A 128508-nucleotide genomic window follows, 5' to 3' on the forward strand; every position below is an offset into this window, starting at 1 on the left:
CACTTGGACTATTTCAGTGAAATTATGTATTTATGCCCAATCTAGATACTGCCCTAAGTATTCTCTTTCTTTCTTCATAACAGAAGATAGCTTCTGATGATGGAGTGCAAGGCAGACCATTTGGAGATTATTGGTGCCTTTTATCGTCCATAGCCATTAAATGTTCATCTTCAGGTATTATGTTTATGCATTTTTCACTATATTTGTGTACTTGTCAACTGCATTATGTATCTAAGGAAGTAGGCAACAGGTGAGGGTCCCTCTGAGAAACACACCTGGAGAGGATGGAATACCTGATTCCCATTTTCTTCACTAATGACTGTGGGTAGATATTGCTTATTTCACTGCTTTCCATGTTGATTGCAAAGACAGCATGGTGCAGCATGTTCAAAGGACTGCATTCCCTTTTCCACCTCTTCCATTGGTGCATCTCACCTGAGTGTTATCACATTATATCACTTCTGGCCAGTATGATCCACTTTGACCAAATCCACATTCTCTGTTTGATCTGACCACTTCCCTGTGCCAGTTCTTTCATTATTAATTGTGATAATTTTATTTTGACATATCCTAGCTTCATATGACCAACATGTGGTGGTTCCTGAATTTCCTTAACTTCTCAACACACACACACACACACACACACACACACACACACAGAATTTGACTCGAATCCTACAGTCTTACTTTACTACGATCAAATAATTCTACTTTGTTTCACACTCCTATTCTGTCCACCTCCCTAATACAAAAATTAACTTTTCATTCTTTTTACTGGTAAATTCTGAACTCCCTGTGTGCTTCTGTATTTCCCCTTACCTTTGACTTGAACTTTATCAAGTTTCGGATAATGCTTTTTCTACTATATGTATAGGGACTAGCACCTTTAAGGAAACTTTATAACTTTTTGTTGCTGTAAGTCTGAGCCACTCTTACATAAAAAAATAATAATAATTAATGAATTAGTTAATGCCGAGTGGGACTAAGACTACAAACGGAGTGTTTGTTCCCTACACACATTATAAGTTTGCTTGAGATTAACTTCTATAGATTTGAGATTAACCCCCCCCACACGGATCCTTAATTAGGCATGGATTCCTGGTTTCCTGTCTGAGGATCACTGGCTACCCTTCCTGTTTGGGAGAAGACTGACTGAGAAGGCAAAGAGGAAGATTCTGGTGATGCATGTCCAGTGTAAGGCTGGTGTTGCAGGAATGGTGCCGCTCTGTCGCTACTCAGGCAGCAGCTGGCGGTGTCCATTGTTCTGTAATGTTCTTGAGTAAATGTAGGTCTTTTTTTTTTTTTTATGATGGGTTGTATATGTATCTCGTGTTTGTTTGTAGTCTCTCTCTCATTAGTCATTATTATTATTATTATTATTATTATTATTATTATTATTATTATTATTATTATTATTATCATTATTATCATCATCATCATCATCATCATCATCATTCATCATCATCATCATCATCCACAAGATGTCAATGATATCACATTTAAACAGCTCGCTCACCTAGCACATATCATTATAAACATGTTCAGGACGAGCATTATCCTTAAACTCAAGCACGACATCCATTTCATCCCTACATAAATAATTTATGCCATCAAAGACGATTCTTCTCACCTTCAGTCGTGTTGCGTCACCCTCGAGTCCGTCCCTTGAACTGGGAGGCCCATTAGAGAGAGAATAGAGGCTGCATGCCATTGACGCTGGTGGGGACGTCAATATAAGCTTGAAATTAAGGTGTGTAGTTTCCTTTTGCTTTCACTGTTCTAGGAAGCGAATGATTCAGATACAAAGATATGTTTATTTATTTGTTTATTATCATTTTTTTTTTATTTCTTTCATTGTTCGTGGAGACGAATTATTCTGATACAAAGAAAAGGGCTTGTTTGTATAGTTAGACATTTTTCTTGTATTTCCATACGACAGCATGGGACTATATTTGCAAATTCTCGATTTGTTCTAGATAACAGGTTATCATGGAAGTTATAAGGGAAATGCATTTAAATATATTGTTCTTAATAGTAATAGATTCTATATTTATTTTCAGGCAGTGCTTAGATTATGAGTTTTTGCTTCATCAGACGATATTAAAGCAAGCAGTGTAGTAGTAGTAGTAGTAGTTTTTGTTTTGTTCCCCTTGTTCCTCTTAATCTTATTAACTTTAATTGTTCTCCTCATTTTCATCCTCATCCTTTGTTTTTTTTATTCTTCATCCTTCTCATTTCTTCTACTGTCATGATTATATTTCCCTTTGAGAAGATGTACACCCCATGATTACTCTAGCACTAACCTTCCCACATCCTCCTCGATGCACGATGGTCAATAAATACTGATGCACAATCGATCATACGAGTAAAAGAGAGGGGGCTTAGGGTTCGAAGGTTCCATTGTTTATATCCCCTTTCTACACCAGGGAGGAGGAGAGGGATCGGAGAATATACCCTTCTGTAGTCCACTTTTATATCTGGATTTTTTTTTTCTCTCTCTCTCGTTTTCTTTTTTCCAATACGTATTACTCTGGGAACGCGTCTTATCTGTAACCTACTTCCAGAGAGAGAGAGAGAGAGAGAGAGAGAGAGAGAGAGAGAGAGAGAGAGAGAATCATCAACGAGAATTTGAATAATGACCTGTACAGCCTCTGAAAAAAAAAAAAGGTCCTTATGAGAGAACAAAATGTCGAAGAATATGAGACAAACGCATACTGATGGGAACGCTTTCACGCTTCCTGCTCTCTTGTAGTAGTAAAGTGAGCAGCGGCCAGTGGAGTGGGAGATGTTTTTCTCATATAAACAAATGAGCGTCTAATTGAAGGTAATTATGCATGAGTGTCGTGTTTCTATGTGTGTGTGTGTGTGTGTGTGTGTGTGTGTATGATAGTACGCTCTCTCTCTCTCTCTCTCTCTGTGTGTGTGTGTGTGGGGGGGGCACATGCTAGCGTATCTGAGAGAGAGAGAGAGAGGGAGAGAGAGAGAGAGAGAGAGAGAGAGAGAGAGAGAGAGAGAGAGAGAGAGAGAGAGAATTATCCCAGCACATCAAAGCAACAACCAGGAATAATCCACACGAGGAAATCCATCTGGAAATTACATAATGAGTTTTCCTGTTTTATTATTTCCGGTTGCTCTAGTTCTTCACAAAATCTGCCTCGGGTGCGCTATATTTCCTGGCCAGTGCAGTATTTGGGCTGTATTCTGAAACGCTTTCTCTGCTCTCTCACCATGACCCATTTCAAAGGCTACAGAGATGGTTAGCCGGGTTCTCAAGAGCGTTTCTCCTGCTAGCAATGCAGAAATCTTGTTCATCTGGCATTAGAACTGTAAAAACATCCTTAAAACCACGTAACTTCAAGTATGTAGAGCTTTTTGAATGTGGTAAAGGTGCGGCGCTCGTGACCAGGTACAGGGGGAGGGGATGTTATTCAGTATGCAAAGGGGGGCGGCTTCATGGAGGGGCACATTACGCCATTCCTCATATCTGCACCTACTAATCTTATAACGAATGTGCAAAAGAAGAAAGAGTGAGAGAAAAGTAAAAGAAGAGTAAGCACGAAATATTGTATGCGAGAAGTTTTTATAAGGTCACAGGTTCCAGTAATGTTATGAGGATGAGTTATGAGTACGGTGACCCACTTTGAGAATTTAGGACTGAGGTTTAAAAATACGTGGAAGTAAAAGGACGTCTCGCCTGCTGGAGATCCACCCGGTTACTTGAGTTCGTATTTGTTAACGCTCTGGGATCGCTCAGGGACTGCCTTCAAAGCCCACTGAGATGATTGGTCGTATTCTCATGGGTTGTGGTTGAAAGTTGAGAGATTTCGCCTTTGCAGCGGATGATTTTTTTTTTTATTATCATTGGTGGTATAAAATCCTTGTTAAACTATCATTAGAATGAGTAAAAACCTTTGAAAACTCCAGTAACTTCTACCAGAGCCTGAAGACTGTGGAAAGTTAAGATAATAGGATGAAATGCTTGAGAATACGGTTATTTATGTTGCTTTACCCGCAGCTGGATTACTTATGCTTGCACCGGTCCCAGTCCACATTTAGATTTTTTTTTTCTTTTTTATGTAGCCCACGTCAATACTGCACCCGCAAGATAACTCTGAACAACAGCCACACCGATCCCCACAACCACACTGTCAGTCCACCTCTTACTGGCTCGGTAAACTTTAGCACTCGTAAATTGTTCAGTGGCATTAGCAATGACCCCCGCGGTTGACTTACACTCTTTTATTTATACACCGGTTTATACTGCCGCATTTTAAAGAGCATGAACCAATCACAACATGACTTCTCGAAAGTCAGACACTCAGCTGGCCAAATTCCCATGATCACCTGTCCGCCACTGCTGATGTCACGGCGCGATGATGTCATATTACCAGGCCATCACTGTTTGTTGGCGATGCAAAGGCCGATCTATGAACTAGTTTGGGGTCTGCATCTCCCTCTGGCAGTGGATTCCTGAGCCGTGAACAATGGGTAATTGGCGATGCAGTTTGTATACAATTCTGTGCCATTAACTATAGTTGGTAATTATTAGTGAGGCAACGCGTGTGTATTGCTGCTTCGTGACGGTGGCAGGTAACGCACGGACACACGTATGTGACTCGGCGTAATTTGGTATCTTTACGACAAGCAAGAGGTAAGTGAATGGGTATCGATCACCCATCACTTGCTTCTTCACGCACCAGGAAAGAAATCTGAGTCCCTTCGTTCCCTTTCAGAGGAGCAGCGCAAGCCAGACATGACATTTGCTCAGCCATCACCACCGAGAGTGGATCAGCAGAATAAACATGGAGTTTTGCCTTTGAACGCACATAAGTATCACGGAGACTTATAAAGCATTACGGCAAGAGCGTGCGTGTGCGTGCGTGGCGTGGCGGGGTGAGTGGCGTGGTGGATATGAGGACGGAGAGTCGGGGAGGAGTGAGGTGAGGGCCGCCACCCGCCACCGCCGCCCGTCACCTCGCGGGGCTCAGGGTGTTTGCTGCGAAATCATTGCATTACAGGTCACGTGTCGATGGCTGACGTTAGCATTAGCACCGCAGCGCCTGCCACGTCACCTGTCACACCACATGCCGCGCCGCAGTGCCTTACCGTCTGCCACACGCCCTGCCACACTGCCACCACTCCACTCCACCGCCGCGTCTCTACCTTACCGTGGAATTTTAACATAATTAGGTCAGACGCTCAATACGTGTATGTTTAATGAGCGACGTTCGAGTCTGAGCCAAATGACGGGAAATTCTGAAGATTCGAACTCGTGAGCTCGAGAGGAAGTGATATGCCTGAGAAATTGAACTAACTTTGGATCGAAGGTGAGATGAGAGGTGCAGTCATGTGTGTTTAGGTGAGGGATGCAGGCTGAGGCCGAGGAGGAGATGCATTATGGACAGGAAATCAGATCTAAGGGTGAGAATGTTGCATAAATTAATTAGGAAAGAGTAGGAGGAGCCAGCAGGACACCTTTAAGGAGTCACCTGGGGATGGGAGTCAGGCGTCGGGGTATTTTGCGTCGCCGCCCCATTGTGGGACTCCGAGACGTGGCTGTTGTTCGTATCTACAGTGCAGTCTTGTGAAGTTTGGCATGCAAATTGTATATGTGGATAGTTTATTTGTTTGGTGGTGTCTGGATAGGTCTTCACTCAGGAAAGCAGGCTAAACTGCTCTCTGAGTTTAAGATTAGATCATGTAACAAATCACAACAGCCTCGTAAATAATGTAGCTAACCATAACAGCCTTGTAAGAAGCCAACAGGTTTACTGGTATGTTCTTCCTTTGTGTTCCTTTGTGTTCCTTTTGATACTCGAGGAAAAGTGGATAGAAAGGACACAGGGAGAGTCATCAGTAAGGTCAGCGTCCTCTCATCCCTTTCAGTCGACCACAATGTGAGTGCTCTTTTAACCACAGCGGCAAGCACCTAACTCCGCTGCGGCAAAAATAAATAAATAAATAAATAAATAAATAAATAAATGAAATAAATAAATAAATAAATAGATAAATAATATAAAAAATAACAATAAAAATAAATAAAATAAAATAAAATAAAATGAACTTCGACTTGTTTGCTAGATTGACTGATTTCCCTTAATGTGATTTCTGTATTCATAGAATTCAAAAAGACTTGCGAAAGGTCATCATTTTTTTTATTTTTTTTTATTTTTAACATTCTAACCAAGAGAGAGGCGGTGTAGGGGAGGCGAGAGCGCGGGGCGTGAGGGGAGGAAGGCGTGACGGGGGGGAGAGGGAAGCGTGACGGGCGCGACATTTATCAGACAGCTTTTCTGGTTAACGATGATTATCGAAGAGCCGGCTGAGTTATATGGGTGGAATAGTTTGTTTCTTGCCTGAATTCTAATCTAGAAAATATGCTTTAGTTATGATCGTATTCTTACAAAAGTTTTAGCGGGTGCATTATAAAATATTTAAATGAGGAGGCTGTCGTGCGGTGGTGGTGGCAGAGGCTCGCTGCAGCACCAGGGGACAGGCTTAACGGCAGGAGGGGAGGGGGAAGGGGGAAGGGTGGTCGGTAATCTCGGCAGTGGGGGTCAACAGCCTCACAGGGGAACAAGCCTCTCAGGGGCCGCGACATTCCGGCCCTTGAGTTCTGTTCGGGGAACTAGTTCTGTCCTGGTGTTCAGGAATCTCCTCTCCGGCAGCAGCACTCGTGATATCAAGGAAGATTTGCCATTCCGTCGCCCGAGCCACATCAGTCAGGGGTCGGCCGCCTCCTTGCCTGTAGTCATTGGGCGGGAGGGAGTCGCACACTCCGCCTTGTCGATACACCAACTTGAGAACGCCAATTTACATACGAATCTGCATTCAGATTCCTGCCATACCGGGAGGAGACTCGAGGTTAGATTGGATAAATCTGAAACTGAATACAGTATGTGGGACTCTTCTCTCGCGAGGATCCGCCGGAGCGGGGCGGGGCGAGATGGAAGGTCGGGCGCCACCAAGTTTCCTTTGAAGCAAATTGTTGTTAAAGCTTTTGTGTAACTTTTCTCCAGGTTTTCAACTTAGGACCTAAGTACCATATTTTTGCATAATTTTCTGTAACAAAGAGCAAAACTTCAATCTCAGAGAAATACTCTAAGGAGGCAGATGGGAGTGTCGCCCCCACGCCCCCCCTACTACGTCCTCACCACTTGCTCCATACGACTCACCTGCCTTAGGTTACACTGGTCGCTGCGAGTCAAGAACCAGCTGTGTGTGTGTGTGTGTGTGTGGCATCTTTTCTGCTTCATCGACTCATTACCACAGCTTCAGCACACTTCACTGCAGCAAGGTACTCGCGGCTGCACGGTGGCGTGGCGGGCCGCGCGGTGGCTGTGCGGGAGGCGCCAGGATACCTCTCAAGATGTGCCGCAGCGGTGTACTTATTTCGTAGACAACACTTCTTAACGCAACACAAGAGAACCTCCTCCATTAAGGAACAAATGTATTCAGATTGGAGGAGAAAGCCGACCATGGGAGCCGCTGAGAGACACTCCCGTTTTGACAACAATGGAAGGGGAGAGTGTGGTGGTGGTGGTGGTGGTGCCAGGACCTGCTCGCCTCTCACAATGCAGCACTCTACTCCCGCCGGTGCTAATGTGGGGTTCTAGGAGGGTCCATTTCTCACACCATCCGGAGGAAATGTTGCAGGACCCCTCAAGAAGCTTATAAGTTCTACAGCTACGCCGTCAGTAACTTGCCGTGACGAGAATTTGAATGATTCACCAACTAGGAACTGAAGACAAACTCAGACTTGGTGTGGGGGCGGCTAAGGACGCATGATCTGAACCCTAAATTTTAAAAGTAAAGACATGATAGATAGATAGATAGATAGAAAGAGAGATAGTGATAGACAGAGACAGACATAGATAGATAGGTAGATAAATATACAGAAAAATAGATTAATTGACTGAATGCTTGAGTGATTATCTAAACGCCGCAATAACAAGGTAACTAGTAATAATGACATAACAACTAGAATAATGACGGGTGGTGTGAACGGGGAGTTGCAACTATCACCGCCGCGATGCGCTTCTCAGGCCGGCAACAAATGCCACGCACAGGTGAGCAAAATGCCATCGACCTGGTCACAGAAGCCCTCAGGTAACCCTGGGGGACACTCAGGTGCGGTAGGGGAGCGAGGACATAATATTGCACTAACTCTCCACCTGTCAGTTATATTTATTACGATTTAAGCCATTTTGTAATCTCTACGGCTTGAAGCTGATGACTCGGCTTGTTATGCACTTGAAATATAGTGTGAAATGTTGTTCAATTACTGTTTCCGTCAGCATAAAATTACATTTAAATTTTCCTGCCATGTTAAACCCCAAAATTAGGATTACACGCTGTTTTATGCGCGGCTCACTGCTAAATAACTACACTCTATATTCAACTTTGTGTGTCTGATCCTGGCGCGCCGGAACTCAAATACTTTTCCCTGAATGCACCTAGAAATTATTCTTATCCCAGTATCTACTCATACTGCAGCATAAACAACAGTATAAAGCAGCCTAAAGATCACAATAAAACGTTACTCTCCATGGCTTCAGGAGGAAACTCAAATACTCTCCCTTGAATGCACTTAAAAATTATACCAATCCACTATTTAGTCATATTGCAGCACAAACAACACCTCAGACGCACATCGAGGCATGAAGACCACAACTGATAACTCTTTGTGGCTTTAGGAGGAAATTGAAATGCTCTCCTTTAATACACCGAACAATTATCCTTATCCAGTATCCAGTCATATTGCAGCACAAACAGCAGCCTTTCCTGATCACAGTCGAACATTACTCATCACACCTCGTGCTTCAGTGGGGGTGGGGTGGAGGATCAGTGCAATAAACAACCAAATAACCTAAGCCTCCCTTGAGACCCGCCTGGGGACATTATCGAGTCGTCATCCTCGCTTCTATCCTGATGACGAGCGTTCCCGGAAGCATCAGCGGGTGGTGTAGTTAGGGGCGAATATCCTGATTCTGATAACACAGCGGCCTCCCGGGTGGAATTCGAAGCCCCGCCGAGCTGCTCCGAACCCTGCAGGAGTCATGGGTCTATATATTGAAACACTGTGGAGGGTTGTTATTCAAGGCCAAAGTGATGCGTAGTCGTGTTCCCGTGTGTGTTTTATTTCATTTTATTTTTTTTCCCTGTTGCTGACATAGAAAACTTGTTGAAATGTTACTTGAATCCTGCTGGTGTTTTCCTTTTAATGGCACAGACTAGAATTATAAGAATACCCTTGAAAATTACAGTAACTTCTACTACACCCTGTTCATGCATGTAGAGATGAGAAAGAAATGTTTGGCAATGTGCTCCACTTTTGAAAGTCGAGTAACAGCACTCATTCCCACTGTTTAGTCTTCCCTCAATCCTCTGATAAAGTGAGTCAGGGAGGCTCGTGTCTTTTTATCTTTAGGTGAGAATCCACAAAATCCCAGGTTTTGAAAGAAGAATGTCAGCGGCTCAGAGGACGTAAGATTGATGGAAAACACAAAACACAGTGGAAGTAAATGCGACAGGTTACACAATACAGTGAGAGGAGTCCCGGATTCAGAAACGCTTCGTTGTCTCACCATGACTATTTTCAAAGCCCACTCAGATGATTAGCCAGGTTCCCAAGCGTGTTTTCTTGTAAATAATGTAGAAATATTGTTAATCTCTCGCTAGAACCATAAAAATCACCCTTAAAAACCCGGGTAACTTCATCTAGAGCCTTTTGAATGTAGTGGAGATGGGGTGCAGAAGTGTTTCAGAATATGGTCCAGAGTGTGGCAGCTTACTCCGCTTCTGACCAAGACTAAACCACCGTGAACTGCGCATATTTAACCTACGACACGCATGAGGGATGCGAGTGTATATTGGTGCTTGAGGGAGGAGGAGAAGGAGGAGGAGGAGGATGAGACTGAGGACAGGAGACAGGAAGGAAGATACACGTTTGCGAACTTGTAACTGAGAGCGATGTATCCCAATCTTGATATGCAAATGAGGCATAGGCTTGTGGGGGGTCGGTGATCGGCCAGAGAGAGAGAGAGAGAGAGAGAGAGAGAGAGAGAGAGAGGAGGGAGGCGTATTCAGAAGCGCTATTCTCTTTCACCACGACTATTTTCAAAGGCCACAGAGATGATTAACCGGTTTCTCAAGACATTTTCTCCTTTAAATGTTGTATAAATCTTGTCAATCTGTCACTAGAACCGTAAAAAAACACCCTTAAAAACTTTTGAATGTAGTGCGGCGTAGAAGTGTTTTAGAATACGTTTCAGAGAGAGAGAGAGAGAGAGAGAGAGAGGTGAGGGCGGACAGTATGTTGCTTGGATAGGACGCAGCTTTCGAGATGCGCAGTTGTTACTTTGTGATGCTATTAAGATGGCCGCAATGGAGGTGAATGGCGTGGCGAGCAAGGCAATGGAGTGCTTGTTGGTGGTGTGGTAATAGTGGTGGTGGTGATGGTGGTGGTGCATAGCGGTGGTGTGTTAATGGCGTGTGGTGGCGGCGGTGCTAATGGCGTGTGGTGGTGGCGGTGTTAATGGGGTGGCACGGGGCTCATATCATCTTTTTGCTCAGATACTTTATTGCAATTCGACATTCTTTCTTTTTTTTATTAAAACATACATTGGTATATTGAAAACAGTAAGCCCTCGCCTGCCTTTAGTCTGTTATCCTTTTTATCACCGCCGATCATGTGGTGCTGTTGTACTGTTTAATCTACATCAGGTTTGATTTTAATTAAATAAAGCCCCGCGTATACGGATCGATGGGGCAACAATGCGCACTTTTAGGTTTATTATTCTGTCACCAGATGGCGCCCTTGGCCTGGCGGGGTTACCAACAACTCATTTATCTCTTCGTTTAATGGAGAAACCTTCATCAAGGGAGGAAAAAAAAAAAAGTTGAAGTCGTAAACAGAACGGGGAGCTTTTGTATATACGGCAGAGATTGTCCATATTATTAAAGTTACAATATCTCTATTACCTTCAGTTGTAATGGAAGAAAGTTATTTATAGTTTTGCGTAGAAAATTAAATGGAAGGGAGGGCAGTGTGGGGAGCGAGTCACTTGTTACTTGACGCTCGTATGTGTGTGTGTGTGTGTGTGTGTGTGTGTGTGTGCGTGCTTTGTTGGTTACAGTTTCGCCTCCTAAACAAACGGTGATGCTCATGGGTTCGGCAAACGATCTGAAAGGATCTGATTCTAATTACTTTGTTTTGGATATTATAGTTTTCCTCCCCCCCTGCCCCCCGAGCGATAACACAACTGCATGGAATAGCAATAATACAGCAATGGGCGCAGTTAGTCAGATATAAAATACAGTTGTGCAAATGATCTGACGCATTGTTTATTATCTCGCAATCACCCGATAAATTTGCACGTCACGGGGTTGTAATGCATCAGGAAGTTATGTGCAAAGGCCTGCAGTTGCGGACACCAAGTTATCAGTTTTAAGCATTGACATTAGCGACGGCACAGACATAATTCCAACTGAGAAATAGGCGACCTGTTATACGTAACGACACCGTAATGTAATAAATATCTGCTTAACTAATGACGAGTTTTTATTATTAGCATATTTCCGTGGCATTATACAAACAGGGGAGGAGGAGGGAAGAGGGAGGAGAGGAGGTAGTTGAGGGGGCGCGGGGAGCACTTGATATAGGGAAGGGATGGGGAGGAAAATGTTAGAAGAGGAATATTGAGGAACTTGTTGGGAGGAGGGAATGTATGGAGAGAGGAGGAGACAGGAAAAGAGGAAAGAGGAGAGGAAAGTGTAGGAGAGAAGGAGAGTAAGATGAGGAAACTATGGGAGGAGGTAGAGGAGAGGAGAGTGTTGAGGAAGGAGAGATAAAAAAAGTGCAGGCGAGGAGAAGGGAGTTGAGAAAAGCATGAAAGAATAACAATGAGGAAGGAGGGAATAAGGAAAACAATGTAGGGAGGAGGAGAGAAAGAGGGAGAGAATGAGGAAAATGGGTGAGAAGGGAGACAAGTCGGGGGTTAGGCGAGGCAGATTGGTGGGATACCGGGAGAGGAGAGGCGGGAGTCGGGGAGTCGGGGGTGGGGGCGTCTCAGTGGACGGGACCGCGCGGGACGACTGGACGGGGTGGGAAGGACAGGCAGTCGCTGCTCAACCCCAGTGCTGGAAGGTAGCGGCCGTCGAACTTCCCCTCCGCTGGTCGCGACATGGATTCCTCCCTCGGTAACACTGGAAAGTAGTCCCGGAGTGTTTAGTGCTGGTCAATATGTACGATCGCCGAGTGTAGCGGTGGCGGAGGGAACTGTGCCCGCGGTTGTTGCTTCTCTGCGGCATGGACTAAGTGGGAAAAGTGTGCGGGTGTCTTGAAGTTTAGCGCACAGGACGGCAGCCGGCAAATTGGCGTTCCCAGGACCTGCACCAACGGCTGAGGTTCGTAGATACTTTCGTGTTCCTCCCGTGTTGTGTTAAGCTTTAAGAGTTAAATGTGAGTGTGCTTACTCATGACTAAGACCAGTGATTGAATATAAAAAGGCAAAGCTGACGTGAGTATCCACCAAAATGCGTGTTTTATTGAGTTTGTTAGCCACATTTATCTTGTCTCGGGTGTTTTGCGGCTTAAGAGTCAGGCGTGGGTGTGTTTATTCGTGATTTTGAGCCTTGATTGAATGTAAGAGGCAGATCTGACTTGCATATCAATTAAATACGTCCCCTGTTGAAGATATTAGCCGCTCTCGTCTCGTCTCTGGTGTAGTGCCTTTATAACCAGGCGTGGGTGTATTTAGATGTGTTGTAAGCCGATTTAGACTTGAATTAATGGAAATGGTAGAACTGACATGCATATTCATTAATTACATGTCTTATTGAAGTTGTTAGCCACTTGTTTTTTTCCCTGGTGTAGTGCACTTTGAACCGAACGTGGGTGTGCCTGTGTCACGCTCTGATTTGGTCCCGTGAATGATTGGAAATGGTAGAGCTGATACGCACTTTCATTTATTAAGTGTCCTATTGAAGTTATTGAGTCTTCTTAAGAAAACACGGAATGAATGGAATGAATGAGGAGTCTTCTGCTGAATGCCTGAGGAGAAAATGGGAGGTTAAAGCTGTCTTGGCTGAAATTCGGAGGTACACGGACTGAAAGATTAAGACCCGCGTTTCACTTTGTGTAGATTAGACATACGAGTGATTGTGGTGGTGAGAAAATGCAGGATAAAGGAGCTGTTTATTTTACTAACGCTTCCACATTTTCTCATTTTCCGTGAGGAACTTAACTGTCTGAATGTTAGATAAAGATCTGCTTCATCATGTATTTTCTCACCACCACAAGTCCCGCTTTTCACTTAATCTCTTTACCACTTTAAAAGACTGTAGTGGAAGCTATTAGTGTTTTCAAGGATGTTTTCATGACTATAGTGGTAATTTGGTAAGAAATTCAACACCCTCAGTGGTAAAAACACCCGTAAGAACTTGAGTAATCATCTCTGTGGCCTTCGAAGCAGTGCCAATGAGACAGAAGCTTTTAACGATACAGGCTTAAGGCGGATGACACCCACGCCCTGCACCTTTCTGTGGGCGGTCGCGTCCCTCCCTCGTGTGTAATTTGGTATCGTTAATGTCTTAGGAAAGGAATTATGTCCAATTATCGCTGTCTTTGCAAGGGAGCACCAAGATTTTTAGCCCCGGTCAACAAAAGGCAGCGTTAGGAAATCAGGAATCTTTTTTTAGGAATATTTTTATGAACAGAACATGAGGCGGGGGAAGGGAGGGAGGCATTTTTCTTTTGATTCAAGAGAGCATTTCGAGCATTAATCTCCTAAGTGACAGGTAATGCAGGTTAATGAGCAATGCGTGTTTATTTTCAACACCTTCCCAGAGATTAAAGGTGGCGGAGTTTTACCGAATGACATTTTTTTTCGGTTTTTACGTCACTCATGCAAGCAGAGAAAAAAAGTGTTACGGCGATGCTTTCTGATGACGTAACAACTGAAATATTCATCAGAAGTACAGAGTGTGGTAGAAATTGAGTTATTGTAAAGGGAGAGAGTGGAAAGGGAATGAGAGACAGATTTTTACAGACTAATGCAGAAAAGGTGTAATGTTGATATTTCACGTTGTAACTTGTGAATCTTGTATGTCAAAGGTACTGTGTTGAAGCAGAACCTAACCTAACCTAATGTAGGAAAGGTGTTATGTCGATATTTCACGCTGTTGGTAGTGAATTATGTATGTCAAAGGTGCAAAGTGAAACGGAAATTATACGCTGTTGAAAGAGAGAGAGAGAGAGAGAGAGAGAGAGAGAGAGAGAGAGAGAGAGAGAGAGAGAGAGAGAGAGAGAGAGAGAGAGAGAGAGAGAGAGACGGGGAAATAAAAAAAAAGATGGAGCTCGGTTTCCTGGCCAATATTTTACCTGTCTGTTGCCTGTTCCGTTACTGTGTTAGATTACCTCGTCCACTTCAACCCTTTTCCGCCGTCCTTCAACCCAGCCCCGCCCCATTCCACCCCCTTCCACCTTGCCTAGACCCATTCCCCTTTCACCCCATCACACCTCGCCCAACCCATCCTCGTCCAGCCCCGGCAGCTTTGGGGAAACGAGTAACGAGTGTTGATAAAGTTTCCGATCTCACTGTTAATCTCGCACCTGTTCTCACTTTTTGTAGAATATGTGTGCGATTTCTGTACCTGTTACTTTTTTTTTTATCTTTTTCTTTTCTCTTTCATATTTTTCAGTGTGGTGAGGACAAAATGTTGTGGTTTTTCTTTATAGTTTCATGTCACGCGAGCAAGACAAGGACTGCTCATAAAAAAGAAAACCCGGGAAGGAAATTATTCAGATATTGTAAGGTATTTCTTCTCGTTCGCATCTACGTTGTTATCGAGTTTGCGATATTGAGTTACTTCATTAATTTTCCTATTATAATGCTTACTTTAGAAGGAGAGAGAGAGAGAGAGAGAGAGAGAGAGAGAGAGAGAGAGAGAGAGATATCCTGGTCTGCTGTGGTCATGTGTAGAAAAAAAAAAAATCGTGTGTATTTTGTGTGAATAGTGTTTTGTATAGAGTTCAGTAGTTTTCCTGATGCTCTTAACTTCTCGGGCAAAGGAAGCGTTTTGTGTGTTGTGAAAGTGGTGGTGGTGGTGCTGGTGGTGGTACTGTATAGGTGTTGATAGTGGCAGTGGTAATAGTGAGTGGTGGTTTAGTGGTCATGGTGATGTTAATGGTGGCAGTAGTGATGTCTGCCCTCTTTATCTTTGGAATATATAGTGGTGGTTGTAATGATGGGGATGACAGTGGTGATGATTGTGGTTGCAGAGACAGAGACGTGGATGAATGGTGATTGATTGTGATGGTTGTAATAGTTATAGTAGTGGCTATTGTAGTAGTAATAGTGGTTATGGGACTAGTTGGTTTGGCGTCATTTGCAGCAGTGGTGGTGGTTGAGGTGGTGCTAACGCTTGTGGTGCCGTAGTTAGTGAAGGCAGTGGGCGTAATGGTGGTAGTGGTAATGACAGTGGTTTTAGTGATAATGATTGTCCTGGCGTCAATGGTTGTTGTGGTTGTAAAAAGTAGTAGTAATAATGGTCGTAGTAATACGTATGTTTGCGTCAATAGTAAAGGCAGTGGTTGTAATGGTGGCATCAGTGGCAGAGTCAGTGGCTGGATGGTGGTTGTAGTGGTGGTGGTGGCTGCGGTGCGTTGCGGTGCCTCTCATCATAGCCAAGGTCGGCTTGCCCGCCAGCTGCCGCCTCGCTGCTCCCAGACTTCACAGGCAGCAAGTAGCCTTGAGATTTATGGAGATTAAGCAAACGTCACAGTAAATATACACCGGGAATTATACCTCAACTCATGGGATTGTCACGAGCCACGCCATTCTCGGAAGCCTTGCACTCGACCACCCACTTGAACCTTGAACTTTATATTTAGAACTTTGCATTTGTAGCTGATGAAGCACTTGCAACATGTTGAACTTAATATGGAACCTAGCTTTTGTATGCATTGAAACTTACAGAAAGCGAAACACTTGTTAACTGAACTTTGTATACAGAATTAGCCTATGTGTACAGTGAACTTTATAGAAAACTAAGCGTTTGTACACTGAAAAGTTTATATGGAACTTTTGGTTACATTGAACTGTGTAGAAAACGAATAATTTTCTACACGTTGAATTTCTGTTTTTTATACATTGAGCTTTGTAGAAAACTAAATATTACTTTGTATACATTAAACTTGTATAGAAGTCTTGTTTTATATACATAGAACTTTGTAGAGAACTAAGTATTTCACTCATAAACGTCAAGTTTATTTTTAGTATTTAGGACGCTGAGTTAGATTTATATTTTGTATATTATATTTTAAAGTGAACGGAGGCCTTAATTTCATTGTACTTATTTATTTATTTATGTATTTTAGTTTTTTCACTGACCTTCGTAGAAGACTTACCTGTTTTCCTACATGGGAATTAGTGGAGATTTTACACTTTTCTACACAAATATATATATATATATATATATATATATATATATATATATATATATATATATATATATATATATATATATATATATATATATATATATATATATAGTGGAGATTTTACACTTTTCTACACAAATATATATATATATATATATATATATATATATATATATATATATATATATATATATATATATATATATATATATATATATATATATATATATATATATATATATAAAACTTTATACTTGACCTGCAAAGCTTACATGTTATATACTCTCAATAAAACTTGCTTTCTGTAAAACTTATCCTTTACACTGACCTTTATAGAAAACGCACTTTCTACTACGACCTTTATAGAGAACCTTTCTACACTGATCTTTACAGTAGAACACCTATCCTTTATGCTCTGACCTTATAGAACCCTATATACTCTGACCTTTATTGAGAAAAAATACCCATTATACTGAACTTTATGAAAAACTGCTTTATATATGTACTGACCTTTATAGAGAACAAAATACCCTATAAACACCGACCTTTATAGAGAAATCCTTCATACACTGAACTTGCCACAAATCTAAACCCCTATTTTTTTTACATACACAAACCTCATACAAACCTAAACACAGTGGCCACAAGTACTATTCAAAAGCTACTAAACATTTTTACCTCGTTAGGCTCCCTTTGTCCCTTTCCCCCCCTCCCAGTGCCCCTCCGAGGTTCACCATTTTATTCATAAGGGATGGGGTATTTAATGCTTATTCTATTTGCTGTGTTGTTACTTGGAATACGCTAATAGTGTTGAGCACCGCGACGGGAACCACTCCACGAAATATTAATGGCGCCGTGATGCAATACGTGGGTACAGGTGTAGGTGGTCGACCCGCGCTGCACAGGGAGGGCTTGGTTTTGTGTTTGTGTCTGTGTATTTACGTGTGTTTGGGTTGGTAATTCATTGTTGTTATTGTTACTACTACGCCTACTACTACCACTACTACTGGTACTACTACTGGTGCTGCTGCGTCTGCTACTGTAGTATCAATACCATGATTTAAACTATGGTTATAATGATAGTAGTAGTAGTAATAGTAGTAATGATAATGATAATAAAAGAAAAATAACAACAGCAGCAATAGACAATAATGATGAAAGAAGCACACACACACACACACACACACACACACACACACACACAAATACTATAGTGCTAAAAGAGGGAAAGAGCAAAAAAAAAAAAAATGCAAGTTTCTGACTCCGTTTTATATATTTTTACTTTCTGTAATTGTTTATCTATTCACTTTTCCTTTTTCTTTTCTTTTCATTCCGGTACCAGAGAGAGAGAGAGAGAGAGAGAGAGAGAGAGAGAGAGAGAGAGAGAGAGAGAGAGAGAGAGAGAGAGAGAGAGAGAGAGAGAGAGAGAGAGAGAGAGAGAGAGAGAGAGAGAGAGAGAGAGAGAGAGAGAGAGAGTTAAGCCTCGAACTGGATTTTCTCAAATTGTTTCAGTTTATTTTTTCTACACTTTTTTGCAACATTTTTTTTTTTCCTTCCCGCTTCACTCAGGTTACCGGGAATTAGTTACATATGTATTTAAAAAAAAATTTCTTTATTACTTTCCTCGTTTCCTTGTAATTCTTCAGTTTCCAATTGTTTATATTCGAGTGTGTATTTAAAGAGACGTATGTGAAGTAAGGGATACTCTTTTTCTCTTTCTCTCTGATCAATAGAAGCTTAATAATAGTGCAGTCTTTTCTTTTCTTTATTTCTTTTCTCTTCTTTCTTTTCTTTCTTTTCGTATTTTTTTATTTCTTTACTTTTCTTTATTTCCTCCATTTCTTTACTTTCTTTATTTTTTTATTTTTTTTATTTTCTTTCCTTTATCCTTTCCTTTATTTCTTTCATTGTTTTCTAGACTCTCCAGTATCCAGTTTTTTAAATTCGAGTGCTAAGTAAGAATCTCTCTCTCTCTCTCTCCTCTCTCTCTCTCTCTCTCTCTCTCTCTCTCTCTCTCTCTCTCTCTCTCTCTCTCTCTCTCTCTCTCTCTCTCTCTCTCTCTGATCAATAGAAGCTTAATAATAATGTACTTATAATGTACTTGTGTGCGTGCTATTTCGGTTCCCTCAAGCTTATTTATGTTCCGCAGTGCACGTAGTTATGAATGGAAGTGTATCATTTATTCGCTCGTCCCTCCAATGTGATGAAATGCAACTAAGTTAATGGTCATCCTGTCTAATAAATTAAAGCACATCTTTTTTTTTTCGCCTCTCATGTTGTCTAACGGTCTAATTTCACTGGTATTATTATTATTACCACTACTACTATTACTACTACTACTACTACTACTACTACTACTACTACTACTACTACTACTACTACTACTACTACTACCACCACCACCACCATTGCCTTCCTACAGCATATTTTACTGATATTGGTATTACTACTACTACTTCTACTACTACTACTACTACTACTACTACTACTACTACTACTACTGCTACTGCTACCTTCCATCATTACATTCTATACATCATTGCTCTATGCAGGTGACTTGTTCAACCTGAGAAGAAAGAGTGAGTGTTTGTAGGAGATTGTCAATACCACTTCTCTTCCTCTCCTCTCCTCCACTCTCCCTCCTCCTCCTCCTCCTCCTCCTCCACCCACTCATTGTCTATTGTGTCTTGATGTTCCTTCGTTTTGTTCCATCATTTCCTTGTTTTTCACTCGATCGTCTTCCTCTTCCTTCTTCCTGCACTCGCTTCCTGCATCTTATTATTATTATTTTTTTCTTTTCGGTTTTACTTTCATCTCCCTCATCTTTTTATAATTCATCTTTTTTCTCCACATTATTTCTCTATCTCCTTCCTTCATCTTCTAATTCCTTTGCCTTCTTAGTCCACCCTCTTTACTTCTCTTCCTCTCGCCTCCTTCACTATCTTTCCCCCGCTTCTTCTTTCATCTTCTTCCTCCACTTTTATTCTCCCTCCTCCTCTTCCTCTTGATTTTTTCTCCACTATTTTCCTCCTCCTCTTTCGTCCACCCTTACTTCGCCTTTTTCCTCCACTTTTTTATTCCTCTTTCTCCTCTACATTCTTCCTCCACCTTCTTCGTCCATCTTCATTTCACTTTATTCTACCCTTTTACTCATCTTCTGTTTCCATATTTTTGTTCCACTATCTTCCTCCACTTTTTATTCTTCTTTCTTCTTCTTCTCCTCCTCTTCCACCTGTTCCTCCTCCTCCATATTCTTCCTCCACCTTCCTCCTTCGCCATCTTCCTCCACCATTTTACTCTTCTTCTTCCTCCTCCTCTTCCTCTGCCACTATCTTTCTCCGACTATCTCCCTCCACCACCCTCCACTTTTGTGTTATCTCCGTCTTAGTGTTTTCGTTGCAGTGCATTTGTATCTTCTTAAATCTCCTTGTTTTCTCTCTCTCTCTCTCTCTCTCTCTCTCTCTCTCTCTCTCTGTCTCCCATTTCCGCATTCTTCCAGTTCTTCCACTTCCCCGTTCTTTTATTTTCACGTTGTCTCGCATGTTCACCATTTTCTGTTGTTCTGTCTTCGTTTTTTTTTTTTCATTGTTGGTGTTACTTTATTATTTTTTTCTTTCATTAATGTTTATTGGTCTTGTATGTACATGCTGTTATTTCACTTGGCCCTCTTGATCTTGTTTTCTTACCTCGGGTCCTCCTCTCATCTTCTTTATCCTCGAGGCACGTTCTCCTACTTTATTCATGCTTTCCTCGTCCTCCTCCTCCTCTCGCTGTTCTCCTTTACTCCGCCTCCTTTACTTCTCCACTGCTTCTCTTTTGTGGGTTTCCTTCGTGCCTTGTTCTTGTTTCTTGTGGTTTTGTGGCTGTGAAATATTTCTTTTTTAGTTCTTTTTTGTTTTTTTTTGTTTATATGCTTTTATTTTGGTCTTTATGTGTATACTCTGTCTCTCTCTCTGTCTCTCTCTCTCTCTCTCTCTCTCTCTCTCTCTCTCTCTCTCTCTCTCTCTCTCTCTCTCTCTCTCTCTTTCTTTCTTGCTTTCCCCTCCACCTAACCTTCGTTATCCTACCTTCACATTCATACATCTTTCCTCACCTACCTTTCTGCCTCTATTTCCCCTCCTTTGACCTCTATCCCTGCCCCTACCTTTCTTCTACCCGTGCCCCCTGCCAGCTGAGCGGTCACTGGTAGGGGTGAGGAAGGGGAGAGGACGGACTAAAAGTTTTGATCGTCGCCCTAAGACCCTGAGGCTGTTATTTTGAAAGTAACGTTGCAGGAGGTCACTTCTCCCGTCTCTTTTTGAGTGATGTGTTTGTTGGGGATAAAAGGGCGTTGTGAAAGGTCCCCGTCTGTGTTTCTGTGTGTTTGTCTGTTTGTTTGTTTGTGTTTTTAAGTTTTGTCTCTTTGTTTATCTCTCTCTCTCTCTCTCTCTCTCTCTCTCTCTCTCTCTCTCTCTCTCTCTCTCTCTCTCTCTCTCTCTCTCTCACTGTTTTGATCCATTTTTTAAGGAGGTTTGTGAGTGGGATTCCTTCCGCTTTCTCTCTCTCTCTCTCTCTCTCTCTCTCTCTCTCTCTCTCTCTCTCTCTCTCTCTCTCTCTCTCTCTCTCTCTCTCTCTCTCTCTCTCTCTCTCTCTCTCTCTCTCTCTCTCTCTCTCTCGTCTCACTCCCCTCATCCATCCTTCTCACTCTTCCTCCCCTCCCCATCAACTCTTCCTCCCTCCCTTCCCGCACCCACCTCCGTCACGGTCCGCGGCGAGAATGGTGTCATAGACAGAATGGAACAGGTGGAAAATCCGCGGGTTCACTGAAAAAGCGCGCCGGGAGGAAATAAGAGAAGCCTGGCCGTGGGAAGTCCCTGGCTTCTGCGGGAATTTGGTTAGACGAAGCAGAGCAGAACGGGACTTAGGGAATAAGAACTTTGGGGACTCTGGGCTTGACTAACTGGCTGACTGTGTGAATGAGTGAGTGGGTGGGTGGCTGGGTACATGGTGATAGAGACTTGGCTGAGATGAAGCAAGACAGGATGAGGTTTAGGAATTGGACTGAATGGATGATTGATTGAGTGAGTGGGTGGGTGGCTGGTTAGTAAAATAGAGCTTACACGGTGATAAATATTTGGTCTGAGATGAAATAAGATGAGATGAGGCTTGGGAATAGAGACTTAAGATTTTATTGAGTGAATGAGCGACTGTCAAAGTGACTGACTGGCTGGTTAGTGCAAGTTGAGTTTACGTGTTGATGAGAATGGAGAATTGTCTTTAACTTTATCATTCATTTTTGACGGTCATTTCGTCTCCAAACAGAGTACAGCGTGTAATTTATTTATTCTGATATTTATTCCAGTCCATTAAGCGATGTGCTATTTTGTATTTTGTGATGTAAATGATATTTTTATTGTCTTCTGCTGTGAGACTAGCATGTGTGGTGTAATTTTTTTTATTGCATTAGTATCAAAATATAGTAGTAATGGTAGTAGTAATGGTGGTAGTAGTGATAATAGTAGCCGCAGCAGCAGTAGCAACAACAGCAGCAATAGTAAAATAAGAATGATGATAATATTAGTAGTAATAACACTACCAATAATAATAATAATAATGATAATAATAATAATAATAATAATAATAATAATAATAATAATAATCGATAGTAATAATAACAGCAACAACTCGCACTTGTGTCTAGTGTAATTATGCAAATTGAGCATGGAATCCTAACACATGAATGAGCTATATAGTTTTAATGCCAAGTAAATATTTTTGGAGTCGTTAAGTGATGAAGCGTCACACACAGGCAGTAATACAACAAAGCACACAAGATAACATGCCAGCAAATAGATGAGTAAACTGATGGTCTTTCATTTTTTTTTTTTTTGTTAAGCTGGAATAAACTGATTTTTCTCTTAACTTTAGTGCAGGAACGTAATGGGAACTTTTTTATTCCCCCTTTTTATAACGTCCAACGCATTCATCGTAAATTACGCGAAGAATTAGATTTTGCACGAAACATTAAGGCACATTGCACAGCGTGATGATAAAAGCGTGACTCTCGCTCTGTTTATCAGGATTTAGCATACATTTCAGAACATTAAGAAAAATACCGGGACCATAAAATCCAAAACAGTTCCAGATAATTCTCCGGAAGTGGTCAGTGAATCTTAAAGGGAAAGATTTGCAAAAAAGAAAGAACTAAAAACACCTTAGTGATTGTGTTGCTACTGTATTGTTTTTAACCTTAACTTACTTAAGAACATGGAAACAGAAAATAAGGGAATTAAGAACATAGAAACAGAAAATAAGGGAAGCTGCAAGAAGTCATCAGGCCTACACGTGGCAGCCCCTGTGTGACACACATCTACCTATTTCCACATCATATCCACCCCATCCATAAATTTGTCTAATCTTCTTTTAAAGCTTCCTAATGACTCAGCACTGACAACCTGATTACTTTGTCCGTTCCATTCATGTACCACTCTATATGAAAACGAATACCTATCTCTTTCTTGAACCTAAAATTTTCAGACTTGAACTCATTATTTCTTGTTCTACCCTTACTTCTTACTTCAGCTCCCAGAGGACGCTACGGCTGTCAGCGGTAACTTGATCTCTGCAATATAGTTCGAAACTTCCTCACCTTTTCCTCCTGAGGTGATGAACAAATGAAAGGACTAAAAACCTTTTTAGCTTTTGTTTTGCTTCCGTACTGTTTATAACTTGAAACTTTATAATAAAATTTCGAAACCGCTTCACGTAATCCTCCTGAGGTGATGAACAAATCTTTTACTATGAAACCCCCAAACAATTTCAGATCGTCTTTCGGAAGTGGTCGGTGCGTCTCAAGATTAGCAAAAAAAAAAAAAAAATAAATAAATAAATAAAAATAAATAAATAAATAAATAAATAAATAAAATGAAATAAATAAAATAAAATAAACAAATAAGTAAATAAAAATATAAATGAATAAATAAAAAAATAAATAACTTGGCGATTATTTTACTATTGTATGTCTTTTAACTTGAAACTTTATAATAAAATTCTAAACCACTTCGCGTAATCTTCCGGAGATGATGAGCAAATTTTGAAAGTTGTTTACTTTACGTGGAAAGATTACGAGAAGGAATACGTAAACATAATCCTTGAGAATCCTTTGTTAGAGTAATATTTTAGCTTAATTCCCAACAATAGAACTCCGAACCGTTTCAGATCCCCTGCCGGAAGTAATCAGTTAATTATAACGTTGTCTCGTTTCTAGGAAAGATGAAGGGAGGGAACTAGTGAACATAATATTCGATAAAACTTGTCAGCAGATTATTTCGAGTTTAAGAATACTTATATTAAGACAGAACCCCAAGTAGTCTCAGATCACGTCCGGAAGTTATAATCCAATATAAAAAGATGTTTCATTCCCTAGAGAACGTGGGAAGAGGCAATAACTGAGAACTATCTGCGAAAATCTAAAATCTTATGGCGTTTCACTCCCTAGAGAAGGTGGAAAGAGGCAATAAGAGGGAACCATTTGTGAAAATATGAAATCTAAAAGGTTTTTCTTTCCCTAGAGAAGTTGGAAGGAGGAGGCAATATCTAAGAACCATCTGTGGAAATCTAAAATCTAAAAGGTGTTTCTCTAGAGAAGGTGGAAGGAGGAAGTAAGAGAGAACCATATGTGAAAATTTAAAAGGTTTAATTGCCTAGAAGAGACGAGAAGAGGAAATGAGAAAGGACCACCTGTATAAATCTAAAAGGTGTTATATTGCCTAGAAGAGACGAAAAGAACAAATGAGTGAGAACAATCTGTGAAAACCTGAAATCTAAAGTGTTTCCTGACCTGGAGAAAACTAAAAGAAAAAATGGGTGAGAACCAACTGCAAAAAATATAAAATCCTAAGGCGTTTCATTGCCTGGAGAAGTTGGAAGAACCGCTTGCATAAATCTAAGAGGTGTTATATTGCCAAGAAGAGACGCGACGAAGTAATGAGTGAGAACCCGCGAGAATCCGTTGGTAAGCAAATTATTCTTTCCCTTCTCACGGCGTTGACGGATATGAATAAGCGAGGCGCGGCGGTGCTTGGGTGACGTCACTGCCAGCCTGCGTGAGCTCCGAGAAAGGGAGAAAGAAGAAAAAAAAGTTTGGGGAAAATGTATGATTAAAAAAACGTAGCCTCGGGGACGCAGATGGACGATTAATAAATGGAGTAATGCGAGGAGCGGAGACGTGGGATGAATGAAGGAGGGAAGGAAGGAAAACTGTAAGGACTCGTGGCATTGTGGGAGTGGTGGAAGGCGAGGGAAAGGTAGATAAAGGAAATAATCAATGGCAGGAGGAAGAGGAAGAGGAGGAAGACTGATAAAAGAGAAGGTGGAAAAATAAATAATCCTGGAGAAATACACTAAAAAGAACCTCCGCTACAAAATTGAAAGACAAAACTGTACTGAGAGAGAGAGAGAGAGAGAGAGAGAGAAAGAGAGAGAGAGAGAGAGAGAGAGAGAGAGAGAGAGAGAGAGAGAGAGAGAGAGAGAGAGAGAGAGAGAGAGAGAGAGAGAGAGATACACACATACACACTAAAAATCCTAAAAAACACACACACACACACACACACACACACACACACACACACACACACACACACACACACACACACACACACACACACAAACATACTCGTTCTATGCATATGATATATATTTTTGGGAGCTGGAGTTCCGGGAAGCATCAAGTCTGGTGTAATTTTGGTCAACTTGACAGGAAAGAAAACATTTTGGACGCCGCGGAATAATTGCACGTTCGGACTAAATGAATTTTGGGAGGCTGATGTGACCTGGCGCGCCAAATAGCTTTGCATGATATATCAGCTACGGGAATATGTACTCACCCCTCCCTCCCCTTCTCCCCCCTTTCCCTTTTCCATTCCTCCCTTTTCTTTTTGCCCTCACCATTTCCTACTCTTTCCCCCCAATAAAGCTGGCAGATTTCCCTCCCCCCTTTCCCTCCTCAAAAAAAAAAAAAACATCACCCTCCCGCTTTTCCCTCCATTTCCCTTCCTTTTCCTCTCACCATTCCTACTTTTTTCCCCTCACCTCTGCTCCTTTCCTCCCAAAATATAGCGGTCAGATTTTCTTCCCTCTGTTCTCTGCTCTCCAACTATTACCCCTCCCCCCTTTTCTCTCCCTGTCTCCCCTTCCCACTCCCCTCTATTCTTTTCCTCCCAAAAATGCAGCTACCAGATTCCTTCCCCCCTGTTCCCCCTCTTTCCCTTTCCTTCTCCCTTTTACCCCTACCAATTTTTTTCCCTTTCTCTCTTTTCCTCCCCAAAATACAGCTGTCTATTTCCTCTCCCCATGTCCCTCCTCTCATAGCATCCTCTAGCTCTCACCTTCCGTCCCCTCTCCCCCTCACAACTCTCCCCTTCACAACTCTCACAAAACATTCAGCTTCCTCTCTCTCTTTCTCTCTCTTTCCTCGCCTCTCTCTCCCACCTGGACTCTTTACTTGCATCCCACACTCTCTTCCTTGCAGTCTTCTCTCCCTTTCTCTCTTACCTCCCTTTCCTCTTAATACAGATACTAAACTATTACTACTCCTTATTCTTCCTCTAGCACCTTTTATCAGAAGTACACACTCCTTGTCATCTTCTTATCATATTCTTTCTTCATCCCTCTTTCCCCCAACATACTTTTCCTAACCATACTTTCTTCCCCAGTATCTCAAAGTAACATCCCTCATCCCGTTTTCTCCCTACGGCTTCCCATTCTCTCATATCTCTACTCTCCAGAAATCCTCATCTTAAAACCTCCATTACCAGCCTCCCAGAGTCTCTTATCTCCCTTCTTCAGTATCCATGCTTTGTTTTCTTCCTATAATACCCCGTGCCCAACTCCCAGCTCGCCTAGTCTCTCTTACCCAGCATCTCTCATCCTTTCATCCTACCATACCAGCCTCCCAAGCTTCACCAGCCCTTTACCCATCCATGTACCCTTCCTCTTTTCATCTTTACAGCTCACTCACTCACGCTCTCTCCAGGTACTCGTGTCCTCCTACAGTATATCCTGCCAGGTCCTATCTCTGTCTCTATCTCTATCCCTTAGTTTAGTTTAACCCCCGCCCCTCTCTCTCTCTCTCTCTCTCTCTCTCTCTCTCTCTCTCTCTCTCTCTCTCTCTCTCTCGCTCTTTCGCCCCTCCCCCTTCACCGCCACGGGAAAGAGGAGAAGCGGGGTGGTTACTCTCACTATTTCCGAGGGTGAATTACGTGCCAGCGAGCGGAATAAAAATGCAAATCAAAGCAACAGGTTTTTTTTGTGACTGTGTGCATGAAAAGGGAGAGAGAGAGAGAGAGAGAGAGAGAGAGAGAGAGAGAGAGAGAGAGAGAGAGAGAGAGAGAGAGAGAGAGAGAGAGAGGCTTTACGAAGGGCATGGATGGGGTGTTTTATTTGCTCACCTGTTATAATTACTCTCTCTCTCTCGCTCGCTCGCTCTTGCTCTTGCTTTCTCTCTCTCTCTCTCTGCTTGTTTACTTAGTCAGCTGCAAGAGTAATGAGGCGGGAATATTGAACAAGACCTCGTGCATGAAAACCTCGAAAACAAACTCCAAATGAAAGGAACACAACAACACAACCTTCCTTTAATACTCGCCTGCTGTCATCCACACAAATACGTAGAGTCACGGTAAGTAGTTGAGCAATATACAGCACTTATTCACACTGCGCTTAGAGTTGCTATTTTCTTTTTCTGAGTGTTAGGTTCTGATTTGCTGGCTGTCTCTCTTTACGGAACTTAGTGACTGATAGATTGTTATTACAGGAGAGGGTTCTGGGGTTCGAGGGGTAATGGGAAATACAGCGGGGGGCGGGGGGAGTGTGATAGGTAGGTTGGGTGTTAGACATGAAGTTGGTTGACTTAGAACCGTGACTATACATATGATGATCTAATTTCCATCCGTCTCGTCTCATCGATATATTAAAGAGAATACGTGAATGAAAAGAAAAAAATAGAATAGATAAATTTAACTAATGAAAAATAGTGAGATAAAATTGTGAACTAAAAATAAAGTAAAAATGAATAAAAAATAAAATAAAAACGAATACCTGAAAAAAAAGGTAGACTCACACGTACACAAACACTCCTGGAAATACATACATACATACATGCACACACGAGTCTATAATCCACACAGAAATACAAACACAAAAATCACCCACACAACAACAACAACAAAAAAAGACAAAAAAGGAGGGAAAAAAAGTGAAAATGAATAACTTTGGCGAATCATGAAGAATAACCACGTGGAAGAGATGGAGTGAGAGGAGGGGTGAAAGACAGACAGGTTAGGCTACGTTAGATTAAGTGAGGTTAGGTTAAGTTAGGTTAAATTAAGTCACGAACAGCACGTCCACTAACACGATTATATTTCACTCACAAAACATGCAGTAATATAATGCAACTGTTCCTTCCATGATGAGAGAGAGAGAGAGAGAGAGAGAGAGAGAGAGAGAGAGAGAGAGAGAGAGAGAGAGAGAGAGAGAGAGAGAGGGATAAAAAAAAAAGATCCGATGCACACGCTATCATTTTGCATTCTGATTGTGTCGGGGAAAAAAAACTGCCGGTATTCTGACCTGTAATTTATGCTGCACCAATCTGACTATTGATGGTCTGAATTATTGGTGCCGAATTGGATTGTAAATGAGCCCGTTTGGTTGGGCGGCGCTGCATGCATGTAGTAATTCACCGCCAGCCATCGTCGTCCTATTATTGTTTAGCGAGTCGCCCAAGTTACAATGCAATAACTAATGTAGCTAATATAACCCATCGCCTCCCAACAAGATCCCCACTACTACTGCATTCCATGATTTAAGGACGCTGTTAAGCTGGAATTAATGCGGACGTAACTTGGGGACCAGGAATTTCACCACTGAGCCTCATGGGCGGCGACATTCACGCGGAACACCACACAGAAGAAGATATTCCCGAAGTGCGGCGCTTGAGGAATGTCCCTGAGTCAGAGGCGACGCGGTGAAATCTTCTAGCTTCCTCAATGACCTATAAGTCGTAAGGGGAGGAGGGGTGAAGGGTGGTAGGGTGGGTGGGGGTTAGGAGGGCGATGTCTGGGTAGGAAGAGTCGAGGCGGAAAATCTATAGACCTGAAAATTGTGAGGGATAAGGAAAGCGAAGGGAGCACGAGAAACACACAACTGCTCGGGGCGAGGACTGGATGTGTGCTCACTATACTGCTTCCTCCAGCCAATCGCGCCCTCCAACCCGCCTTGATTTCCCTCGAGGTGGAGTGTGAGTGGCGTGCGGCGTAGGCCAGGTGGTGCCAGCCTGTCCCTTTTCCGTCGTACACCGCCGGCCGGAGCTCCAGGGGCCCGCCACGACCTATGATGTGGCAAGTTGATGGGAGATAAAGGCGCCGCTACAGGTCCCCGGGGTTATTTGGCAGCGGGCCCACGTTTTATTTTTATGCCGCGTCCCGATGAAAAACTACATGATATCAGATGTATGGGCGCGCCACTCCCGTCTCTTCTTATGAAATAGCAAGTTTCCAGCGGTAACGAACATGGATCTTGATTAAAAAAAAGAGAAAAAGTAAAAAAAAAAAAAAAAAAAACAGCAGCCCTCACTGTCAGCTAAGCCACTCGGGACGTGAAACGCGATATGTTGAATAAACAAATACCCAGAAAGAATTGGTGTTCATCACAATGTGGCCTGGATCTGTGGGCGTCGCTCCCCTGTGTACCCCCGTACCCACCTCCGCCCTGTTCCGGCTCTCGCGGCCTGGGACACGCTACACTGCCACACCGCCACGCTGCTTCCCGTCACAGGCGAGGTAAACGACAGAATTCCTTTCCTTCGCGTGTCCTCTCACCTTTTCTCTCGTTTTCTTTGCAAATGGTAAAGAAAACAGAGTCTTTATTAAGAAATCTGACATACCACACGAGAGAGAGAGAGAGAGAGAGAGAGAGAGAGAGAGAGAGAGAGAGAGAGAGAGAGAGAGAGAGAGAGAGAGAGAGAGAGAGAGAGAGAGAATTAGGAGTCATTTGTGGCTGATGTTCAGGTTTGTTTTATATATGTGTTGTATATATTCTTCTGTACCTCCATACATACTATATTTATACTCGTAAATAATAGTGTCTAGCCAACATTTTTTTTTACCTTTATGAAACTACAATATCAAACCTAAACTGGCCACTTAACCATTTATTCAGCAGCGAGCCGCGAGTGCACGGCTGGGCCAGGAAACGCCGCCAAAGTTAGTTGAGCTAAATTATTTTCGCTCTCGCCTCAAATTATATTCATATTGAAACAAACTATACTTTTCTGCTGGATATTTAGGGAAACGTACGGAGTCGAGTTTGGCCTCTGGAGTACCGGCCGCCCTCGCCAAGAGTGTGTAATTTGCAGCCTGTGGAAAATACGATGATATAAAACAATTATTTCGAGCGGCGAGCCCACGCTGTTGTGACGACCGCGCAGCACGAGGAGCAGCAGAAACACACGCTGACACTAGTACTGGCACTGGCACTGGCACTCCTGGCTCTCTCGCACTGGGACGGCACTCCAACCCACTGAGGCGAGTTCTCTTTATTTATTAACATCCTTTGCGTGGCATCTGCCAATATTTTATGAACCTACATTTACGAATTTTTGCGAATGTACCGTGAGACTATCAACGTCAATAATGAAAAAGGGACACTGCCATTTCCAGATTTGTGCAGTTAGTTGTGTCATTGTTTGATTAATCGTTAATTTTAGAACCTAATGTAAGGATAAACTACTATAAATTAATCGTCCTACATGCCTGTATATCCACTTATCATCATTATCTTTAAATTTATCCTCTTTTAATGCATTTTGACTCTGCACCAATATCTTCACTACTGAGTCTATAGCATTAACTTATCATTGTTTGAGAAACGGTTTCTTTTAGTACTCCCTTTTAACATTTAGCTTTATTTTAACATAGTTTTTCCAGTTTCGTTCCTGTTCTTGCTCGTCTTCTTGTTCTTGCTCTTTTTCGTTCTTTTTATGCAGAAAATTTTGGTGTATTCTCCATTGCGTGTCGAGCAGCGGACGCATTATCTCCTTCCCTTCACTTCTGTCACGTCTTGTAACACACACCGAGTCAGCCACGCTTTGATTTAACACACTGCTCACTATTACTGTTATTTTACCTCCACCTCCCTCCCCCATATTGCTGTAGCCAATTATATTAATAGGACTTCCCATAATTACTGCTGGCGGAGAGGTTAGATATACGAGGAGGGACTGGCCACACATGCCTGTCATTACCACGTGTAAGTCATGCTCCATACCTGGCTAGGGAGTTAGTCAGGAGTCAGGCAGGGAGGAGAGGAGGGTGGCAAGACGTCAGGGGTAGGGAGTTAGTCAGAAGTCATGCAGGGAGGAGAGGAGGGTAGGGAGTTAAGGGTCATGCATTGAGGGTAGAGGGAGAGGAGACTTGCATTGGAGGTAGGGAGTTAGTCAAGTCATGCAGTGGAGGGTAGTCAGTCTAGTCATGCAAAGGAGGTTAGGAGTCAAAAAAGTCATGCAGAGGCAGAGGATAGCGACAGGAGTCATGCACGTTAAGAAGGATGTAGCCAGGCGTGCAAATAGAAGGGGGTGTGGAAAGACCGGATATTAGTCATTTACAAGTCAGTGCAGCGCTACGTACATACACAGCCACCACTCCTGCAGCTCCACTCTCCACATCTGGTAAACACAACTGAACATACCGGGGAAATTATGTTAACCCAATTTTTTCGTCCAGTTTGACCATGATGTATTTTCTCCCCTCATTGAAACCCGGTATTATTATGCAAAGGAAAGAAGGTCATTAATGCGAGTATGTATTACCTGATGAAATACTGTAATTAGCGGTGTGTTGATGATATCTGAGCTGGCGGGAAGAGCAGCAAATTTCGGTGATGTTGACAGCGATGAAGGAAACGGGTGATAATTGCGTTTGCGTTTAATTCACGTCGTTAACTATGATTAATGCCACGAGCAGGAACAAGAAAACAGGAAGTTGCTTTCATTCCCAGACTCGTCATCAGCTAGATAGTTACACGATTTCAAGAGCGACACAAAAATCACTTCACACACGACAAGCGAAATCCATCTCGTTGCTGCTTCCTCAGAAATAAATGGTGGATGTCGCCGGGTTTATGAGCCTGTAAAGGAGGACATTTGTAACATAAAAAGCAATACCTAAGCCTTTCCGGGTGTTACGTATGTGGTGTGCTAAAGCTGTTGGGTTGCTGGAGTGAGTCACGTTAGAGGCAGGAGGTTCAAGGTTCAAGGTTGCTTTACACGCAAGGATTATGATGTTTTATAAGAGGCAGAAGGTGTATAATAAACAGAGAGAGAGAGAGAGAGAGAGAGAGAGAGAGAGAGAGAGAGAGAGAGAGAGAGAGAGAGAGAGAGTGTGTGTGTGTGAGTGAGATGGTGGTAGTGAGGGACAGAATAAGAGAGTGAGAAAAAAGAAATGGCAGAAGATTGGTGTTTTTTATCGAAGTGGGTGCATCAGACAGCTAGGTCAGGTTTGTCTCAAAGGAGTGGAGGGAGTGGCGGCTTCTACTAAAATATGACTGAAGTTAATGACACAGAGTCTGGCGGTGAAGGAGGAAGGAAGGAAAAGGAAAGGAAAGGAGAGGAAAGGAAGGCTAGAATTGCACTGAGAGGCTTTAAGTACCGGACGGGGGGTAAAAGAAATGCTGTGTATATAAAAATAGAAGAGGAGTGAAGGAAAGTCATAGAAGCGATGCAAGGTTCCCAATATTGACGCATCGATAAGAAGTAACGGGGATGAAAATGGTCGTGATCCAAGAGAAAATGGGAGGCTGTTGAGGAGCAGTTAAAGGGGTAATTGCAAGAGAAAACAGAGAGGGAGGTAGGTGGGTGGACTTTAAGACTAAGAAAGCAAGCAAAAAAACTGGTGAAAAAATGTGTATGAGAGAGAGAGAGAGAGAGAGAGAGAGAGAGAGAGAGAGAGAGAGAGAGAGAGAGAGAGAGAGAGAGAGAGAGAGAGCAAATCGTACCTAGAAAAAGTAAATATCGTACATTTATAAAAGTAAATGTGAACTTCATGTGCGAATCCCAAAGAAAAAAAAAGTAAAAAAAAAAAAAAGCAGAAATTCAGAATCGGAGAGGGAGGGGAGAACACACACACACACACACACACACACACACACACACACACACACACACACACACACACACACACACACACACACACACACACACACACACACACACACACACACACACACACACACACACACTAAAAATGACGGATTACAACAGCACCAACAATACACGGGCATCATAAAGCAAGGATAAAGCGAGGCATAGAGACTGCAAAGCCCGCAAACTCACGAAGAAAATAAATACATAGCAAAAGAGACAAGGGCGAGGAATAAAAGATGTACACTGAAGACTTTTTATTCAAGCTTTTATTCATGATTTTCGTTTGTGGCGCAGATGAGAGAGAGAGAGAGAGAGAGAGAGAGAGAGAGAGAGAGAGAGATACAAGGAGGCAGGATGCAGACGCCGGATGCTGCTGTAGAGAAGAGAGGGGAAGTCTAGGCGGGAGAAAAAAATGCATGTATGGGCGGAGGGGAAACATAAGGGAAGCTGCGTGGTTGAGATGCCACACACAACTCTTGCCTCCCCAATAAATCCTCTTCACTCTCAATTAAGTTGGAGTGATGGCGGCGGCGAACGCTTACTGGGGGGGAAAAGTGCCGGAGACTCGCATGTGTGGCGTGTTAAGTGGCTTCCCTCCTCCGCTGGTAAGATTTAAAGCAAACAGGACACGGGTTGCGATTTCCTAAAGGTTAAATGAGGGAGATTAAGTGCCTTCTGTAATAGGATCGGATGCTGGACGTGTGTCTCCTTTAGACTGAGATTTAATGGCTCTACAAGACGATCTGATGATGGTGCGTGAGATTTGGTGGGTTCTGCTGGAGGATCTAATGCTGGTGTGTAGGACTTTATGGATTCTGTAGTACGATTTGATGCCATACGTATCTCTCATTTAGGTAATGATTAAGCAGTTCTAAAGTAGGATCTGATGATTGTACGTGAGATTAAATGGGTTCTACACTAGGATCTAATGCTGATACGTAGGATTATATGCTTTATACAGTAAGGTCTGATGCTATACGTATCTACACTGAGATCAAACTCCTCTAGTAGGACCTACATAATGGTTATATTTGTGATTAATTTAAGATTTGATGCTCTTATATGCATCTCGCATCTATCACGTAAGATTAAACACATTTTGCAGTAGATTCTGATTCTAAAACACGTTTTGCAGTAGGATGTCATGCTCTTTTTTAACTTTTTTTTTTTTTTTATCATCTACACTTTGACATTACTCGCGTTGCTAATCTGAGGGAGGATGTGATGCTACGTATTATTTCAACATCCAAATGTTGTCACCTGCTGCTGACAGGATGATTATACACAAAGGTTACACTCACCTGCACTCACCTTCTGGTATTTGATGGGAGGGGAAAGGTGAGGCGTCAAAGTGAGGTGTTCAGATGAGGTGAGGTGATGCGTTCAGGTGAAGTGAGGTGAGGTAAATCGTCTAGCGGGCAGGTGTTAATGTAGGACATCATTCTTCCATGTCATTTACATTTCATAGCGGGTTTTACCTGTTTATCTCATTAATCCCTAAGCCTACCTGTGTAACCTGTGTAAGCCTTCAATCTGGGCACGCGTGTAAACTGATCAGGCACAAGCAGCAGGCAGATTATTCCTTGTAACGTTTTCATGTGGTAGTTTTCCATGATTTTGATTTTTCATTAAACATTTTTTTATGCTTTGAGGTGTGATCCGAAGCTTTTCATTAGACTTTAGGTTTTCATTTGACAATTCTCATATATATTTAACTATGAACCAAGATTTTTTATGAGATTTGAGATTTTTCATTGTACATTTCTTATTTATTTAATTGTGAACTGAGGTTTCTCACTATTTTAAGTTCTTTATTAGACAATTTTTGTATTTCAATTATGAACTGAGATTCTTCACAAGTCTTTAGATTTTTCATTAGAAATAAATAGATATAGACAGATGGACAAGAAAGAACAGCAGGCTCTAAATAAAAAGTTAATAGATAAAAGTAAAGTAGAAAACGAATAGATAAGTAGGAAATAAGATAATTGCTGACTCTGAAATAAAAAGAAACCTAAGAAAAATAAAACAAACAAACAAAAAAGATAAAATAATAAACAAATACACCATTTAAAGATAACGAGCTCAGGAATATATATATAAAAAGCTAGAATGACCACATCCACATTCTGGAAACGCGAGGCGGCGGCGCAATCAAGCATAATCACGAGTGCCTAAGAACGACCTAATCACCTCCATGAGTGCCGTCCCGTGACCAGCCACTACACACTCTTAAGGGCCCTGCAGCACTCCCTGGGGCCCGCTGCGCTCGCTTCCCGGGGTTCCAGAGACATATATTCCATCACTAGAATTATAAAAACATCCTTGGAAACCCGTATAACTGAAACTACAGCCTGTTAAAAAGTAGTTGGGAGGTGAAGTGTAACGTTTTCAGAGATTAGTCGTGTTATGAAAGCTGATTATCCCACTGTTGACGCAGAAACCTTGCTAAACCATCACAAGAATCCTTAAAACACCCTTGGGAACACGTACAACTCAAACTACACCTTGTTGAAATGTAAGGGATGAGACGACGAAGTGCTTTAGAATACGGACCACTGTGTTATAGAGTCCTAAGAGGCTTTGCGCAATGGGGGAGGTTTTAAGGATACGGTAGTGACGGTAATGGGGGCGTTAATGGGGGTGATGGTGACGGCAACAGCGTGTGGCGTAACGTAATGAGCGTCGTAATGGGTTAATGTTCGCGTTATTTACGGACTTCTCCCATAACGGCGCGTTGGAAATGGGCTTGTTTTATCGCATTGGTGCCTCGTGATGGTTCGTGACGGTTCGAGTCCACGGGGTCATGCGAGGTCACTGGTCAATTAATCGGTGTTTTTATTTTATTACTCGCCTTTTGCTTCTTGTTGATATTTTATTGTTTTTTTTTCATGTTACATTTTTTATTTCTTCATTTTTTTATTTATTTATTTTTTCATTGTGTGTGTCGCTTACGTGTAGCTCTTGTTTATATTTGATTCCTGTTACTTTTTCATCCAATTTCATTCCAATATCACTTTGCATTCAGTTCTACTCCGTTTCCAAGGATTTTAGTTTGTTTCTCGTTGTTTGTTGAATGGCAGTACGTTGGTAATGCGGGTTTGTTATGGCAATAATGGTTGCTTTGATTTTTATTGACTGATAGACATAGATAGACAGATAAGTAGGTAAATAGACAGATAGATAGATGGATAAATATATAGAGAGAGTTAAACACATAAATAGATTAATAAACAGACACCCAGTCAGACAGATAAATAGATAGACTGTTTAACAAATAATAAAGTTGATAATTAAACAAACAAAAAAAAAAAAAAAAAAAGATAGATACTTCGTTAATTTCCAAGGTAATCACTGATATATTTTTCTTCCATAGTGTATGTCGTAACAACGTAATTCTGAAGTAACAGTTGCTGATGTTATTGCAACGTTGATTATCATGGTCATTTTAACTTTAATACTCGTAATTTAATATCATCACCATTACTCGCATTATTATTTATTATCTAGTCTTCATCTTTTTAACGGTATTCTAGTCTATTTTTTCATACAGTGTTGATTATGACTTAATGGTAGAATGGTTTTAGTCAATGTGCGTTAATAACACGGTGATTAGTACTTTCACTGGATCACTAGATAGGTAATAGGTAGATAGGCAGATAGGTAAATAGGCAGATGGTTAGGTGGATAGATAGATAGGTACTTAGGTAGGTAGGTAGACAAATAGGTAGATACGTATATCAATAGATAGATAGATGGATAAATAGATCATTGGATAGATGGATAGACGCCGATAAGCAGAGACAGACAGATAGACAAATAGATAGAGTTAGGTAGGTAGGTAACAAGTCGGATTGGTACGTATGTAGAAAGATGAGTAGGTAGATAGATGAATGGGTAGATAAGTAGATAAAAATAGATACATAGATAAAATAAGAAGACATAGATAAAATAAGAAGACAGATAAGTAGGAAGATAGGCAGACAGACTGACACACACACACACACACACACACACACACACATAATTCACCCATCACAAGTATACCTACCTTTTTTTCTCTCTCTCTCTCTCTGTCTCTCCCATGATTTGTGGTGCGATGGTGCATTGATGGAGCGACGGTTGGTGATGTGAGTTAATGTTAGTGTGAGATATTACGATTCATTGCTGTTCGATTCCCGGTGATGTGATCAGATTAGTTAATTGCGTCCATTGGTGAAGCAGCGGCAGCGGCGGTGGTGGTGGTGGTGGTGGTGATCGAGGGAAGATACGAGGCAGGCAGTGTGTGATAGGGGCGGATCGAAACAGACACGAGTGAGTGAATGAGCGTACTTGGCTAGTGTGATATAAAGGAGCGACAGAATACGAAGGAGAGGTCAAAAAGGGAAGGTGGGAGGAAAAGAATATATACGAAAGGGAGAGGTAATATAAAAGGAAATGTAAGAAAGAAGAGAGAGGAAGAATATGAAGAATATGTAAAAATAAAGGAGAGGAAAAGAATAGGAAGAAAAAGAAGGAAGGGAAAGGATATGAAGGAGGTGTAAAAAAGACGTAAGAGGGGAGGGAAAGAATATGAAGGAAATGTAAAATAAAAGGAAGGGAAACAAGATGAAGGAAATAAAAAAAGAAAACAAAATATGAAAGGAAGGTAAAAAAATGACAAAGAATATAACTGAAATGTTCAGTAAACGAGAATGAAATGATATAAAGGAAATGTAAGAAAAGAGGGTGAGAGAAAGAATATAAAGAATTTCAATATAAACTTGGTAATAAGTATGAACAGATATGTAACAGATGAAATAAATTAAAACATGACAGATTTATAACTACGTGTAAATGTAATGTTTGATTAGAAAATGTAAATATTTGAATAATGAAATGCAAAAAAAAGTTGGAGGGGAAAGAATATGAAAGGAAATTTAATAAGAACATGATAATAAGTGCAAATAAAGATGGTATAAATTAAAACAGATGGTTGGCAAATGATGGATGTGAATAAAAGATTTGATATGAAAAAAGATAGAGAAAATGATGGAAATATGATAAGAATATTAAAGGAAATTATAATAAAAGTATGTGAAAGAAATAGCATGATGATAAGAATAAGATTGAAAAAAAAAAAACATAAGAATATGAAAAAAAAAAAAAAATAGAAATATGATGATGAAAAATACGACAGAAAAATGAAAAAAAAAATCATAGCAATAAAAGGCGTGATGAAAAGATGTGACGAATAATATGCTGAAAATAAGACACAATATAACATGAAAAGAAGAAGAAACATGAAAGAGAATAAGACAAAATTATACGAGTGCATATTATAAAAGGTCATAACCAGATCAGTACATTAGATAATAATAATGAGAAAGATCAACTAATAAAAAAGGCCATTATGATAAAAGATGCAATGAAATTAAACAAAAGGATTAAACTGCAATTATAACACACACACACACACACACACACACAGAGAGAGAGAGAGAGAGAGAGAGAGAGAGAGAGAGAGAGAGAGAGAGAGAGAGAGAGAGAGAGAGAGAGAGAGAGAGAGAGAGAGAGAGAGAATAACAGTTGCGAAAGGAAATAAACAGTGAAAGATAAAAAGCGAGCAAAGAGTAACAGGGAATGATAAGTGAATAGAGGTAAGCACAGGAAGAGAGGAATAAAGAAAAGAAGAAAACTGTGAAAGGAGACGAAAGAAGAGATGAAAGAGAAGACTGGAAAGAAGAGTAGGAACGAAAGTGAATAATTGAAAAAAAAAGAAGAAGAAGAAGAAGAAAAAGGAAAGCGAAGAGAAAACAGTGAAAGAGGAGGAGGAGGAGGAGGAGGAGGAGGAAGACGAAGACAACATGCACGGAGGACAGGACTATGAAGGATACAGGATAATCCCAATACGTAAAAATAGCGAATCCTGATTGGGTGTCAAGTGAAGGAGAAACGCTTGGTGATTGGTTAGCAGCGGGAGAGAGGAGGAAGAGGAGGAAGAGGAAGAGAAGCAGGAGGAATTAAGAATCATAAAAGAAATAGGATAGGAAAACGAGTACTTGAGAAGATGAGGATGAGAGAGAGAGAGAGAGAGAGAGAGAGAGAGAGAGAGAGAGAGAGAGAGAGAGAGAGAGAGAGAGAGAGAGAGAGAGAGAGAGAGATAATGAGGTCCGCAGTGGTATTAACGCAGCGAAAACAATATGGTAACGAGGACCGTGAGAAAGGACTCGGAAGGGAAAAAAAAGGTGGAAATGGAGCAACAGGGAAAGGCGAACAGTGAAAGGATCCGTTGGCACTGAAAGGTTTGGTCTGTCACGTGTGTGTGTGTGTGTGTGTGTGTGTGTGTTTCTACTTTTTTACTTCCAAAATCCGGTACTCTTTGTGTTGCTTTCCCTGAGTGTCTTTTTTGTATGTATGTGCGTGTGAGTGGGCTTATGAAAGTACGTGTAGCTGCGTGCGTGTGTGCGTGCGTGCGTGTGTGGACCTGTGCATGTGTACGTGTGCATATAGTCTCATTTTATTTTTTCATGTACGTGTGTGTGTGTGTGTGTGTGTGTGTGTGTGTGTGTGTCTGTGTGTGCGTGTACATGGCGGAAGTATCAGTGGTGTCCTCGTGTACATAGGAATTTGTGTACACGGGAAAGTGGAAATGGTGGAGGCGGGAGGTGGAGAGAGAGAGAGAGGGGTGTGGCTGGAATGGTGGAGGTGAGGGGAGAGAGGGGAGAGTGGTTGCAATGGTGAAAGTGAGAGGAAGAGATCGTGAAATGTTGTTGTAGTGGAAGTGAGGGGGAGAGGAGTGACTAGAGTGGAGGTGAAGGTAATAGGTGTGAGTAAGGACGAGTGACAGGAATGGCTGAGAGGAAGACATGAGGAAAAGGTGTGAGAGAAAAGAGGGTGAGAGAAAGGAAACAAGTTGAGACGTGTAAGGGAGAGGGAGAGAACTGAGAGAGAAAAAAAAAAGTGAGGGGGAGGAATGAGGGAAAACGCTGAGGATGGGAGATAGACATGAGGAAGAATAAAAAAGGAGTGATGGCGAGACATAAAGAAAAGGAGGGAGAGAGGGGAAAAAGTGAAGAAAAAGAAGCAAAGGGCGAAACTTAAGATAAAAGGCTAAGGGGAAGGGAGAGAAATGAGAAGAGGACTTAGAGAGAGGCGGAAGAGAGGGTTGGGAGGGAGGCGTGCGTTAGTCTGACATGAGGAAGAACCTGCTATTCGCTCTTAACTGCAAGGGAAGAGCCAATATTCTAAGGCAAAATGCTGGGAAGGGACGGGGCGCGCCGGGCATTACCGCTGTAGGGGAGGGAGCAGCAAATGGAACAAGAGGACGACCTGGGGAGTGCAGCAAGTTAAGAACACATCACATTGGAGTTTTCGTGCATTTAGATTTTCGTGGTGACATCCCTAGTTAAATTTTATCCTCCCTGCCCTTTCCTCCTGTTCTCCTACCTTCCCTCCCTTCCTGTCTCTCTTCCTTCCCTCCCTCCCTCCTTTAGTTATATTTTACTCTTCCTTCTCCCTATCCCTTTTCTACTCTCCTTCCTTTCCTTCCTTCCTTCTTATTTCCCTTACATTCTAGTCTCTTTCCTTCCTTCCTTCCCTCCATTCTCTCTCTCTTATTCCCTTTCCTTCCTTCTCTTCCTCCTATTCGCCTTTCCTCCCTTCCTTCCCATCCTTTCCCTCCCTCCTATTCCTCTTCCTTTCCTCATCCCCTCCCTTCTGTTCCCCTTCCTTTCCTCTTTCCTTCCCTCCTATTCCCCTTCCTTTCCTCCCTTCCTTCTTATCCTTTTCCCTTTCCTTCCCTTCTCTCCTTCCCTCCCGTTCCATCTTGTCTCTTCACTAAAAACCACATCACGTAAGGTTTTCGTGTAGTACGTTTATCAATATCCTGCTATTTATCACTTGTGCATACACGTTGGAAATAAAATAATGTGTGTGCGTAATAGAAGCTGTAAATCTTGAGCAGCTGGCGTCCGTGGAATGTTTAAAGAAAGCATTTTTGAACATGAAAACTCGTCCGGTGCTGAGTTTTATAAATATTTTGTTGCACTGTCTCTCTCTGTGTGTGCGTGTTGAAGTAACGAGGGGGAGGAGGCAGGAGAGGGGAGAGAGAAGGGAGAAAAGAGGAGAGGGGATATGCGAGGGGGTCTGGCTGTGGAGGAATGGGGGAGGACAGAGAGGAGAGAGGAGAATGGGTATACGAGAGGGAGTCTGGCTATGCAGGGTAAAAATTTGGTTGTAATTGAGGATAGGGTTGCGTTCAAGGAAGTCCGGATGAATATAGTGAGGGTGCACTCTTGGATTTCAATTAAATGTTCAAGGAAGGGAAAAGAATGAGTGAAATAAACGGAGTTATTTTGTGGGGGGAAAAACAACAACATTGGTTCGTCTCAGGTGACTTTTTTCCCTCATGTAACTCTAATTAAATTCTCGGTGTGTCTCCTTTTCTTTGATGTTTTTTTTTCTTACGTTCACTCTCTTCTCTCATTTTCTTTGCAGTTCTCTCATACCCGCGTCTTTTTTCTCCTCTGGCCCCTTTTTCTTTCTTTGTCTTTTTTCACAGCTGGCCGGGCGTGTTAATGGACGCGGTGACTGAAAATGGAATCAGTTATTGGGAAAAATGCGTCGCTTCCAGTTGGGATGATGGAAAGAGTGTTGTTAGTGGCAAATGTGGTGTTTGTGTGGGCAGCGGCGGTGTGATGGTGACAAGGCAATGCACGGCTGTTGGTATGGTAATGCAGCTAATGGCAATAAATAGAATATATAGAAATTTACCGAAGCGAACACCGAAGCGCGATGGAAGCGACAGCGGGGAAAAAAAAAGTAGAGCACAGCGAAGTTGATTGTACTGAAATGATGAGGAATGTTGCGCGCCGGGACATTATTCCATTATTTGCATGATGATCTGTGTTGGTGTTTTCTGACGGCGCTGCGTCACACTGAGTCATTGAAGGGAGTGATTAGCGTGTGATGAGACTCGCTGCTCGTTGTGAATGTTATTTTACAGAAATAAAAGATAATTGCCAGCCACTGTGCTCGTGTGACCTGTTTCTGTGTTTACTTGCAGGTTGCTGACCAGGAACAGACCAGATAGGACCAGGAGACCTGCTTCCTCCTCCTCTCCCTCCGCAGCAGCTCCATGAAGCAGCATCTGGACCCGTGACACTTTTGAGGCCTCGCCTTTGAGATTCAGATGTGACGTCTCTGAAATTTTCTCTGTCCGCCTCTTTTGCGAACTGTCTGAGGGTTGGAATCCTCGTCATCTTTCGACTTTTCCTGGGCGGGTTCTTTACGGACTCCCCTGTAGACGAGTGGAAATCCTCGGCGTTACCTCAAAATTCGGCGAGGGTTTGGCGCTACACCAGTCCGCTGCGTGTCGATCACAATCTTGCCTCGCACCCAAGTCGAAGTGATCACTGCCTCGGCCTCTCCCTCTCCTGCCTCAGCCGCCGCCTTCATTGCGTCATCCGCTGGGTCCTCGCAGGATCAATAGTGTTACCGCTGTCACCATGTCGCCCTCCACGTCAGGGATCGGAGTGTCGTTGGGGACTGAGGACTTTGATGTAGGTGTGGGTGGCCGCCATGGACCAAGGGACCAACGGGGTGCGTGGCTCGAGGCGGCCGTCTGCTGCGAGGGCGTGGGAGGCGAGGGGCGCTGGGCGGCCAGCAGGATGACTGTCAGAGAGAGAGGCGGAGACTTTGACGTAAATATGGTGCCAAATGATTCAGCAAAACCAAAATTCTTTTCGCAACGTGACTGCCAGCTAACACACGGATTTCATAGTGAGCCTGTGGACGCAGCGAGCACTGCAGGTGGTGGCGGCGCTGGGATGACTGGCGGCGGCCTTGCAGGCGAGTGTCTGGGCCACGCGGAGTGTAGGAATGGCTCGGCAGACCCACAGATCAACATTTCAGCCGCAGCCACACAGGAACTCCCTTCCTCATGGCATGTGAAGACCCTCATCACTCAGGGCCTAGTGGCGCCATCAGTGGCTTCCAAGGACGACCCAAAGCCCATCGTATCTCGAACTGAACAAGATCAAAGGACAAGGTCAACTGTCGCAATGTCCCTGACTCGCCTGGGGCTCCCCGAGCCGCCCTCCGCCGGCCGCGCTAAGGCTCAGGTTTGCAAGACTTTTTCTGGAAACGTGGCGGCGAATCCCTTGCTTGGCATCTTTGGCACTACAACTCCAGGACGCTCGCCTCCCCCCGCTGGCCGCCTGACGTCGGCGGCGGCGGCGGCAGCCAGGACGCCCCCACGCCCCTGGGAGGTGCGGGTGCTGCTGCTGGCTCTGCTTCTCGCCGCCTCGGTCAACGGTAAGTCTTCAATCACTCACACCAACGTTTTGACATTCACTTTTCCTTTATTTTTTTCCTTTACGTTTTCCTTTGCGTTATTGATGTTTCTCATGGAGACAGTTTTATATACTCCCTATATTTTTTTATTTCTTTCCCCCACTCTGTCGATGTCTGAGAAAAAGACACATAAAAAAGAAAAGAAAAAAGTGAATGTATCGTACATTTATTGAGACGACCAGGCCTTTCGTAACGCTGACTCGCTGGGTTGCGGGCGCCCAGCATTTCGTTCAACCATTCACCGGGAGATTTCTTACGATACTAATCCTGAATCAGCATTCCTAAGGTCGCCCTGTTACGGTCTGGGGGAAAAGCACACAGGAAAAGGAAGGAACGAAATACGCAGGGCTTAACGAGAGACCGATTTCAAGGATAGGGAGGTAGATCAGTCCTCGGTCATTTGCATCTACAAGAAAGAGAAAAAATATTGAAGATTCTCTACCGCCCTCCTCTTTGAGCGATGCAGACGTAACTCGTAACAGATTTAACGTCTAGTGTCGTCCCTGCAGGAGATAAAAAAAACTTAATCTCACACCGCGTACACCTATTAAACTTCGTGAAATTTCGTGTAAAGTTTAAATACTTGTGTGACTAAAGAAAGAGTAGAGGAAACCGCCATCAGAGTTTAGTTAAGAGAGTAAGGGCGTTAGGGAGCGAGAGGGAAAGAGAAGAGGGAAAGGGAGAAAGAAATATAAGACTAATAGGAGGCTGGGGTGTGAGAGAGGGCGTGGAGAAAAAGAAATAGAGGGAGAGAGAGAGAGAGAGAGAAGGGAGGCGGGGGTGGAGAAGCAAACCGCGGAGCAAGATTGATGGAGAGTGAACAGGGTGGCGTGGCGAGGCGGTCTACGTATCGACTCCATATATCTTAGGGTGATGGGACGCGGGTGGCTTGACTGTTGGGGGAAGGGAGAGGGGAGGCCACCCGCTGCTCAGCTTAAACGGAAAACATCGACCGCTTTCACCAATCACTGGAAACAACAGCAAAATACTCGACGATTCGGAGACAGAGAAAAGAAAAAGGAACGACACCTTCATATAACTGAGGAAAGGGAGTGTAACTTTGATTTATATGGAAGCCCTGTGTGTGTGTGTGTGTGTGGGTGGGTGGGTGTGGGTGGGTGGGTGGGTGGGTGTGGGTTGGTGGGTGTTGTATTTGTCTTGTCTTTGTCTCTCTTCTCTTCACTTTGTGCCAGCATTGGTAAAACATAAATCGTGCCACGGGAGAGCTGGAGTAAGAGTAGGACGTGTGGCGCCTTACATTATTAAGTGACGCTTGGTACTTTCTTCCTTCATTCTCTTTCCTTCCGTCACAATACTCGAGCCTCCTTGGAGAGAGAGAGAGAGAGAGAGAGAGAGAGAGTCGCGTGAAAATATGTGAAATAATTTTTAGAGGCATGACTCAAATTGTTCTCATTCCCCGCCGCAGGGAGGGCGAGAGCTGGGAGCTTAATTGGTTGGTCATTAAAAAAGAAGAACTATTAGCGTGTGAAAAAGATGGCAGTGAAGGTTATTTCTGTGAGGTATTGTACGTAGGCACTCCCTCTCTCCCTCCTTTTCCTTTCCTCCCCTCCCTTCTCTTCTCTTTAATTTTTCTTCTCACCTTCATGCTTCTCGTCCTCCTCTTCCCCCTCACTCCTTTGGTCATTAAGTATATTGAATCAGGATTTACCACCACCACCACCACAGCAGTACCGCCACCACCACAGGCACCATCATCGTAAACCCACACCTTGCTATCACCATTATCACCATCAGTACAGTCACTTCACCAGAATCATTACCGCAACAGTAAACGCCACGACGCCACAATCAGTACTGACATTACTACAATGAACACGACGACCACCCTCGCCACTATTGCTTCCATCCACCCCGCCATTAACACCACAACCACCACTATTACGCTACTATCACCCGAACCAATGCTTTCTTCCTTATCTTAAGTATCAACTCTCGCCCCCCGCCCTGTCCTGACCAGCGACGATTGCCTGCCGCGACCCAGTAAAGTTTCAAGCGTGTTCCAGTGAGAGAGTTAGTCACGAGGAGGTTCGTTCGAGGGATCCAGCCCCCTTTGTTCTTGCTGGAGGCGCCTGCTGGGGTGGTAGCGAAAGAGAGAGAGGATCCAGAGGAGATTGTAAGGAAAGGGAAATAACTGTCGCGTACCTGCAAGTTTGTGGTGAATTAAAGGGAAACTAAGCCAAGCCAAGTCTTCCTGTCGTATTTTTCACCGATGAACTTTTGCTGCCTGCTTGTGAGGCGTGAAAATTCCCCGCACAGATTCCGCCGCGTTGTAATGACCGCCAAATGTGATGTGCAGTATCGTGCGTGCGTTCGTTCAGGAGGGGTGAAAAACCAGGTACCTGGGACATAAAAGTGCATTACTCTAATTTACTCTTTTTTCCTCCTCGGCCTGACACACGCGTCGCGCCGAAAGAGTCAGGGACGGGGCCGCGTCGCCTCCTGATTGGTAGACAGCTGGGAAACATTTATTCTACTCTCGTCCGGCGTCGTACTGTAATCGAAACTGTTTATCGTGAAGGCTTAAAATAATGTGACGGTAGTACGAGGCTGCGTGACCTTGGATAGGGAAGGCAGTGACCCCGAGTGCCCTCGCCAGCAAATAACACGGACGTGCGCCCAACAGGGTCCTAGTTTACGAGCCGTCACCGGGGACGCGGCCGAGGAAAAATGGTTCGGTGCCACCTCGTCGTGTGGAATATATTTGGGCGCTCTGCGGGACGTTCTTGTTAATTGTACAATAAAGTGCTGAACCGCTGTTAGACTGCGGTATCGCGGTCCTGAAGAGGCTCTGAATTTCGGAGCTTAAGGGACGAGGTCGAATGTTACTGCCTAATTAGCCTTGGCCAAACTGCTTCTAAGCAAACAAGAGAATTCTGGGAGGCCACCGACAAGTAATATACGTCACCTCGGCCCACTGAGCTCAGTGCCTCGCCGACGCTCTCACTCCCCCCATTACAGCGCCAGGCCCTCCATCACGCGCGACAGGAGTTCTCCCCAAAGGGCGCCTCGTGCCAGGTAGAATATACAACACGGCCCTGCTCGGTTCAGATTCGCAATACAGGTTTGATTTAATGTCTCATCTAAATGTACAAGTTAATGATTTTCCGTCGACAGTTACACTTCCTACGCCTCGCCAGCAAGGGCGGTGATGGGCTCTGTCTGGCAGGGGCGCCGCGCCGACACGGTGGGAGCGACGACCAATATTTAATTAAGTTTAAGTATCGCGTCAACAAGGGAGGAGGACTGACCATCAGATGTCACAGTATCCGGCTTAAGGGGGAGCAGCCTCGATCGTCCCGGCTTAGTTTCATGCTCCATTTGGTTTGCAGCTCCTGTTTCCTCTCGGGATTAGTTTGTGCTGTGGCGTTTTCAGTCTCCTGACAAAGACGAAAAATATGAGTGAAAACTTTACTGTGTGGCTTGGGATCACGTGCACTGGTTATTATTTGCTCCGAGGCAGTGTCAGGCGTCTAGTCTCTGCACACTGTGTACAGCTGCATGGCGTGTGTCGAGCAGCGTGAAGGCTTTCGTCGCTAAAAGGAGCACTAGTTCTTCAGCCTCGAGCACTGCTTAATTGTTTACAGGAACAATAAATGTCCCACAAACATTTATGAGCACTTAAGCTTATGGTCTTTCCCCATAAGTGTGAGGCCCATTTTTCACCAGTGTTGAGGGAGCGGCGGGCGGGGCGGGAGGGGAGCGGTACCCATGCCGTTATTGTTATTCTTGGTGGTCTCTTACACTTCTTTAACTTTTCGTATATATTAATTTCTCGCTGTCCTGAAAGTGAATGAGAAAAGCCTTCCTGATTAACTAAGTTTAGAATAAAATCCGTCACGCTCATCTCCCCGCGTGGGTGCAGTCAGGCAGGCGTCAGGGCGGCATTATGGAGGCGGCCTTTGTGCCAGGCCGGCGCGTGTGACCAGTCACGCCAACGGCGACTTAGTTTCTGTGCCTCCCTTTGACACACCTTCAGGAATTCCCTGGACCACCAGCACATTCTCATCTCCCCGCAGCGAGGGCGCTAACAGTTTTGTACGCCACACGCTGAGCATTTTCTTATTCACGTGACGAGGCAAAGTTTCACCCAAAATTCGGGACCTGCCAGTCATTCTGGAACAGGGCGAGCGATCATCACTTATTTACCTGCAGGACGCGCACTCGCCGGTTTGCGTAAAGAAGGGATTGCAAACCCGGAACACTGCAGCTGGCTAAATTTTAGAGGACGGATTGTTACAGTTTAGCCGGAGTGGTGGCGAGCCGAGGCTACCTTCCAGGACACAGGGCCACGCCAGGCTTTGTGGCCAGCGCGGAGGGTTGGTCTATTTTTCTCACAATGTTCAGTTTATGCCACACGGTATTTGTGAGACGGCGCCTCCCCCGGCGGTGAGTGGCGGCGGCTGCTGTGAGGCAGAACTGGAGTAAGAATATTTCTCCAAATAAATTGGATTAAAACCGCGGACAGAATATATCTGTATCTATCTGCGAGTTTTCTCTCTCTCTCTCTCTCTCTCTCTCTCTCTCTCTCTTCTCTCTCTCTCTCTCTCTCTCTCTCTCCTCTCTCTCTCTCTCTCTCTCTCTCTCTCCCTCTCTTCCTTCTTTTCTCTCTTATTTAATTATCTATCTTTCAATCTACCTGTCTATCCAAGGTCAGATAGATAGATCGATAGATAGATAAGCAGACAGATAGTGCCGGGTATGGACAGTGGGGTGCGTAAATTTTCTGAGCAAAGAAACAAATTATTAAAGCGTGATAAATGTCGGAGTATCAGTATGTCTAACCTTTACAGGAGAGACAATTTAACCTTTACAGAGAGACAATTCTTTTCGGAAATTATGTTCTGTAGAAATATATGTAATTGTGTGTGTGTGTGTGTGTGTGTGTGTGTGTGTGTGTCGGAGGAGAAGATGTAGGCGTAGAGAGAGAGAGAGAGAGAGAGAGAGAGAGAGAGAGAGAGAGAGAGAGAGAGGAGAGAGAGAGAGAGAGAGAGAGAGAGAGAGAGAGAGAGAGAGAATTTCTACTTAACACAATTCTCTAAATGGTTCATTTTTCATCTTTCTCTCGTATCCCTAAGGTTAGACACACCAATTCTCTGACGCTATAACATTTATCTCTCCTCAATAATTCCGCCTCCTTGCACCGAACACGCCTCCCAGGTCTTCCCAGCAAGGCACGGCGCTCCCCTTGTCGTTAGTATGTGTGAGGGGCGCCGCGGCCTCCATCGTCAACACCAGTGGATGCGCCGGCGGCCCTAATCCAGAAGGCGGCGGTCGGCACCACAATATCCCTTCTCCCACGCACGCCGTCAGTATTTGTATCTTCTCCTGAAGGGAAACTCCGCGCCAGAATTAGAAAGGAAAGTAAGGGAGGATTAAAGAGAAGATTTGTGCGATTAGGGAAAAAAAAAATAGCTAAAAAGATAGCGAAAAAAAATCAAGAAAACTTCTCTCGGTAACAAGAAAAATTAAGTAAGAGAGAATTGAAAAGAAAATGGGTGATAATTAGGAAAAAATAACGAAAAAGGTAGCGAAAAAAAAAGTTGATAAAACATTTCCCCGTAACTAGAAAAGAAAGTAAGGGAGAATTAAAGGGAAAATTGATGCGAATTAGATAAAAATTAAAGAACAGAAAATAAAATCATTAGAAATTGAAACTTCTCAACCTTTATCTCCAAAACTAGAAAAAAAAGTAAATGATAATTAAAGGGAAAAAATTATGCGAATTAGAAAAAAATGGAGAAAAGAACTGAAGAGTAAAAAAAAAAGTTATAAATAGGTTGAAAAGGAACCTTCTCTCCAAAATTAGAAAAAAAGAAAGTAAAGGAGAATTAAAGAGAATAGAATCGTGCCAAATAGGAAACATAGTAAGGAAATAAAAGGAAAAAATACTACAAATCACTAAAGAAATGAGTAGAGAAAAGGGAAACACTACGAATTAATATAAAAAAAAAAGAGAAAAGAAGGGAAAAAAATCAGTACGGGAAAATAGGACAAAATTAAAGGGAATTAACTGTTGCAAAATTAAAGGAAGAATCTCGTGCAAATTAGAAGAGAAAGTAAGGAGGGAAGAAACGCCTAGACTGTTTGAAAATAAAGGCCCTTAATACCTAAACTCAATACTCTTTTTTTTTTTTCATTTATTTTCGTATTTTGGCACGCTAGTTCGTCCTTGGCCCAATTTTGAGTGTCACCTGGAGAAATTTTCCCTCGCGAATCTTATACGAGTTGATTCACTAGAGCGGAGGACAGGAAGGGGAGGGGGAGGGGGGGATGTGAGTTGTGGGTGGGGAGGCTCGATAATCCCGACTCTAGGTTGTAAAGCTGGCGTAAAGAGGATTTATAAAGCTGCTCCGTGCTCTTTCATATCAGTAATGTGTGTGTGTGTGTGTGTGTCTGTGTGCCTCTGTGTGTGTGTGTCTGTGTGTATTGGAGGGGAGATGGGGGTAAGTGTGTTGTGGGGTATGGATAGGTTTATATGTGTTAAAGGGGGAAGAGAGAGAGAGAGAGAGAGAGAGAGAGAGAGAGAGAGAGAGAGAGAGAGAGAGAGAGAGAGAGAGAGAGAGAGAGAGAGATAGGAAGCCAGCAGATATACCACACAGACAGAGAGACATGAGTATTGACTGACCAACGGGTTCATAGAGAGAGAGAGAGAGAGAGAGAGAGAGAGAGAGAGAGAGAGAGAGAGAGAGAGAGAGAGAGAGAGAGAGAGAGAGAGAGAGAGAGAGAGAGAGAGAGAGAGAGACGCACACACACACACACACACACACACACACACACACACACACACACACACACACACACACACACAACTCAAACACACATACACACTGATACAAGCAACACAAGCACCTGAGCACACAAGCACACACAGACCCACAGATACACAGACACAGGTGGCCAGGTAACTGAGAGAAGCAAACCCTGCCAAACCCAACGAACTAATACAACCACTTGGAACAATACCCGCGAGGAACAGTACCCAGTTGGAGGCGCTGTATCTACACAAGGGGGCGGCGGAGGAGATGCCTGAGGAGGTCTTATCAGGTAATAGAGTACCTTATGGGCGAGTGTGGGGATCATGTGTCAATATTTGGCCATTTCCGGGCTGGCCTCCCTCGGTTGGCAGCACACACGCCCCCTGTTTGCTTCCCCTGATGAGACCCCCGACACAGCAGGCTGGAGATGTGTTTTCTGCTTCGTGTACCAGCCCTGTTATTGATGGTGCTGTGAAGTGCTCTTGTCTGGCAGGTTTTGTGGGTCACCTGGATTGTTTTTTATTTATTTATTTATTTTCTTGAGGGTTTTCAGATTCGAAATATAATGTGGTGTTTCTATGTTAGTTTCTTAGTCACCTTAATTGAGTTTTTGATAATATATGTGAGATATCTAAGTTATTATTTTTTGTTGAGGTTTTGCAGAGTTAAGGTATAATAAAAGTACATATGTTAATTACTAGGAACACCTTAACTGAGTTTTTGAAGTGGTTTTTCAGATTCAGAGTATAATATGAAATACTTGTGTTATTCATTTATGGTCATTAGTAACTCATTTTTACTGAGGTTTTCCTGAGTCAAAGCATCAAGTTAGGTTTTCTTGTTGATTTTTGGGCCACCGAATGTGATGATTTTTTTTTACAATTTTTTTTTTTTTTCAGATTTAAAGTAGAATGTGAAATACTCATGTTATTATTGTCAATTTAACTATTTTTTTTTTCAGAGGCCTTTGAGACTTGAAATATAGTAATGTGAAGCTTATTTTTATTTTTTTTTGCACCACTTTGACTGTTTTTTATTTATTTTTTTCACGAAGATCTTTTTCTCCAGAGTCAAAGCACAATGTGAAGTTCTCGTGTTAGTTTTTTGGGGCATCGTAACAAATTCTTTTAAGTGTTTTTTTTTTTTTTTTTTTTCAGACTCGAATCGTATTATATTTTCAGGATTACTGTAGCGGTTACCCTCACTGCTTTTTCACTTGGGCTCTGAAATCATGACGTATATATTCTTTTTATTATCATATTTTCAGAACACAAGTATTTTCCATCCCTTTTTTACACTGGAATCATGATTTTGTTAAGTCCCCTTGTTATGTTTTCCAAAATTTTTAAAGTTCTTTCTTCTCCATTGCTTTATTCCAGACTTAAATGGTTTTGTAAGTACCCTTGCTATCATATTATCCTGGGAGACCATAAACTGATATTTTTGCTGCCTTTTTAGACTCGAATCTTGTGTTAGCATATTTTCAGAACCTTCAACAGATTTCTTCCGTTTTGTTCTAAACTTAAACGGTTTTCTTTAAGTACCTTTGCTATCATATTTTCCTGGAAGACCATAAACTGATTTTTTCACTGCTTTTTAGACAGAAATCTCGTGTTATAGGGTGCATTTGTTATCATATTCTCTGAGGAACCTTCAGCAGATTTTTTTTCACAGCTCCTTTTGACTCGAATCACGAAAATGTTGAAATCCCTTGCTATCACATATCCAGAGCAGCTTTTACCATTTTTATACCTCCTTTTCAGTCTCCAGTTCCAGTGGGTGGTGGAGCGAGAAAAAATGTATACATATATCATAAAACACGCACACGCACACACGCACGAGAACCCTCCACCATTTTCCTGAGAGAGAGAGAGAGAGAGAGAGAGAGAGAGAGAGAGAGAGAGAGAGAGAGAGAGAGAGAGAGAGAGAGAGAGTAGATTGCTCTATGATTTGAACAGTTGATGAGAGAAGTCTCTCTCTCTCTCTCTCTCTCTGGACCCAGTTTGCGAATAGGATGGAAGTCTGAAAGCAACTCACGGCTCCTCTTTATATTTTTTCTGGAATGCTGCGTCGGATGGACTGGATAGGGCAGGATGGGGTAGAGCGGGGCGCGGCGGGGCGGGGCAGGGATGGGATGGGATGGAATGGGTTTGGTGCTACTTTAAGATATTGCTCTGCTTTATAATTGACCATACACGAGGGCCCGAGGGAGAGACGTCGTGCAGTATGCATAGGCGAGTCTATTCCTAGAGTGTAATCAGGGATGCAAAGAAAGAACGCAAGGGAAACAAAGGGAAGAAAGAGAGGTGGTGGAGGAGGAGGGAAGGTGTGTGTGTGTGTGTGTGTGTGTGTGTGTGTGTGTGTGTGTGTGTGTGTGTGTGTGTGTGTAGATATGTTTGTGTAGGTGGGTGAGAGATACAGAGACAGAGAGAGAGAAAGACAGACAGACAGAGAAAATCAGATACACACAGAAAAGCAAAGACAGAAATAGAAACAGACAGGCAAACAGACACAGAGAGGAAGAGAAAGAGCAAGAGAGAGAGAGAGAGAAAGGGGCTCCACTTGGGGTGATGGGAGCTGGTCCGTTCTCTCAAGCGTCGGCAGATGACCCGCGGCGAGATTGGATGGAACGGCTAAGAAAAAAAAGTCTTCGGGGGAAACAGCGTGGTAGATTGCAGAAGCTTGATGAAGTACTGCGGCTTTCTCCTGCAGGGCAAGTGTAAAATGCTCTCTAGAAAACCCCACAAAAATCCCGAGTAAACGAGGAGCTAAAGGTTTCTGACACTGAATGATAGCGTGGGAAACTGTGAAGGGAAAAAAGATTATAGGGTGAGATATATTAAAGGGGAATAGGGGATTTTTTGTGTGGGAAGGGTAAATGGGAAGGGAAAGCTGAGATAGAAAGGATGAGGTGTGAAAGATACATGGTAGGGGATGATGGGGTAGTGAAAGTTGATTAGGAGAGAATACGTTTATCTGTAAATGTTTGGCCTCTAAATAGATAACGCTTCTATAAATGAAAGCTGCAAAATAGCAATATGAAAAAGGGTTAAGGACGAAATGAAAAGAAAATATAAAAAGAATGAATTTTTAAATAAAAAAAAAAAATATCCTTCAAAGCAAATAATACAAAACGATAATTAAAAAAATAAATAGTGTGACTATAAATATATATGAATGTCAATATGGATGAATGTAAACCACGAATGAATAATGTATAAAAATAAATAACAAGGAATTTTAAACCAAAGAGATAAAATGCAACTTAAAAAAAAAAGTTAATGAATAAAGAAATACATGAATGTCAATACAAACGAATGAAATAATCAAACAACGAGTGAAAACTATGAAGATGAATACACATGAATTTTACCCCTAAGTGAGAAACAGGAACAACAACAACAAAAAAAAAAAAAAAAAGGTGCGCAGGTAATAATCTAGGAAAAAAAAAAAAAATGAAGAATGAATAAAGACAAATTCAAACCCTGAGGGAGAAACACCATCAAGAAAAATAAGAGTAGGTAATAATGTTTTCAAACTTAGGGATGTGGATTCTCAGGTGTAAATAAGCCAAAGTTTTTCCTCGACTCTTGATTCATACTTAGCACGTTAGCCGTGTTTTATCGTTCCCAGTGGAGGCGTTTCACTGCTGCTTCTTTGCTTATTCCTGTCCCGAGACGTAAGCAAGTTGTAAATGCGAGAATCTTTGTAATGGTTCAGCATCTTTCGCCTTTATGTCTTTTCCATTCCTTCTCCTCTCACTTCTTTCGTTCACATTTCTCATCTTCGTTGTTTTCCTCCTTCTCCTCCTCCTGGTTTTCCTCTTCCTCTTCTTCCTCCTCCTTGGTGAATGGCTAGTGGGACTGGCTCATCTTCCTTCTCCCTTCCTTGATCCTCCTCCTCCTCCTCCTCTTCCTCCTCTCCCTCTTTTACTCCTCTTCTTGCTTCTCTTCTTACTCCCACTATTTCTGCTCTTTTTTCTCCTCCTCCTCCTCCTCCTCCTCCTCCTCCTCCTCCTCTTCTCCGCCGCTATTGACTGCCTCGTTTTCACCTCTTTTTTTTCTCCCTCGCCTTGTATTCACGCTATTTATAGTTCGTTTTAGCGTGCGTTTTTATCCGTCTATTTGTAATACGCGTCTCTCTCTCTCTCTCTCTCTCTCTCTCTCTCTCTCTCTCTCTCTCTCTCTCTCTCTCTCTCTCTCTCTCTCTCTCTCTCTCTCCCTGTTTTTTTTCTATTTTATCTCATTGTTGCTGTTTTTTTTTCTGTTCCTGGCTTTGTTTTATCCTTTTCACGTTTCTATTTTTACGTGTATCACTGTTACTGCTGTTGTCCTGAATCACTACCACACCATGTTCTTTTACCGGATTTTTATTATTTTTCTTTATTCCTTTATTCCTTTTTCATGCGTTCATTGTTCCCATACCCACGATCACCACCACACCACGTCTCCCTTCTGACATTTCTAGGCTTTCTATCTCAGTTCTTATTCATGCGTGTCACCACCACCACCACCACCACTAACCACCACCACCACCACCACTACTACTACTACTGCTACTACTACTACTACTACTACTACTACTACTACTACTACTACTACCAGTACCGCAACCACCATCACCACCACAGCCACTGATGCTTATCTCTTCCTGTCTTCATCTTCATCAGAACGGAATGTTTTTTATATTTATCGTTATTATTGTATATCTTATTATCCACATTTTTTACTTTTTATCCCTGTTCTTAATTATGCGTTTGTCACCACCACCACCACCACCACCACCACCACCACCACCACCACCACCACCACCACCACCACCACCACCACCACCACCACCACCACCATCACTACTTCCACCACCATTATCATTCACTCCAACATCTTCGCTTCCGTCTACCATCATCACCACCGCCATTACTTCCATCACTACCACCGCCATTATCATCATCATCACCAGACAGTCACTTTAACACTTTCTTCGCTTTCCTTAGGACACCACCACCACTATTATCACTCTTAACTTCACCAGACACTCAACCCCAATACCTTCTTTGCCTCCCCCAGGACGCTATGACCGCGGGGGGCTGCAGCACACCATCACGTGGGGCCGCGGGAACAGCCACAGTTCAGCAGTGTTCGGCAACGGCCCCACCAACGTGACAGCAGTGCTTGGCCACCGCGCGAGCCTTCCATGCCAAGTGAAGAACCTGGGCCCTAAGGACGTGAGTGTTTCTTGCCTTTGATAATGAGTTGTTTTGTGTCGCTTTCACGTTTTTCGATTTTTTCTTGTCTTTTATTATTTGAGATGTCGAAACTGTTGATTTTTAGATGGTTTGATTTTTTTTTTTGAGGTATAAGGACGTGAATATTAATGTTGTGGTCTTTGGTTATGAGTGGATTTGTGTCGCTTATGATTTTTTACGTTTTTCTTATCATTTTCATGATTTTTCTTTTTTTTCTTTTTGAGATTGTCGAGGCTGATTTTTTACTTGGTTTGAGTGATTCCTGGGGCATAAGAACATAAGTATTCCTGTCCTTTGATGGGTAGATTTGTATTACTCAGGATTTTCGATTTCTTACCAGTCTTTAAAACTTAATTTGTTTGTTTGTTACAAGATGTCCTCTCTTCCTTCATATCAAACATTCTCTTCTCTCCTTCTCCTCACTCCAGCCCTTGCCGCTCCCATCCAGACACCCATCTTCTCTCCTTCACTCTGCACCCTCCATCTCCTCCTCCTCCTCTTCCTCTTCCTCCTCCGTGTAGGTGTTCATAAGGTATTCATAGCACGAATACAATGTGTGTGTCTTGTAGGTTAGGGAGAGACAGAGCGAGAGTAGTGCCTTCCTCGTGCATTCATTACCTGTTAGTTAGACACACCTGTGCCGGATCATGATCGCCGCCAGGTGCCTGCCTCACATCCATCAGTGCCTCGCTTCACTACAGTAGACTCCATTCACCTGAGCATGTACCTGGGAGGTGTTGAAGGCATAGAACAAGACACTACAAGCATTGGTTATTCACGGGCCACGAATCCTCTGGTGTCTAAATCAGGCGCCCTGCCCTTTCGTCTAAAGTTCAGGGAATCGAGGAAGGATAGCGAACCCGTGCCTGGGAAAAGAATTACGTAAGACACAGGGAAATTTTTAAACCAGAATTAAAGGTATCTATGCTTGGAGGGGGCAGTGGCAGCGAGGGTAAGGGCAGGGTAGCTTGAAGCGGCTCTCTATACCCGAGTAACTGCTTGGCGTGGAGCTGCTGCGAAGGACAAACTTTACTCCCTTATCGATTGCACAGTTCTCTCTCTCGTGTTGTAGTTTTCCGGCCGCCTTGCGTTGCGTCATGCCAAGCTCTGGGGAAAAAGCACCTCAGGAAGCGTGTCTCTCACTCTCTCCGTCTCCCTCTCCTCGCCTCAGGTGCTATACTCGTATCCCAAAGGCTCCTCTCTCATCCGGCTTCTTCCACCACCCCCCTGTGATTAGCCTCGCTGCGCCCCGCTCCTGCACCTGCCCCTCCCAGTTTTTCCGAGGTAGTAATGTTATGGAAGCTCCGTCCGCCTCCTCTGTTTGCCGCCACAAAACCCTCCTAAGTTTGGTGTACAGATGAAGACAAGTAGGCAAAGTTTCACTCCGCCCTGATGCTGCTGACCGCTCCTCTCTCACTCCCATGGAAGTTTAGGCTGGAAGGAGAATAGTAGGTAAAGAAAATGGTAAAATATTTATGGTGAGATGTCCCAGCTTACCTGTACGCAAACTCATTAGCTAAGTCCTCCCTTCGTCTTACACTTGTACTTGACTAATAGAAATTGAAGTGAAAAGAATGTTAAATATTTACGGTAAGGCGGCACAGAAAACACCTGAACGCAAAATAATCACCTGAGTTACGCCTGAGTCATGCTTAGAACTTATTAACTGGATAGTATGCTTTGAGTTTACAAATTGTACTGTATGTAAATAGTTTTGGTTTGATCTGCAGGTAAAGTTATGCTTCGAATGTATTAACTAAACTGGAGGCAAGGAGTTTTGCTTTGAACTTAATTGAACTGTACGTAAGTAGTTATGTTTGGAACTTTTTTGACTAAACTGCAGGTATGAGGTTATAACTCTTTACTATAGTTCAATAAATGTTTTGAACTAAACTGTAGGCAAAGAGTTACTATCTGAACTTGTCAACTAAAATACAGGTAAAAAAAATTGAATTGACTGAAATCTAGATAAAGAAAATGTGAAAAAAAGTTACAAGTCATCATAAAACACCTGCAGACACAGAGATGATCACCTGAGCTCCGCCTTCCTTCGCCTCACACCTGAGTTATGCTTTGAACTTACTAATACAATGCTAATGAATGGAATGGGAAGGGATTGTCTACTCCGGGGAGGTTATTGCTAAGCTATTCCACCTGAAGGAGCAACATGTTTGGGGGGAATTGCCAGCACGCCATCTGGGGGCTTATCTCGGGAGCATTGCCTGATTACCCGCGGGACCGAGCGAGGTGTTCCAGCTTCAATCAGGATTCAGGGGGTAATTTTAACATTAATAAGGGAGGATAAGCAGATTTGAATTTTCTTCCCGTGTTTACTCCACACCTACTTCTCTTTATGTAAAAATAAGCTGTTTCAATTTTTTTTTACTATACTTCACGTTTACTTTCTCTGTATAAGAATAGTTTTTTTTTTTTTTTACTATGCTTCATACATTTATCTCCCCTTTGTAAAAATAGGAAATTTTTTTATTCTTTTCTCACTATACTTCTAAATGACTTCCCCTTATGTAAGAACAAGTAGGTTCTTATTCTTTCCTTACTGTGTTCATGCCAAATTTATTTCTTCCTATATGAGGCACACAGTTTTTCATTCTTTTCTATATATATATATTTTTTTTATATTTATGCCACATTTGGTTTCTCTGTGAAAAAAAAAAAAGCAGTTTCTTCATCCTTTTCTTACTTTACTTACTCCTCATTTGATTCCCCCTCTCCTGTCTTACTCTCTGCCTCTTCCCCTCTCCTTCCTATTTTATATTTTCCCTCTCCTTCTTCCTTCAATTTCAACCTTATTACGTGAGAATAGGTAATTTTTTATACTCTTCTTGCTATACTTCACTAACATTTTACTTTCCTTGCTCCTCTTTCCTTATGTTTATCCTCCTCCCCTCTTCCTTTTCCCATTTCATCTTCTTCCCTGCCTCCTTCCCTTCAATTTCAGCCTTAGTGTGCGAGAATAAGTATTTTTCTTGTACTTTTTTTTTTTACCATATTTCTTCCACACTTCCCTATTATTCTCCACTTTTCCTCTTCCTCCTTTCTATCTTATCCTCCTTCCTACCTCCCTTCTTTGAATTTTGCCTTTAATATGTGATAATAAGCAATTTTTCCTACTTTTCTTCTGTATTTCCTTCCTTCCACATTTACTCTTTCTTCTCTATTCCCTTCGTCTCTCTTTTCCTCCCAGCTACTCTCCTTTTTGTGTCTTTCTCCTTCCCTCTTCTCTCTCCTTCCCTCTCTCACTCCTTTCAGTAACCAATTTTTCTTACTATTCTTACTCTACTGTTTCCTCATTTTTTCTTGTTTCTCTATTTCTTGTCATTTCCCCTCTTTCTTCTTGCCATCTCTCCTTCCTTCATACCTTCTTCCCTCATTTGTTTTATTATTTATGTACAGAAAGTCAGTTTTTCTCTACTTTCTTGTGTTATTCTTTCGTCTTCATTTACCTCCACCTTTCTTCTGTTTTTCCCTCCATTTCCCTCATCGTAGCCTCTTCTCTTCTCATCTCTTCTTCCTCCATCTCTTTTCCTTTTGATTTTTTTATTTTCCTCCTCCTTTCCCTTCTTTCTTCTCCTTTCTTTTATTTCTGTCAGTTTTATTTCTGTCTTTCCTTCACACTACTTTCTCCTTTTCCTTTCTCCTTTCCTCCCTTCTCGCCTTCTCTATTTTCTGTTCCTTATTTTTTCCTGTTACTGTCTCTTTTTCCTTCCCATTTTTTCCTCCCATCTCCTCTTCCCTTTCCTCTGTTCCTGTTTTCCATATTCCTTATTCTACATAGTCTTCTCTTTCTCCTTCCTTCCCTTTTGTCTTTCTTCCTCCTCTCTTTCGTTTCCATTATCCTCTCTTCTGTTTCTCTTTCTGCCTCGATTCTTTCTCTTACTTCTCTCTTTTACTCTCTCCTTTCTTTCTTCCCCTTTCTCTCTCTCCATTTCTCCCTTATCTTCTCCCCATTTTCACTCTTAGCCTTCCTTTTGTTTCTATTTCTTCCTTTTATTCCTTTCTTTCTTCCTTATTCTTTCTTTTAGCCTCATTTTTCTTTCCCTTTTCTTTCTCTTCTTCATTTCTCTCTCTTATAGTCTTCCAATCTTCACTCTTAGCCTTCCTTCTGCTTCTCTTTCTTCCTCCATTCGGCCCTTTCTTCCTCATTCTTTCCTTTTCCCTCTCTTTTTCTTCCGATTCTCCTCCTTCATTTCTCCCTTATCTCCCGTCCCTCACTCATACCCTCCCTTCATCTCCAGTGATTTCAAAAGTATTAATGTAAAAGTTATCATCGTCCTCATAAACTTCATGCCTCGTGCTTGAAAAACTTAAGCAAGGAGGGAAAAGAAGGAAAAAAAAAGAGTAGGAAATGGAACATCAATGGAGGGAATAGGAGGGAAGGAGAGAATGTGAAGGGGAAACAGGAAAGAGGTAAGGAAAGCAAGTAAGAGAGGCGTTTCTGTAAGGTTAGTTGTCCCCAAACGTGTTGGAGGAAAGAGTGTGACGGGGAAAAAAATGTGAGAAATGATATATATTCAGTAAAAAGGGAAGGAAGGAAGGAAGGAAGGAAACAAGGAAGGAAGCAAGGATGGAAGATAAATGACTCGACTTGGAGCAGAATGCTAACGAAGGAGAGAGAGAGAGAGAGAGAGAGAGAGAGAGAGAGAGAGAGAGAGAGAGAGAGAGAGAGAGAGAGAGAGAGAGAGAGAGAAGAGAAGAGAAGAGAAGAGAAGAGAAGAGAAGAAAAAGGAAAAGAAGATCGGGAAGAGGTCGGAAGGATAGAGAAGAGGAAAAAAAAAACGAGAAAAAAGAGAAGATGATGATGATGAGAAAGTTTCAGAGGATAACGAAGGAAAATAGAGAATAAAAGGAGACGACAAAAAGAGATAAGATGATGACGAAGACAACAAAATTTAAGAGGGAAAAAGGGGGCCAGAGAAGACAACAAAGAATAAAAGAAGGAAACGAAAAAAAAAAAGATAACATGATGATGTGGACAAAATTTAAGAGAGAAGAGAAGGAAAAAAAAAAAGACAACAGAAAATATAAGAAGGAAACGAAAAAAAGAGAGATAAAAAGATGAAGACAACAAAATTTAAGAAGGAAAGAGAGGGAAAGAGAAGACAAGAAGAAAGGAGGAGGGAGATTTACAGGCATTATTAAGAAGATCACCTCGTCTCAAAGAATCGTGCTGGAAAAATATCTCCACTTTAGACAACCTTCATTTGCTGTTTTTCCGGCGACATCAAAGGACTGCGTAAAACATGGCCGCAGGATAAACTCACACACACACACACACACACACACACACACACACACACACACACACACACACACACACACACACACACACACACAGGGTATAAACGATGAAAAAATGTAAGAAAGAAAGGTAAGGCAAGGAATAAAAGATAATAGAAAGAAGGATACCTGGGAAAAAAAGTTATTTCAAGACACCTTTTTCATGTTTGTTTATTTTTGTTTGTTTAATAGATAGGAATACCAAGAAAAAAAAAGAAGATAAAGTCGGTGTCTTTGAGGAGCTTTATATTTTGCTCCTTCTTTTTTTAAACTTTTTCTGTTACTTTTTCCCCGCCTTCCAAGCCTTGTCTTTGTAGTAATTATGATTTCTTAACTTTTTCTTTACAGTTTAATGATGTCCTGCTTGTTTAATAGTAACATTTTCTAGCTACCTAATCATTCTTCTTTTTTTTTTAGTTTACTTTTTTCTTATTCAGTTTCCTCTTTGCTATTCAGTATTTTTCACCAAAAGTTTATACACAGTTTCTTTACTCTACAAATTTTCCTTTGTTATTTGTGTGTTTCTTACCTGCTTCCTGTTTGTCTTTTACTTTATTTTACCCGTGCTCGTTAAGAATATATATGTGTACATGTATATCTTTGCCTTATACCTTACCTGTAACCTTACCTGCAACTTCTAACTTAATTAACTTGCCTGTAACTTATCCTTAACTTACCTGTAACCTACTTAATGAACTCGCCTGTAGCTTATTTCTAACTTACCTATGATCTCTACCTTAATTAACTGACCCTTATCTCACCTGTAATTTACTTGTAACTCACCTATAGCTCATTTTTATCTTATCTTTAACTTATCTGAGCATCTGTAACTCACCTGTGACTTACCTGTATTCACCTGTAACTCACCTGTATTTTGCTCGATAGTGCGTGTTGCTTACCTGTGCGTCTCTGGCTCTCTGTGTTCACTCACCTGGAAAATATTGACTGGCGCTTCTTTCATACCTGTCTTTTGTGTCCCGCCAGGTGTCCTGGATTCGCCAAAGGGACCTGCACATTCTGACGGTGGGAATATTTACCTACACGAGCGACGACCGGTTCAAGGTGAGTGGTGGTGGTGGTGGTGGTGGTAGTAGTAGTAGTAGCAGTAGTGATGGTGGTGGTGGTGGTGGTAGTAGTGGTAGTAGCAATGGTGGTGGTGGTAGTAGTTGTAGTAGTAGTATTAGTAGTATTAGTAGTAGTGTAGTAGTAGCAGTAGTAGTAGTAGTAGTAGTAGTAGTAGTAGCAGTAGCAGAAGTAGTAAATGTTGCTGCTTCGGGAGTGGTAAGAGTAGTAATAGTTTAATTTTAATGATCATGACATTTAATTTACCTATATTATGTTTTTTCTTTACAACCGGCGTAAAATTTTTCAAACCTCTCCCTTCATCGTCTCCACAAATAATATTCCCGTTGTCACTCCTGGAGCTCCCTCGCAACCTCACAAATCATGATAAAACACGAACTATTCTGATACCCTTTAGAGTTTACAGTTACGAATCATAAAATATATATATTTACACCCTGGTGGGACGAATAACATTGTATCTCGTCAGCCAACGGACGAGACAAAGTAGAAAAAAAAAAAATCACGTCTCGCATTTCTTCTCCAGCACACACACCATGGCTCGCTTTCAAAAACACTTTGCTCTCTTACCACGGCTATTTTCCAAGGCCACAGAGATGACTAGCCGGGTTCTCAAGAATGTTTGTCCTGTTCATAATGTAGAAATCTTGTTGACCTGTCATTAAAAGTATAAAACGCTCTTAAAAACCCGTGTAACTTCAACTAAAGGCTTTTGAAAGTAATCGAGGAGCGGCCGGAAGTGTTTCAGAATATGGTCCCACGTACTGTAGCTCGCCATGTGTGATAAGATATTGCCGCGGCGCCCCAGTGAGTCGTGGCTCCCGCTCTGAGGACCAATGACGTAATCTTTTCTCGAAGCAGCAGCGCGGAGTTCAAGGGAAAAACAAAAGTAAGACCACTGGGGACATACGATGAATAAATAAATATCTAATAGTATTGTCTTTCGCGCACATTTACTTGTGTCATTGTAAATTATTTGTTTTATTTTTGCTGTGACAGTTTATTTTTCGTTGCACTTTCACCTAGCTACATAATGGAATCCTTCAAAAAGAATATCAAAACCCCTTCAGAATAAGAACACCAATTCTGGTTTCGTAATTATTCAGAGAAAATTTATTATTCTACTGTTTTTCGTCAGGAGGAGAATTCAATATTTTCTGGGTCTGAATTGTAATGGCTGGTCAATCTGCCTTTTACGCACACAGAAAAATAATCTTAAAACTTTTTCACGAGGAGACCTGAACGTGCTATATGTAGTTGACATTAAGAACTTAACACACGTAGCCAGCCCCTGTACGAAACATACCTACCTATATTCACCTTTCACCCTCATCCACAGACCTGTCTAATGTTTAGGTGAGTGTTATGAGCGGAGTGTCATCCCCTTTTAGTCTCCATCTCCTAAGTCTCTGTCCCATTAATAACTATCCAGGATGCCTAAGTATGTGACATCGAGTACTTCTGAAAGACCTGCCAAGCCTCCCTCTGTGTCCCCGTTAACCTTTCACCTCCCTCTCTGATGAATAATGCCACTGCTATTACAACAAGACTTTCCTCTCACCGGCACCTGCGACAACTGGATTATGAATGATCCTGTCTGTGTCTCCTGCGTACCACGATTCTGTGACTTTTATCTCCTGAGCCTCCCCGGTGCCCTCGCTCTCGATCCTCCTCAATCTCCCTTCCTCGGTCTCGTTCCCTTTACCCTTCCTTGCCTTCTCCTAGTCTCCTCCTCAGCTGCATGCCCTTGTTCTCTCCTCTTTTCAGCCTTCTCTTCATCTTTATGCCCTTGCTGTCTTCAATTTTAGCCACCATCTCTTCTGCCTTATACCCTTGTTCTCACGCCTTCTAAATCTTCTCGTGCCCTTCCTTTCACTCTTTCCCAGCCTTCACTTCAGCTTTATGACCTTGTTCCCACCCCTTCCCAGCCTTTCCCTCGGTCTTATGCCCTAGTTCTTTCCCCTTTCCCAGCATTCTCCTCCTTGTGCTCTTGCTCTTGATCCTTCCCAGTCTCCCCTTCCTCTGGCACATGCCCCTTCAAGTCACCCTCTCCTTAGTCACGTGCCCTTCCTCTCGCACCTTCCAGCCGCCCCCTCCTCAGCTCCACCCCTCAGGCACCCTTCAGGCAGGTCCTCCTCAGCCGGGAAAGCGCCGCGCCGTGAGAATCTCTCCGCGAATTGGATTTATTCGTGTTCAATAAATTTGGCGGCCTTTCCTGGCTGGAGCGTCCCGCCCTAACGACTGCCTCTCAGTGTGTTCCATAAATGTGAATTTAGTGCCCTCTATAAACCTCCCTAAGACCACTCGTGCGTATGGCTTCCCGGAGATCCATATACATAAAGCATTGTGTGTTTTATTGTGCTAGAGTAACTCAGTCCCAGCGCGGCGAGGCGTAGGTACCGAGGGACTTCTGACGGGGAGGTGCTCGCCGCCCTGCCAGGCTGCCGCGCCCCCAGGAAGCACGGGAGGAGAGTTACGGCGACTCAAAGGAAGAGTAACTCGGAGTAGGGATATGAAACGCTGGGTTGCCCTGGCTTGGAACCTGTCCAGCTAAGGTTATGTCCTGTCTTGCTGTGTGTGTTCGTGTGTGTCTGGCTACCTCCTGTCCTTCCTCTCCTTACCTCTCTCCGTTCCCCCATCCCTCCACTTCCCTCATGTCTTGCCATGATAAAGAGCATTGAAGCAAAGTCTCTCTTCCAGCTCCCTTCCGTTTCTTGTCCCAGCTTTCCCCAGATAAGCCTAAAGTGTTTTTTTACTCACCTGTTTTTTTTGGTCACTCAAACTCCGACCTTTCCGGTGCCACGTCCCGTTACCCTCAGTAAGTGCCACCCCTCCCCCCCCCGTGGTACTGCTCTCCGTTCCCCTCCCCTCTTTCTTTGCCACAACAGCAGTGACCACCATATAAGTAAAAAGTAGATACCAGCTTTAGCCTTCCTCCCTGGCCTGTTTTCCCTGCCCTGTTTTCTCTGCCCTCCCTCCTCTTCTTCCTCTTCTTCCTCTCCCATTAACGCCTTTCCCTACTTCCATCTCATTACAAGAGCTCCCTTCCCTTATTTTTTTTATCCCATTAAAGCTCTTCCCTTTCCAGTATCTCCTCTTCTCCCCCATCATCAAGTAACTTTTTTTCTCTTCCTGTTCCTCTTCTCTTGTCTTTCTCCTTCTCTTTCTCTTTGTCCCTTTCCATGTCTCTCCTTAGTAGTATCTCTTCTTCCCAATCATCAGGGCAGTCTCTTTTTTCTTCTTTTTCTCCGTCTCCTTCTTCTCTTTATTTTCTTCTTCCTTCTCAATCCCCACTCGTTCTAGTACTTCTCTCACCATCAACGCAATCTTTCCTCCTCCTCCTCCTCCTCCTCCTCCTCCTCCTCCTCCTCCTCCTCCTCCTCCTCCTCCTTTAGCAATAGGTCATCATCACAGATACATTGTTGAATCGGCATTTTTCTCCCAGAGTGTCTCGCATTTTCCCTTCTGCGTAAATCTCCTTCACCCTCCTCTCCTCCTCTTCCTCCTCTTCCTCCTCCTTACTACTTCCCTCTGTTCACCCACCCGGACCTCTCTCTCTCTCTTGTCCTTTCGCCCTTCCTCTTTTTTTTTTTTCTCTGTGTGACAAAAATACAATACCTTATTCTTAAGACTGATGTGTTTGTATATTTCAAAAAAGAACATTCTCTCTCTCTCTCTCTCTCTCTCTCTCTCTCTCTCTCTCTCTCTCTCTCTTCGTCTGACATTCTTTCCCTTGTCATTCGTTTCCGTGATTAATTTACTTCCATAAATAGTTGTTCTATATCTTTAAAACATCCATATAGTTGAATTTCTTATATATTTGTCTTTCCTAACATTTCTCTCCATCCTTCCCCCTTTGTCTTCCGGTATCTCATCCTCCCTGCCATGACTCAGCCTCGACCTCTTTCAATTGTATGTTTATAGCCGCTCCCTGTAACCAGAAACGAACGAGGGAGCGAACAAGGCGAAGATTTCTCTATCTCCCTCTATCTTTCTCCCGCCTCTCTTTCTTTTCCCCGCAGCATTTCCAACAAAGAGGGACTCGGGAGGGGGTGTATAAAAATCTTGCTTAGAAATGAAGTCTTCCCCCGGCGGTCCCTGTGGAGTCAAACAAGGGATAAAAACTGAAACACCTCGCGAATGGAACTCTGGGCTAACTTCCCCTATTTTGTGAGGAAATGTAAATATAGTTTTTCCTCCCATTGTGTTGGTGTATCCTCCGCTCACTGACTGGCTGGGAGGTGCGGGTAGTGTTCCGTAGACTGACTGGAGGTGATGTGTGGCGCCGGGAAATGGATGCTGGGAAGGAGGAGGAGGAGGAGGAGGAGGAGGAGGAGAAGGAGGGGAAAGATGTATTACAGTGACCCTGATTTCCTAGAACAGAGGTAAAAGGTAGGAATGGAAGGTGGTAGAGGGTAGGGAGATGAAGGGAGAGACTGAAGGAGGAATAGATAAAAAAATAGGAGGTGGAGATGGAATGAATAGTGAGAGGCAGGAATAGATGGAAGAGACTAGGTGGAGAAAAGACAAAAGAAGGAATAGATAAAGAAATGGAAGGAAGTGAAAGAATGAATGCATTAAACAGGTGTTGTTTTTAAAGTGACGGAGATACGAAAGGACAGAAATGGTAGGAGAGGTATGAGCTGAGAAAAGAGGAATGGGAGCAGGAGAAGATAAGAATGTGGTAGTAAGGAGGAGGTGAAGTAGAAATAAAGGAGTTAGATAAGCTTTGATTTTAAGAAACAAAGACGAAAGAGAAGAGGAGAGAGAAAATGAGGAGAGAAAGATAGGAGGAGGAAATGATAAGAAAGATGTAGAGATGGAGCTGTACAGGGAATGAAGGAATCAAATAGGTGTTTTTAAAGAATAGAAAGGCAAAATAATAGAAACAGAAGAGATGGGAAGTGAGAGGAGAAAAACGGCAAGAGGAAATGATAAGAAAGATTTAGAGAAAGAGGTGTAAAAGAGAATGAATGAATCAAATAAGTGTTTTCAAAGAATATAGAAACAAAATAATAGAAATAGAGGAGATAGGAAGTGGAAAACGAAAAATAGCAAGACAAAATGATAAAAAAAGACCTGCTGAGAAGGAAGAGGAAGAGGAATGAAGAAATTAAACTAAACATATCCTGACTTTACGAAACGAAGAGGCGAAAGAATACAGATGGATAATAAAGGTGGAGGCAGGAAGTGGGGCGAGAAGAATGGAAGGAGGGGAGAGTGAGGAAGAGATCAAGAGAAAGAGGGGGAATAGGAATGAAGGAACTAAGTAAATATTGTTTTTAAGGAATATTGACACGAATGGAATGAATAGGAATGATGCTAAAGTACTGGAAGGAGAGAGAGAGAGAGAGAGAGAGAGAGAGAGAGAGAGAGAGAGAGAGAGAGAGAGAGAGAGAGAGAGAGAGAGAGAGAGAGAGAGAGAAGATAAATGAGAAAGGAAAGAGACAGTACAGAGGGAAACAGAAATAGTCGTTAGTAGAGAGAAAGAGAGAGAGAGAGAGAGAGAGAGAGAGAGAGAGAGAGAGAGAGAGAGAGAGAGAGAGAGAGAGAGAGAGAGAGAGAGAGAGAGAGAGAGAGATCTTAATTAAGGAGGGAAGGAAAAACGAGAGTAACGGAAGCAGGAATAGGATTTAGAGAGGAACGAAGGAAGAGAGAGAGAGAGAATCGGAGACAAACGAGAAGAAGGAATTACGTTCAAAGACGAATAAGAGGAGAGAAAAGAATACGCAGAAGGATATAAAGAAGGAAGGGAGGAGGGAAGGGAGGAAGGCACAAACTATGCTAAAGGCCAATGAAAGAGGACAGAATGATGAAAAGACGACGGAAGTAAAGAAATTAAGCGAATGAAATATAGGAATAAGAAGAAGAAAAGAAAAAAAAAACGAAGAAGGGAAGAGTGAAAGAGGACAGAATGACAAAATACACTGGAAAAAGAAGGGAAAAAAGCAATGAGACAAAGAAAGAATATGGAATCACGAAAAAATCAGGAATAAGCTAAAAAGAGAGAGAAAAAAGGGAAACAAAAGGGGACAATGATAAAAAAAAAAGGACACTAAACCTAATGACACAGAAAACGAAGAGAATAAAAACCCCAAAAAACAAAGAACATGGAACCCACGAAAAAACACACGACGAAAATCAAGAAAACAACCGAACAATCCACGTCAGTAGGAGAGAAGGAGAGACGGATAAACCTGACAACCTGAAGAAGGATAAGGAGGACCAAAAGCAGCAACAGCAGGAGGAGGAGAACCCGAAGGAGGAGGAGTGGAGATAGATAAAAAAGAAGACTGAATTTTTTGGGAAGTTTCTGTGGGACGGTGGGGTAATGTTGGTCGTTCATCCAAAGGGCAAGGTAATGGGGGGTCTTGGATGGGCAGACCTTTCGAATCAGGTCCATTCAGGGGAAGGTAAGTGGGCTGGTGAATGGGTCAAGAGATGGATGGGCACAAATTCGTTTCTCGAGGGCCACTCCGTCTGAATCTGTTCAAGTATGTACGTAAGGATTTAGATGCTTGTTTTTGTAGTGATTTGATGGCGATGGTGGTGATTTTCGTGGAGCAAGAGTAAGAGGAGGAAGTGAGAGAGGGAGATATAGAAGGAAAGAGGCAAAGAGAAAGAGAAGGTAGGAGGGAGTGAGATAGACACAGACAGACAGACAGAGAGAGGAATAAAGAGAGACCGAGAGTTGATGAAGATGTTAAACAGATTACAGAGAAATAGAAGTGTGGAAGAGGAGGGAGGAGGAGGAGGAGGAGGAGGAGAGATAGAGATGGAAAGAGGGAAATAGACAGACAGATAGACAGAAAAAGAACAACGGAAGACCGAGAGCTGATAAACATATTGAAAAGGGAACAAAAAATAGAAGTGTAAAAAAAGAGGCGATAAAAGGCCAAAGCCGCACGGACGGTTAGATGATAAAACAAACAGAAGAACAGAACGAGAGTACGAAAAAAGACATACTAAAAATACACAGAGAGAAGAAGATAAGATACACACATTAGCATAGTACTATTATACATCATCATAAAAGAGACACACAGATCAAACAAGTGAGAGATAAAGGGGACAAATGCTAAGGAAAACAAAAGAAACGCACAATACCAGATTACATGAAAGTAAAAACAAAGCGAACAAGAAGCCGCATTCATAAAACACACAATAAAAGCAAGAAAACGAAAGAGCCAAAAGAGAAATACAAAAAAAAAAAAGAAAAATAGAGAAAAAAAATCGTAAAGGACATGAAAAGAACAAGCAAACAATTAACAAGAAAACACATGAAAATAAATTAATAACAACATAAGCAGATTAAATAAATAAAATGAATAATAAAAAATGCAGGAAACAGAAAATGACAGATGAAAATGAAAGATAAAAATAAATAAAAACAGACCAAACACGACACGACACGATATCACACACACACACACACACACACACACACACACACACACACACACACACACACCACACACACACACACACACACACACACACACACACACACACACACACACACACACACACACACACATCTCCATTTGCCCTGTTAACACCAGACAGATGGACGAACACACACACACACACACACACACACACACACACACACACACACACACACACACACACACACACACACAATCACATACATACAGACAGATAGACGAACGAACGGATGACACTCAAGCCTGAAACCACGCGGAACGAGGCTGAAATTATGATAAGTAGGGGCAGGTATGAGCATCCTAGTGACAGACTGCATATTGGGCGGAGCGGCGTGAAATGGGCTGCACGGGTTGGGGAAGTGCCAAAAAGGGCGCCATACCAATAAGATACCTAAGTGCCGTCATCCAAAGAGCGTCATTCCAGCCCGATGAATGCAAAGCTAAGGGCATACAAGGACTTATTGCTCGTCCTGCCCTCTATTGGTTGGTTATGAAGCTCAGGCCCGCCATCTAGTGAGGGGAAAAGAAACGAGTGCCCAAAATATGACTCGGTATGTTTACTTTGTTTTTTTTTTTTCTTTTGGTGGTGAAAAAAGTGCATTAAATATGATTAGTTTGTGATTTTTTTTTATTGAAGCAAGTACCGAAATTATCAATCGTTTCTTTTTTTTATTTTTATGAAGTGATTATCCAAAATATTATTCCTTCGTGTTTTTTTTTTCATATTTTCCCCTGTGGCTTTAAGTGATGCGTTGGGGAAAAGTTTTGAGATGGTTATTGAACTTTTTTTTTATGCGTAAGGGAAGTCATTGGATTAAAAAAAGAAAGTGGAGTTTGAAATGAAAAGATGTGATGTGACTGAGTATAAGAAAAATGAGAAAAAGAATCGTTTGAGTAATAAAGAAAGTCATGACGGAAATTATGCGAAAAAATGATGAAAAATTGAAAGGAGGAAGCATAAGAAAAGGAGAAAACTTGAAAGGAGGAGAATTAAATGAAAATATCATTAAAGAACGAAGGAGTATACGGAGATAAGGAAATGGAGGAGGTCAAAAGAAAGATAAGGAGAGAGAGAGAGAGAGAGAGAGAGAGGAGAGAGAGAGAGAGAGGAGAGAGAGAGAGAGAGAGAGAGAGAGAGAGAGAGAGAGAGAGAGAGAGAGATATGGAAGCAATGATGAAGAAAGATAAGGGAGCAGGAAAGCGAAAGAGAAGTGAAGGAAGAAGAAAAGAGAATAAAGGAGGAGGAGGAGGAGGAGGAGGAGGAAGAAGAGGAGGAGGAGGAGGAGGAGGAGGATACAGGGTGAGAAAGCAGAGGGAAGGAACCGCAGGAAGAAAACAGGGGATGGAGGAGGGAGGAGGGAAACAGCTGGTGGGAGGGAGGCAAGCAGCTGGAGAGAGGGAGAGGGAGAGGGAGAGGCAGAGGAGGAGAGCCACGGAAATTCACAACGGAGGGTAAACATTTGGGTGGAGGAAGAGGAGGAGGAGGAGGAGGAAGATACGCAGCCGGAGTGAGGTATAGTGTTGTGAGTCCTGGGAATGAAAACACGGGAAGAACAAGGGTCACCACGCCTCCTCCTCCTCCTCCTCCAGCGTGAAGTATAACTAAAGAAATATATGAACAAAGATAACACAATATGCGTGATGAAACTCTTTAATTAAGTATAATATGATACGGACATAAATATGAAACCGTGAGGAGAGAGAGAGAGAGAGAGAGAGAGAGAGAGAGGAGAGAGAGAGGAGAGAGAGAGAGAGAGAGAGAGAGAGAGAGAGAGAGAGAGAGAGAGTTTGTATCTGGCATTTCAGTTTTTTGTTTAATCTTATTTAATTTAAAGCTGAAAAAAAAGTAATTACGCAAACTCACTATTTATGTATTTACTTTCTCCTTTGAATCTTTTCGCAAGTGTATTAATTTTTCCAAGAGAAATTATTTTTTTAGTGACTTGAAATTAAAGGAAACAAAAAAAAAAAGATCTAAGGAGGAAAATTTAATAGACAATAGATAGAGAGAAAAAAAAAATAATGAGAGAGCATCAACATTTCCATCTGCTTGTTAGTGACGAAATTGTGGCGGTGATAATGAAGATAATGATAAGAACAAGGAAGTGATAAGAACAGAGAGAGAGAGAGAGAGAGAGAGAGAGAGAGAGAGAGAGAGAGAGAGAGAGAGAGAGAGAGCGAGAGCGAGAGCGTGGAGTTTGGAGGAATGAATGTTTAGCAGCAAAATGAGAACTAAATTAAATGAAAACAAGATGAAGAAGAAGAAAAAAATCGGTATCGTTTATATAATAGAGAGAGAGAGAGAGAGAGAGAGAGAGAGAGAGAGAGAGAGAGAGAGAGAGAGACAGAGAGAGAGAGAGAGAGAGAGAGAGAGAGAGATTGGCACAACCTTAAAGCCTACGTGTGTGTGTGTGTGTGTGTGTGTGTGTGTGTGTGTGTGTGAGTGTGTGTGTGTTTGCGACTGTGATCTTGTTTACGTGTCTCGTGATCCTCTGTCTGTGAGTCCTCGTGTGAGTCCTCGTGTCCTCGCCACCACTTCACGAAATCACGGTGTTTATGGTTCGTGTTGGTGAGGGGAGACTGAGGGGAATGTGAAGGGAGGCTGAGACACTGAGGGCATGTGAAGGGAACGTACCCGGGGTAGGGGAAGCTGACAAGAGGATGAGGGGAGCCTAAGGGGAGGTTTAGGAGGGGACTGAGGGGAGGAGAAAGGAGGAGCGAGGGGAATCTAAGGGGAGGAAGTGAGGGGAAGGTGTGTGGGGGGTGAGGAGACTGTCGATTATTTTTTTTTTTTTGCGCATGAATTTTATTGGGGAGAGAGAGAGAGAGAGAGAGAGAGAGAGAGAGAGAGAGAGAGAGAGAGAGAGAGAGAGAGATTGGAGATATTGGTTATTAGGTGGTAATATTGGCGGATTTAGAAGTCTGTGATGATGTGTCTTTGTGAGTGGTGTTTTGTGGCTTTCGTGTGTGCGTGTATGTGTTTATGCTGTTCACACACACACACACACACACACACACACACACACACACCAAAACACCCTTTCTTTCTCCCTCCCACAAGCAGATAAACGATCACAACAAGAGCCACTTCGCATCCAAACATTCTTATGGGATTATAACAGTAAACATCAAATATAATGAGCCCTTTCCCCCGCCTCCCAATCTCCTTACGGCTCATGATCCTCTACAATGATCAATGCTCCTTTTCTCTCTCCCTCCCTCTCTCTCTCTCTCTCTCTCTTGGTGTAGGAGTGGGATTATTGCTTAGGGAGAAAGAGTTGTTGGTTATCGATTCTTATGATTACTAAGGAGTTTCACTTTTGGGGGCGTTTAGGGAATCTTACTGCTTTCCTTTGTTGTTGTTGTTGTTGGTGGTGGTGGTGGTGGTGGTGTTCCTCTTCTTTTTCTTCTTTGTTTCTTTCTTTTGTTCGTCTCCTTCCTCCTCCTTTTCCTTTTCTTTTTCTACCTTCTGTCTCTGTTTTCATCGCTTCGTCTTGTTTTCTTTCTGTTTCCTCCTCCCGTTTTGCATTTTGTGTCTTGTATGTTTTTTTCTTTCTCCTCGTCTGTCTTCTCTTCCTTCTTTCCTTCTATTTTTCTGGGTATTTTCGTGTTTTTTGTACTTTCTCGTTTATCCTCATTTCCTTTTTTTTTTTACTTGACCTCTTTCATGTTTATGCTTTTGTAATTTCGTATGAATTTTCTTAACTTCCTGCTTTTCTATTTTTTTAATGTTTTGTTTATATTTAAACTCTTATTTCCTGTTTTATCCGCTTCCTCTTTCTCCTTCTTCCTTTCCTGCTTCTTATTATATCTCCACTCTTGGTCTTATGATCTTTTTCTGTCTTTTCTGATCTCTTTTCTATCTTTTCATTTTCTTTTTTTCGTCTTATTCTTTCATTTTGAGGTTTTCTGTCTTTCTGTGCGTATTTGTTTGCCTGCTTTCTTCTTCCTTTGTTTTTGGAGCTAATTTCGTTTTCTTTCTTCATTCCCTTTTGCTGTCTCTTTCGTCTCACTCTTATTCTTTTTTCAGTTTCTGGCTAATCTTTTTCTTTTCTCCCTGTTCCCCGTCTATCTTCATACTGCTCCTCCTCTTCCTTTATCCGCCTTCACTTGCTCTTTCTCCTTTTTCTTCATGTATTTTCCCTCCTCCTCGTCCTCCTCCTCGTCTTCCTCCTCCACCTATTTCTTCTCTTGTTTTGTAAGATTCCTTTATGTATTTCCTCCATTTCTTTCTTCACTGTCCTCATAGTGAATGCTATTTTTCTCTTTCTAATTCCAAAATGCAATCTCCTCCACCTCCACTTTTTCACTTTTTTCCCTCCACTCTTGATCGTTCTTATTTTCCTCGGCGTCGTCCTCTTTCTCATCGTCATTCCTCTTATCCTTCTCCTCTTCGTTATTTTTCCTCTTGCACCTTCTTTTACGCCTTGTCCTTCGTCATTCTTCTCCACGTTCTCCTCCGTTATTTTCCTCTTGCACCTCCTTTTTGGCCTCGTCCTCGTAGTCCTCTTGTTATTCTTTACGTTCTCGTCATTATCTTTGTCCTCTTCGTCTTCCTTGTCCTCGTTCTTTTACTTCACCACCACACCCTCCTCATTGTCTTTGCCTTGTTACTCATCATCCTCGTCCTCCTCTATTCCTATTTCTATTCTTTTCGTTCTCCTCGTTCCGTTGTTATCTTCGTCCTCCTCGTCCCCTTTCTTCTTTCGTTCTCCACCATATCCTCCCTTTATCTTCTTACTGGTCCTCTTTCTCTTTGCCCTCGTCGTTACCCTCGTCCTTCTCGTTCTCCCTCCTCGTCCTCCTCTACCGCTATCTCTATCGAGGGTCGTAAAAATCTACCATCTGTCACTCACTGCGCAGTTTCGTGTTGGGAGCGTCTGATATCGCTCCAATCCTCCCTGACACGCTTTACCTCCTTCCCTGCCTCCCGTACGGCCTCCTGAAGTGGTTTGTTGTGGAGGCGTAAGTGGAGGAACGTGGACTGCAGCGGGGTAAAGTGGAGGCAGTGGTGGTGACGTCTGCAGCACGGTACTTCTGTGCACTGGGGGCTGCGGTTACATCAGAGGGGTTTTTTATGTGAGGATGAGCGATGAGGCGGAAGGCCGAAGCGATAGTGCACGGCGGGTGGTGGTGGTGGTGGTGGTGGTGGTGGTGCCTGTGCCTATTTCATTAGTTTTCTCGGATATTTTGTTGACTTACTCTTTTTTTTTTTTACTATTCTCTCTCTCTCTCTCTCTCTCTCTCTCTCTCTCTCTCTCTCTCTCTCTCTCTCTCTCTCTCTCTCTCTCTCTCTCTCTCCCCCACATTCCCACCCATCGTTTCTTTTCCATCCTCTCTTTTTTATCTCCTACCTTCTTCCCCGCCACAAGACATAAGGTACGGAAGGGGAGAGGCAGGAGGAGACGGGGAGAGGGAGGCACGGGGCAGGTGCAGCTCGGAGCCGGAATTATGAAAAGAGGAATTTGCATAAATCAATGGAGGCGAGCTACCCACTGCTTATTTGGGTCGAGTAAGACGGAGGTAATTGGAGGTTAAGGGTGAATTAACCTGGTGCGGTGTGTGGCGTGGACTGGCCTCCGCATACTAAGTCTTCCACGCCCTCCCTTCAACGCTACCCCGGAAAAAAATGAGTTTTAAGAGTCTGAGGGTTAAACGTCAGGGTGGTTTGGTGGTTAGTGAGATTGTCATGAGTGGAGGAGTGGAGAGATGATGGATGGTGATAGTCTTTTTTTGTTTTTAGCTACAGTGACTCATATAAGTTAAGATTATGGCAAGGGATCTTTTAACCCTTTCACTGCTATTTGACACAACCTTTCTTAATTACCAACCACTCTAAGACCTATTTTCTTGTTCTACAGCCACCTGCTAATACTGTATAGTCAAGAAACTGTAAAATCTATTCTTTTATCCCTTTCTTTCTTGTAAATGCTTATAAAGATTCTGTATATCGCTTTTAGTGCTGTAAATTATTGCATACTACAGTGAGAGGGTTAAGTCACGTGGTATTGGTTCTGGTAATGCTGCAATTAATGTCAGGTGTGGATGTGAGTTGTTGAGAGTAATAGTGCTTATATTTGTACTCTTTTACCTCTTTTTTTCTGCTTCTTACTCCTTTTTTCCTTTCCTTCATCTCATTATCTTCACTCTTGTCCTTATGATATTCTGTTTTCTGTCTTTCTTCCTTTCTTTTTTCGTCTTATTTTTTTTCATTTCATTTCAATGTTTTTTTTTCGTAATTTTGTGGTGAGCATTGGTTCTGTTCATGTTTACGTTTGGGGAATACTTTTTTTGTGCTTGTTTTTGTATTTGTGTGTGTCTGCATTTATGTGCGTGTGTGTGCGTGTGTGTATTGAATCTCTCTAGGTACATATGAATTTCTTTTCAGTCTACGTTTTCTATAAATTTCTGGTTATCATGTTTTTATTGTCCTTTTTTATGGAAGTCTTTAAAAATGCGAGTAGTTCCATTTTCTGTAGAATCCAGTTAAAGTCTGTGGTTGTCATTGTGCGGTGAAGATTTATATCACTCAGGTTCATGTCAGGGAATGTTTTTTATGTGTGTGTCGTGCTGCGGTTTTGTGATTAGTGGTCGTGTGGTCGTCTCTCGGCAGACCTCGCTCGCTTCACATCGCCCTGAATAGCGTGGCGGTCGTAGTGGTGGCCGTTGTTATTGCTGGATTTTTCATTTCACTTGAGCCACGTAGAGTCGGAGATGGACTTGCGTTGTAGTGGTGGTGCTGCGGCGTTGTGGTGGTGTATACTCTCCCTATTCACGTTTATTCTTCCTATCTCGCAGCATGCGGGAGTGTATTGAAGAGACAGGAGAAGAAGCTGAATATATATTTTTCATTTTTTTTTTTCCTCTGCAGATTTTCATCATCCTGTTGTTGGGGAAAAATGCTAATACTTTTTGTTATTTATTCTTCCTCCTTTTCCTCCCACTCCTTAACCTCTTTCTCTTCCTCCCCCTTGCTACTTTTCCGATGCTGCTTTTTTCAGCCTTCACGTTGCTTCCCTTCTTCTTCCGCCTGAACACGACGTATAATCATAAAATAAGAATGTAAACAAGGAAGTAAGGAAGGGATGCATAAAACCTTTCATTTTACATGCAGCCCTTTACGTCCGTCACGCTCACCTGCTTCCTCCTCCTTTGTCTTCCCTAAGCGTTTAATTGCAAAATAAAAACAAATAGCAAGAAAAGTAAATTGCCAAAGATATATGTCTATTACACGGCTAATCCAATTCTGCTTTCAATCCTGCATGAAGGGCAATGCTTTCTCCCGTTACTAAGGTGCATTCCGAGTGTATCCAGGCTGGAGTGACAAGACCTAAATTGCAGCTCACGAAGAGAAGGTGAAGGCCGCGCAGACTATCCTATATACACGAGCTCAGCCTCTCGTGCCGCTCCGGAAGCACGCTCTGTTACATCAGTGTGGGGAATTCTATCAATACATCCCGTTATCACTTTTCTAACCTTTCTCACAGACGCCGGCTTCGTTATCAGACTTCTTCATCCGTCGCGATCTTCATATAATCTGTTTATTTTTTCTAATTGTATATTCCTGTCTTCTATATACGTGTAATAGAACCTCTAAAAGAAGTGAGACTGGTGCGTCGATGATAACAGATTTCTAGTGTATTATTTCTTAGTCCAGTAGCATAAAGAGACGGAAGATGAAAAGCGTAAATTTTAAGCTTAATGTGGCAATTCCTTATATCTTGCTAAAAAAAAAAAAAAAAAATCTATCAGTAGGAAGCGCAGATACTGAAGTGGTTCGAACGCTTATCAATAGAGGGCGTTGTTCTCATGTCAATAGCACGTATCATATCAGTAAGAATAGCTCTTTCATGTTGAACTCTTCATTTGTGAGTTTCCCGACATTCTGCAGGGATTCAGAAAAGCAGTCACGTCCACATACGATCACCACACCACGAGAACCGCAGTGGTGAGCAGGGAAACCATAGTAACTGAAAGGGGCACATCACTGGTCGCTCGGATTCTAGAGGAACACACTTATCGGATTTTCAAGAACCACAAATACGGGTAGTCACAGTTTGGCAAAGACGATAAGTGAGGCACTGAACCAGTGATAACAGAAAGGAGTTCACTCGTCACTGGTCGCACAGTCTAACAGGAAAACACTAATCGGATTTTCAAGAACCACTAATGAAGGGAGTCACAGCCAAGGAAAGAGGACAAGTGAGACAGTGAAGCAGTGAAACAACGATAACAAAAGAGTACATCACTGGTCGCTCACATCCTAGAGGAAAACACTAATCGGATTTTCAAGAACCACTAATACAGGGAATCACAACCTAGGAAAGACGATAAGTGAGGCAATGAGTCTGTGAGCAAACCTAAATCTTATATCTTGCTAGCCTCGTTTTCTTCCTTCCTCCTGCGCTGTCTCATATCTTATACTTTGCGCTCGAATACTGATACATTTGTCTCCATTTATTTAAGTTAAGCTTGTACGATCAGAACAAACAACCCGGCAATATTACAGATTTATCTCTGTGCGTCGACACGTGCCAATAAATCTACGCGTTTCTTCTTTATTAATACAAACCTCCCCGTGATTATTAATGGTTCCGCTCACCTGCTGCTCGCGTATTTGTAGTGTGAAGGCGAGGTGCGTGAAAGTGACAAGTGCAGCGCAGGTGTGGCAGTTCATTATTACAAATGGTTTGGATTGTCAGTCGCCGGGTCCATCCAAGGTTTTTTTTCGTCCGTGTTTTTATTAAATGGTGGGGATTTGAAAGTACTGGTACATCATTCATGATGTGTAGTAGTGGCAGTGGGTATTGAAGATGACTATGATAATTAACTGTGGGAGATAAGTATATTAAATTATTATAACTATGGTTGTTAACTGTTGTAGCTAAGGTAAACAATTAATATAGATAGATACTGTAACTATAAGAGCCAACTACGGTAGATAACTACGATAGTTAACACTTGTAAATTAGGAATGACGCAAATATGGTAACTAATGGAGCTAACTATGGTGAGTAACTATGGTAGCTAACTGTGGTAACTTAAAATGGCTAACTATGGCTCGTTAAGGGAACTATCATAGCGAAGTAACTGCAGAATAATATGCACGTAACTATGAAAGGAATTTTGTAAAACCCCACATACAGGTGTGGGAGTTTTGTCGAGGGCGGGCACCTTAATTGGAATGTACAGAATCATAAAAGATACATTTCTTACTCTTTCGCCCTGCCAATAGTTTCTCTTTCCTCGTTGTGTCGGTTCATTCCTGCGAGTTATGGAACGTGGCAGCCTCTGGTAACCGAACAGATGCTGGTGGATGTCGATAGCTCAAGGTATCGCTTTAATACGCAAGGAAAAAATGCTGAGTGGTTCGATTTTTAGTTAATCAACATTCCCTTGACTCAATAAGCGCCTTTAAAGAACACACTCCCCTGGCTTACCTTTTCCCTTTTCCCTTTCCCCTGCGCAGGTGTTTCATCCCGAGGAGACCGAGGACTGGTTCTTGGAGATTAGTTCCGTCACCTTCCGAGACTCTGGCGTGTATGAGTGCCAGGTGTCCACGAGTCCCAAGGTGTCGCTGCCCATCCACCTCACCGTGCTGGGTCAGTCATCAACCTTTACTACTCTGCCGTGTTGCGTGTCCTTGACGGGGTAGCGAGTGAGGTGTGTGAGTGTGCGTGTTGGCAAAGGCTTGGATTATGGGTTCGGATACCTGTTTGAACACCTGTTTGAGCACCTGTTTGCCTTTGTGTTCCCTTGGGAGTGGAGGGAAGCTGCAGGGGTGAATGTGGTGCTTGGTGTAACTTCCACTTTAATTACTTCGGATTGTGGTGTGGTGTGGTGTGTTTGTAGCTTTTTCTTTGAGTGTGTAGGAGTATCAGCGCGTGGACGGATGAATGAATGGTGAAGATGTGGTGAAGATTATTTCGGCTTGTGATATTGTGCGGTGTGACTCTGCAGTCTTTCCTTGAGGGTGCATGAGTATCAGTGTGTGTACGGATGAATGAATGGCGAGGATGCGTGTGGCTGACGTGAGTGCCTCGTGTGCCTTACAGCGGTGCAGCAAGCAGAGATCCCGGGGCCTCATGAAGTGTTTATCCAGCACGGGTCGACCATCAGCCTGCAGTGTGAGGTGCGCGCCGGAGTGGAGGCCGTGGGGCTGGTTCGCTGGTACCACGGAGACAAGCCCCTCAACTACAGCTCACCGCGGGGAGGCATCAGCATGGAGGTGAGCTCACGTCATGCTGTAACATGTGGTGTAGCAAGACCTTTCTTATGAAACTGCCATCTTTAGTGGATCTTTTTCTCCCTGATTTGTTTTTTGTTTTGTTTTGGTCTGAGGCGTCTTACATATAAAGAAGCATTATCAGTGGACGTAATGAAAGAAACATACAGATAATATCCTTAGCCTTAATGAAATGTGGTAAACTTTGTCCGTACGTACATTTGGTGTTAATAATAAGTGATTTTCGATGTTAGTACTTTAGGAAAAAGATTACGTATGAATAATTTATCAAGTCAGTAAATCCCCTTTAGAAATTTACCGGTAATACTCCCTTGATGATTTTTTTACGTGTTTTCCATGGAATATTATATGAACAAAGTACTACCAGAGGCAAGTTCAGGGAAAAATATAGAGAACATTATTTCCCCGACAGGGAAGAGATACACAGGAAGTTTAAAGCTGAATGTAAAATATATATATATATATATATATATATATATATATATATATATATATATATATATATATATATATATATATATATATATATATATATATATATATATATATATATATATATATATATATATATATATACACTAAAATTCATTGGCCGGGATGAGTAGCTAGTGAGAGGCAAGGAAAGCTGATGCAAAAAGAGGAAAAGAAGCAAAAGCATACAGGGTCGTGGCCTTTGCTGGACTGGAGTGGAGTGGAGCTTTGAGGTAGCGAGATCCTCGGGACAAGACGCTGTCGAGGAAGTTACTTAGAGAGAGAGAGAGAGAGAGAGAGAGAGAGAGAGAGAGAGAGAGAGAGAGAGAGAGAGAGAGAGAGAGAGAGAGAGAGAGAGAGAATATCCGTGGAAGCTGAGTTTATTTATCTAAAACACACGAAAGAAAAAATAACTGCTTACTTATTTGCATATTAATTTCTGTTTGTTCCATAATTTACGTGTTTAATTTATGATTTGGCAGCAGCTTTAATGAGCACTTTGGTTTAATATTCTTATTCATTAATATTTTTACCCTCGATTAATACATCACCTTTATTCTTCGTCTCTTTCATGAGACACTTTGGAACGGACTATTTTCTCCTTTCTCTCTTTCCTATAAAACGTTTTTAGATAAATTATTCAGCGTCACTTATTAACTGTACAGGTTTTGCACGTTTCCACTCAATGAGACTTTCCTTCATAGCCCATAAATAGCAGATAATGAAACGATGTGTTATGATTTTATTCCCTTTCCTCGCTTGTCTAGAGCACAAACAATTCTTTGATATAAAGTTTATATTTAATAATAACTTATTTTAGCTGCACATTTTTTGTTTTTATCTCACTTCGTAAAGCTTATTACGATATCGTTTATTAATAGAAAAATTGTCCCCTTTTTTTGCCAGTTAAAATTTTTTATATAGCGTTATGTATAATTCATTAACAACAGTACATCAGCACAGTTTTACGTATATCTGACTCACCAGTTATGTTTAGGGCTCATTGTGATAAGCCCTCAATAGCCACAGTAGCAAGTGATGATACGTGGAATTTCTTTTGAAGCAATATCTACAATTCAGTAATAAAACAATACATGAGCAATACGTTTCTGCATATTTCTGACTGGAAAAGTTTTATTCTGAGCTCACTGGAGCATCACTCAATAGCCACGGGACCAAATGACGATATAAACTGTCCATTTTTATATACTTTTTTTTTTTTTTTTTTTTTTTAATAGCAGAATACATCAACACATTTTTACATACTTCTGACTCACTATTTATATTTTGGATTCATTACCACCTGCATTCCTCAACAGCCACAATAACAAATGAAAATAAAAGCTACCCCTTTGATAGCAATATACATAATTCAATAACGCAATACATCAGCAACAAGTATTTTTTAAGTGTTTCCGACTCACCAGCTTTTTTCTGGGACTCGTTGGAAAAATCTCAACAGCCACAGTAGCAAAATCAATGACGAAATAAACTGTCCCCTTTTATAATACAATTTCTTTTGATGACTCAGTACATCACATATATTTCTGAGTCACCAGGTTTATTTTTTGCTCTCACTGCGACACATCTCAAGAGCCGCAGAAACAAATGAGGATGCAAACTGTCCCTTTTTTTTTTAATCGCTTCTCTCAGTGACACAGTACATCACCAAAACAGTTTTACTAATTTCTGACTCAACAGCTATTTTTGGGTCTCACTGTGACACATCTCAGTAGCCGCAGTACCAAATGATGATACAAACCGTCCCTTTTAGCCGTTTTTTTCTCATTTCGGAATGCCGTGGACACTCACAAAAGGGAATAATCAAGCCACCTCGGGCCACGACACAGAGCTGGCATCGGTTTTTTTTACACCGAGTCCCCCCCTCTTTTTTTTTATTTTATTTATTTTTATGGTATTTTTTTTTAGCTGGTAACATTTATTGCAATGGTAGAAGCAGTGATGGCCTTTTTTTTCTTTTTTTGTCTCTATTTCTTTTTCTGCTTTACATTTGCTCTGTCCGACTTTTTTGACGTATATACGAGTACATTCATTTGCCTAAGTAAAGAAAAAAATATCATATGCACGCTACAGGTACACGCGCACACACACACACACACACACACACACACACACACACACACACACACACACACACACACACACACACACACACACAGAGGCACGCATGGATACAATCACTTGCACTTTTTTGTTTTTATTTAGCTTCTAGTGTCAAAACAGGAGGTAATATTTAGTTCATGCAGGAGTTTCACGTGTGCTTTCCGCCTCAAAGTGATCAAAGCTTATGTGACAGCAGCGTGTAGGTTCCTGATTCCTGATTCCTGATTTTTGTTGTTGTTAAAAGTCGCCCTATTTATTTATTTTTCTAATTTCAACCTTTTTTTTTTTAACTTGTTTTGTTTTGGTGTTCATTGTTCATTACCATTTTTAATCGTTATTTTCTGTTTTTTTTTTTGTTTAATATTTGTTCTATATTCACGTTGTTCCTAATTTCATTCGTTATTGGTGTTATTGTTATTATTTTTGTTCCTTTTTATCAATTACCTGCTTTATTGGTTCTTCACTCCTTCTCCTCCTCCTCCTCCGCCTCCTCCTCCTGGTTTTGTATTGGGAGTAAGTCGGACGATCACCAAAAACTTGATTCTCTCTCTCTCTCTCTCTCTCTCTCTCTCTCTCTCTCTCTCTCTCTCTCTCTCTCTCTCTCTTTCTCCCGGGTTCGACGTACTAAAGAAAATTGGTCCATACACGTCAGTTATCAATAAAAGAAAAAAAAGAAAAAAAGGAAAAGAAAAGGCAGAAAAAGAAAAAATGGAGTGCTTCACCTTTATTTTTATTTGCACCGTTTTCTTTTTTTTTCTTTTTTTATATCGAGTCATCGTGCGGGCTCTCTCTCTCTCTCTCTCTCTCTCTCTCTCTCTCTCTCTCTCTCTCTCTCTCTCTCTCTCTCTCTCTCTCTCTCTCTCTCTCTCTCGAATAGTCCATTGCGTGCAGGAATTTTCATCATCTTTTGTTTTTTAATGTTTTTTTTTTTTTGTCTTTTTCCTTCGTCATTGTAGTGAAATGTTGCAAACTCTAATTACAACTGTCTCTCTCTCTCTCTCTCTCTCTCTCTCTCTCTCTCTCTCTCTCTCTCTCTCTCTCTCTCTCTCTCTCTCTCTCTCTCTCTCTCTCTCTCTCTCTCTCTCTCTCTCTCTCTCTCTAGTCTCTTTTTGTCAACTTCAGCATGTTCTCCTTGATTATTATTGTCTCTCTCTTGTCTCTACCTTTCATTAGTCACCCTTCGCCTGTTGCCAATTAATCCTCCTCCTCACCTTGGTCGTCAGTAGTAAGAGTCTATTAGTCAGCATCCCTCCCTTCATCTCGTTTTCTTTCTCTTCTCATTGTTCCTTCGTCTTGATCGTTCCCTTCTCCTTTCATTACGTAAGGATCACTTGTTATTAATTAATCCTCTTACGTGTGTGACAGTAAAGACGTTCTGGTGAATATCTTCCTGTGTCTTAATGCGTTCACTATATGTTGTTTTTAGGTTATTGGTTTCCTCTCGTGTTCTTGTTCTTGCTGTGCTTTTTTTTTTGGGGGGGGGGGTGTTTAAACCTGTAATTAATTAACCTCTTACCTGTCATGACTCAATCCTCGTTTGCATCACAAAGGACGCCATGATAAGTTTGTTGGTCTTGTCTGTTAATGTTGTTTAGTTTAGTTACACTACTTGTCTCTCTTCTGGTTGTTCACATTTCATCACTCTTTCATCTCTTTTTTCTTATGTGAATTACTCTAGTAGGTTTTATCTTTCGTAGTACATTGCATTATCTTGCTTTCATTTCTGCCACTTTTTTCAGTTTTCTTTTTTGCTGTATTTATTCATCTTTTATTACTTATTGTTTCGTATTTCTCTCGTGAATTACTCTCATTTATCTTTCATTAGTACAGGACAAGTACACTACCTCATCTTACATTAATTCCTGCCATCCTTTTTTCGAAGTATTTTTACACTATATCATAATTCATTGCTCCAATTTATTCACACTTTTCTCTTGACCCTCCTGACGACTGCAGGTGGAGAAGACCCCCACGATGACCACCTCGAAGCTGTACATCACGAGGGCGGTGAAGGCAGACACTGGAAATTACACCTGCGCTCCGAAGTTCTCTTGCCCAGATTCCGTTTTCGTTCACGTCGTTAATGGTAAGTATCTTTTTTTTCCCATTTCACCCTTTCATACGTTTTGCTTTGAAGTCTGGATTGAGTGATGGTTAAAGGGGAAAGTGTGTCGCCGTGCGTGGGTCCTGTGTTGCTTTAATGGTGTTGTGGCAAGGCGCGTTCAGTGTGATCAGCGTGCCGTGGACCGGGAATGGCTGTAATGTTGCTTTGTATCCTGTGGAGTCAGGTGTAGTATAGTGTAAGTGTGTGTTAAGGTGTGCTAGGGTGTGCAGTGCTTGGAAATGACATACCACAGACACCACAGTAGTTTTATTACACGGAGTCTTGTGTGAGGTAGCGTGCTTGATAGGTACCTTACTGGGGGAGGTGGGTGGATGGAGGGTAGAGGGGAGTGAGTTCCTGGCGGTGGGCTGGTGGAGGGAGGCTCTGGCGTGGAGGTGCGTTGCGTTGCGTGGCACACCGCCTAATTAAGGATAAACACAAGAAATATTTCCGCCCTAATATAGTGAGGAGGCGCAGAGTCATGCCCGCACTGTCCGCTCCATCTGGCCGCAATTCAAGATTTTCAGCTTATCCTCAGCGCCGCACTGCACTCAGGGTGATGACGCGCCGCCTGGTGGTGGTGGTGGCAGCTACCGATGAGGAGGAGAGGGGCCAAAGTTAGGGGCGGGGTAGGGTGGGAGTGCCTGAAGGGGGGAGATTGGTCAGAGATAGGGGCAGGGTAGGGTGGGTAGGGACGAGGGATGAGAAGACGAGTTTGGGCGGGGAGGACGAGGGCCATTGGGTGTGAGGTGGAGGGGGGTGAGAGGAAGGATGGGAGGGGCGAGTCAAGGGACATGGGGTGCGTGAAGGGGTGAGGGAGGATAAGGAGAGGTCAGGGAGGAGAGGCGAGTGGGGCGGAGGGAGGACACGGGTGGACAGTTGGCATTGTCTTGGTTAAACCGAAGCTTCAATTGACCACAGCTTATGAGGGCGGGACGTTTTTGTTACGGCGGGGTCGATGAGCGCTCGTTTCTGTGTGTGTGTGTGTGTGTGTGTATGTGTGTGCATCTACCACTCACGTTTCATTGTCATGGTAGTGTTGCGTGTTCCACATACTTGGTGTCCCCTCTTGTCCTGTGTGCCTCCCTGCTCCCTATTCCCTCTCCTCCCCTTTCATACCATTGTTCTCCTTCCCCTCTGTGCCTTGTCCTCTCCCGCCCACACAAAATAATAACCGAAAAAAAAAGAAAAATCATGTGCACTCCCTTCCTCCTCTTCCACCTTTTTCTTCTCCTCCAATATACTTCCCTGCTTCCAGTCCTCCCCACATGCTCTTCCCCTCGTGTTTAACCGGTCCTGTCCTCCTCCAGGTGTTCCCCTTACCTGCGTGTTACCTGGGCGGGATTTGCGGCTGCTTCATAACCCACGTGTGCTTATTATTACCTGTCTTAGGCGGGCGGGAGGCCACTTGAGTCATTCCTTACAGTGAGGGTGATGTAATGCCCGTGTCGTGGCTGCGTCTGTGGTGACGTATGTGCTATATCAAGTATATTTATGGGCTGCCTCAGGGTGTTGTGTTTGTGTCCGATGGGAAAATATATAGCAGTGTTCTCCGTATTTATTCTTGCATGTGTTTATCTTTACACCTCTCGATCATGTGATGTAAATAGAGTTTTATTCCTATTTTTCTTTATGGATGGAATGATTGGATATTTTCGGATTTATATTTAGCGTTTATATCTTTTTTTCTTCTCTTCTACCGGGTCATAATGAAGGCGTGTGTGGAGGAGCTCTCATTGATCTGGACAAAGTGGGTCAGATAGCGACGCTAAGAAGAGACACTTGACCTCGTGGGGGCGACACTCCTGCTCCCTCTGACAAAACTATCAAGGAGTCTCCCCCTGCATCTCTTCCTCTCGCTCCTTGTACCCCAACCCCTCCCCATGCATCTCTTCTCCCTCCCCACCCACCACCACCACCACCACCACCACCACCACTACCTCCTTCTCACGTCCTCATCCCTTCCTCCGTAAGTCGTGCATCCCTCCACTTTCTTCTCCTTCCTTCTTCTCCTCCTCCCTCTCTCACTGCTTCCTCTCCTCTTCCCAATGATGCCTTCTGTCCTCTCCTTTTCCTCCTCCTCCTCCTCCTCCCCCTTTCACTTCCTCACGTCTTACTCCTCCCATTCCTCCTCCTCCTCCTCTCACTCCTTTATCCTCTTTGCTTTACGTCTTGTATTCTTTCTTCCTCTTCCCTTCCTGCTGATCTTCTTGATGCTTCTCCTGCCCTCTCTTCCTTCGCATCCTCTGTTTTACTCCTCCTCCTCTTCCTTCAGCTCCTCATGTGTTGGTCTCTGCAGTTCCTTCCTTCTCTTCCCATTATCGTTATTTCTTTCCCTTGTAGTACCTTCGCTCCCTTTACGCCCTCCTTCATCGTGATCCCTCCTCTCCCTCATGTCCTTCCCTCATTCCCTTCGGTATCCTAAAGACCTTGAAGACTCTGAAGACCTCCACCGCTACTTCTCCCCCCAAAAACCTATTCCTCCTGCAGTAGATCCTTTACGCCCTGCATCCCTCCCATTTTCGCGCCCTCGAGGGATCGCCGTCTCCTCCTCAGAGCGCCTTCCTCTGTGACACAATTTCTGGCGTTTCTTTTCGTACCCAGAGAGAAAGTTGGAAAAGTCCCCCTGCGAAATGAAAACCTCAAATAAGAAACATGTTATTGGAGAAACACACATACACACACACACACACACACACACACACTGGGTCAACAATAAAAGTTAAGAAAACGCCCTCAAAAGTTTTCCCCTCAAGCTGCGCTGTTGATGTATGGAATTGCAGGCAAGGGGGAGCCTTTTTTTTTTTTTTTTTGCCTCTATTACAAACTTGATGGTTGGATAAAGATTTTTACGGTTGTTTTACGGCCTCGTTGGTGGAGCGAGGAGCAGACCAAGGCGCCTCGGGATTGTCTCAACTTACATCCAGTCCCGCGGGCCGCCATCGGGACACGCCAGCCGCCCCGCGCCCGCCCCGCCTGGCTCTTGATAGAATCTCGAGACGCATCCAACGACTCCTGATGCTCCAACGACTAGCTTTCTTCCAACGACTCCTGGTTTGTTTCTCTCGGATTCTTCCATCTCACTTCTCCCTTCAGCTGGTCTTTTTTTTTTTTTTTTTCTACAATACCATCTCTTGCTTCTTTTCATCTGAAGTGTTGTGGGCTGTCCTGTTTGCCTGACTAGACGCCCACCTGTCCAAGCTGTTTTGGGGAGGCTGGGGTTTGCCCCGCCGCAGCGTGAGGTGGTGCGACACGTGCAGGGCGGCACATCACGCTAAGTGGGTCCCACACATTTGTCTTGACTTTGACAAGTCTCAGAGAACCCGCACTTCACTCAGCCTCTGTGCCGTCAGAAATGAGATGACTTGTGAGCGAGGCCCCTGGGCTGAAATTTACATTCTTCTGCACCGATGGGACTCGTCTTGCATTACTCAGACTCTCTAGGTTTTGCTGGCTTAAGGTTTTTTTTCCGACGAAAGCAAATCCCTGGGCGGAGGTTCAGTGAAATGGAGTCTTAAACTCTGGAGCGACCTGGTTCCCTGCACCAGAGGATCATCCCGTCGCAGTTATTTGCTCCCTGAGTCTCGGCTCGACTCGGTCCTGCAAAGTTTTGCTATTATCAAATGGACCGTAGATACTGAGGTTCCACGCCTCGCATCCTCGGCAGCGACTGATAAAATTGCCGACGTTTTTACGCTCTGTGTCGCAACATTTTTTTCTTGTCATGAAATATTGAGCGAGACGTTGCCTCGTCTCGAAACTTTCTTTATGCAAATGAAGCAAAGGATATTTGACAAACTTCCTGCCGGAGGAGAGAGAGAGAGGCCTGCCACAGGACAGGGAGACTCGGTGCCCTCTCAGTCACCCGAGGCGTATGTGGTTTTGTAGTAAGGTAAATATTGCGATAAGGAGTTGGGCCTCATTGTGCGGTGTTAAGCATAAGTGACGTGGCACAAGACTCGGGGTTTGGTGTGGGGGTCTGGAATCACAACGACTTAGGCGACGAGTGGCACTTCACCTGTCTCATCCAGGGTACTGAGCCAAATTACTTACCTGTGAGGCCGCGACCTTAAGCCTCGCCAGCTGTCTTGAACCAGATTTACTCGTGCTGCGCTTTGCGTGTCCCGCCGCTAGCAACCCACTGCAAACAGGAGAAAATTACCGGCCTCTTGTAAATCTTTCACCTTGACAGGAGAACTGGAGGACACGCACACGTCCCGCCTCCTTCCCTGACTGTAATGTGGGTGAGTGGCGGCGGTGGAATGGCTGAGGCGACTCTCTCTCTCTCTCTCTCTCTCTCTCTCTCTCTCTCTCTCTCTCTCTCTCTCTCTCTCTCTTTCTCTTCTTCCCCTTCAGTCCCGTTCGCATAATAATAAGCAAAGCGAATTGGCCCAAAGCTTCAGCACATCTTATGGAAATATGAGAATGAATTGCACTGCTGCCTTGATTTCACCGTGAAGACTGTCTTGCTGGGGCCCGAGCCTGATTTCCCCCCATTGAGTTCAGCTGTGATGCGGCATTTGGACAGGTGATCCTCTCCTCTGACGTCACTAAGTTTTGAAGGGCCCTCCTGCTGTCTGGAGAGTCACGGGGAGGGACGAACTTGTGACGAGAGCAAGCTAAGTCACTTTCAATGAAGCTGTCCTCTATTGGTTGAAGGTGAAGACAATACGAAGATACGGGTAAGGAACGGGACGGGAGAGAGAATTGGGTGTGTGTCTGTATGTGTGTCTGGGTTCCTGGTCGTGTCAGGAAGTCATAATACATAACGATAGGCTTGTGCACGGCGCCACACGAGGCACGGACGCGGCACGACAGCTGAGGACATCACGCGTCTGAGTTCTGTCAGTTACCCGGAGCCTTCCTTATTTTAGTAGCCGACCGAGTCTACATCGCCGCTTGAAGAAAAAAGCAAGAAAGGAAACCCGAAGAAGGAAGAGGGAAACGGAAAGGAGAATATATTGGTACTGTTTAACTCTCCATCTTAAGCCGCCTTTAACCCTAAGTTTCTGTGGAAGGTTAATCCAGAATGGCTGTCGTGGAGGCAATTATTGTTGAGGAAAACGAAGGGCCGCTTGAGCTCCTGACGCAGAAAAAGTAATGCGAGGCGGTAAATCCTGTACTCTGTTCTCCTTTTTTCTTCTCCACCTCCTCCTATTTATTCTCTTATTGCTCTCCTCCTCCTCCTATTTATTCTCTTATTGCTCTCCTCCTCCTATTTATTCTCTTATTTCTCTCCTCTTCCTATTTATTCTCTTATTTCTCTCCTCTTCCTATTTATTCTCTTATTTCTCTCCTCCTCCTCCTATTTATTCTCTTATTGCTCTCCTCCTCCTCCTCCTCCTCCTCCTTCTCCTCCTCCTCCTAGTCTTACTCGATCTGCAAAATATTTACTCAAGTGAAATTACATTGTTACCTAACCAAACAGAACCATTCAGCGCTCATGCAAGTAGGTACTCCCTCCCTCCCTCTCTCTCTCTCTCTCTCTCTCTCTCTCTCTCTCTCTCTCTCTCTCGCTGGGAACCATATTTCTGGAAGTAGCGGCACAAAATTGAACCATTTACTCGACCGTTCACCGTGTAAGGGAACGGCCACAACCTCGCTACTCAGGGAACGCCTCACCTCATCATCGAGTCAGCCTGTGTGCGTGTGCGTGTGTATGTGTGCGTGTGTGTGTTTGTGTGTGTGTGAGTGCATGGGGAAAGCTTTTACGTGCACGAATCTTACGAAAGCACGTCATGAACTCACTCACTACTGATGTCCTTGCCATCACCACCACCACCACCACAGGCCAACACCACAGTGAACTTTTCGCCCCGAGTCGCCTTAATGTCTATTGGTGTACACTTTTACGGCACTTGTGGGTGTGTGGCAATGAAGGAGAGTGCGCTGCGGCCCCACATCACCGTCAGGGGGTTTCAGGGGGGAGCTGTGGGAAGCGGCGTGTCTGATATGCTAATTTAAGCAGAAGGTATGAGGATGTGGGCCATTCAGGTGCGTTTGTGGGTGTGTGGTAAGGGATTGGTGGCGGGAAGGTGATTGAGGGAGTGGAAAGGGAATAGACGAGTGACAGGAGGAATGGAAAGACAGGGAGAGAGAACAGTTGTCTAGGTGACGGTGAGAGCTGAAATGAAACAGAAGGTATGGAAAAGAATGGGAAGAAATCGTGGAAGAGGTGGAAATAGAAATGTGGCGAAGGGAATGTACAGGAATTGGAGACACAGAGGGAGATTGGATGAGTAAGAAGTGAAAGAGAACAGGAGGCATGGAAAAGAAATATATAAGAATAGGATTATTGAATGGGGGAGCATTAATATGATTGAGGGGAGTGGGGAGGAATCTGACGATTGGCGGGAGGAATGGAGAGGGAGTGGAGGGCAAGAAAGGGACAATAGATGACTGGGGAAAAATTGAGAGAGAATAGAAGGTGTGGGGAAAGAAGTGGAAAGGTTGAGATTGTACAAGGAAGTCGTGGAAAAGGAAGAGGTTGACGAGTTACGAAGGGAAAGAAGAAGTAGTGGAAGGCAAGAGAGAAAGAGAATAGATAACTAAGTAACTGGGTAACAATTGGAAACGAAAAGAAGATATGGAAAAAAAAAATGAAAAAAGGTCAGGATTGTGGAATTGAAAGGAAGACGTGGAAAAGGAGATATGCATGTGGTAAAGGGAGCAGAGACGGAATTAAATAAAGAAAAAAAATGATAGCTAAGAAAGAGACTGAGGGTAGTGAAGGAATGGGATGTACAAATAGGACTAGAAAGTAAGGAAAGGACCGTAGAATAGGAAGAGATAGAAGAGTGGAAAGATGACTGAATGGAGATGAAAAGAAACTGAAGCCTAGAGAAAGGAGTGGAAGAGAACAAAATCGAGTGAGCGGAAAGGAAAGTAAAAAGATTATGGAATGATAAGAATATGGATTGGGAGAAGATAAGAGAGTGAGTAGCAAGCTTAGAGAGTTGATCGGAATTGGAAAGGAAATGGGAAGTTGCGAAGGAGACTTTAGCATCAGAGATAATGTGCCTTGAATTTGTAAGATAATTTGGACCAAAGATAAAAAGGAATTTACTGATGGGGAAAATACGCTCGTGATTCTAAGTTTGGAAAGGAAAGGGGATAAGGAAGGTAATGGGAATAATGAGATCGCTGAAATTAATAGATGGGCAGACGAATATTAAATTGATTACCTGTTAATTCTCGCTTCTAGAAATAATAGAATAAAGTACTGCCGAAACAAAAAGAAACTGTCATACATAAAACAAAAGGAAACCATCATAATAAACAAATAAATAAGTAAACTAATTAAATGAATCAAAAAGTGTCATGAAAATGAAAAGTAGATGAAAGAAATGTCATATGAGAAAGTGTGATGTGTATTGAAGGTAAAAAAAAAAAAAAAATTCATTACGCAAACCAATTTTCGTGCCGTATTGCTCCTTATCGTTTCTTTAACCCTTCTACACTACAATACATAGATCCATTAACACTATCACACACGCGAGACTTGTAATCAAACTGAGTCTTTGGAAGCTACAATATTTAAGATACGAATTAACATTAATAATTATATCTCTGCTAATTAATTTCACAGTTTGAAGGTTTTACTTTTCCTTTATTTTCAAGTATTTTTCTTAACAACAGCACGTGGTAATTGGGTCACTGCATCCGAATTAGGGGTTTTAATCTACCCATGAAGCGAGGATCATGTGGCGATCGTGTACAGATACAGTAGTGTTTACCTTATTACCGCGGCTTGATGGGCACTTTCCCCTTGCCACTAACCAGGTTATGTGTAAGAGCGATACAGATCACATAGCATCGGTGTTGTGGGAGTGGTTTCATATCAATCTGTTAATCACTCACTCAGTCACTCACACAGTCAATCACATACTCACTCAATCAGTTAATAATTTATTCACTCACTCACTCACTCACTCACTCACTCACTCACTCACTCACTCACTCATCTATTAATCAATCAATAACAGAGAGACTTAGTGAAAAATGTTTATCTTACCTTAAAAATAGCAAATTAATGTTTCGAATTACCAGGAAGACTAGTATTTTCAAACTGGAGATGCTCATTACCTTAACCCTTTTACTGCCAACGACGAAATGTCACTTTTAACTTCATCTGAGAAACTTTAGACGACTGTACTGAGAAGAAACATAACTAGAGACACTAAGAATTTCAAACTATCTCATCCCTCCCTAGGTCGCTGAATAGTTCAACACTCTGACTGTCAACGATAAAATTATACTTTTTACTTCATTTGAGAAACTTGATATCTGTACTGAGGAGGAACGTAACTAAAGACACTAGAAAAAGTTAAGTTACCCCTTATCTCTTCTTCCTGTCTTCTGTCTTTTGAAATTACACACAAACCTACATTAAATTTTACTAAATACGAGAAGTAGCTACAATACATAGTCCAAAGGTTAAGAAAACATTCGTAAACCTTTTGGTATGGGCAGAAAAAGAGAGAGAGGAAGAGAGGGAGAGGGGCATGGATATTGGAGCTCACGTAGGAGGCGCTGTAGGGGGGGGAGAGTAGAATTTCAGAGGTGGTTTTAGTGTGAGGCAGGAGAGGAGAAATGAGATGCTTTGGTGATCCAGAGTTATGACGCTTTTTCGAAGGGCTGCTGCGGGAAAACAAGGAGGGGGGAAAAGAGGACGAGATAAAGAGGGAGTTAGCAGAGAATGAGGATGATGGTCAGGAGGAAGCAATGTAAGGAGAGGGATGGGATGAAGGGTGATAAAGGAGGTTTGGATAATAGGGAAAATGAGAGAGAGAGAGAGAGAGAGAGAGAGAGGAGAGAGAGAGAGAGAGAGAGAGGAGAGAGAGAGAGGAGAGAGAGAGGAGAGAGAGAAGAGAGAGAGAGAGAGAGAGAGAGAGAGAGAGAGAGAGAGAGAGAGAGGAGAGAGAGAGGAAGAGAGAGAGAGAGAGAGAGAGAGAGAGAGACTTGAAGATTGCAAAAAGGAAGACCATGATTGGAGAACGATGGGAAAAGGAACGTGAAAAAAAATGAAAAATGAGGAGGAGCTGGAGGGGGAGGAGGAGGAGGAGGAGGAGGAGGAGGAGGAGGAGGAGGAGGAGGAGGAGGAGGAGGAGGAGGAAGATAATGGTGCATGGACGATGAGTAAGGGGTATGTTATGGAGGAGCGATAGGAAGGAAAGAGGGGAAGGAGGGAAAGGAAGAAGGAAATTTACGTAGTAGAGGAGGAGGAGGAGGAGGAGGAGGAGGAGGAAGAGGAGGAGGAGGAGGGCAGGGAGGCAGTATGAACGTCCTGAGGCAGCTGTGGAGAGAGGAGGAGGAGGAGGACGAAAAGAAAGGAAGGAAGAACTTATGAGATGGAAAATGAATGGAGAGAGAGAGAGAGAGAGAGAGAGAGAGAGAGAGAGAGAGAGAGAGAGAGAGAGAGAGAGAGAGAGAGAGAGAGAGAGAGAGAGAGAGAGAGAGAGGGAGAGAGAGAGAGAGAGAGAGAGAGAGAGAGAGAGAGAGAGAGAGAGAGAGAGAGAGAGAGAGAGAGAGAGAGAGAGAGAGAGAGAGAGAGAGAGAGAGAGAGAGAGAGAGAGAGAGAGAGAGAGAGAGAGAGAGAGAGAGAGAGAGAGAGAGAGAGAGAGAGAGAGAGAGAGAGAGAGAGAGAGAGAGAGAGAGAGAGAGAGAGAGAGAGAGAGAGATAGGATGAGATGGATGGATAAATGGATGGATAGACGAATGGGGGTGGTGTAGAGGAATGGAGGAGGAAAAATGTTGAGATGCTGCAGCGCAAGACCAAACTAATCTCCGGTGCTGAGAGAGGTGGAGGCTGAGGAAGGGAAGTATTCAGAGCCTTGTTGAGGGACTTGGGCTGGGCTGGGCTAGAGTGGGCTAGGCGGGACAGTGAGAAGAACCCTGAACACAAAGAAAGAAAAAAAACAAACCATAGTATCCAGCTGGCAATAGTGGAGGTGCTTGCGATATATGAACATAAGAAGATATAGGAAGCTGTAAGAAGCCATCAGGCCCACACGTGGCAGTACCTGTGTTAAGCATACCTATCTATTTCCACCTATAATCCTCATCCGTAAATTTGTCTTATCTTATTTTTAAACCTTCCTAATTCCAACCTATATCTATCACGATTTGAGACCCTATTCCCTTCCTTATTTATTTATTTTTTTCAAACTTGAACTCATTATGTCTTGTTCTATCTTGATTTCTGGCACTGCTACAATGATATGAGGTATGGTGACGGGAAATATTAAGTAGAAAAGAAGGGAATGGGCAGGGACAACTAACAATAAGGGAAGGGAAAAGAAATGTGAGAAGTTAAAGGGAAGAAAAGCAGAGGAACAGGAGGAATATATAGATAAATTGAAAGGTATGGCAAATTATTTATGACATAAACCTACAAGAAACCTGTTTGGAAAGAAGGTTAGGGAAAGTAAGGAGAAAGGGAGAGAGAAAAAAAAAAGAATATTTATAAAGTTTCCATCTTTATAAATTATGAAGATTCTCTCTCTCTCTCTCTCTCTCTCTCTCTCTCTCTCTCTCTCTCTCTCTCTCTCTCTCTCTCCTCTCTCTCTCTCTCTCTCTCTCTCTCTGTTTTTTGTCTCAACTTACAACTTTAAGTTTTTATTTGAATTATGTATCATTCAACTTCTTCATTCAAAATTTTATTTAACCTTTTCTGTTATTTATGTTCTTTCGTTAGGGTAAATATTTTAATTTTGCTTTTTCCATTCACTGCTCCTCTCCAGTGTTTTTTTTCCCTGAATTCTCATTTTTTTGTTGCTATTTTTACCCCTGACATTTTTTAATATATTTTTTTCGTTTTTCTTTTCTTTTTCTCTTTTTAGATACTCAGAAAAGAAAAGAAAACTAAGTATTTTTAACTACATTTACTTATTGACACATAATTATACACACACACACACTCTCTCTCTCTCTCTCTCTCTCTCTCTCTCTCTCTCTCTCTCTCTCTCTCTCTCTCTCTCTCTCTCTCTCTCTCTCTCTCTCTCCTACACAGAATATTACCTGTATTTAAATCTCCTTTCCATTACCAGCTTAGGAAGGGAAGGCCTGCTGGTAGAGTCTCCTGGCTAGGGGGTATGGAGGAGGTGAGGGAGATGAGGGAGGTAGGAGGGAGGTGAGGGGGTGAGGGAGATGAAGGAAATGATGGAGGTGAGGGAGATGAGAGGTGAGGGTGAGGGTGGTGAGGGAGGTGAGAGAAATGAAGGAAATGAAGGAGGCTGTGTCAGAATTCGTAATTATTCATCAAACACCTTATGTTTTATTAATGCTACGCCCCCTCAGAGATAAATACATAAATAAATAGATACGTAAATTAATAAATAATTTAATGTTTTCTGAAGGACTGACTGTGGAAATTCACGAATGTAGTAAACTTAGATACAAAAAGACAATAAAGTAATTTTCTGCTTTTAGCCTTAAAATTGAATATTATCTTACTGGCGATTAATATTCTAAAGCTTCATTTATTTTTTGGTTATACGATTAATATTTTTAAAATTAAAATTAAACAATATTTATATTACTTTGCTTGAATAATATTGTTACATTAAGAAAAGTAAATTTTCTCTACTTTATATTACTTTACATTATTTTTATTCTTATTTTGAAATTAACCGGATTTTTCCTTTACTGTTATGTTAATTTACATTATTTGTAGTCTTTTCTTTTTTTAATTAACCAAAATTCTTTACACTGCTTTATATCAATTTTCATAATTATGTCCATTATTACTTAAAAAAATAATTGTAATACTTACCTTTACATTACGTTACACTATTGATATTCACAACCTAACCGTTAAAATTAACTAAAATTCTCCTTTTTACTTTATACTAACAAAAATTATTTAAATAGTCAATTTACATTTTGACCGTGAAAACGAACCGAAATTTTCTCTTTACTTTATATTTACTCAACACAATTTACATTCTACCAAAATGAACCAAAATTCTCCTCTTTACTTCATATTTAATTGACACAATTTACATTCCAACCATCAAAATGATCCAAAATCCGACTCTTCGCTCTCACAAATGAACCGAAACTCCCAACACCTTCCTCCAGTCTGAAATCAAATGCACATAACCCGCCACCACCACCACCACCACCACCGGTCAAGTGCTTCGCGAGTCAGGATTGGCTGAGGGACGTGAGGAGCGTTTTCATTGGTCAGCTTTAGGTGGAATGCTGGAGGTAAAAAGATCAAACGAGGAATGAATGTGTTAGTGACGGGAGCAGGTCCACATTTCCATCCTGGGCAAGGCGATGACTCGGGTGCGGATTAACGAGTGTGAATATTCTAATAGTGTGCCTCGCCGTGCAGCGCCTCGCCTCGCCTCGCCTCGCCTCGCCTGGCCTGGCCGCGGAAAGAGGAGGACTGGCCGAATTATCTGATGACGGATGACCTGATGTGCATATTCTGATGGTTTGCGTTGCGCGGCTGGGAGAGAGAGGTTGAGGGAGAGGGAGAGGGAAAGAGGAGGAGGTGAGGGATGGAGACAGGGGGAGCGGGGGAAGGAGGAATTAATTTTGATACATGAACTAAACACTCCTTTTCTGTTTTCTCTCCCGGTTTTCTTGTGTCAGTCTGTCTGTGTCTGTCTGTTTTAGTCTGGTGATATGTAAACTATTCCTGTTAATCTTTTATCATATTTCTTTCTCCTCTTTTTATCTTCGCTCTACTTGTGATAAGAGAAGAAAACTATCATAAACTATTATATAACTAACCACTTACATTCTTCTTGTCTTTCTCTTTTCCTTCCTCTCTTTTTTTGTTCCCATCTTCGCTTTTCTTGAGATAGAAGGAAATAAACTATTTAATCTTATATATAAAACTGGACACTCCTATGCTTACCTTTTTCTTTCCTCTTTTTCTCCCTCCCTGTCTTTCTATCTTAATCTTTCTCTCTCTCTCTCCATCCACAGCGGGCGAGGAGTCGGCTGCCGCGGTGCAGAGTGGGTCACGGGGCGTGCGGGCGGGCGTGGGCGTGCTGTGGGTGTGTATGCTGGTGGCCGCCGCCCTCACACCCACGCCTCTCATCGCTCCTCGTCGTCGTCGTCTCTGAGTGTACGGTAAGTGGTGGTGGTGGTAGTAGTAGTAGTAGTTGTAGAAATAGTAGTAGTAGTAATAGTAGTAGTAGTAATTATTGTTGTTTTACTGGTAATTAGTAATGTCGAAAAGTGAAATGTGTGTGTGTGTGTGTGTGTGTGTGTCCTTTATGATCATAAATCTGTTAAATATTAATAAAATCACTTCTTTCATGATTTATTTAGGATGAGAGAGAGAGAGAGAGAGAGAGAGAGAGAGAGAGAGAGAGAGAGAGAGAGAGAGAGAGAGAGAGAGAGAGAGAGAGAGAGAGAGAGGTCAAGAACGAGGAGTCGAAATCCAGGAGCAAACAATACAATGAAAACCCACGAAAAAAAAAAGAGAAAAGAAAATCACAAAACACTTTAGTACAATCCACCTTTCACGGAATTAACCTTGATTATCCAGTGCACACAGCCTTAAACACACAAATAAACCAGCAAACAAACACCCCTCCTACGCTGCGCCTCGGGGTACGAACCTTTGTTGCACGTTATGAAAGAGAGCGATTTTCCACAAAGTATTGTTCAGTGTTCAGTGCGTTGAGTTCACCTGCTGCTACCTCGCAAATTGACGTAATAAGATTAGAGTAGAGAGAGAGAGAGAGAGAGGGAGAGGGAGAGGGAGAGAGACTAGGCTTTAATGATGGTTCTCTAATCAGTGTAATACTCCTGTCAAAAGCTTTAGTTTATTGATAGCCTTGGTATAAGTGTTTGGAAATTAATGTGGGTGAATGGAGTTTGTTATAAGGTATTCAAGATTGCATTCATTTCTGTTCAATGTGGGTTTTTGTTTTGGTTTGGCATTTTTATGTGTTTTGTGTTGTATTTATGTCTTCGTGATGATTTGCTCCTTGGTTAATCTTTTCTTTTTATTCTTCCGTTTGTGTTAATTAATTTTTTTTTTTTTACCTTTTCATGTTTTTTTTATTTTGTTTCCGAGTTCACTTTTTGTTTTTTTTGTTGCTGCTTTGTTTCTCTGTTCAGTGATTTTTCTTTTCTAAATTTTCTGAAAGTGTTGGTTTAGTTGATTTTTATTTGTTCAGTATATTTCTTTTTTTCTTTTCAATTATTTTCATTTTTTATTACTCTTCTGTATGTCAATTTAGTCTGATTTTTTTTTATTTTCTGTCTCAATGTATTCCTGCAGCACCTACATTTTCACGTATCATGTCCCACCACTCCTCTGATATTTATTCCCCTGTCTTCCACCCTTTTCACTAGATTTTTTTTTCTCATTTTTATTTCCGTGGCTCTGTCTTCTCTCTTCCTGCATCCCTCCATCATCACTTATGTATCTGCATCTGACCTCCTTCTCCTCCTCCTCCTCCTCCTCCTCCTGACACGTAAATATCGTTGGTTCGCTCACAAACCAGCATCATTTGTAGGCAGACGGCAGTAGTTCGTGGAGGAGGAAAAAATTGGTCCATTTCTGCGAATCTCAAGCTTACCCATTTCCGAGGCGACGGATCCAATTTGCTCACTTCTTGAAATTTCCTGTTCTTGTGGAGTTTTGCGGCTCGGCTTAGGTGTGAGGGAGGCAATGGGGTGGTGGAGGAAGTGTGGAGGTGTAGTGTTTTGTTTGTTTGTGTGGGTGGGTGGGTGGGTGGGTGTGTAAGTAAAGTGTTTTGAGTGTTATTCTCGTATATCGTTTTATCGTTTTCTATGGTCTGTTGTTTTTTTTTTCTTAGGCGGTTCTTCCTCTTATTTTCACTTTGCAAAATTTTCTTAATCTTTTTTTTCTATTTTCTCCTTTTCGTTATTCTTTTTCTTTCTAGTTCCCTTCAGTTTCCTTCCTTTCCTACATTTATCTTCCCTTCTCTTCCCTTCTCTTCCCTTCTCTTCCCTCCACTCCACTCCGCTCTCCTCCCTTCCCCTCCCCTCTCCTCTCATATCCTCTTCTCTTTCTCCTCCTCTCCTCTCTTCTATCCTCCCCTCTCCCTTCCCTTCCCTTCCCTTCCCTTCCCTTCCCTTCCCTTCTCTTCTGTTTCAAGGCAGCAACGTATGAAATTCAACAGTGTTCCTTTCATAGTATTGTGTTAAGCATAATTCCAGACAGTAAAGGGAAGAGAAAATAAAAAAAGAAAGGAAAATAAAAATATTTAGTCGTAGGGAAAATAATCAGAAGTTGGATTTGTATTTAGAATTTTTTTTTCATTTTGGCGAACTTTTTTTTCAGTATGTTTACTATGTTTTTTTTTTCATCGCACTTATGTAAACACGAACTAATTAACCCAACTACTACATCAAATATTTGTCATGTCAGTTCAAGCTGTCACCACAAACAGCTTAAATGTTAATACTGAGCCTCAGTTATCGAGGTGCAAGGGTAATGTAATTTTGTGATTGCCACCACCATCACCACCACCAACACCATCAATACTTGTCCCTCTAACTGCTATCACCACTACCACCACTACAACCACCACCACCATTTCTCCCTCTAACAACTACCAACACCACTATTACTAATACTGCTTTTACTACCACTTAAGCAAGCACCACCATCCGTCTTCTTAACTACTATTATCACTACCGTTATCATTACCATCGCAACAGCCACCAGAATGTTAAATGTACCCCTGTAATCACCACCACCACCATTACCACCACTTCAGTAACGATCTCTATAACCACCATTTCTACAACAACCCGTATAAACACCACTGTAATAACATTCATTAGCACACTACTTGTAATCTATAACCACTACTATTACTATCACAATTACCACTGAAATAACTACCAGGTACTTCTACTACAATCTGTCCTAACCATCATTTTCACCATCACAATAACCACCAAACATTACTTTCACAACTTGTCCTTAAACCACCACTATCACCACCACTCTTCCCACTAAACATCATATCAGTAACACTCCCACTCCTTACACTCAAATGAAGCAGGAGTAGGAACACCTGTCACCGCCTCTTCAATGTGAGAGATGGCTGTGTAATAAGAAGGAAGACAGAAAGAGTGAGTAAAAAAAAAGATTTATTATGTCCCGTCAGGTGAGATAAAACATATTTACCTGTCATCATTATTGTTATCCAGTGAAGAGTTGAGTAATTAATGTGCTAGTGTGCGTGTGTCAGAGAGAGAGAGAGAGAGAGAGAGAGAGAGAGAGAGAGAGAGAGAGAGAGAGAGAGAGAGAGAGAGAGAGAGAGAGAGAGAGTGGAAGTGAAAATCGGAATTATTTTAGAATTTGGAAAGCAAAAATGTGTATCTTTGTATGTAGTGTTTAAATTTCTCTCTCTCTCTCTCTCTCTCTCTCTCTCTCTCTCTCTCTCTCTCTCTCTCTCTCTCTCTCTCTCTCTCTCTCTCTCTCTCTCTCTCTCTCTCTCTCTCTCTCTCTCCCCAATCCCTTTGTTTTGTCCTTTCATGTTTTCTTTCCACTTCATTTCTCATTCTCTCTCTCTCTCTTGCTTTGTTGTTTCTCCCTCACTTTCTCTCATTTTGTGACACTTTCTCTCACGCACCAGACATATTTTACTGGACTCTCCCCGCTCCTTTATTTATTTATTTTTTGGTCTTGCATTTTTTTATTTCTTATGAAGGCGCAGTATTATCATGGTTATTATATTTGTTTTGCATATACTTTCCTGCTTGTACGAACGTGTAATTAAATTTTACAAGCAGTGTTTGTGTTTGTTCAGTGTGTGTGTGTGTGTGTGTGTGTGTGTGGGTGTGGGTGGGTGGGTGGTAGGTAGGTGAGTGTGTTTATGTGTATGTGTTTACGTGAAAATTATCTACTACTACTACTACTACTACTACTACCACCACCACTACCACTACTATAATAACAATAACAATCACAACAAAAACTTATATACGTACCGTGAAAACCCACAACTAGATAATGAAATGGGAAAGGAAAACACTTTAACATCATTAAGAGTAAGCAAATGGAGAGCAAATGAGTAATTCTGCCTGAAAATTGTCCTGAGAATTACTGCAAAAAAGCTGCGGTGAGATTTGTGGTAACGTGAGTAAATGGAAGGGGAGGAGTAATTTTCTGGATGTTTATGACTCTTACAATGGATAGGATGGGGTCGCGGGGCTGCTTTTGTACCGATCCGCCGGGGCTGCTTTGGGGGACTAGGCGGTTACGATGGCTCATTGAAACTCGAGAGTGAGGGGTGAAGAGTAAAGGGTGAGGGGTAAGAGTGTCTGGTGGCTGCCATTTGCGAGTTCAGTGTTGAGTATGGAAGTTTTCTTGTTCTATTACAACTTTAACTGTTCATTTCGTGCTGCTGTCAAGGTTTTAATGATTGATTGGGTTAGAGGTGTTTGCAAGTCTGACGCCGATGAGAAAGGAAGTTTTGGTTTTCTATTACGCATTCAGCTGTTCATTTTGTGTTAATGTCAAGGATTAAGTGGTTGATTTGGCTTACGGCGCCACGGCAGCAGATTTATATGACCCAAGGAGGTGAAGGTAAGGACAGAGCGTGTGATGTTTGGTGGGAAGGAGGTGTGAGTACAGTTGTGTTAGAAAAAAATCGAATATCCTTCATATTCCTCTGTTGTTTTATGTTTTTTCTCCTTCTTAAGTCCTGTGATCTGTTAAAAACTTATCAATTTCAATTTTCCAAGGACTGGCAGATCATAGAACACTTGTCTCAGAGAAAAGGTAAAACACAGTGGAAGTGAAGGGAGAAGGTTACTCAACTTCTCACCACGACTATGCGTATAACAGTTGGTAGCCCTGCCCACTGGGAATGGTTGCCGTATATTATGACCTAAGAAATAGAACGGCACATCAGCATCACTTGAAGCCATGCACACCAACTTTACCGACGCGACACGTGATCAGGCAGCAGGTTTCTTGTTCATTATGCCACAGTTCGTACCACACTTCAGAGATAGCTTTGCGAGTTACTGTACACTCTTCACGTCAGGAGACTTTGGCAAAGTTTATGTAGGAAGAGGCTGCAGGTAAAGGACAAAGTTAAGATGTCAGGTATCAATGGTGACACTTAAGTAGAGGCTTCCGTCCTGATGCGCTGAAAGAACGAGTTAGTAAAGTAATGCAAGTAAATGACGCAAATAAAGCTAATATTCAGAAACGCTTAGCTCTCTCACATTGACTCTTTTCAAAGGCCACGGAAATGATTAGCCGGCTTTTCAAAACTGTTTCTTCCTTTAACAATGTAAGAATCTTGTTAAACCGTAAAAAAAATAAAATAAATAAATAAATAAATAAATAAATAAACAAATAAAATATCACCAAAAAAAAAAACCCCAGTAGTTCTAACTAAAACATCCTGAAATAGTGGAGTGAAATAATATGGAGATGCGGCGCAAAAGTGTTTAAGAATATGGCTCTAAGTGACTCTTTCACTAGTTACTGTTGTATGAGACGTTCACGAGTGTGGTTACGTTTTGTCCCAGAGTCAAGCTTGATGTTCTTGGTTTTAGTGGTGAAACAGAGCGAAGATAAGATCATTAAAAGTTTGCACTCACTGGGTTGCGGCGGTGGAATCAGGAGAGTGATAATACAATAGTGGCAGAGTAATTGAACTGACCTTTAAAGAGTTGGAGTCTATGAATTTTCACCAGTATACCCAGTGCCCTTTGCCACGTGGGATCGTAATGTCACGAGTACGTAAATAAACAGTCATGGAAAAAGGATCAATAGCTTATTTGTTCCTTCCACTTACTCTCTCACTCCACCTGTCACTTAGAGAGACTCACTCTATTCTTGTTTTGCTGGAGGCGCGTATGAGTTAAAGGAACATATTCTGCATCACTTCTGCTCGCACCTCCATTACTTTCAAAGCCTCAGTTGAAGTTACATGGGGGTTTTAAGGATTGGTTTTACGGTTCTAGTGGCAGAATAAGATTTCTACATCATTAACATGAGAAACACACTTGAGAATACAGCTAATCATCTCTGCGGCCTTTGAAAAGAGTAGTGGTGAAAGAGCAAAGCGGAGGAGGAGGAGGAGGAGGAGGAGGAGGAGAAGCGGCGGGGGCTGGTGATGAGTGAAGTAAGTTTTAAAGGGGAGGACGAGTGTCATGACCTTCGGCGCCGCTGATGACGGGAAGCCTGCGACAGACGAGTGCGTTCGATTGGTGTGTGTGTGTGTGTGTGTGTGTGTGTGTGTGTGTGTGTGTGTGTGATATAATGAAGCAACGTGTGTATATTATGTGAAGATGTTTTTGTTTTTTTTTCTTTCTTACTTACTGTCTTTCTTTGTTTCTTTCTTGCTTGCTTGCTAGATTGCTTTCCTTCTTTCTTTCTTCCTTTCTTCTTCGTTTCCATGTCCTATGTTCCTCTCTTTTCCAGCCCCTTCCCTTTGTGTGTGTGTGTGTGTGTGTGTGTGTGTGTGTGTGTTCGTCTGCTCATACACGTAATCACCTGTATTCATGTGTATGTATATGTACTTTCAGGTGGTGTTCCTTGTATACAGCTTGGTGTTCCCGCCTCGTTCCCCCCTCACCAGTCCCTCCCTCCCACCCAGGTAAGTGCATCTAATTAGCGAGACAGGTGTAAGCTTCCATGGAAAAGAAAAGTGAATCATTCGTGCGTATTTCTTGCAAAACAAAATCCACTTGTGTCATTGTTTTTATCATGAGGAGCGATGGATGCTTCTACTTTTGAGAATAATAATAGCAACATCATGTCAGTTAATGCAAAGCAGGTGTTTATGAAATGACTTGCTGGTGTGTCTGTGTGTTTGTGCGTGTGTGTGTGTTTGTGTCGAGTTACTGTAGTTGTGAGAGTGAGGGATGTTAAGTGTGTTGGTCTATTGTGTGTTATATTCCTAAGGAGAGAGAGAGAGAGAGAGAGAGAGAGAGAGAGAGAGAGAGAGAGAGAGAGAGAGAGAGAGAGAGAGAGAGAGAGAGAGAGAGAGAGAGAGAGAGAGAATTTGTACGTAATGTTTTATATTCCTTTTCATTTATCTTTTATTTCACTGAATACTGCAATAAAGAAGGATGGAGATAGACAGAGGAGGACAAATTAAGAAAAAAACTGCTAATTGTCTCTTCTTTAAAATAAAAAGGAGGAATCCCAAATAAGTGTGTGTGTGTGTGTGTGTGTGTGTGTGTGTGTGTGTGTGTGTGTGTGTGTCTGTCTCTCTGTCTCTCTGTCTGTCTGTCTGTCTGTCTGTCTGTCTGTCTGTCTTTGTGTCAATTGCCAAAAAAATAATATCGGTAAAAGAATGCAATGACTGTTCCAGGTACCAAATATCAGATGTAGCGTGCAATATAGACAAAACTTACTATTTATATATGTATTTAATTTTTCAAGAAGGCATTTTTCATGTTACCAACTCGGCTACCATGACTAACAGTTACCAGAAAGTCATCATGGTGTTCTATTCCACGTATTGTTACATAACGCGTCAGGTTGCAGGAAAGTTTTATATCGGAAAAATAGAATCAGGTAACATTGCAGGCTTTTAATATAATATGTGCTATCTGTTTCCTCTGACTGACATATTCGAGGTAAAACAAGGTGGATTAGAGAGAGAGAGAGAGAGAGAGAGAGAGAGAGAGAGAGAGAGAGAGAGAGAGAGAGAGAGAGAGAGAGAGAGAGAGAGAGAGAGAGAGAAAAAATTATAATTATTAACCAAATCATTGTAAGAGGCCCGATAATTTGTGGTGGTGGTGGTAGTATCAATAGTAGTGATAGACAATAGTAGTAGATAGGAATGTTGATGGTGGTGGTGGTCCTTGTATGTGGGGGGTGGGGGTAAAAGTGATAGTTATACTGGTAGAAATGATAGTAATGACAAACTGGTATCTGGTTAGTTGTGGTAGCAGTGGAAGGGGTAGGAGTGAGAATAGTGGTAGATGGGAATGTTTATGCTTGTGGTTCTTATAGTGGTGGTGGTGGTGGTGGATGGTCAAAGTAGGCGGGGCGAGTGAGTCATGGGTGGCGGGACAGGCGGGGGACCTTCCACTCCCTCTCATGGTAAAGACGAAAAGTTAGGGCCTTGAGTTCCTCTAATCCACTTGGCGTTTCCGTCCCTTGCTCGGTACAATTTCCGCTTTGCTATTTAATACGACGCAGCTTCCTTCGCCTCCCAGCTGCCCAGGGGAAAAATTAGGCGAATAACACACACATACACACACACAAAAATAAAAGTAAATAAAACAAATAATACAAAATGAAATGCAATGAGATAATAAATCAGTCAAATAAACAAGAAAGTTGAAACAAAGCTCAACCACTCAAGTTAATTTATAGATAGGTAAGATTAGGTTAGGTTAAGAAGTTGAGAAGCAAAGAGTTTCAATCGGGTTTGCCAAGTCTTGATACTTCTCCCTTGAAGTACGATACTCCTCTCTTGAAGTACGATCCTCCTTTCTTGAAGTACGAAACTCCTCTCTTAAAGCACAATACTCCACTCCTGAAGTAGGATAGTTTTCTTCCACAGTTCCTCTTCTACAGCTCGATATTTCTCTCTTAAAATACGATACTCCTCTTTAGAAATTCAGCACTCTAAAAGTTAGCTTAGGCTAGTTTAGTTTAAGTAACATAGCATAGCATAACATCACATAATCTAAGACCAACTCCAAAAATACAGGGATAGCGAGTCTTCACATCACCCTTAAAAGAAAAAAGGCAAGAAGACCTCACCCTAAAGTAACACCGAAAAATACCGTTTATAATCTTAGTTATCCTTACAAACCTTCCATCACAAAACTCCCCAGCAACACATTTTTCTCCTACATACATACATACATACACACGTTAGCGAAGTTAATCCGTCTAAAAATATTTAATCTTAGTAGAGGTCAGACAGGCAGAGAAGATCCTGTTTGGTGTGTGTATATTTTTAATCATAAAGCACATGAATCCATTCAGAAACTGCCTTCAGCATTCTAGGGGAAGGGAAAGGGGGCGGGCGAAGGAAGGTCGGTCCTCCCCTTTAGACAGTGGATCATTAAAGGTGGCAGTTTGCTTGACGGAGGAAGGGCTGCCGGCGAGAGCATGACGGGAACCCATATCCCACTGCTGCTCGTCCTTGCTTCCCTTGAGCTCCCAACCACACACGTCACTAGCGAGCGGGGGAGTCACGCTACATTCCTTCCTTTCCTGACATATCACGTCTCCGGGTCACACTACACACACACACACGCGCGCACACACACAGAGGGACCCACTTCTCCATTACCTAACCTTCACCAGCACTCTTCCACCGCCTCCACCGCCGCCTCCACTGTATAATTCAGGTTCGGCAGGCATACATTTTGATGCAGGGGACAAGTTTCGGGTGCGTTTATTCGGTTATTCCAAGAAGTTTACCTTTCGTGTTCCCAGTCTGAGTGTGTTTCTCTGTCCAGGAAGATTTGAGAGATTTTGAAAGAAGGCGAGTCTTGTAGTGGTATTGGTTTACGTAATGCTATTTGCAGAGAGAGAGAGAGAGAGAGAGAGAGAGAGAGAGAGAGAGAGAGAGAGAGAGAGAGAGAGAGAGAGAGAGAGAGAGAGAGAGAGAGAGATTTGGTATTTGGTGTTTTATTAGGTGGCTTAGATATAATAAGGATAATCATTATAACATATTTACAAACCACGGGTCATTGAGTCTAAAGAATTTTTTTTGGTGTCAAGCGTGGCGAGAGAGAGAGAGAGAGAGAGAGAGAGAGAGAGAGAGAGAGAGAGAGAGAGAGAGAGAGAGAGAGAGAGAGAGAGAGAGAGAGCAAACATAACACAATAAAAAAAGCAAAAGCTAAAACAAATCTAGAATATCAGAAGACCCAAAATTCCCCCAGAAAAAAAAAAAGTAATAACACGGATAGCGTAAAACAAACTAAGGTGCGTGTCTCTATGAATCCAAATATCTTAAGTTACTGGGGGAGAAAAACGCGCTGGCCAAGACTAGTGATAAGGGAACTGATAAGAGACACGGGACCTCTACTTCTTCACCGTATCCCTTGAGTTACAGACTCGCCCCTGACACTTTGGAATGGGTTTAAGGTAGACAGATTTAAGAACATAGGTAAACGTTAGCTTAGGTTCATAAATGGATGGAACAAAGAGAGAATGTGTTAAGTGCACGGATCATTTCAAATGGATGTTAATTAAGCTAGGCACGGAATAAAAGGGAAGTAGGTTAACTTTAGCTCAGAGATAGGGTTATAAATAGATGGAATAAACGAGTGAGTGGCACAAATATTATTTTGAATAGGAGGTTAATTAAGCAATGCAGAAATTTTAAAAAAGGAAATAATGAAAAACTAGTTCACAAATCGGGTTATTATTGCATGTAACAAAGCCAGGATGTAGTGAGTGTACAAATATTAGTTTTAAAACGAGATTAGATAAATTCACGGGTGGTGATTAATGCTAAGATTTTAAGTACTCGGGAAGGAAATGGACAAGATTGGTAGCTAGAACAAACTTAGCCGGAACGTGGTAAGTGCACGGCCATTAAACACTTTCAAGAGGAAGTTGGATAGATTCCAACTTTCCATCTCATTCTGTATCGCCTCCTAGATCTCCTTCCCTCAACAGGCGCTTTCCACGCTCCTTTAATCTTCTTACTGTTATTGCCTCTCCTCAGTATTAATATAATGGTCTGCTACAAGTTTAAAGTATAATATCAAGACACCGCTGACAGGAAAAGTTAAAATCTTATAAAGCTTGTATTTTATTTTTGTTCAGAGCTTTAATTTTGCTCAGTCCTAAGTTTCAAGATACTTCGCTATTTAATTTTAGACTTGATTAGAGGCTGTCGTCTTAAGGAACTCTCACAATCATTAGAATTTTTTTTTTCAGCTAGAACCATATCTTAGGTGAAAAAAACGCAATCGAGTTAACAATTGTTATATCATTATTAGTAGTTAACCCTTTCTTTGCGATGTGCAATAATTTAAGGCACCGAAAGCACTGTACAGTATTTTTATAAGCACCTGTTAGAACGTAAAAAGGAATTAAACCATATTCTAGTCATTTTAATGTTAAAAGTTGGATGTCTATCAAATATAAATATCTCACAGTGACTTTTGATAAGAAAATTGTGCCAAATTGCAGTAAAAAAAGCTAATTAAGGGACTAATAGGTTGTTCATTTCCATTTACTCGCAGACAACCAAGCCATATCAATCTCTTCCTTTTAACCTCCTCGCCACATGACAGTGTGAATTGTTAGAGTACAGATGGCTAAAATAATGACATCTGTCTGAGAAGTCATTTTACAGATAACCAAACCATTTCAATTTCTTGGTTTTTAAATTGCCGCCACTTGACCGCGTGACTAATCAGAGTACAGAGGATGGAGATAATGATGTTTATCTGATATATTATTCCATGGTTCTCTGAATAAACGTAGTTAGGCAAATCAAGTCCGTAATGCCCACATAAATCGAGGTACAGTCTGGCATAAATAAAATAGCACGAGCAGTATTTCATAAAGACTTTTAATCTTTTTTTTTTTTTCTGAGCTCATATAATATAGCTGGATGAAAATGTAATGTAAAAAGTGACTATTTCTAACTATTATATACTCGTTTTGTCCGTGTTTGTTTGTTTGCTAGTTTTGTTTGTTGTGCATTTGTGTGTGTGTGTGTGTGTGTGCGCGAGACCCGCCTGGTAGATTTGCTATGCATGTATGTATATGTATGTATGTATGTGTGTGTAACCGTCTGATACATATTTCAACAGCCGTACAGTAATGCCCACCACTCTAGCATTTCGTAAACAGCGAGGCGTTGTGAGTAAATTTGAAAACTACGTGCACCGAACCAGCTTTAAAAATCCATGAATGTTGGAAGGGGAAACATTCTCTCTCTATACATTTCCCCATTTTCTCCTCTCTCTCTCTCTTCTATATATTTACCTTTTTTCCAGCTTGTTTTCAGGGTCACCATCACTTGCCTAATAACGTGATGTATTTTTCCTCCCACAGTTCCCCCTCCCCTCCTTGGCCCCGTACCCGTCTGCCCCGCCCCGTCAGCCCCGTCTGCCCCGCCTACGTCAGTTTAGCGTGCCTTAATATTTTTGTAGGTGTTCCCTGAGTCTCTGTCTAATAAAGTATATATCTATATTTGGAGAAGGACTTGTTTTATTACCCAGTTCCTCTAGGATTTAATTTTATTTTCTATGTTTTTTTTTTTAATGTTATTGTGGAGTTTTGGATTTGGTGTTGTTATTTATTATTGTTGTCTATGATTCCTCCTCTTCTTCTTCTTGTTGTTTTTTTTTTCATGGTTCTTGTGATTTCTGTTCTTGATTCTTGTTTATTTTTGTTTTTTTTTGGGGTGTTTTGTTTTCTTGCTTATTGTTTTCTGTGTCTCTTGCTGCTTATATCTTGTATCTCTTGTTTCTTATATATCTTGTATTTTGTTGTGTTCTTTGCTTCTTGTATTTTATTGTTTTTTTTTTTTTTGTATAAATGAAACGTAAATTCATGTTATCAATTAATTTATGGGACCTACGTTTACGATATGGGACTTACGAAACGTGTGTGTGTGTGTGTGTGTGTGTGTGTGTGTGTGTGTGTGTGTGTGTGTGTGTGTGTGTGTGTGTGTGTGAGCGCGTGTGCGTGTATCCCCTTCCTTAGTTTGGTGTCAAGGCGTGTAATATTTAAGCCTCTTTACAGGACCTACGTGCCTTCTCCTCCTCCTCCTCCTCCTCCTCCTCCTCCTCCTCCTCCTCCTCCTCCTCTTCCTCCTCCTCCTGTAACCCTTCCAGTCCTCTATGGTTGACAATTAGCTGGTTATGGACGCTCTGGGCTGCTCCCTGGAAGCTAACAAGAGAGAGGCCCCTGCTGGAATGCCCCACATTATTATTATTATTATTATTATTATTATTATTATTATTATTATTATTATTATTACTACTACTATTGTTGATTTGCTTGTTTTTCTTCGTCTTGTTCTTGTTCTTGTTCTTCCTTTATTATTATTATTATTATTATTATTATTATTATTATTATTATTATTATTATTATTACTATTGTTGTTGTTGTTGTTGTTATTGTTATTATTTCTATTATTATCATTATCATTACTATTACTACAGGTTCGGATCGCGTTATCAATCCCCTGGTCGTGACGGCGCCCTGATTTATACATGTATTTACTCTTGCTCCCTAACGACGCTGTCCATCACGCGACGCAAGACCCCCACCTGGAGTGTTACTTAATTACCTGGAGACCTTATAGCGGCGCCCTTAGACCTTATAAGGGTGTCCCGTGGCGAGTTATGGCAGGAGTCTCTTTCCTTTCCATTTTTTTTTCCTTTCTACCTTTTTTCTTTCTTTCTGACTCTTGCTGTGAAATTGTAAAGGTGTTCTGGTGCAGCTTTTCTTGATTTTTGTTGCCCTCCGTTTTCTTTTCTTGTTTAGGTTATCGTAGGTTTTTAGGCATGGTGGATTATGTCAGTTATCCCTTTATTTTGTTTTGTATTTTTTTTTTTTCGTTATAGGTATTTTTTAGATATGGTGGATTCTGTTAATAGTTTTTTTTTTTCTCATATATTGGTGATTACTTCTTTTTTAGGTATGGTAAATTGTATCAGTCCTTCTTTTTCCTTTCCCTTTCTTTTTCCTTCCTTCCATTTTAAATAGAGGTTTCCCATAGCGTCTATCGATCGTTTCCGTTTTCTTTCCTCTCTTTTTATCTCTTATAATTCCCTAAGTTATCTGTTCTGCGTTACTTCCCGTCAACCATTCCTTGCCTTCCCATTTTCTTTTTCTCGGTCGGACTCAACTAATTCAACTCACTTACCAAAAATACCTCCCACGTACCCGGAAGTCTCCTTTGAATATGGAGGCAAACTACGTCAGGAGAGAGAGAGAGAAGTGTTTGCTCCCCTGGTTGGTAATGTCTCGCCCTCCCGAAGGACGCCGTGGAACCATTCATGCAGGAGCTTCAGGCGCGGCTCTTGAATAATTGATGGATGAGAAAGAAAAGCCATTTGCAGTCCCGTCCGGCTCAGTACTTTATCTCTTCCTCTCAGTGGACGTAAAGAATTGCCCGACTTTGGTGTTGGCTTTCTTTCCCGTGCAGTCTTTCACTGCTGGAGATGATGATGCTTGTGCTTGATCTTGTTCTTGTTACTTACTGGCAGAGGTGCTGTGAAGGAATTTTGAAGTAAAGTAAGACAGGTATTGTTCGTGAGTGTTCTCTTATAAGTAACGCCAAGGTAAGTTAAGCGAGAGAAAGTAAAGAAATGTAAAGCAAGTTGTAGTAAAGTGGTTGGCATTCGTAGGTGTTTCCTCACTAGTAAAACAAAGTAAGTCGTAAAAAGTGCCTGGTGTTTCTAGGAGTTCCTTCACTACTAAGGAAAAAATAAAGCAAATTACAGTAAAGTGACGAGTATTCATGGGTATTCCACACCAATAAAGCAAACTAAAAACACAGTAAAGTACAGCAATTAAAGTGAAACAGTCGAATAGAACATCAGAAGACTCAACTCATCACAAAGTAAAGACAAACAAAGCAAGGTAAAAAAAAAAAAAAAGTAAGAAAAACGTGAAAAAAAAAAAAAATCCAATGATAAACTGTTCACGAAATAAAACACGGCAATAAGAGTAATAATTTTTGACACGAACGAAAAAAAAAAAAAAAAACTGAATAAATCAACAACGGGGTGAAAACTTTACGCCCAATATATTTCGTTCAGATTTTCCAGCACAGCATATGTCTCTCTTTACCCCCCCTCCCTCCCTCTCTCTCTCTCTCTCTCTCTCTCTCTCTCTCTCTCTCTCTCTCTCTCTCTCCACCACTCATATGTAGAAATATTTGAATTTGCCTCTCCTCTGTATCACTGTCAATGCCCCAATATATATTCCAATATTCGGCCGTGATTGATATTGGTGGCTAGAAAAGCTTGAGATGGAACCTTTGACAGACGCACAAGTATACATTCCTTTCTCTATGTATACAGGGGCTGGTCTGAGTAAATTGTATATACATGCGTTTGTATGCGAATGAGTCTTGTACGTGTATGTGTGTGTGTGTGTGTGATTCACTTTTGGTTTTCCGTGCTGGACTCGTGTGTGTGTGTGTGTGTGTGTGTGTGTGTGTGTGTGTGTGTGTGTGTGTGTGTGTGTGTGTAAGCCTCTTATTAAGGTCACATTACCAAGAGTTACTGACTGAAGCAACTGGAGGTTTCTTTGAGCTTTGAATAAACTATAATTCTTCATTTAATAACTTACAAAATTTCATCGCCTTGTCCTCTTCTTCCTCCTTATCCTCCTCCAGGAGCGTGCGAAGGGAAACTAAGTTATAATCAGGTAGTGTTTGACATAATTTCAGTGTTACCTACAGCTTTCATTAGAGCGCCTCTCCTCTAATTTACGTCATTTAATTCCCCAAAGAAAAGTATTTGGCAAGAATGCGAATAAAAGTTAACATTATCCCATTTTCCCCACCCGCCACCTTACCGGGCCTTTATAGCTTAAGTTTCTTCAAGTGTAACGTTATCAAATCCAGTTAGTGTTACGGGATTATGAAATCAGACCACGGAAACAAAGCCCGTTATCTGAGACGCTGTATGCTGTCATCATGGCTATCTTCAGAGGCGACATAGATGATTATTCGGGTTTTCATGGGTGATTTTCCTCGTAAAGACACACAATCTTTGTTAAACCTTACGTAGAGTGATAAAAACTCTCGAAGTGAAGAGCTCAATGCTTTCCAGTGGAGTTCAGAGGCGACGCAGATGATTTTTTGGGTTTTCATAAGTGTTTTCTCCACTCATGACGCAGAACTTTTGTTAAACCTAAATTAAAGCCATGAAAAACATCCTTGAAGACCACAGCACCTTGCACTACGTAGAGTGTGTTTAATGCAGTCGAGGTAAGACGCCGAATCGTTTAAGGATACAGTGTAGATGTCGGGATGAGGTGGGTAGAGATCTCTGCTGAGTAAGCCGTCTTCCCTCTCGTACTGTTTTTGTTATTGCCACATGTCTAACGTTCATTAAGTCTCCTTTTTCTTTTCTTATTCATTGTTCAGTGGAGAAATTTTAAGAGTGTGTCTGAGTCATAAAAACAGTGGTTGTAATGAAATGAGATAGTTGGGCAGCTGTGATGGTCCGATTAAACATCTCTCCCCGCGTACTGTCTTATCGTTTTCGGCCAAAGTTTACTGAGCTTGTATTTCCTTACTTAAAGCTTAGAAAAACAAACATAAAAATAAATCAATGATAAATATTGTACTTTTAAGACGCAAAGGTAAGTATTTGATAAAAAAAATACTCAGTACTTTTGAAAGCGGGAACGGCGCCATACTGTGTGGACCTATTCTTGTGTGTGTGTGTGTGTGTATGTGTCCTGCAGCCACGCCTTGGACCATAGGGACGACTACAGCTGCCCAATGTGAGTGTTGATTTGTGGTATGCATTCTAGGAGTCTTTCTATAAAGGAGGATGTGTCTAAGTAGTATATGTCCTCCCCGATGGCAACACTGCATGGAATATTTTCAGTCACGTAGACACTTTGGATCCTGTCTGCTTGACGTCATGGCTTCCCTAAGAGTATTATGTCCTGCTTAAATGCCTCCATGTCAGTATCAAACCTTAAGTTACGGGGAGGGTATTTGATGGGGTTTGTTTCGACTCTTATCAGTTTTTATACTCCCACGTAAGATGCAACTGAAAGGAAGTGAGAGAGTGGGCGTGAATCAGTGAATTCGAGACGCAGTGTGTTCGGATTCTGTTCGATTCTTTTCGGTTTTGTTTCGTGATTTTATTCAGTTGCTTTTTTATGTTTTGGTCGAAAGCTGCTTAGACATTTCGGTCGTTAGGTATTTAAGTCTCCCAAGGATCCTTACGCTGAAATAAAAATAGGATGGAAGCAGTGTATGATATATGTATGTATGTACGTGAATACATGGAAAATTCATCAATGATTTATGTTGCTTTTATGTTTGCTAAGAATATACCGGTGAATTTAATGGTAATTGTCTAGAGATCTTTCCCGGCCTTATTGCTGGTCTGTTCTCTTCTATTCTCTCGCATATACCTTTAGATACACCTAAAACAAATATAACGTGGGAGGAAAAGTGGCCTGTTCTTAAAGGGTGGTCCACGGTTAGGTTAGGTAATGCTAGGTTAGATTAGTGTCTTATGGAGGCCCAAGGGGGGAGTTAGGTTACGTTAGATTAGATGTTTTATATAACCTAACTTAACATTACCCAACTAACCTAACCGGGCTTCGAACCGCCTCCCTCCCCCAACTTCCCCTCAAGGACGGGAGCACTTCTTCCCAACCTTATATTTACGTTTTAGGTTTATCTAAAGGTATATGCAAAATAATGGAAGAAAATAGACCAGTAATAAGGCTGGGAAGGGACTCTAGACAACTCCCTATTTAATAACTGCAAATGATTGTTTCGTTCGTGTGTTTGTGTGTGTGTGTGTGTGTGTGTGTGTGTGTGTGTGTGTGTGTGTGTGTGTTATAGTTATATAATCGTAACATATAGGGCCTGAGTTACACTTCTGTACTTTTGTCCTCTATATTAATCCAGTATTTCCGTGACTTTGTGTGTGTGTGTGTGTGTGTGTGTGTGTGTGTGTGTGTATATGTGTGTTATAAGTTTATAATGGTAGTGTACAGGGAGCTACATTAATATAGTCCTGTCTCTTTATCTCTACTTATCCAGGCTTTCTGTCACTGTGTGTGTGTGTGTGTGTGTGTGTGTGGCCTGTCCAGCAATAGTGTAGGACATTTATTACCCGCAACATCGAGGACAGGGAGTAATGTCTTCACTTTCGTCTACCTGTCTCTGTCTGCCCCTCCCTCCCTCCCTCCCTCCCTTTAATAAAACACTGTTGCCGGGGAGACGCTGAGGACTTTTCGAGCAAAGTTGAGGCTTCATGAGGTGCTTGTTTTAGAAGGACGAGATATATTTAGTCTTTGGAGTATTTCCCCATTAATTTTAGTTCTATTTGTTTGTTTTACATTTGAACAGCTTCTTAACCTTACCCCCCCCCCTCGCTCTCTCTCTCTCTCTCTCTCTCTCTCTCTCTCTCTCTCTCTCTCTCTCTCTCTCTCTCTCCCCTTACCTCTGTTGCCTCGTGTCCCCTTTGGCTTGAGGCTAATCTCCTTCCCCTTCTTTATTTTAGTCCCCCTGACACTTTTGTTTTAATTCCCCAACACAATCAGACGTTCACTCCCTCGCCTCTTTACCTCATGTCCCATTCACCTCCGGCCTAATCCCTTCCCCTTTCTTTATTCCAGTCCCCCTGACACTATTTGTTTTTCTTATGTACCTACAGGACTGAACGTTTGTTTTCCTGGGGGCTCTTTTTAATGATGAACGGACTTGATATCTTGGTTTTGTTTGGACTTTTTTTTATTTATTTATTTTTATAACGCTCGTATGTAGCTGCCATCTGACGCCTGTGAATAATTACGTTGTGTGATTAATGGTCTGCTACTCTAACTAAATTCTACACCCCAGTTTTAATTTATAGTTGAGTTAAGCCGTCGTAACAAGGCTTTCCTGCTCAGTTGGTAACATTTGCTAGACGAGGGATTTCTGTTTGAAGTCTCACTCCTGCTTGTCTCTCTATTTGTGCAATCTATTTTTTTTTTTTTGTTTCGTCTGATAGGTTTGATATTGAGATTATTATTGAAGTATTTTTGAATGTGAAATAATACTGTGGTTGTTGAAGTGAAACAGTGATAATGGAATATTAGGGAGTTGTAAAAAATAGGAAGTTTAATTCACATAACATCCAAAGGCAGATTCATTACGTTTGTTCAGTTTAGACAAGGACACTATCGTAGTTTTCTTTTATGTAAGAGAAGCACTGGCCAAGAGCTATAAAATCGTTCGAAAAAAGGCCCTCTAAAGTGTCAGTCTCCAGAGAGAGGTCAAAATGATTATCGAAAAGCGGAGGATAAGTGTCCTGAAACCACCTTCTTGAAGGAGTTTAGTTCATAGGAGGGAGAAAATACAGAAGCAGTCAGGGAGCTCCATAGTTTATCAGAAAAAAGGAATGAATGATTGAGAATACTGGTTAACTTTTGCATTAGAGAGGTAGACATAATAAGGATGAGAAAATGTTGAAGTCCAGTGCAGTGAAACCGCGAGAGGAGGGGAGGTATGCAGTTAGCAAGATGAGAAGAGCAGTCAATGTGAAAATAGCGGTAGAGGATAATAGGAGATGCAACATTGCGGCGTAAGAGAGAGGCTGAAAACAGATGAGAGGAGTTGATAAGACGAAATGCTTTTGATTCCACTTTATTTAAAAAATCGGTATGACTGGAACCCCTCCATACATGTGGGGCGTACTCCACACATGGACACACAATACAGTCAGCACCTGAGGGGAGGTGGGTAGAAAAGTTACGGTTTTCATTATCATTATTATTTAGACGTGGATGTTATTGTGATTATCATCGTTATTTTTCTTCGCGTAAGTGTGGTCTGTGCAGTGTAGAAAAGAACTTAGAGTAATAACAAGCACTTGTTTCTTGTGGCGTCTTTTTGTTTGGTTCTATTTTTACCTCAGCTTCCTACGAGCCACGCTAGAGGGCAGGACGGTTGCAGTATTGCGATATATTAGTTTCTCTATTATTTTAGTTTTTAAGAGCGTATGACCTCCAATATGTGGCACTTCATATGATGACCTATTACTCAGGTACTCGTACTCATTCTCTTGCTCGCTCACACTCAGTCCTGCTTCCTCGCTCTGATCCTTGTCATATTTGAACGCGTATCATGGCACTTAGGTATCTGTGTTGCACGTTTCGCGTTGGAACTAGACGAGGATTTAATCATTTTAGCACACAGAGACACTGCCCTTGACTTCCTGCTATATATAGACTCCACTCCATCCTATCTCCATCATACTTCCTTTTTGCTATGCTGTATGCTGTATCTGTTCACACCAGCTTTTATTTATTCCAGTTCCCTTGACACTATTTGTTTTTGTTATCCACCGACACCACTAGACGTTTATTTTCTTTGGCTTCTTTTCTGTCCCTCCTTCCTTCATCACAAATTCCATTCGGTTTGCTTGGATTTGCAGGGCATTCTCGTCATTCCATATCCTGGTGGCATGATGACTTATGTGAAAAAAGGTGGGTTTTGTAGTGTCATATAAACAGCGATTTTTTCCCTCTTTCCTTCACCACAGATCTCATTCAGTATGCTTGAATTTCCACGGCACATATTCTCATGTCTTATCCTGATGGCACGGTAACCAGTTTGAAAAGAAGATGCAATTTTCTGGTAAGTCAGAAATGTAGTTACAGTGTTTCCTTCTTCCTCCGTCACAAGTCACATCTGGTCTGCTTGGATTTCCTGGCTATTCTCGTCATGTCATACCCTGATGGCACGGTAACTCACCTGAAAAAGGAGTGTTTTGTACAGTGTGTCAGAGAAGCAATTACTGTTTCCTTCTTCCTTCTTCCACCACATAACATATTCGGTTTGTTTGGATTTTCTGGCAGTGCTCGTTTCCAGATGGCACGGTAACTAATTTGAAAAGGTGCGTTTTCTACGTACAATGTGTCAGAAATGCAGTTACTCTTTCCATTTTCCTTCTTTCTTCATCGATTACATTGGATTTTTTTTTTGGTTGTTCGCGTCATTTCCAGATGGCACAGTAATTAACCTGAAAAGAATGTTCATTTTATATTGTGTGCCTGAAATACGACGCTGTTCGAGGCGCAGGAAATTGAATAACATTTGAAGTTCCTTTACTTGTCTATCTTCTGAGTGCTCTTATCACAAAAATGCTCAAAACCAAAAGCTTTTTTCCGTGTTCTAGTCGTCACTCCGGGTTCCTTTTTTGCAATGTTACATGTACAGTTGTGGTGTGTGTGTGTGTGTATGTGTGTGTGTGTGTGTGTGTGTGTGTGTGTGTGTGTGTGTGTGTTTCAAGCCTAGAAGATAGTGGGAAAACGTCTCAGAAATGCGTGACGTATTAAATAAAGATGCGTTTCCCCATCTCATTAGTATTCCTCCCTCAATGATTTAGAGCTTGAAACACACACACACACACACACACACACACACACACACACACACACACACACACACACACACACACAGAGAGAGAGAGAGAGAGAGAGAGAGAGAGAGAGAGAGACCACCCGACCGACCGACTCACCCTCCCTCCCTCTCTCCCTCCTAAACATCTCCCCCTGCTGTCTTTTCCCATCCCATCACTAACTCCTCCTCCATTCCCTGTCGTTTTTGTCCCATTCCTCCCTCCTCTTCCCTGCCCCCCTGTCCTCCCTGCCCCCCTGCCGTTCTCTACCCCCTGTCATCTCCGCCGCTTCTAAACAAATCCTTGGGGTTGTTCTAGCCAGTTGTCAAGGGCTACGTTGCTCTCTCTCTCTCTCTCTCTCTCTCTCTCTCTCTCTCTCTCTCTTGTTTCATAGAAGGCTAGTTCATGTTGTTGTCGTTGTTGTTATTGTTGTTGCTGTCTCATTCTGCTGTTGGTGTTGCTGGGATTGTTGTTGTTGTTGTTGTTGTTGTTGTTGTTGTTGTTGTTGTTGTTACTATTGTTGCTGCTGCTGCTGCTGCTGTCTCATGATGCTGTTGTTGTTTGTGGTGGTGATGGTGGTGTTGTCTATCTCATGATGGTGCTGTCACTGACGTTCCTGATCTTGTGATGCTGTTGTTGCTAGCGGTGTTGCTGGTGCTGGTGCCTCAGTTGCCACTGTTTCGCAATGTAAAGGTCAGCGTGAAAGTTTTTGAAGTATCACGACATCATTTTTGCATTTGACATTCTGCTTTTACATTTTTCATGATTTTTTTTCTTAATGGCAATGCAACCGTATCAGATAAATGTTTGGAAAGAGAAAAGTATGCATGGGTGTTATTTTATACCTTTTTACATCATACGCTTTTTATGGTGGACGTACCTGAATTTTTTTTCTCGCAGCGTGATTGTGTTACGTCAATGAGAGAAAGAAAAATGTGAGGGAAAGAAAAAAAAACGATAAAATGAATTGATGAGTGAGGAAAAGTATTGTTGTTGTACTTTTTCGTTTACACACGCTTCACACTCACGTATAACTCTGCGTGATTGTGTTTCGTGAATTCAAGAGAGGGAAGTGTGAGTGAGTGAAAAAAAAAAGAGTACATAATGAAAAAAAAAAAAAAAACTGATATTATTCATATTTTACGTTTTAGTTTATACACTTTACATTTACATATTATTCACCGTTATTGTATCGGATAAATGGTGGAAAGTTAACAGCGAATGAGGAAGAGGGAAGACACATAATGAATGAGATGAATAAATTGTGACCAAAGATACGTATATTGTCCTCATATGACGCTTTATACATAATTTTATACATCCATATTATTCAGCATGATCGTGCTAAATTAATGCTGGAAAGAGAACAGTTAGTGAGAAGAAGAAAATACAAAATGAATAAAATGAGTGAATAAGCAAAAATATGTTATTCTCATTTGACTTTTATTGCTCATTGGGTAAGTGCTGGAAAGAGAACAGTAAATGAGAAGAGAAAATACGCAATGAACAAAAAAAGACCAAGAATGACCATAGATGCTGTTTTTCTGCTTGTCCCCTTTTGGTTACGCTGTACTTCACATAATTTTTTTTTTCCAGGATGATCGTATGAAGGAAATATTAGCAAGAGAACAGCGATGAAAAGAAAATACGCGATGACTAAAGGTTACAAGTTTGATTTCCTGCAGTAATAGGTTGGGAAAAAAAAATGTGTGGAATTGAAGCTTGTGATCTTTTTTGCAGTTTATGTTTTCTGAGCTTAATGATACAGCGCAGTGAGAGGTAGAGAGAGACAGGGAGTGCGAGAAAGGGAGAGAGAGATATCAGTGAAGTAAATATAGTCTTTACAATCTGGCATTAATAGACTGTCATTGTTATCTTTATCGTCTTTGTTTATTTTATTTTTTGGAGTTTTAAGGAAAGAATGAGTGATGATAATGAGTAATTTTTGAGGATACGTTTATGTCAAGCTTTCAGAACACAAACAAAGAAAATAAACACTGCTACTACTACTACTACTACTACTACTACTACTGCTTTTAGAATTCTGAGTAAGGAATGAGTAATAATGGGTAATATTTTGAGGACACGACTTCATGCCATACTTTCAGAAAATAAACAAAACAAAACAAGGCAAACAACAATAACAAAACGCCCTCCCTTTTGACTTGCAGGGGTAAACATGGGGTTAGGTTTTTCATTTCTATTTTTATTATATATTTATTTATTTATATGTTGGTTGTTTGTTTTATACATTCATTTATGTTTACATGCTGTAGGCGGAGGCAAAATGTGCTTTTTTTTTTATTTATTTTTTTTTTCCGTTTTCTCTTTCCTCCTGTCACTTTCCTTTCCATTTCTTTCTCTTTCCTCATCCCTTCTTTTCCTCAACCATCCGGCCATTTCTTTTCTTTCTTTATTTTTCTCCACGTCTTCTTTTCCTCCCAACCGATTTCTTTTCTCTTCAGCTTTTTCCTTTCCTCTTTCCCTCCTTTTCTTTCGTTTCCGTCCTTTCGTCTCCTTTTCTCGCTTTCTTTATCTTCTTTCCTCTTCTACCCACGTTTTCTCTCCTGTTCCATTTTTCCATCATCCCTCCTTCGCTAAACTTCATCTGTTTCTTACTCTCTGTTCGTTACTCACCTTCTCATCTTCCTTTCCTAGTCATACGTTTATTGTTTTCCTCCTCTTATTCCCTCGTTCCTTGTTCTCTCTCTCTTCGCTTACTCCATTCCATATTCTTCCCTCCTTTCTTCCTTCCCTTATTTTCTCGTTTTATGTGTTTTCTCCTTCGTCTATTCCGTTGTTCCTTGTTCTTCCATCCTCCTTCCTTCCTTTCCTTATTTTATTTACTTGTGTGTTATGTTCTTTCCTCCTTCCTTATTTCTTGTCCTTCCATCTCTTTTATCCCCTTGTTCTTGTTTTCTCCTTCTTTACACCTTGTTCTTGTTTCTCAATCCTCCTTTGGCCCGTTGTTTCTCCCTCACCCTTCTTGCTTACTTATCTCTTCTGCACTCATTTCTTTTACTTTTATCCTTTTCTGTCTTCTTTCCTTCCACTGTTCTTCCCTATCCCTCAATCTATAAGGTAACTTCCAAGAGAGAAAGAGAGAAAGAGAGGGAAGGAAGAAACTCACCACATATTCCAAATCTATCTCACGTGCTGCCAAGATTCCTTTTAAAACACAACAGTAAAAAAAATATAGGATAAAATGCACGAAGTTTATTGGTGTGAAATTCTGGACGATTCCCATGTTGGCTTAGATGCATTACCAACTATTTTACTCTAATGTGGTGATAATCCCAGCGAATCATGGCGTGTAATTAACCTTGATGCATAATTACCCATGAAATGAAATAATGGCCCTTTCACTCCTAAAAAGGGATGTTCATTTTCACATGTTAATGGGATGTCTGCATGGACGGACTGAGGGACGGGAAACGGGCGTAGCTTGGGGGTGTTCAGGAGCGTGGGTGCTTCAGTGGGTATAGGGAAAGTGAGTAGCTATATAGGGGTGTATTCAGTGTAGGGGTGTATATTGTAGATGGTATTAAGAGTTATCCAGTATCTCGTGTGTGTGTGTGTGTGTGTGTGTGTGTGTGTGTGTGTGTGTGTGTGTTTATGCATGTCTTTTTATTTTTTTTATATGCTAAATAGGGAAGTATAAAGTGTTGTTTTATGACTACTACTGTTCTGAATAACTGCTACTATTTTGTTATTTTTTATACTACTACTACTACTACTACTACTACTACTACTACTACCTCCATTACAACAACAACAATAAATACTACTACTACTACCACTACTACTACTACTACTACTACTACTACTACTACTACTACTACTATTACTACTATTACTACTACCACTACCACCACCATCATCGTCATCATCATCATCACCACCACCTCCATTACAACAATAACAACAACAACAACAACAACAACAACTACTACTACTACTACTACTACTACTACTACTACTACTACTACTACTACTACTATTACCACCAGCACTACTCCCTTTGGCACCAAAAGAACACAGTCATAAGAAAAATGAGCGTGAAGTCTCCACAAAAAGAAAAAAAAACAATAGTATAAATAAAAAAAAAAACACAAAACGTCCTTTTAAGCTGTAGAATATGCAGCATCTTTTTCTTAAACTCGTAGAATATTTTAGAAGGCGTGGCTCGAGACTTGGAACCCTCTTGGTGGAGTTTATAAGGATATGCTAAGGTATGCTGAGGCGTGGCGAGATAGCAGTCATTTCGAGCCATAGAAAACGCGAGGAGGCGTGGACACTCATGAAATACGGCAGGGGGCGAGGCCTGATACTGTTGTCTAGTCCTGAAATATCTCGTAGAAGGCGTGGCACTGCTCGTCCCCTGAGTCAGACTTAAGGGAGTGCTTGTGGTGATGTGGTTTGTTTTGTTTGTGTGTTTTAGGATTTTAGGGATATTTTAAGACATATTGCTTGTTTAAGGTATTTTTAGGGATTTCTCCATAGTATTTAGGGAAATTTAAGGGTATTTTAGGGTATTTAGGTATTTTAAAGTTTAGATTATTTAGGATGAAATGGTTTAGGGTGTTTTAAGATTTTAAGGGTACTTTTAGGTATTTGAGTTCTTTTAGGGGATTTTAGGGTTATTTATTGTGTGAGTTACATCTTTTTGCTTTAGTATTTTCGGGTATTTAGGGATATTTTAGGATACTTATTGGTATTTGGGGTTTTTAGAGCTTACAATATTTAGAATATGTAGTTTATATTGTAAATCTATTTTATTTTCATATATTTAAGATATTAAGGCTATTTTTAAGGTATTTCAGGGTATTTGGGACCCTTTACGGCCTCATTTCGAGTCTTTAAGGCGTTTTAGGATATAAAGATGCGTAGTTTGCATTCCTTCTTGAGTGCCCTTTGAGTCAGGCTAAGGAGCGTATTGTGGCGTGTGATTTAGATCCTCCCCATAGAGTATTCATGAGGCGCCTGGAGGGGAGCTGCGGGATCGTCTGTTTAAGAGGACTGAGGCGGGACAGGGAAGCCGTGACATCGATCGTGGTATTAGGGATTCATAAGGGAAGTGAAGGTGGCGGTGACTGATTGCTTCCTTGCCTCCTGAATCTTGTACACCATAAGAACATAGGGATATAATAGAAGCTGTAAGAAATAGACCATAAGGACATATTTGAAGATGTTATAAGAAGAAAAGAAAATAATCAAAGTGCAAGGAGTAGACCATAATAACACAGTTGAGGCTGTAAGAAGTGATTAGGCCTACGCGGGGCAGTCTGTATAGCACATTATGTACCTGTTTATATCCACCTATCATCCCTACATAACTTTATCTAATTTTTTTTTTAAGGTTCCCTATTGATTTGACACTAATATTCTAATTACTGAGTCTATTCCAAGCATCCCGCTCTATTTGAGAAGCAGTTTCTCTCTCTCTCTCTCTCTCTCTCTCTCTCTCTCTCTCTCTCTCTCTCTCTCTCTCTCTCTCTCTCTCTCTCTCTCTCTCTCTCTCTCTCTCTCTCTCTCTCTCTCTCTCATCTAACTTTATCAAGCTTGAACTCGTTTCTTCCAGCTCCATCATGATTGCTAACCATAAGGATCTTGCATATAATATCTTTCTTATATTTATTATGTAACTTAATGCCGCCAGAAGTTATCGTGTTTTGCTCTGTTCTACCATCGTGTGTTTGCAAAGTGTTTGGGGTGTTGTTGTTGTGTAGTTTCAACAAAAAAAGCGATGACATTGATTTTGGTAACTTAAATTCGCTTGGCATAATAAAGTTTTCTCCCTCCATCTCCTTTTTTTTTTTTTTATCTGATTAACGCGTTATGAACAGATAAAATAGGTCCATTGCGTATAACGAAAGGTGCGTATTTAGGTTGAGTTTCCTAACTTTACGGACTTTAAATTGCTTCCTTATTCCTCGTTACAATGACGGCGTAGTTTTGTATTCGTAAACTAAAAAAAAATTTATTATACGTGGGCTTAATAATAATTCAACGCCATACTTTCTTTCAAATTAAAAGGAATGTTTATAAGAGTAGGGAATGATTCAGTGCTTACTTTCTATAAAATTAACAGCATTATTTTACATGAATACGTAATAATTCAACATATTTTTTACGTGTGAAGAAGACTGAGGCGCAAGGCTGTAAAAAAATAAAAATAAATCGCTCATTTGCTGCTCCCAAAAAACCTAATTAGAAAAAGTTTGAAACACGTTGGTTGATTTAGCTCAGCAGGTGTCTTGATATTCCTCTTCTGAAATATTTTACGTCACAGAGAGAGAGAGAGAGAGAGAGAGAGAGAGAGAGAGAGAGAGAGAGAGAGAGAGAGAGAGAGAGAGAGAGAGAGAGAGAGAGAGAGAGAAGAGAACATACACACACACACACACACACACACACACACACACACACACACACACACACATACACACACACATACACACACACACACACACACACACACACACACACACACACACACACACACACACACACACACACACACATAGGCAGAGTTCCAGAGTCTACTACTGAAAGGGATAAAAGAGTGAAGATGCTCATCAATTCTCCTTTGCAATTTCACTAAATCGTCTCTGCAACCATTAGTCAGACTTGAATCTCCCTCCCTTGTATATGTTCCAGCAATATCCCTTACCTCACCGCTGTGTCATAACCTCCAAGACTCGGCGACCACTGACCTCCACTCTTTTCTGTTTTGCTTGGTTCGTATCAACTGTGCTGCCGTCATTCTTCCACTTCCAGCTTCACTAACCCGTCCATATATTTCTCCTATAGCATTCATTTATTCCCCTCTATTGTCTATATTTTCATTGCTCCACGTCGCAGGTTCGTTATAGGGGGTGGTTCCTAATTCCTTTGATGTTGACCAATTAATTTTTTTTTTATGTAAGAGGGACTTTGGCTTAGGGCAGCAAAAAGGAAGGAAAAAAGAGGCCCACTGAGGTTTATCCAAAATTGTAGGATAAGTGTCTTGAAACCTCCCTTAAAGACATTAAACATTAGAATATTGTTGCAGCGGCACCACAAAAGGACGGGAGATTCAAGTCTGACTAGTGGTATCGCTGAAAAGTAATATTTTTAATACCACTATGGGATTACGCTAAGTTTACTATGATTTTGTAATGAACAGGTATGGAAATCACCTCTGTTTACCCATCCACTAACGTTACATTGGCTTCAGTAATATTCTGGACATATAATATCAAGTTTACTATGACTTTGTAACGAAGGGGTATGAAAATCACCTCTATCTGCTCATCCACTGCACCTTCATCATATCTGTCTCTGGTAAACAACTGGAGGGTGCATGAAGTTGGAGATTCTCGGTAGTTTAGGATCCCACTCGTGTACCCAGAAGGGGACGTGTACCCGAGACTGGACCGCTGAGTGTCCTTAAGTGAAAGGACAGAAGAGAAATTTGAATTTAAGATGGGTTCACTGACCTTGAGGTGATTGACCTTGTATGCTTTGAAGGGAGGAGTGTAATTGTATCTTGTTGACTTTGAATATAAACCCTGAAGGAAGGAAAGGAGGGGAATTTCGACCTTAAATGGGTTCCCTGACCTTGACTGTGTCAAGGTAAAGAGGGAAATTACCTTTTGTTCAAGGCAAGGAATGGAATAGTCTTTCTAAGCTAGAAGTGCATTAAAAGGGAAAGAAAATGGGGAATTGGAACCTTAAAAGAGTGTAATTAATGACCTTGCTTGCGTCAATGATAAAATGGGGATGACCTTATTAGTGTTAAAGGAGGGAATGGGATGACATTAATAGTGAGTGGAATGACCTTAATAGTGAGTGGAATGAGCTTAAAATTGAGTAGAATGAGCTTAAGATTCTCACATGTGTTAAGGAAAGCGACCAAATGACCTTGTTGACCTTGGTTATAGTTGGAAAGTGGAATGACCTTTTCTTTGTTAAGGGAAGGATTGGAGTGACATTTTTTATCTTGTATGTGTTAAAAGAAGGCATTAAATGATCTTGCTGACCTTTGCAATGTCAAGTGAAGTGGAGTGACTTTTTGTGTTAAGGGAAGAAGTGGATGACCTTTCAGTATCTTATTAAAAAGTGTTAAAAGGTGTTAATAGAAGGCATTAAGTGACCTTGTTGACCTTGGCTGTAGTTAGTGAAGAGGAATGATCTATTTTGTGTTAAGGGAAGTGGAGTGATTTGTAATCGAATGAATGAATATTTTTATTGATAGCTACATCGACAGAATGGGGTAGTTTATTAAGGTTTATACAATTTGCGTGTAGGTTGTAACTTTGTGTTAGAGTTATCTGTATTGCCTAGTTGTTAAGTGTTTTTTTTCTCCTGTTACTGTTCAATGTTGTTAATTCTTGTTTTCGTCGCGTACATCATTATTTTGTTTCTTTTCTAAGTATATTTTTGAGGGATTTGTAACTCTTATGGTGAAATGACCATGTGTATCTTATGGCGGAGTGACCTGACCAAGCACTCTGAGGCTTGTGGTTAGTGGAGACCTTTGTGGAAGACCTGACTTTCTTGATTCCTCGACGCGGGAGATTAAAAAACTTTAGATCCTCGGGAGACTAAACAACACTGCGCTGTTTGGCTTGGCTTCAGATATGAGAGAGAAAGAGAGAGAGAGAGAGAGAGAGAGAGAGAGAGAGAGAGAGAGAGAGAGAGAGAGAGAGAGAGAGAGAGAGAGAGAGAGAGAGAGAGAGAGAGAGAGAGAGATTTTTTATTATTGATTTTTTTTTATTTACAACCACGTACGTAAGATGATAAAAACAGGAACTTAAGAAAACACCAGAAAAACAGTGAACTTCCTAATGAATTTTGTCTACATAAAACTCAATTTCCAATATGGTCAAGTCTCTCTCTACCAAACAGTTAAAACAATGTGCAAAAATAAAAACACAATTTTCAGAGAGAGAGAGAGAGAGAGAGACGAACTTACGGGAAAAATTAAACGAAGTGAAACAAAGCGAAACACAGATCTCGTATTCATGAGTTGACTGGACGCGAATCAAATGACAGGATTGGTTCGTATTGTTTCGCTCGGCCTGATTAGCGTGTTTAGATACGGAAGACTTAGCGGGGATGTCGAATGGGTCGTGAATAAATAAAGAACGCACCTATTAAGCTTTTATGCCTCACGCTTCCACCTGCAAACACACCTGGCGGGTCAGAAGGCGCTGCGTGGCGTGATGGTGGCTTAGATTTCTGATTCCATTTCGTCATAATTTCTCATCTTACATTCTGTCTTCACCTGGTTTGGTTCTTTTGCCTTCTTGTTTTTACTATTTTTCATTTCGTCATTTTGTTAAGAAGCTGTTTTGGTATTTTCTCTCGTTCTTGCTTTTTCATTATTTTTTTTTTATCTAATCATCTACAGCTGCCTTCATTTTATTTCGTTTTCGTTTTTCATCATATATATTTCATCATCTTGCTAATAAATATGACTTGATTTTCTTTCGTTATCGTTTTTCACCATATTTCACCTTCCTAAACTGGCAAAATTTTCATTCGTTCTCGTTTTTCACCATCTCACTACATTTTGTCATCTTGTAAATCAAACTGGCTTAATTTTCTTTCATCCTCGTCTTTTTATTAACTTGCAACCCGTCACCTTCATAAATAAAACTGCTTTGATTTTTCTCTCATTCTCGTTTTTTCATGATCTCACATTTCTTCACCTTCAAAATAACCCTTCCTAGATTTCCTCTCGTCATTTTTTTTTTTTTTTGCTAGCTTATACTCATAATAAACTGTTTTGACTTTTCTCTCATCACCGTTTTTTGTTGTCGCCATGTAAGTTTGAAAAGAGAGGAAGACTGAAAAAGAGGTGGATCCACTATGCAAAGAAAGATGCAAGACAGAAAGGGGTAAACGAAGCAGAAGCATAAAACAGAACCACAGGGAGAAGATTCATTCGAAACAACGACCCTGAATAGAAAGAAACAGACACAACCTAGGGAGAGAGAGAGAGAGAGGAGAGAGAGAGAGAGAGAGAGAGAGAGAGAGAGAGAGAGAGAGAGAGAGATCTAGTAGGTGCCCCATATGTTTTGCTTCTTGATTTATTGTAAAAGATGGATCAGTCATATTAACTTACGATGAAGGGAAGAAAAAAGAGAAGGATGATGATGATGATGATGAGGAGGAGGAGGAGGAGGACAGAGAATGGAGGACGCTTGGTAGAAAGTAAGAAACGTTTAAAGGAATAAAAGATGAAAAGAGAAATGAATAATAATAGTAATGATAATAATAACAACAACAATGATCTCAGTAATAACGGTACTAACAGACCACAATGGGATAAGGCACAGTACACCAGTCACCTCACAAACTCCAAACTTTATAACTCCAAACTCTATGACAAGTTACTGCAACATATCACACCGGAACATATAAACTTAACCTCACTTGTCATGTTTGGTATCCACAGAACCGTGACTGGAGGAGGAGAGGAGGAGGAGAGGAGGAGAGGAAGAAGAGTAGGAGGAGGAACAAGAATAATCAGCATATAGCTCTTCACTATCCCTCATCATCGCTCAAAGTTCAGGTCGAGGTCAGCGGAGAGAAGGTAAACGTAATGAACCAAAACCTTCCACGGGGGACTATAATAGACGGCAATGAAACAGAAAACGGGAGTTAGAAGGTTAAGTCCCCGTACTAATGTGGGACTTGTTATGTTTATGGCAAAGTTTAAAGATAGAAGTTGTTTCCCTTTACGTGAGTCGCCGAGGGTGGAGACTG

At 41.8% G+C, this 128508-nt stretch overlaps 1 protein-coding gene across 1 annotated transcript; it reads left to right on the top strand.

The window, feature by feature from the left end:
* The first annotated feature begins 12114 nt into the window (after positions 1-12114).
* On the top strand, positions 12115-108853 carry LOC135107969 (uncharacterized). Its single transcript, XM_064018465.1, has 10 exons — positions 12115-12408; positions 41662-42911; positions 54793-54950; positions 61254-61331; positions 78270-78402; positions 78856-79028; positions 83598-83727; positions 96688-96834; positions 103243-103313; positions 108707-108853. Exons 2-8 carry the CDS (start codon positions 42104-42106, stop codon positions 96825-96827), a joined length of 1620 nt encoding a protein of 539 aa, XP_063874535.1. The 5' UTR covers positions 12115-12408; positions 41662-42103; the 3' UTR covers positions 96828-96834; positions 103243-103313; positions 108707-108853.
* Positions 108854-128508: the final 19655 nt, after the last annotated feature.

The sequence above is a fragment of the Scylla paramamosain genome, chromosome 16, assembly GCF_035594125.1.
Source record: "Scylla paramamosain isolate STU-SP2022 chromosome 16, ASM3559412v1, whole genome shotgun sequence".
NCBI lineage: Eukaryota > Metazoa > Arthropoda > Malacostraca > Decapoda > Portunidae > Scylla > Scylla paramamosain.

What these genes read in the sequence shown, in the direction of transcription:
- LOC135107969 (XM_064018465.1), top strand. Translation starts at nt 42,104, where the DNA reads ATGTCGCCCTCCACGTCAGGGATCGGAGTGTCGTTGGGGACTGAGGAC. An exon ending in TCTCGCCGCCTCGGTCAACG is followed by an intron (nt 42,912 to 54,792) that starts GTAAGTCTTCAA and finishes TGCCTCCCCCAG; the next exon opens with GACGCTATGACCGCGGGGGG. An exon ending in GGGGAGGCATCAGCATGGAG is followed by an intron (nt 79,029 to 83,597) that starts GTGAGCTCACGT and finishes TGACGACTGCAG; the next exon opens with GTGGAGAAGACCCCCACGAT.